At 51.9% G+C, this 142073-nt stretch overlaps 2 protein-coding genes across 7 annotated transcripts; one reads left to right on the top strand and one right to left on the bottom strand.

Annotated features, from left to right (window-relative positions):
* On the top strand, positions 70965-95985 carry B3GAT1 (beta-1,3-glucuronyltransferase 1). Of its 2 annotated transcripts, none has more exons than XM_013979603.1 (7): positions 70965-71063; positions 86993-87083; positions 87212-87358; positions 90506-91014; positions 91492-91788; positions 92651-92751; positions 93967-95985. In XM_013979603.1, exons 2-6 carry the CDS (start codon positions 87080-87082, stop codon positions 92735-92737), a joined length of 1044 nt encoding a protein of 347 aa, XP_013835057.1. In that variant the 5' UTR covers positions 70965-71063; positions 86993-87079; the 3' UTR covers positions 92738-92751; positions 93967-95985. The 2 variants fall into 2 exon arrangements, with proteins under 2 accessions (XP_013835057.1, XP_003130138.2); XM_003130090.4 differs by lacking the exon at positions 70965-71063 and adding an exon at positions 71162-71588.
* On the bottom strand, positions 97681-136752 carry LOC100520582 (beta-galactosidase-1-like protein 2). 5 transcript variants are annotated; one of them, XM_005667524.3, is made up of 19 exons: positions 136598-136752; positions 126458-126655; positions 123188-123256; positions 122541-122636; positions 120436-120544; positions 114767-114859; positions 111906-111987; positions 107637-107707; positions 104885-104969; positions 103353-103490; positions 102802-102882; positions 102379-102485; positions 102113-102253; positions 101815-101943; positions 101487-101565; positions 99570-99657; positions 99283-99394; positions 98784-98900; positions 97681-98621 (listed from the first exon to the last, which is right to left on the bottom strand). In XM_005667524.3, the coding sequence occupies exons 1-19, from the start codon at positions 136678-136680 to the stop codon at positions 98535-98537; spliced, it is 1965 nt and encodes a 654-aa protein (XP_005667581.1). In that variant the 5' UTR covers positions 136681-136752; the 3' UTR covers positions 97681-98534. The 5 variants fall into 5 exon arrangements, with proteins under 5 accessions (XP_005667581.1, XP_003130137.1, XP_020918841.1 ...); XM_003130089.4 differs by having other exon boundaries at positions 101815-101886; XM_021063182.1 differs by lacking the exon at positions 101815-101943.

Genomic DNA, 142073 nt, shown 5'->3' with positions numbered 1-142073 from the left:
TGCAAGAATATTTAATTTTTGATGCCATCAAACTCACCAAGGTTTTATCTCATGATTTGGGGTGTTTTTTTCCTATTGTGGTTAGGAAGGTTTCTCCCACTCTAAGACTATAAATAATTCCCCCATGTTTCATGTTCTTGGTAATTCATATGGCTCATTTTGTGTTTGCCTTTAAATCTTTGATCCGTTTGAAGTAACTCTAGTTTCAGATGCAACAGCAGTTCCCCCAGACAGCTGCTTCATCATTGCAGCACCATGTATTGAGCCACACGACTTTTCCTCACTCATTTAGGGGTATCTGAAAAAGCGTCCTCACACTATTCTAAATTGCCTAGTATCTGGTTCTGTTTGCAGACTCTGTCTTCTGCTTCATGGATCAGGCAACTCTCTGTGCCCCAGCACCACACTGTTTAATTTATGACAGTTTTAAAATATAACTCTAACACTCTCTCCCCCGAGGCACATCTGTTTTGGAATTTTCTGAGCTATTCTCTTTTATTATTTCATTTTATAGGGGTATAGTGGACTTAATTTCTTTTTTTTTTCTTTTCTTTCTTTTTTTTTTTTTCTTTTAGGGCTGCGCTTGTGACATATGGAAGTTCCCAGGCTACGGGTTGAATGGTAGCTACAGCTGCTGGCCTACACCACAGCCACAGCAAAGCAGGAACTGTGCCACATCTGTGACCTACACCCTAGCTCACAGCAATGCTGCTGGATCCTTAACCCACTGAGGGAAGCCAGGGATCGAACCCACATCCTCCCAGATACTAGTCAGATTCATTTCCACTGAGCAATGAAAAGAGTTCCTAGTTGACTTAACGTCTGAGTTATTCTTGCTTGTTTCTTTTTCTATGTGGATTTTATCTAATTCCAAAACAAATTATTTTGTTATTCACTTGAGGATCAAATTAAACTTATAGATTAATTAGAGAGAACTAATATATTCCCGTTGAGGCTTACAATTATCTATCATTTACGAAAAATACTCAACTGCTAAGTGGCAAATGTAGCGGCTTAACCACACAGGCTTTAAGGAAAAGCAGCTTGGAGGCAAACAGTCTGAGCTAGTTTGGTAGATTTTAGAGTGGTTATTTATGCCTCAGGGATGAAAATGCACAAAACCTCTGTGACTGCTCATGTCAGCTTTACTCATGATGGCCAAACAGGTGGGAAAATTCTCAAATGTACATCTGCGGGCAAAAGAAAGACAAAATGTGGTACATCCATCCAGTGAAATACTATTCAGCATCAAAAAGAGATGAACCATGGACTCACAAGACATGGATTAATTCCCAACACTTTATTCTGAATGAAGGAAGCTGGACAAAAAGGCCTCAGACCGTCTTTCTGATTCCATTTGTATGACATTGCAGAAAAGGTAAAATTTTAGGGACATGCAGAAGTGGTTTCCAGGGGTTAGGGGTGGGGAAATGGATGTCTGTCAAAGGCACGAGGGAACATGTTGGGGTGATGAAAATACCTACATCCTGACTGCTGGTAGTTACGTGACTGTAGACATCTGACAATATCTATGCACTTGTGCACCCAGAAGGGTGAGTGTTCCTGCATAAAATGTGGGTTAGCACAAGTACATCCTCATCTGCCCCCTGAGTGCCAGGCTATGCATCTCCTCTTGGGGAAAATCAAAAGCCCCAGACGTAGAGTCTATCATTGCATTAAATGGAGCCTTTACCCACGGAGTTACGTTAGGAAAGAAACCTTCCCCCCAGCTGCTCTTCATCCATCCCTCACCCTCACCTCAGTCCTGCAGCTCTACATTTTAGGAAGGGAATTGCTTACAAAAAAAAAAAAAATACCACTACAAATTGGAAAGGGTGGGGAAGAAAGAGTGGCCAGCTTGGATTACTCCAGTAAAAATGACTGAGGAATTCTTGGTGAAGTACCAGCCTGACTTCGTGATCAAGTGATGTAATATAGGAATTGTATAAAAGGGAAGAATTATTTGACACTGATAATGGGTCTCAGGATGGGTCCTGAGGTAATCCACTGATGCCCGGTCTCAGGATGGTCCTGGGGTTACCCATCGATGCCCAGTCTCTGCCTCCTTCCAGGCATGTCTGCTCTGGACATCCACCTCTTCCTCAGAGAGCACCAAGTTTGTTTTGTTCTATATTCTCCAGAACATAAGGGAGAGCACATGTGATGCACCCGACATCACACCCAGTTTCCTGCATGCAGCCTAAGTCCAGCCCCTGGCAGCTGTCCCCACATCCAGGCTTCCCCGCTTCCTAGGAGCACACAAGCCTGTCCCCAGGTCACACATGTGTCCTTGCTGTATGCTCACCTTCCATGTCCAACAGTGCTGTCATCTTTTCCTGAATTTTACTAAGACTACATCTTCTGTTCACTATCGCTGCTTCTGGTCATTAGCCTGGCAAGCGCTGCTGAGAGCGTGAGTGACTGGGTGGCCCTGGGCTTTGCTGCTTCTGCCAGCTGTAAAGTGCTGTGCTTCCAAGTGAGTTTACAGCACCCTAGCGGCGCCTCCTTCCCAAGGACGGCACATGCATCCAGGAGCCCCTCCCCATCCTCATCTCCTTCCTCACAAGCACATCCCCACTGATGACCCGTAGAAGGGCGCCTGGCCCACTCAGAGGCACAAACTGCCTCATGGCCACAACACTTCTTGAGCCCCGTCCACACTCCCTAAACCTGGTTGCCCTATCCATCCCTCTGCTTGATTCCCAGGGGTATTCTAAGAGAAAGACCCAGGCTCAGGAGAAAGCTGCTCTGCTGGGAACAGCTCAGCCAGAGTTCTCACACCAGGCCCCAGGCTCAGGGCTGCCCCGGCAGACAGTGGGGAGCCCGTGTGCCTGGAGCCCCTTCTGCGACTCCCGGGGGCTGGTCCTCAGCAGGAGCACAGCCTGCAGGGTCTGCATGGGGCACATGATGGATTTTCAAGCCCTCGGGCCCCAGAGTCATAGCCTCCCTCATCCATCCCCTCGAGAGAGAGCTTGAGGCCTCTGTGGGATCCCCAGGAGGCATGGATTGGCCCCCTTTCTCATTCATCAGTTCATTTTTCACTTCCCACCAAGGTCGGTTCAGGCCCAGGTGCAGGGAGGGAACACAGCAGAAAGCAGCCCAGCCTCCTATACACATGGCCAGCACCTCCTCCAAGACAGACAGAGCCCAGCCCTTCCACCTGCCTGGTCCCACCTGCCAGGAGGCCCAAGAACTCGCCTCCAGTTCCTGCTGTCCACGAGAAGAGCACAGAGGCCAGGGATAGCAGCGGTCCCACTGGCCCCTACCTTCTCCCAGCAACCCCTCTTCTCTCCAGCGGTGGCTTCCCAGCTCCACATTGGCCTCAGAACCTTGGCCCAGGACTGCCAAGACCCTGGGCTGGACAGGAACCCAGCGGAGGGCCCCTATCCTTTGGCTCTGTCCCCCAAGATGGATGTGCCCTGGGGGAGGGACACCAGGTTCCAAACTCCTGTGTTCATTTAATGCGCTGAATAAAACATTCGCAGATTAACTGAGCAGTTTTACGTGAATGACCATTTTCATCTGATTTAATTTTTCATGGGTACTTTTCTGAAGAACAAGTACATTGTTAATAATTGAGGGGGATGAGGCCTTGTTAATCTCTCTGTATTTTAATAAGGTCTTACTGGGCCCCCAGCCATTCATATTTAAAGCAGCTTCACTTTTCCCCAAAGTTGTTCCCTTTGAGGTGAGTCATGGTGGGGCATGCGGGTCGGGAGGTGTGAGCATCCTTCTAGTGGGAAGGAGCCCTGGGAACTGGTCTTAGGGTTCAGGAGGGAATCAGGGAGACAGGACGGAGCAGCCACAGGGGATCCAGCTACCCCCGCTTCCCCTCCGCCCCAGGGGCCAGCAGGAGCCACAGGACAGGATGGGGCCACAGGGCTGCTGCAGAGATCAAATCAGCTGAAAAAACCAGGCAGGGGGTAAACAGGAGGGGGGCATCTGGGCCATGAGATGACCCCCCACCTGGTTCCCTGGAGGGAGCCCCCTGCTCCCTGAGCCCTGGCCACCTCTCCCCAGTGTATTCCGTGTCAGCTCTAAGCCATGTCAGCTCTAAGCTGGACATGCAGGAGGTGCTAACAGCACCCGCCTATACAGACATGGAGGAAGTGAGGCCGGGACACAGAGCAGCCGGCTCAGGGCATGCTCAATCAGCAGCTCAGCCGAGACCAGAATGCAGGTCTGCCTGCCTGGCTTTTAAGGTTGTGCTTCTACAGTTCCTTTCTTGGCTCAGTGGTTAAGAAATCCCACTAGGATCCATGAGGATGCAAGTTTGATCCCTGGTTTCACTCAGTGGGTTAAGGATCTGGCATTGCCTGAGCTGTGGTGTAGGTCACGGATGCATCTGGGATCCCACTTGGCTGTGGTATAGGCCAGTGGCTGCAGCTCCGATTCAACCCCTAGCCTAGGAACCTCCATATGCCCAGAGTGCAGACCCAAAAAGAAAAAGAAAACAAACAAACAAGCAAAACCTCTGCGCTTCTAATTGCCCCAAGCAGTGCTGAGAAGGTGACCTGCCTGCAAGCTCCCTCCCCACCGTGAACTGGAGACTGGCATTTGCCATCTGCCTCTACATGGATTGAATCACGTGCCGCTGCAGCTGCCAACCCTCAACACCCCCTGAAAGAGCTCAGGATAGAGATCAGGGGAGGCATTTGTCCTCCAACTGGCAAAAGACTCTTCAGATACTTAGATATGAAAATTTCAGGAGCTTTTATGAGTCCGCTTCTTGCATCTCCTTGAATCTAGAAAAGCGCTAAAATCCTTCATGGTGACATCTGCACCTTGTGACTAGCAGAAACCTTCATGGGACCAGCAGGGACCTTCTGCACAATGTGTGTTTGGTTGTATATACCTCCCCCTTCACCAAAAATCGCATATACACTGAGCTTCCCCCGCCCTGGCCTCTTTGGAGCCATTTCTCAGAGCTCTCTGAAATGCTGCCTCCCAGGGTAGAGTCCTAATTCTGGCCTCAAGAAAACTTAACTTACAACTGTCACATCGTACATTTTTCTTTAAGTTGACACCATTGACCCTGGCTGAGCTTCCCCAGCCCAGCCCCTTACACAAGGCCAGTGAGTGAGACCCCAGTCAGCCTCCTGTGCCATGATCCTTGACTCTCTGCCCCTGTGGTTTTCCGTTTCCACTGCTGCCATTTCCAGAGATGCTTGCCTTTTTGGATATAACTTCAACTCACAGACCCCAGTCCACCCTGGCCCAGGACAACGTGCTGAGATGGGGGCAGGTCTTATCTGAGGAGCCAGACACTGGTGATGCCCCAGAACGAGACCTTCCGCTCACTCAGCTCACACTGCAGCGGATGGGTGCATCAAGGTCTTTTCCTGACACCTGCCCCTCACCCGCCAGCACCCCCTGGGGTTTAGAGGAGAAAAGTCCATGGAAAGGACCTCATGAAAAGAAACTCGTTCCCTGTCACCCCACACAATTACGTGAAATGGGCCTCATCGTCTCCAGTTCAGAGATGAGGAGATAGAGGCTTGGCCTGGTTGATTGGGCCCCAAGGCTTCACAGCAAGGAACCACTGGAAAAGGTGAGCCACCTTCTCCTGCCACCACCCCTTCCTCCACCCACACGCTCCCAACCCCAAGCCCTGCCGAAATTCCATCCATGACGACCTTGCCCAGCACAGCTCCCCTCCAGCCCCACCCTTTCCCCACCCAGGCCTCTGGACTCCTAGAAACCAGCCCCTCTCCCCCCGCCTGGCAAACATTCTCAGCCTCTGTCACAGTCTTTTCTCCTCTGTTGAACTTACACGTCCACCTCTGCCACCTCCTCTGTCCTAAACGCAGCTCTATCCCCACATGGAGAGGGTGGCCACTGGTGACCACTGTTCCTAGACCCTTGGATCTCTTCCAGCTCCTTCCCTGGCCAAGGAGGGACAGCTGGGTCCCCTGTTCCATCTCTGCCCAACCCAGGCTGCCAGCTGTCTGCTGGGCTCTTCTCAGCCTCTTCCTTGTTTCCCTTCATAAAACATCAAGAAATAGCTTATGGAGACCTTAATGGGGGTTAAGTCCCTGGACACAGATTTTCCTCACTGTGGAGTTTACACCCCATGTTTACCATACAAAGTAACATAGGCCACAGAAATGCAGGCTTAGAGGTCCAGCAAGTGAATTCAGAGTTGGCTCCAGCACCACAGAACGTGAGCCTGAATGGAAGAAAAGTACCACAATCCTTCTCCAGTGATTCATGTTGGCAGGGAGGGAGCACAGTTGGGCGGCACCAGGGGGCACACGGGCTTCAACAGTCCCAGCAAACGGCAGCTCACCGAGCAGCTAGTGGCCTCTCCTCTCATGTCCTGGCTCCCTGCCTGCCCTGACTCCAGCCAGCTTCATTACCATTAGCAGTGCAGAAAATTGCACCATCAGCAAAAGGCCCAGGAAGCCCATAAATGCTCCAGGAGCAAATTCTGGCAGACGACTAGCCATCTCCTGATGAAGGTGCAACTCTGGGCGTTTCCACCAGCTTCTGCTGTGAGAGTCCCAGCTATAGGCTCCAGAACAGGCATCTCTCAGCTGCCTGAGGGTTTCTGAATCAGAGCAGGAAGGCCTGAGTTCTATCCCAGGCTCTGATGCCTACCAGCTGTGTGACCTTGCAAAACTCTCTTAAGCCTCTGGGACTCCATTGCCTCATCTGCGAAATGGGAAGATGAACAGTACCCCTTATCACAGGGTTGTTACAAGGATCAGATGAAATGATCTCTGTGATTAGTAAAATGATGACAGAACATAATGACTCAGCGACAGGACAGCTACTCATTCTATCTGTGCCAGGTTCATGGCCATGTTGACTCAGACCACATCCTGGGAACCATGAGGCTTCTGCCCCAGCTCTAAGCCTTGGAAGGGCAGAAGTGGAATGTTCTCGATATCACCTCCGAGCTCTGAGGTCAGATGCCCCTCCATCTGTCCATTCTCCTGCCTTCTATTCCCGTCTTTGCTGTGACTTCTCCCTTGGCTCTGGTCTGAGCTATGGGATCCCCTACTGCCCCTCAGAAGCCCCTGGCATTTTCCATAGCTATGTCCTCCCAGCTGCAGGGAAGGGACACAGGACAATGGACCATTTTGACATATGCCAGCTGAATCCTCACTGCTGCTGGGTCCAGATGGGGGTCAAACAATCCATGTCCACTTAGGGAACCTAGGCCAGCTGGGGGCCAGCAGAATGAGCAGGATCAGGCAATCAGCTCAGACCTCCACCTAACCAAGGCGAAGGGGCAGACTCACAAGCCAGTGGGGTGGGGATGGGGCAGAGAGAAGTTTGGCTGACTCTCAAAATAGCTGAATAAAACCTCACAGGCCCTTTGGAGACTCTCTGTTCATGTCCAGCCTGCATTTGGAGATGGTTCTTGTTATCAGATGCATCTTTGGGGAAATGAGTCAGTGTAGGATTGACTTTCAGAGCCTAACTGCTGATAGATGGTGTGATGAAATGAGAGATAAATTGTCACCCTTTGCCATCAAAGATGCTGTCGCCACTGCAGTCACTCTCTGGCTAGAGGAAGAGGACAAGGAGGGCAGTGCCTGGCTGCCATGTGATGGGACCCACCTGGCAAGTCCCAATCTGGCTGGCTGGCATCCCAGAGGACTCAAATGAGCGCCCATCAGCATTTTATTGGGTAGAGTAATGGTCAGAAGCAATGGCTCTGTAGCATCCTGAGTTCTCCTCTGGCCCTCCCGAGCTGTGTGGTTTGGGGCAAGTTACTTAACCACTCTGAACACCAATTTCTTCACCAGCAAAATGAATACAACAGTAATACCGATTTCATAAGATTGTTGGTTTAAGAGATAAGTGCACAGCTACCTCTGGATACAAATGTCCCAACTCAAAAGCCAACCCCAATAAGGCAATTTATTATCCCACAAACAAACGGTCACAGGGAGGAAAATTACAGGGTTTTTTAATTGAATAATTCAATAGTCATCAAGAACCTAGGTCCTTTCCATCTTTTTATCCTGCCACCCTCGTTACCCTAGGTCTTTCCTCATGCTGGTCACAGTGGGGCTGCCACTGTTCTGGTGTCACAGCCAGGAATGACACATCCAGAGGAAGGAGGGCCTTACATCTCACAGCCTCTCACCCACTCCTTTTGTTTCACTGGCCAAACTCGTGTCCTCCATTTGTCCTTACCCCAAGGAAGTGAGCCAAGGCCTTGCTAGGGACACATGACCTTGATCCACTTGCCCCGTGGCTAAGGTCGGCTCCCCTGAAACCACATGATCCCCAAGCAGGAAGGAGGGATGCTGGGCTTATGTGGGAGCCCACTTCCAGTGGGGCTGCTGCGTGTGACACAGACACACACACAGAGCCGGCTAAATATTGGGGTATAATGTGGAAGTCTGAAGGGACACTTCATGGCATGCGTGCCAGGCCTTGGCTACACGATGGCCTGGCTTAAGCATCCCAGCGCCACAGCAAGCTCTTCTGGAGAACATATTCACCTTGTAAATGCACCACATTCCCTAATAGCTAAGCAAAAGACTAAAGGATACTATTTTGGATTTATGTTATTTATTTCCAAAACTGAATTGAGGCAGTTAAACACAATTAAAGAAAACCACACTCACACCAGATGTTTAAAGAATTAAAAGAACCAGAACATCCAAGTACTTTTAAATACAAATCCTACCAGCTTTCAACTTCTGCCCTCTGTGGTAAATTAACTACATTTCTATTTACAGCAGCCAGAGAGCCTTCTTCCCAGCTAGTCTGGGGGCTCCTAATCCCCAGCTTGTCCCAGGTGCAGTGCTAGTTCCTAACCACCGGTTGTCCTGGGGCTGCTTCTCATTTACTCTAATTAGTGAGCAGAGTACTGTTCTCCGGCTCTTCTTCCATCACTTTGGATTTGCTTATTCATGGGTTTCTGTGGACACTGAAAAGACACCTACCCTCACAGGTGACGGCTGTCTTCTCTCAGTTCCATTCTGCCAGCCTCCTCAAATCTTTTCAAAATGAGTTCAGCATCTCTAACTGAAAATATATTCAGAGGCTTCCTGCCCCTCAACTCCATTCAGCTTTTGGGGATGTTGAAGTGGAGTCCTCCATTTTTAAGAATATTTTTCTTCCAGGAGTTCCCATCGTGGCTCAGTGGTTAATGAATCTGACTAGGAACCATGAGGTTGCGGGTTCAATCCCTGGCCTTGCTCAGTGGGTTAAGGATCCGGCATTGCCGTGAGCTGTGATGTAGGTCACAGACGCAGCTCAGATTCTGCCTTGCTGTGGCTCTGGTGTAGGCTGGCAGCTACAGCTCCAATTCGACCCCTAGCCTGGGAATCTCCATATGCCGCAAGTGCAGCCCTATAAAAGCAAAAAAAAAAAAAAAAAAAAAGAATCTTTTTCTTCCAGACACACAGGCAGAAGAAGGTGGCAGCCTGTCATTGTCCTGGGTATGGCCCCAGTCCACAGTGTCAGCGATGGCCTGGTGGAGAGTAGGGCAAAAAGGCTGGGACCCCCACTGTTGGCACTGCTATGGGTGTGGCGCCAATGCCTCCCAACCCAGGCACAAGCCTTAGGGACAGGGCTGCAGGGGTGTGGGAAGATCCCTAGAAGCACAGTGCCTCCCCTACCCGCACTGCAGGAATCCTGAGCCAGCGCCATAAACCCAACTGGATGGAAAGGGCAGAGGATGGCAGGGCATCCCCCACGGCTGTGCGATCCCCATGTCCACACCTCGCCACCCCTCAGCCAGGTCGGAGCAGACACTTCCAGAACTAAGCTTGTTAAACCAGGACGTTAGATTTTATGAACCTGCTTAATTTAGTTTTTAATTGCATGCAGGTCCAAATTATATCAATTGACTTTCATAATGGATGTTTCCTTCTCCTTCAGCTAGGAGAAAATAGCTCAAGTCTGCAGGGCAGCATGGAAGCAGGGTTCAGCCAGAGATTGGAGGTGTCATAAAACCAGATACTTGGGGGTTACATGGTCCCAATCACCAAGACCTTCAAATTGCCCTGTTCTCAAACTATTTCAGACAGATCACCCATTCTTCTCCACTGAGGACTGTCAGGAACTCCCCTTCCCCAATAACATGCACCCATAGGAGTCAATTCTTGACACTCAGGAATTTCTTATGAAATAAAACCTAAATATGCTTGGCTGTGAAAAGTTATTATTCTTGCATTTCAGCAGGAGGGAGCTGGCCCCAGCTGTTTTTTGATAGGGAAGACTTGGAAGCCTGGGCTCAATTCTTATGTGAAAGCCCCAGCAATAAATTACAAAAGGAAACAATTCCAGTAGCCATCACTGCTGTAAGAGGCCTTTGTCTCTGAAGAGTATCTTTCTCCCACCCCACTGCCTCCCTCCATGTGTAGGTGGGAGGGGAAGAAGCAGACCATTGTGAGAAAAGGAAACTCGGGCACAGAAACAATCTAGTGTGTTCTGCTGCTGGGGCTATTAACAAAATTCCACTTAGCACAAAGCCCTTCTCTTTGACCTGTTTAGGATGAAAGAAGGCAGCCACATAGGTGTAGACGATGCCTGTTTAAAGGGTTTAAGGAATAAGAAAGTGAGTCAGTTCTAAACATTTTCTGTCTGTTGAAAGTTCCCAGGCTAGGGGTCAAATTGGAGCTGCAGCTGCCAGCCTATGCCACAGCCACAGCAAAGTAGGATCCAAGTTGCATCTGCGACCTACACCTCAGCTCAAGGCAACACTGGATCCTTAACCCACTGAATAATGCCAAGGATCAAACCCTTGTCCTCATGGATACTAGTTGTGTTCCTTAACCGCTGTGCTATCGGGAACTCCCAGTTCTAAACTATTGAGTGAGAAATTCGGTAGTTAAGCTCTGAGGAAAGATGATGCCGGTCTGGAAGCTTAGGCAATAAAGATTTCTTGGAACAGGTGTGCTCCAAGGGGGTCCCCACTGAGTCAAGTCCCAGGCTGCTGGTGGGGAGGGGATGGATGGAGCAGGCCAAGAGTTCTCTCTGGTACCCCTCTTCTACCCTGAAGGGTAGACACCCTCCTGGGGGTAGCTGACACCCCAGTACAGCAAGAACACCCCTGTGCAAACTTCAGGCTCCAGGATCTGAAGCAAGAGGTCAGGGCCCTCTGGGGACCATCTGCTCCATTAGGGGCGCCCCTTCCCTTCCCTTCCCCCTCCACTCAGCTGTTTCCTCCCAGACGAATTCCAGGCCCACATCTTGGATCAGAACCAGCATGCACGTGGACCTCACCAGGGCTTAGCTTGGGCTTCTCCATATCTGCCTCTTTTCCTCCCCCGCGCCCTCTTCTGCAGTATTCTCCTTCTTTCCTTCTCACCACACGCCTCTTTGAAAATATTGTAAACCTCTTATTGCCTTCTGCTTGGAACTCCATCAATGTGCCAGAAAGTATCCATGCATGATTCAGCCTTGCTGGGTGAGCAGTCATAACTCACTTTCTGCTCCATCCTCTGAACCCTAGCACTACTGGTCATATTTTTCAATAGCAGAGAGGTAGATGTTGCACTACTGCTGTTGAAATCCCTCCTTGGGTGTAAGCTCCTGGGGACAAGGTCAGGGTCTATAGCCTCCGTCCTGGGATCTGGCACAACTGGTCCAGTATGGTTCAGGACCAAATTCTCTGGAATAGACTGTCCCTCCTGGGTTTCAGGAGCTCCCCCTGCTGGACAGTTCCCACCCCTCCTGCCCATTTGTCACCAGCTAGAGAGGCGTGGTCCCTTAGAAATGCAGGTCATTGTACATCTCTCTGAGAGGAGAAATCTGCTGTCAGAGACTGAAAGGCACGTCTCCCGGGACCTGGGATCACAGCAGCCAGTTTCAGACTCCCCACTAGCCTCCCAGCCTCTTCACTGGGCTGGCTCTTCTCCAACCATCTATAGTCTCTCAACCAAGGGGCAAAGATCAGATATGGTAAAACAGCAAAGAAGAGACCTCTTCTCCTCAAAGACTTCCAGGAACCAGGATGTCAGAACTGGTGAAACCCTCCAGTCCAAAATCCACAAATTACAGGAGAGGGAGCTAAGTCCCAGTGTGGTTGAAACTCAACAAGACCATCCAGCAGCTGGTCAGAGTCAAGCTGATGCAGCCCTGGGGTCTCTGCTCTCTGCACCCTCCTGGGGAAGCACTGCCTCCCTGCCACATGGGGCTCCCCTGCCTCCACCTCACCCTGGCCACCACTCTCCCCTCCAGCCATTCTCCTCTCCCAGCCAGGGCACTTGATTAGCACAGTGTATCTTCAGTCTCACTAAGCATTTCACTGGGCCAGATTTCTCCTAGGGCCTCTCTCCATAAGCCAAGTTCTGATGAGGGCAGACACTTGACAACAGAATAAATCTGTGCTATGACTTGAGACCTTGGCAGCTATCCTGCAGGGAGCCCTTCCTTGGGCTCTGCTTAATTACAGCACATATTGTACAGGTTGGGTTGTATATTGTATAAGTGTACTGGGTGCTCCCACCTCAGTCTCCAGTGAACGCAGTTGGAGACTATGGTTGTAATTCGCTGGGCACTGAGCCTAAGAGACCTCAGCCTTCTGGGGAATAAGGTCTCTTTGGCAAGGAAGCAGCTGCCATCAGAGGAATGCATTAAGCCGCCTCCAGGGGCAACTTAGGAGCTGCAAACCACTGACCTCAGCAAGGGGCTACTGCAGAATGGAGGCACCCAGCCCTCCCTCCTTCGCCCGGCCTGGGGTGACCCTTTGGGTGCTCATTCATGGCTCTCGTCCCCAGAGCCTCTGCACAGAAGCCCTGTAGGCATGGCAGGGGAGGTCCCACATCAGCAGGAGGAATGGTTCGGGGGGGATCCAGAAAACAGCAAGGAAATTTCCCAAAGCTGAACCCACGAAGGAGCCAGGAGCTCTGCCTCCTCACCCTCAGTTCCATATGCTTAGATCCCCTAGCAGTCAACTCCCCTGGATCTGCTGGAGATGCCACCTGAAGTTCTGTGGGATGGAGGGGAAAGGGGAGTAGCAGCCATCGCCCGACTCCCAGCAATCTGGTCATCTTCTTGAAATGGTCCAGCCAGTTGTGACAGGGGCAGGAGAGAAGTTACATGTGACCCAAAGTGGATGTCCACGGAGATGCAGGCAAACATGAGAACCAGCCTGGGGTCAGAAGAGGACGGCAGGAAGAGGGCTAGAGGTGCTCTGCTCCAGAAGTAGGTCACCAGGCTCACACCCCAGCTCCTCCCCTTATTAGCAAGGGGATTTAGGACCAGGTGCTTGACTCCTGAGCCTAGGCTGCCACATTTGAAAACAGGACAGGAGTTCCCATCGTAGTGCAGCGGAAACGAATCCAACTAGGAACCATGGGTTGCAGGTGTGATCCCTGGCCTCGTTCAGTGGGTTAAGGATCTGGCGTTTCCATGAGCTGTGGTGTAGGTAGCAGACACAGCTTGGATCTGGTGTTGCTATGGCTGTGGTGTAGGCCGGCAGCTACAACTCCGATTCAACCCCTAGCCTGGGAACCTCCATAAGCCTTGGGTGCAGCCCTAAAAAAGAAAGAAAGAAAGAAAGAAAGAAAGAAAGAAAGAAAGAAAGAAAGAAAGAAAGAAAGAAAGAAAGAAAGAAAGGAAGGAAGGAAGGAAGGAAGGAAGGAAGGAAGGAAGAAGAAAGAAAGAAAGAAAGAAAGAAAGAAAGAAAGAAAGAAAGAAAGAAAGAAAGAAAGAAAGAAAGAAAGATAGAAAGAAAGAAAGAAAGAAAACAGGGCAAACTACATAGCGTGTGTTATCCGCCTCAACATGAAGCAGCCCACCTCCACCGCTCAGCCCAGTGCCGGCTCCATCGAGTACCCTCCCAACCCCGCCCCTCTGTCTTCTGGAGGCTTCTGCCCTTGGTTACATCCCAGGTGACAGCATAGGCTCCAGGCTTCTGCAGCTCACCACAAACTCACCCACACAGTGCTCTCTTGCAGAGCTCCCCACTGCATGCTAACACCCAGGGTGAGTCCTAGGACTGGGATGCTCTCCTCCCCAGAGATCCCTCCCCTCGAGCCACAGTGCATCTCTGGCTCTTGGAGTCTGCATGGGCAGGCATGGGAGGGATCAAAGGCCAGAGGACATGGGGCCTAGACAGTCTGGACCCTTCTCTCCTCAACCTCAACCCAGGCTGAAGTCAGGAGGACATCTGACTATGAACCAGGTTCCTTGGGGAGGGACCAGCTGCCCAGCTCTCCTTCCCATCCTCACCCACCCCCAGCCACCTCACCTCACATGGGCAAACTCTGGCCCCTGACCTGGCAACCACTCACTCCAGGCTGGGCCACACCTGTGTCTGCCTCTCTTCCCACTGAGACCCTCAGTCCACAAGTTCCTCCGTCTTCCCTGACCCCCAAACCAGCAGCGGTGGCGCCTTCCTGAACAGGCTGGAACTAGCATCTACAGGGCGGACATCGTACTCACTGCCTTCCAGGCCCTTTCTCTTTATTGTGTCTGCCGTATGTGGCAAGAAATGTGTGCTGGACTGTCTTTCCTGCTTTGTCTCCCTTTTTTCCAACAAGTCAGCAGATGCTACAAGAGTGTGTTAGAGCGGATTGGTGCAGGGAGCCCTCGCCTCGTTGCTGTAATTCGGGCCAAAACTAAAGACCATTTCAGTTCCTTCACAACTTTCACACCTAATCACACTTTTTACTAGACTCTTTGGAAATATTAGCGAGATTCCGGAATTCCCTCTGCTATAAAAAAAAGTCTGGACCCTCTAGGTGAAGGCCCCAGGAAGACTCAGCCTCTTGACTCCAATGCTTGGTTGTGGCAAGGGAAGGCGGAGGGTGGGGGGAAGGCAGAAGAAAGAGGGTGGAGGTACAGGGACCTGAGATTCGGGGCCGAATCCCCAGTTACATCTCCCAGATAAGGGCTGATTACGGGGAAAGCAAAGAAATGGTCCCCTTGGCTTTTCTTGGAGACTTACAGGAGGACTGGCTGTGACTGGCAGCCCTGGTCCCCAAGCCAATGGACAGAGGCCCCTCCTTCCCTGCTCCCCCGCCCCCTCACAAGCCCTGCTCTTGGGTGATTCTCCAGCCAGGGAGCTCAGGGTCCCAGAGCATCATGCTGGGAGAACATGGAAGGAGAATGAGAACTTCCTGCTGGCTTTAGGGATGCGGAGCCTGAGGGCCAGGCAGGCACATCCACCTGCCCAAAGCCACATACACCAGGTGGACATGCAACCAAAGCGAAGTTCAGATCTGAGGACGAGGGATGAGATCTAGCCGTTCATGACTCCTGCCAAAAACAGCCGAGCCTCAACATCATCCTGACACCCAGGGCCCCAAAGCTGCCAGCCTGGAAGACTCCCCAGAGGGCAGTTGGGGGACAAGCAGCGAGACTCGTCTCCATATTGGACTCTCTCCTGCGCCCACTAACTCAGCCTCTGAGCCAAATGCTAGAGAAGGATGGTCCTATTTCTCCTCCAGCTCCATAACTAGCACACTGCCAAGTCCAGAGCCGCAGCCAGGGACCCAGGGCTGGTGGGGCAGACATGTGTGGTCAAGTGCAGTACAGGGGGGAGGGCAGGATCCACACAGACAGTGGGGGTGGGGGATGGCTGGGAAGGCTCCCAGGAATGCTACCTGAGCCAGGCCTACAGGGGTGGCTGGGCGCTGACCAGAGGTGAGAGGTCCCAGGCAGAAGACACAGGGGTGAGAGGCACCCGCTCTGGGGCGTTTGTCCCCAGGGAGGCCGGAAGGGGCAGGAGGTCACAGAGCTGGCACTAGGCCACAAGCCCCTTTCAGAACAGAACTTTTGTCTCTAGGTGATGGGGAGGTATTGAAGGCTTTTACGCAGGGAGCAAACCCTGTTCAGATCTGGTTTTAGCTAAATGACTTGGCAATAAAAGAGGATGAATTGTTGATCGATTAGGAACACAGGGCCAAGAGGGCTGGGACACTCTGGGCCTCAGAGTTCTGGCTTCTAGCCCACATCCTAGCCTCAGCCTCATGAAATGTGGGTGCTGCAGGGAACCTCATGCCAGATGTGGGGAAAGTAATCTCCCCACCCCCACAGATTGCCCAGGAGAGCAGAGCCTGCTGGGAGCTTCCCCTCCCTGTGCCATGGCCTTCTAAGCCCATTAAGGATGTCCTCAAAATGCCCCCTATATGGCATGTCTGGGTCCTCCCTGCTGACTGCCCAGCCGGCCAGAGCTCAGCCACTCTATACTCCATCCTGTGGGAGCCATGGGGCCTAGCACTGCAGTCGTCATCACAGAGCTTCTCAAGTTCTCTGTGCAACTTCTGGGAGAAACCCTCCTGATCGCCTCCCAACTCCTGGCTCACCAGGCCAGCCCCTACTCAGCATCAGGGGTGAGGGGAATGCAGCTAAGAGAAGGATCTGGGGTATGGAGGAGGAGGAGGAGAGGGTGAAGGATGACAGGGAAGGTACTGGAATCTGCCCTCTCTGTCCTATGATATTTGAACACTGGATGGCTTAATGCTGAAATTTCCCAGTAACACTGTTCCTTTGGGTCTGCATGTTGAAAGGTCTTCTTAGAGGCAGTTTCCCAGAGGAGAAAACACATTAACGTAACTCAGATGTTCCTGTGACCACTTATCTTGCATCATTCTCAAGCAGCCCTGCGAAGCAGGAGGATGGTTACACCCCTTCTGCAGGTAGATGGTCCATGGCAGGTGATGCCAGTTGGGCTTGGAAGACAGCACCTTGCTGGGTGGGGGAGGTGGTGGCCAGCTCCCCTCCTTAACCTCAGAAAGAGCGTGTGCACCATCCGTTGTCTCCCATGTTTAAGCTACCCAAGCTCAGGCCCCAGTAAGAGCCAGAGGCCATTTCCACCAGACATGGAGCTGCACAGGTAGAGGGGAGGGCAGTGGAGATGTGCCCAGGGAATCAGGCAGACCCTGGGCAAGGCCGTGGCCTGGGAAGCTGGCAAAACACCTGGTCCAGCCTGTATGTTGTCCCCTGGGGTGTGTGGCCACAGGCCTTCTGAGCACAGCACCAGAAAGATGTAGAAATAAGGAGAATGTTGATGTGCCTTGTTCCAGTCTTGTCGCTTTCAGGAAAATCCTGCAGGAAGAGCTGACCCAACCAGGACTGGCTGGTGCAGATGCGTGGGGTCAAGTCCCCATGTGGATTGGCTGTGAGAGAGTTTTCATAAAGCTGAGACCCAGCAAAATATAACCACTATGGAGAACAGTAGAGGTTCCTTAAAAAACTAAATATAGAACCACAAGCAATCCCACTCCCATGCATCTATCCAGAGAAAACCATAATTTGAAAAGATACATGCACCCATATGTTCATAACAGTACTATTCCAAGACATGGAAACAACCTAAATGTCTGTCAGAAGAGGATTGGATAAGGAAAATGTGGTATACATATACTATATGTGTACACACACACACACACACACACACACACACACACACACACACACTGGAATACTACTCAGCCATAAAAAAGAACAAAATAATGCCATTTGCAGCAACATCGACAGACCTAGAAATTATCATACTAAGTGAAGTAAGTCATACAGAGAAAGGCAAATATCATATGAGATCACTACCATGTAGAATCTAACAAAAAATGATACAAAAGAACTTACAAACAGAAACAGACAAAGATTTTGAAACCAAATTTATGGTTACCAAAGGGGTAATGTGGGGTAGGAGGAATAAATTAGGAGGCTGGGATTGACATATACACACTATTATATGTAAAATAGATAGGTAACCAGGCCATACTCAATACTGTGTAATAACCTATACGGGAAAAGACTTTGAAAAGGAATGGATATATTTATATGTACAACTGATTCACTTTCCTATACACCTGAAATTAACACAACTTTTTAAGTCAACTATACTTCCATAAATTTATTTAAAAAAAATAACCACAATTTATAGCAAATAAATAAACATATAACATACATACAATGTACTAAATCCAACATCTGGGGCATTCCAGGGTTGATTTTTTTTTTTTTTTTTTTTTGGCTTTTTAGGGCCGCACTCACAGCATATGGAGGTTCCTAGGCTAGGGGTCTAATCGGAGCTGTAGCTGCTGGCCTACACCACAGCCACAGCAAGGCCAGATCCTTATCCCACTGAGTGAAGCCAGGGATCAAACCCGAAACTTCATGGTTCCTAGTCGGAACCATGGGAACTCTCATGGTTGATTTTTAGTCACTGTTTTCTTCCTTGACTACGTGTTTAAACATCCTATAACTCTTGGTTATGTAAGGGATTTTGTTGATAACATGTAGTATGGATTCCAGATTCTGTTATTTTGTTTGTTGAGTGTTGAATTTTGTTCTCACTAGAACATTTCAAACACTGGTTGATTAAAATGGAAAAAAAAAGAAAAAGAAAAAAAGAAAGCTGAGACCCAGCAAGTAGGGCCTCCCTGAGACTGAAAATTATGACAGGGGGCTGTGATCAGGAGCTTTGGCAGAAGATGGCACTGAGACCCCCCCCCAATGATCAAGTCCTGTTATTGAGTCCATGCCCCATGGAGATCAGATAAGAGTGTTGGCACCAATGATAATTTACAAGCTAAAGAGGCAAATCAAGTTTCAGGGGCTGGTGAGTAAGACACACAGATGCCCACTTAAAAGCTGTGTCCAAACAGAAGAAATGTAAGATCTGTGCTCATTGAAATTATCAGGAGCAGGAGTTACCATCATGGCTCAGTGAAACAAACCCAACTAGTATCCATGAGGTGAGCTGTGGTGTAGGCCGAAGACGCAACTCGGATCCTGTGTTGCTGTGGCTGCAGCTCTGATTGGATTCCTAGCCTCAGAACGTCCATATGCCACAGATGTGGCCCTAAAAAAATAATAATAATTCTCAGGGGCATATTAGCTGCTGTGGCACAACAGAATCAATAGTGTTTTGGGAGGGCTGGGATGTGGGTTAGAACCCTGGCACAGTGGGTTAAGGATCTGGCGTTGTTGTAGCTGCGGCTTATGTCATGACTGTGGCTCAGATCTGATCCCTGGCCTGGGAACTCCATATGCTGTGGGGAGTTCATTTCAAAAGAGAAAAAAAGAAAAGAAAAAAGAAATGCTCAGGGCAAATAGACTAGAAGCAGGTTGTATTTGAGGACCTTGTGTCTCTGCAGAGCTCTCCCGCCTGGTGCATTGGCCTGCACATGAAAGCCGTGTTTGCTATCCCCACAGCCCACAGTAGAAGGGTCAGAGCCCTGTGCCCACCAGGACCACCTCTCCAGGCCCAAGTCCAAGGAGGCAAGGACTCTCTTGAGACACAGAGACGCAGGCGGCACATCCAAGGAGCCTCCCAAAGGACAGCGAGGGACAGGCCCTCCCATCCCAACCCGGCAGGGCTAACCACCATGATGGGATGGTCGCCTCTTCCCCTTCCTATCCCTTTCCTGAATGGAGGCTGGATTATTTTCAACTGTGGTTACTACCTTTTCTGTGCAGTGGAATATTAGGTAGCCTGGAGTGAGTATTGGGCTTTCTGTTCATGGGTCTCCAGGCCCCCAGGAGTGGATCTGGGATGGTTGCCAGGTCTTGCCTGTCACACAGCATTGAAAGGCCTGGTGGCACTGACTGGCTGAGATTTGGTGGTTGCCATGGGAATCAGGTGTGTCTTCTGTAGTGGGAGAAGTGACAGAGACACAGGCTGGCCAGTAGCCTCCTACAGCTGTTCAGCACCTCTTTGTCCTAAATGGCATGTCCCTGCTGGGCTTAGGGTGACCAGGGTACATCGGTAACAACACAGGACTGAATTCTGACCCTGAGACATAAGCTGATCCTTGCAGGGGACATCTTTCCTGCCCAATGACCTTCCCCATCACCCCAAGGATGGAAGGCAGTCTGAGAGAAGCTAAGTGTCAGCAAGGCTACCCAACCCTGGCTCGTGCTGGTCTTCAGATCTCTATCTGGGATGGGGGAACCCTTCAATTGTGTTGAAGCTGTTGGTTTTGCTAGAAGCTGAACCTTATTCCTAACTGGTTTAAGCTCATCACTTATTTCCTCTGAGTCCCAGTTTCAGCATCTGTAAAATGGAGACAAAACTACCTACGTCCAGGATTTTTTATGCCAATTTCAATGGAATAAAATATTTTTGAGTCCAGCCCAAATGTTCATTGCAGCACAATTCACAATAGTTAAGATTTGGCAACAACCTGTTATAGGCTTCAAGTCCCTTTCAAGGAGATTAAATGCAAAACCTTCTGGCCATGTCTCATTATAATGCCCCTTCCCCCACACTGATCAGCCTGGGCTGCTCACTGCCTACTAGGGAGGGAATGCAGTCCATTCCTCACCCTGCCTCTGAACAACCTGTTCCCATGCAAACAGGTATCCTGCCTGAAACTAATCAGAAGATCAAATATGCCCCATACAGAGATCAAAGAACATTCAGCCCTTACACAGGGCATAGGGGGCTGGGGCAGGAGAAACTGGGTCTCCACTCAGGTCCTCAATTGTAAAGTGAGTGGGGTCCTCTTTTTTACCCACACACACACACACATCCTCCCTCTCTCTCTGAAAATGTACTTTTGCTTTAATAAATTCATAAAATGCCCACCATTTCAATGTTTTGTTATGGCAGGGTGGGGACCAAGGAAACTGCAATTTTATCATTCTGGAATAAACTCTATCAAACCTAAATGTCCATCTACAGAAATTGATTAAGAAGATGTGATACATAGATTCAATGGAATATTACTCAGCTACAAAAAAGATGAAACTATGCCATTTGCAGCAACACGGATGGACCTCCAGGTTATCATGCTAAGGGAAGTCAAAGAGAGAAGACAAGTACCATATGATACCGCTTATACGTGAAATCTAAAATATGACACAAATGAACCCATCAACAAAACAGTAACAGACCCACACACATAAAGAACAGACTTGTGGCTGCCAAGGGAGAAGGGGAGAGAGTGGGATGGACTGGGAGTTTGAGGTTAGTAGAGGCAAAGTATTACATTTAAAATGCATAGACAGGAGTTCCTGTCGTGGCTCAGTGGTTAACGAATCTGACTAGGAACCATGAGGTTTCTGGTTCGATCCCTGGCCTAGCTCAGTGGGTTAAGGATCTGGTGTTGCCGTGAGCTATGGTGTAGGTTGCAGATGAGTCTCGGATCCCTCATCGCTGTGGCTCTGGTGTAGGCTGGTGGCTACATCTCTGATTAGACCCCTAGCCTGGGAACCTCCATACACCGAGGGTGTGGCCCTAGAAAAGGCAAAAAGACAAAAAATAAATAAATAAAATAAAATGCATAGACAATGAGGAATTACTGTGTAGCACAGGGAACTATATCCAATCTCCTGGGATGAACAGTAATAGAAAGGAAATTTTTTTTTTTTTTTGTCTTTTTTTTGCCTCTTCTAGGGCCGCACCCTCGGCATACGGAGGTTCCCAGGCCAGGGGTCTAATCAGAGCTGTAGCCACCAGCCTACACCAGAGCCACAGCGATGAGGGATCCGAGACTCATCTGCAACCTACACCATAGCTCACGGCAACACCAGATCCTTAACCCACTGAGCAAGGCCAGGGATCGAACCAGAAACCTCATGGTTCCTAGTCAGATTCATCAACCACTGAGCCACGACGGAAACTCCGAATATTTTTTTTTTTTTTGTCTTTTGTTGTTGTTGCTATTTCTTGGGCCGCTCCCGAAGCATATGCAGGTTCCCAGGCTAGGGGTTGAATCGTAGCTGTAGCCACCGGCCTACGCCAGAGCCACAGCAACGCAGGATCCGAGCCGCGTCTGCAACCTACACCACAGCTCACGGCAACGCCGGATCGTTAACCCACTGAGCAAGGGCAGGGACTGAACCCGCAACCTCATGGTTCCTAGTCGGATTCGCTAACTACTGCGCCACGACGGGAACTCCCGAATATTTTTTTAAAAGAATGTGTATGGCTATAACTAAACCTCTTTGCTGTGCAATAGCAATTAGCACAACATTGTAAATCAACTATACTTTAATAAAGTCCTGCCCAATACCTGTCAGATAACAATTGCTGAGTTAATAGAAACTGTTACTGCATTTACTACAATTATTATTATTACACAGCATGAGTGATTAATTGGAGGATCAAGCATAGTGCTCCGACAACCACGCCCCCTACCCCCACACGCCTGGCTTGCATTTTATAATTGTTGATTCTTAACACTTAACAACTACAGAGACTCAAGGCACCAGAGCAGAGGACGGGAAGATTTTTGAGGTCAAGCACCAAGAAGGTTTACCGCCAGCAGCAGAAAGAGCTCAGTGCAAGGTCTGATGCCTTCCGCAAAGGACCAGAGAGCAAACGCTGTGGCCTTGCAGCTGCCGTCCTTGCCACAGCTCCTGGACAGGCAGCTGTAGCACAGACACAGCCATAGGCAGCCACAGTGAGCACGGCTAAAGTTCTACTCACAAAACAGGCCACAGGGCTAGATTTGGCCAGAAGGCCACTGTTTGCTGGCCCCCAGACCTGGAGGGCTGCACAGTGAGGAGAGATACAAAAGAAATCAAAGCGTCCCTGGTTCTGAGCTGAGTGTCCCAAAGCACCCCCCCCACCGCCCCGGCCCTTACTCCCACCACCTCCCTGGCTCTCCCTGGGGCTCTCAGAACAAGTCGGGGCAGCTAGGAGCTCCTCTTGCCTTCCCCATCCCCGCTTCATCCTACTCACCCCATGGTTCCTGAACACTTCAACAGCACTTCCTCAGAAAGGCTTCCTAACCCCACCCCCGCAGGAGGAGCCCCATCTCCATCTTCCACACACTCTGCACAGGTGTTAAGAGGCCAACATTATGAACATGATCAGAAAGGCTCGAGGTTAAACAAGGAGGCTCCTGGGAGGGGGCGCTTCAGACTGGGGGTGGATAAGGGGGCTGGCTGGGTGGGAGGGAGAGGAAGCAAATGCCCCCTGGGGTGCCCAGGGCAGGATGGGGTGAAGGTAAGCCCTGAGAGCCAGGGTCTAGCAACTCCCAGCCCCAGCTCTGGGCCCCTCTCCAGGAACCGGTGTCTGCAGCAGGCTTTTAACCCTGGGAATGAAAAGCATGACTTTATGAGCACCAGAAATTGGCTAAACTCATTAGTTTTATTCTTAATAGAAAATTAATGCCAGGGATGAGTGAGCCAGGCCCAGGGAGGACTCGGCTTTCAGACGTGAAAAAAAGCAGAGCCGTTCCCTGATGTTGATGGTTTTTTCCTAATTTACTACATCACAGCAGAAGTAAGTTTTAATTGTCTTCTTTTTTGTGGAGGGAGGCAGAGCTTTCCAGTCCCAGAAATTTCCTTTTTACCCAGAGAAGGAAAAGAGGCCCTCGTTTTGCTTCACCCTCCACCTCAGCTCTTTCCCTCCCTCATGTCCTTAGGGTGACAGCTCAGGATGGGACCCCAACCCTGCCTCCAGGGTCAGGGAGCCGAGCCAAGGGCAAGGCCATTGTAGCATCCATGCAGCCCGAGAGGATCAGCTTTCCTCATCTCAGCAGCCCCACCTGGTTCTGGAGGCTGAGCCTTGGCGAGTGGAGTTGGGGAGGAAGACAGAAGGAAGAAAGAAAGGAAGCAAGGGAGTGCGGGAGGGGAAAGGGGAAGGGGAGGGGAGGTGGCAAAAGCACTGCAAGTAGCATTGCAGAGAGAGAGCCTGAGGTAAGCTAAGCCCCTTAGGGGCTTTACATGTTTGATTGTATTTAAGTTGTGCAATAGTCCTTTGAGATTTGAGTGATTTCCCTTGCTTTGGAGAAGAATCTGAGTCTCAGGGAGGCAGGTAAAGTCAGAAAGCATGAGACTCCAGTGGAGGCGTGTTCCATCAGCCCTCTAAACCCCCCAGCCCCCCGCCGCCCCACACACACACCCCTCTCCCCAAGCCTGATGCTCGATCCCACCCAGGGGGGTCCAGTGAGGGCAAGGTGGCAAAGGGTCCTTCTCGAAGAAAAGCAAGGGTCTCCAAAGGGGGCTGAGGGGGACGCAGGAGCTTCTGCAAACGTAGGCAAGCCCAGGGCCACAGGGCCAGCAGGACTCTGGCCTGAGCACACTCTTGGTTAGGAAACTAGCCTCCTGCTCTCCACAAAGGCGAAGACTCACTGAGCGCCAGGCTCTCTGGGCAATGTTACTTATGCCACCTCCCCTCTCCCATCCCTCCCTCCCCCCTTCCACTCCCTTGCTTCCTTCCTTTCTTCTCTGTCCTCCTCCCCAACTCCACTTGCCAAGGTTCAGTCAGCCTCTGGAACCAGGTGGGGCTGCTGAGTTAGGACATGATGAAGAAAACTCAGGAGTTCCCATGGTGGTGAAGCAGAAACTAATCTGACTAGGAACCTTGAGGTTGCAGGTTCGATCCCTGTCCTCGATCAGTGGGTTAAGGATCTGGCATCACCGTGAGGTGTGGTGTAGGTTGCAGATGCGGCTTGGATCTGGCTTTGCTGTGGCTCTGGCATAGGCTGACAGCAACAGCTCTGACTGGACCCCTAGCCTGGGAACCTCCATATGCTACAGGTGCAGCCCTATAAAGACAAAAAAAAAATAATAATAAAATTTTTTTAAGAAAAGAAAGAAAGCTGATCCTCTCCGCTTGCACAGATGCTGCAGTGGCCTTGCCCTGGCTCGGCTCCCTGACCCTGGAGGCAGGACTGGGGTCCCATCCTGAGCTGTCACCCTAAGGACACGAGGGAGGGAAAGAGCTGAGGTGGAGGGTGGAGCAAAACGAGGGTGTTTTTTCTGTCTCTGGGCTCAGGTGTAACCATACCGCAGCACAGTTACTGTGCGGAGTGAAAAGTTTAGGGTTAGGGTTAGGTTTAGCTTAGGGAGGAATGAGGCACTCCCAGGCCCAGGACTCCTCAGCAGCTGCAGCGCATGCAGGCCAGGGTCCTGCTGGTATTCGGGCATGGAATTGCCAACACATATATTTCCCTTATAACCAACCCCATTTCAACCATCACCAGGACACCACTGAAGTGCAGCTCTCTTCCCTGAAATCCAGGAAATCAGAGTCTGTCTAAGATCCACTAGTGGGTGTGAGCACCCACAGTGTCTCCCACTGCAGCTTCTCTTACTATCTGCCCAGCCTCCCCTCCTGCCCCACGATGGAGGGTACAGACTGTCCAACTGACAGCAAGGTTGGGAAGCAGAAGGGCCTGGAAGGGACATCAGAGTCCCCACCAAGGGTCCCAAACCAAGAGCCATTGAAACCACTGCCCAGTGTGCAGGAGCTTTGAGTTTCGTGTAATCTAACATTCGGTGCTTCACTCTTGTTCTCTTACAACAGTTCTGTTCTATAAATGAACTCGTGACAGAGTTCCCATTGGGGTGCAGCAGAAATGAATCTGACTAGTATCCCTGAGGATGCAGGTTCGATTCCTGGCCTCGTTTAGTAGGTCAAGGATCCAGAGTTGCCGTGAGCTGTGGAGTAGGTCAAAGACGCAGCTCAGATCCCACATTGCTGCGGCTGTGGTATAGGCTGGCAGCTATAGCTCTGATTCAACCCCTAGCCTGAGAACTTCCATATGTAGTGGTTTCAGCCTTAAAAAGCAAAAAAAATAAATAAAAAATAAATAAAAAATAAACCTATAATTGAACTGGTGTCCAGGTTGTATATCCAGAAGGAATGATCCCACTCTACCATTGAATGCTTCCGGGAGCTTAAGAAATTGACTGATGATCTCCTGTTGTCAGATTGTTGTAACAGCACAAGGGTTCCCAACATAGCCTCTCCCTGGTGTGAACCAACCTGAGAGATTTTACACCAGCCTTTTGCCAGAAGGTGTGTGAGAGGGAGTGCTGTGCTTATTCGAATCATGACCTGCAGGTGCATCTCAGGGCAATGGGGAAGGGTGTGAGGAAGCTTAACACCTCCAGAAAAAGGCCTGCAAGCAAAGGTTTGGAAAAGCATCACCCTAATTGTTGACACATCACAGAGATGATTCCCACTTTCTCTCAGGGCCCTAGGGAAGCTGCTGCAAACCCAGCAATGAAGTACCTCCTTATTTAGACAACTTGATGCTATGGGGATGGCCAACCTCAGACTTACAACCTGGCACGTTGTAAATGCTGTCACCCTCCAGGTGGCTCCTCTGCTTGAGTCTAAGACCCACTAGCAAAGTGAGGGTGCAGCCCTTGAGAGCGCTTGAGCCGACTACTAACACTTCTGAGTAACCTTGGAAATTCGAGTACCCACATTCCCTGGGGCCCATGGACCCTTGTTTGAAAAAGTACCCAAGATTAGTTCTAATCAGGTGCAGTGAGGCCAACAGACCAGGAGGCCACTGCCTTGTTACTCATGGTCCCTAAGAAGAGGGTGCTTGGGGGATGCCTAGGGTCTGAAAGGAACGAGGAAAGAGCCTTGGTGTGGGAAGGAATGGGCTAAGCAGGCTAAGCAGCTGAGCAGGCTGAGGGTGACACCTTTCAAGTGTGAACCCCAGGAAAATTGGCCCCCAAAGGGAGAGAAAATGTCCCACACCTGAAGATGCTAACCATCAGCTCAGCAGTAACCCTCCTTCCAGAACAACGTATAGGCATACGCATATAACATTCTATACGAGCTATTCTACCATCTTGTTTCATCCAAAATGTCATTTGGATGGTTTCACTGGAACCACCATTTTTAATGTTTTATTGTAAGGATTTGCCGTATTTGCTCTAACAAGTCACTATTGATGGCCCATTTTGTTGTTTGCATTGTTTTGCAATAATAAGCAGCCCTTTTATGAATATCCTTGTCCAAATGTCCTTTGCACAGCTGTAATTCCCTGCCTAAGATCAGCCTGGCAGAGACTTACTGTTTTGAAGGGTAAACGTATTCACGTTTGTTGCTTGTAACCAAACTGCCCCCAAATGTCCCCACAACCCCTGGGACTGCACTTGCGATTGTCTAGATCCTCGCAACACCTCTGACACTGGGTTTTGCCCATCTTTTAAATTCTTTCCAATAGGAGCATGGAAAATGTCTTACTATGTTGCTACTTGCACTGATTCAATCTTCCAGGCAGATGGAGATCTTTCTGAAGGAATAGCATGTATCTGTGTCTCCTGTGTACGTGTACCTGCACATCACCTGCTCAAACGCTTAGCCCATCTTTTTGTAGGGCTGTTGTCCTTGTTCTTGTTGATCTGAAAAGGCAGAGGTGCCCAGTGGTTACCAATATGGGCTCCAGACCTTCCGAGATTCATAACCCTCGGTGGGAGCTGACCTGGCAGGATGCCCGAAACCTGCCACCTGTGAAGCTTCACACCTATTGCCTGGCTTTGCCCAGTTTTTAAAGCTTTAAAATGTCCTGTGATCAGAAATACCAACTTTTCCTTCCTGCTCTTGAAAGACCTTACCCACCCAAAGACTATACAAAGTTTCATCCACGTCCTCTCCCACTAATTTCCCGGCCTGTCTTAACCCGTAAAATCTATCAGCGAATTCACATTTTCTGTTGGTATTTAGCTTTTTAAACAGATGCATTTTTATTGCCAGGACTTATAACCTATGGATTGAATTTAAAACATACATGAATGTGTATATAATGTAATGTCCATTCTATAACATGTAGTATAGGTAAGCTGTAATACATATTTATATGCGTATATAATATTATATATATATATATAAACGTAATAACATAAACATACCAACAACAAAGCACCAAAGGTCCTCAGCAGCCCCGTTGCTGTGGCAGAAGCCTGGCAGGTACAACCTGTCCATGAGACCGACCCTCGGGCTTCCCCAGCACTCTCGCCTCTCCAGCACGGCTCCTCTCACACCCCCGGGAGCTTATGTGATCACTGGTTGACTCTCCCACACATTTGGGTGGATGCCACCAGGACAAGGATGGAGGGTCTTCCAACTCCTTATTCCTCCCAGGTCAAGCACAGCGCCTGGGCTGTGTCAGGAGCAGTGTCTATGCAGAGAGAAAGAGACACACAGACACACAGACACGCAGAGGAGGGGGAAAGGCAGTTCTAGACCTGCTTTCCCATAACCCCAGTCCATCACCCACTGTGATTTAATTTAGCTCAGCACAGGTGGCTAAATTAAAATGAATAGAGGTGAATTGAAGGGGGCTATCTGGTCCCTGGTCCCAGAGCACAGAAGCATTCAGGATGACCCCCCAAACCTCCAACCCCCAATCCCCAATGCCACCTAAACTGTAGTTATTTTTCTCATTGAGTGAAAAGCTCCTAGAAAACAAGACTGTTTTTCACCAGCATCAGAGCCCCCCCCCCCACCTTACACCCAGCGGGGCTTGAAAGACGTGTAGTGAGTGAACAGGACCCCCTGCCCCCAGCCTCGGGGTCTGAAGCTCTCGCCTTTCACATTGCCACTGCCTCACCCACCCCCACCGTGGTTATAGTTACTGGATGTGTAAATTGCCTTCAAGGTGATGGGAGTCAAAGCTGTGCCCTTGAGGACTCAGACAAATCCATATGATAATAGCAGCCCAGCTCTCTGCAGGGCAGGGTTCCCCTCCCCCTGCCTCCGGGTGCCCCATGCCTGAGAGGGTGACGCCATCACGGACTGGAGCAGTCCCCTCCCTGCTCACAGGACCCGGGCCAGGCTGTGCGGGGGACCAGGAGCAGGAGGGAACCCTTTCTTCATCTCCTTTCTCCGCGCCCTCTTCATGGGTTATGGACCCAGGGAACACTTGGCTGAGCTGTCGCACCCCGGCCCGAGCAGGCTTTGCATATAGAGGCCCCAGCTCCTCTGCAGCACAAGCCCTGCACTCAGGACAGACCAGGGAACAAACACAGGGGGAGCAACTATGTGGCCACACCTCCCTGGGACTGACCCACTGACACAAGGCCCCTTGTTTCTAACACTCCCATGTCCATTCCTGCACAAATTGCTGCATTTCCCAGGGACAAGGGAGCCAGCTGTCAGGGGAGAAAGCCAGGACCTGGGCTTACAGTGCCGAGCCCATCACCTGCTGACCCCTGACCAGGGACAAACTCACCGCCCTCCTGGGCACTCTCCCATCCTGCCAGGGAGGGTCATGACCCTCACCCCCTCCAACGTGTCATCAAAGCTCACCGCTGCTATAGAATCAAGGACAATTTTCCTGCCTGGCATTTCTACACCTTCCTCCTCTCTTATTTCCAGAAAGAACTTTCTGACCTCATCGCCCCCTTCCTCTACCCCTACATGCCAACCCATCAGACCTCCTCCCATGGTAATACTGACCATTCCCATCAGGTTTAATTGGCCCTTTGAGTGTGATCCCATGGCAATTTTTACCTCTACACTTTCTGTATTATATTATTCCATACTCGTATGCTTATGCTACTATGTGGTATTTTACTCATTGCATTGGGCCCTCCTCACAGTTTAGTCCAAGGATACGTGCATACCATGTGCTCAGTGACAGCTGCACACAGAAGTAGAGTGAGCCTCCCAGCTCAAAGAGTGCACGTCTGTGAAGAGATCACAGTGGGTCTCAAAATTGACATGAAGAGCGATTATGATATCCTGGAAAAAAAAGTGCTTTGAGGAGTTCCCATCATGGCTCAGTGGTTAGCAAACCTGACTAGTATCCATGAGGATGTGGGTTCAATCCCTGGCCTTGCTCAGTGGGTTAAGGATCCGGCATTGCCATGAGCTGTGGTGCAGGTCACAGACATGGCTCAGATCTCAAGTTGCTGTGGCTGTGGTGCAGGCCAGCAGCTACAGCTCAGATTAGACCCCTAGCCTGGGAACCTCCATATGCTGTGGGTACAGCCCTAAAAAAACCAACAAAAAAAAAGGGGCTTTGCAATTTGAAAATAATTGTTCAAAAGCAATTATATTAAATAATAGTAACCAGGCTTCCCCTAGCCCAGGATCTGAGTCCTACTGAAGCAGTGGATTCTGTTTGGTTCATTTTTTCAAGGCTGAATCATTCTTCTGTCTCTAGGTTGCCCTCCCTTCCCAAATATCAGCCCTCCCTGAGGATGAGAAGCAGGAGGGAGGGTCCTGAAGGAGGCGGAGGCTGCGCCACCATCCTGGTGGGAGGAGAGGTTGGAGCAGGTGACCTGGGACCCTCCCTCCACTGGGAAACCCCCCATATGCATGACAGACCCTCAAACCCCACCCCCTTCAGCATCATCCTCTGAGGACCCCTCCAGGTGTACAAAGGGTCCTTGAAGGAGGGAGCAAATAAGTAAAAAATAGAGGGAGAAATGCCAAGGACCCGAGAGCCTAAACTCCTCAAGGATGGAGGACACCTCCCAGGAAGTTGGTACGTGGGGCTGGGGCTCCTGACCCTGCAGTGCTTCCCAGAGCAGAGGCATCGGGCAGCTTTCCTTAGATGGGGATGGCCATCCTCTGAGTCTGGCTTCCCACCAGGGAGCTGGACCTGCCAGAATCCCCCAGAACAGATCAGAATAGGAGCTGGGGAGCAGGAGGGAGCCCCAGCCCAGGGAGCTCTCATTCAGACGGGGATGACAGCAAAACGTCAGACCCATAAGGGAAAGCATGATGCTAACAGGCAATTAAATAGCCATCTGGGCATCTGATAGATGCAGCTACACTCTAGTAAAGGGGCAGTCACTTTATTTTTTTTTCTTATTTGATCAGTATTTTTATTATTTAAATTTTTTATAGCTGATTTACAATGTTCTGTCAATTTCTGCTTATAACAGAGTAACCCAGTCATACATATATATGTACATACATATATATATATATGTACATTCTTTTTCTTTTTAAAAATGATTTTTATTTTTCCATTATAGTTGGTTTACAGTGTTCTGTCAATTTCTACTGTACAGCAAAGTGACCCAGTCATACATATATATACATTCTTTTTTCTCACATTATCCTCCATCATGACTAGATATAGTTCCCTGTGCTATACAGCAGGATCTCATTGCTTATCTACTCCAAATGCAATAGTTTGCATCTACTAACCCCAAACTCCCAGTCCATCCCACTCCCTCCCCATCCCCCTTGGTAATCACAAGTCTGTTCTCCATGTCCATGGGTTTGTTTCTTTTCTGTAGATAGGCTCATTTGTGCTGTATATTAGATTCCAGATGTGTGATGTCATATGGTATTTGTCTTTGTCTGACTTACTTCACTTAGCATGAGAGTCTCTAGTTCCATCCATGTTGCTGCAAGTGCCATTATTTTGTTCTTTTTATGGCTGAGTAGTAATCCAATGTGTATATATACTATATCTTCTTAATCTAGCCATCTGTCAATGGACACTTAGGTGGTTTCCATGTCTTGGCTATTGTGAACAGTGCTGCAGTGAACATAGGGATGTATGCATCTTTTTCCATGAAAGTTTTGTCTGGATATATGCTCAGGAGTGGGATTGCTTGGTCATATGGCAGTTCTATTGCAGTCACTTGATAAACCCCTTGTCCTCCCCTCTCAGGTGATGTCACACTAGGTCTCACTGACATCAAATGTTTTACAAATGAGATCTGGAGAACCATTAGAACAGACAGCAGGTAGAGAGTAATTCCCAACACAGTCTTCCCTGCCTGCAGGCAAAGGAGCATGGAGGGTTTCGAGCATCATCCAGCCCTGCCCCAGTGCTCTAGGTGGTGATTGACTCTTCTAGCATCACATAAGTGGAGGCCCCTCTAAGGCGAGTCTAGTTTTCACCGGAACTGTCTTCAGAAAGTCTACCCTAGGACAGAGCATTGGAGGGACAGGTGGTTGTGCCTGGAAAGGGATTGTCAGGTACCATGATGCAGTGACAGGTACCCAGGGCTGCCAGGCATCCTCGAGGCCAGGAGGGGGACCATGGAACATGTCCTGAAGGACCATCACCCAGAGCAGAGCAGCACCTGTCGAAAGTGTCAGACTGGTTCTCGAGATGGGCTGCTTTTCTGCCAGCAATTATAGGTCAACATAGGAAAAGAGAAAAACTGTGTTCAATCGAACAGCAAAGGCAGAAGAAATCATGACACTTTCCAATAATCTTGACACTGCCGTCACGAGGCTCCTGTGAAGGTTTCCCTTCCACGTAATGAAGGGAGGTCCTCCCTGAAGCAGAAATTCGGCGGCTCAGGTAAACAGATGTTCTCATTGGTCCAAACTAATGGGACCCACGTTCTTTTTCCACCCATGATGCATGCAGATGGTGCACCTTACAGTGTGTAAAGTCCTCAGAGTAAAGGAAAGATGGCACAGGACCCATCTGGGCCGGGCGCCAGGACCACTATGGTCCCCCCTGGGGGAACCCACAGGCCTGAGAAGGGAGGGGAGAGCCAGCGGGTTATCTGAGAGCCATGCAGCTAGGCCAGACCGAACACATGGGGGCTAAGGAGGCCCCAGGGGACGCAGCGTAGGTGCCCAAGCTGAACTTGGAGGGCAAGGAAATGGTCATGGCGAGGGGGTAGGAAGATTACAGGGGAAGAAGGGTTGGAACTAGAGATACAAATGTCCCCAGAAAAACAGCACAAAGTACTTTGGGGGGAGGACCAGCCATTTTACTGGACTGGAGGCCTGGGCAGTGGGCAGAGAGATGACTCGGGGCTAAGTGGCATTCGGATCAGGAGGGCTCAGAAGTTCACCTTGGACTGTGCTCCACGGGACACAAGAAGTCACTGAGGGTTCAGAGCAGAGGGACAATGTAAAGAGACTCAAGAATGACCAGAGCCCGGGGCCTGTTAGGAGGTTGGGCAGACGGATAAGCAACAGTGGGATTGGAGCCAGAGCACCGAGACTGAGCTGGAGAGATGGGAGCAGATGGGAGGGCAGAGGAGTGCAGGTCTGAGTGGTGGGGAATGGGGCCTGGGATTGGGGGTAACAGGGCAGACTGCTCACCGAGACCAGGAGGAGCAGGTTGGGACAGCCCATGATCCAGCTCTTTGTCTGACCACCATCCACCTGGCTGCATATACTGCCCAGCACCCGTGAGCCGGTCCCAACTGGCCACAAGCAGAGAGGAGAGAGACTTTCAAGGGGCTCAGAGAAAACACACCCCCTGGACTCTGCCTTCCTGAGGTTGCCTGCAGCTGACCACCGCATCCAGGGCCTCCCTTATCCTCCCTCAGGTCAGCCTGGCTGTGAGCTTCCAGGCCTCAGACTCTGACCCTGAGAGGAGGACTCTGCAGCCCTATAAATAATACTCTCAGACTCCCCAGGACCCTCCCTTCAGTCTTAAACTACAGACAGCAATTCCAGAAGGGCTCTCCAAGGCGTCCTAGGCCAGGGCAGCCACCCTCTCCTACCCTGCTCTGTCCCTCCTGCAGCTGAGAGCTCCCCCCACCGCCCTGCCCCATGTGCACGTGTGCACACACAAACACACACACACACACACACACACAGATGTATTTCCTGTGTCCTCAGCACCCTCTTCCCTTGCTCCGTTTTGGAACCTCCAAGGAGTGTGCTAAAAACCATATACGATCACAGATCTGTCAGGACCTAAAGCAGCTCTTCCTTTGCTGGATAGACAAGCAGAGCTCCTCTGAGTCCCACCCCCACCCCAGGACCCTGGCCACTGTCCTTTCCACCCTAGAGAATTGATTCCTACCTCTTTCTCCAGGCACCAGCAGGAGGAAAGACATTATCCTGGGGGACTCTACTCACTATGTTGAGTCAGCTCACATCCACATGTTGACAGGCCGCCTCCCCAGTTCCTGAGAGTCCCATGCAGAAGGGCACTGCAGGCTTCCGGTGACCCACTGCGGGGAGAGCAAGTCAGCCGTGCCGCTCAGCCGTTACAGGGGCTACAGCAAAGCTCCTAGGCAGGCCCATTGACCTGACTGGACAGGCCCCTGGCTCACCCTGGGACTTCAGCCTCCTGCACTCTCATCTCTCCCAACTCAGGCCCAGATACCCCTGCTCACAAAAGGTTTCCACTTTCCTCCCTCCAGCTCAGGTAAGGCCCGGGGTGCAGCCAGGCATCTGTCCCTGCAGAGTGAGAGGCAGCCTTTGAGTCTTCCGGGGGGCGCGGGGGGGGGGGGGGCGTCCACGTGTATTTTGCCCCCAAAAGAAGTTGTGGTGGAACCTTTCTGGAAACAGTTCTTCTCTGGGCACTTGGTCAGTGGACCTGGAAGGGGCTCAACCTTTCTGAGTTGCCAGGCAAGCATCTCCCTCAACTGCTGGGAGGACACAGGGGGCTTCCAAGTGTAGGACAAGGCTGGCTTCCACAGAGAAAGCGTAGCTGCCACAGTACTGGGTCCAAGCCTGCTCTGCTGCCTGAGCCTCAGTCTTCAGCGGCCCTCAGACCCAGCCTGGGCTGCAACAAGTATTTCCATGTCAAGACATCTTTACATAACACGATGTGGAAATGGCCCAGAATGACATTAAGTGGCAGTTCGGTTACACTTTAATCATCACAGGCAGATCAAGATGCCGCTGTGATTATGACCAAGGAATCTATATTTATTGTCTTGTGGGGATTTGCATCAGTGATACCATGATCTTTCTGCAAGCGCCCAATTTATTCATGAAGCCGTAGCAAGGCATTTCAGCGTGACTTACTGGAGAGCAGCCTCCAGATCCGCTGGTCTAGAGGACTGGGAGGAGCTGAATGCAACACTGGCTTAGGGGGGCAGAACCTCTGGGGACCCAGATCCCCAGGAGCATGGAGGGGCTGGGCCACCCTCCCTCCACCGTTAAACACAGAAGAAGACCAAGCTCGTCTTGGTTGTGGCCGCATTGGGGACGGGAGATGCGGCCTCAGTGGCAGCCCAGGACTCGGGCACTGAGATCTTCAGAGGCTCCTTAATAGTCCTTGACTGTTGCCCAGTGTGACTCATGACTGAATACATCTGCCATGGAACAAGCATCAGTAAACACGGCACCATGCCTGACTACAAAAGGGACGCGGTGACACAGGGTGATGAAAAGCCATAAATTCTAGGAGATTCTGGGCTGCAGCTCAGCCCACAAACCACTCAGTGGCACTGCCATTCTGGACTGGCTGCAAGTATTTGGGAAGGACCAGAGGAAGGAGCATCCTCAGCCTTGGACCATCTGAGCAGGGGAGGGACTGAGGCTGAGAAGTGGTGTTTGACCAACAGGCAGCCTGAACCCCACTTGGCTGGATCCGCCCTCCCCAGTGGTGAGAGCCAACTGCCCTTACCTCTTCAGGCTCTGACATCCATGACCAGAAGTTCCAAGGTGATCATGGCAGGACTTCTGAACCACGGAATCCATGCTCTGCAAGCCAGGATTCCCAGCCTGTGGGAGATATCATGCGCTCCTCACCCCAGTGCTGACTGTCCAGGATATCGCACATTCGTGGTATCTCTAAACTCCTCTGACCAGGGTTCTGACACATCACATCCTTAGACCAGCAAAGGAATCAATGAGGTCAGAGGGCTTAGAAGTGTGTCCACCTGCCCCCAAGACAGGGAGGGGGTTCTGTGTCTCTCAATCACGCAGCTCCTACCCTGTTGGGAGACTGAGGATGAACAGGGTGGTCTCACCCTCTCATAGTCATTGAGCACTTCACACGATTACAGTCTTTATTCCTTTAGGAATTAAAGAAATAGGTAGGTAGGTCCATGCCCAATATACAGAAGAGGGGACTGAATCTCAAGCAACCTCAGGGTGCAGACCGGGTTCCATGGCTAGAGAGAGGATGTGGGCTCTCATACCTGGGCGCCACTTGGGCCCTGCATGGGGTACACAAGAAACTTGGGGGAATTCCCAAATGAGAATATGGTGAGACACTTTGGGGGGAACAAATGCCAGGCTGTGGTGTTGGCTTTCTGCAGAGACCCCCATCCCTTCCCCCAGGCTCATCCCTCTTGGTCCCTAGGATGGGACTGACCCCCTGCAAGGTGACAGAAGAAGAGAAATCAATGCTACTATGTGAGCATTCACCGATGGGTGCTGCCTCATTGGGGCTGAGATGGCAGGGGCAGCCAGACAGGAAGGCCCTCCACCTGCTAAGCTGCTGGCTGGTCTTGCAGGAAGCCAGCCACATGGTCCAGACCTGGTGGGCAAACCAGAAAGCACTGCCACGGGAAGGTAGGAAAGCATTTGCATCCTCTTTCTCTGAGCTCCCTCCAACTCAGGCTTTCCCACTCCCTGCCCCCAAACATCACACCCAGGGAAAGACACAGCTTTGCAGCCTTCAGCCTGGCAGCTTCCCTTCCTTCTGTGCTGGACTCCTGCTCATGGCCAGATAGAGGTCAAGCCTCAGTGTGACAAAGCCATTGGTGGACTTACTAACTGAAAATGCACTAAATAGTCTCTGGAAGCTGAGCACAGGAGACGGCCAGGGCAGGAGACAACAGGCCGCCTGCCCTGCTGTTTAGCAATGGTTGTCATTCTAAACACGATGTTCGTTATCCACTGTGTAGATTCTAATTAACTGTCAGAAATGCATTGTTGAGGAGTGATGGATTGTGCTGGGGAAACTATTAATACAGAGCGTTCACTTGTGCCCACGTGCTGCTGGGCCCAGAGCAGGTGACTCTGGTGAAGCTGAGCTGCCCTGAGGTAGCCGCTCCATGCAGGCCGGCCAGGAGAAGGGCATCAGTGCTGCCATACCTGCACCAGAAGGACTCAGACTCTGGCCCCCAGGTCACACTGGCAGCAGAGGTGGGGTGACTCTGTGCTGGCCCTGAGAGGTGCCAATGCCTACAGCCTGCAGGACCAGCCAAATGCGGAGAAATGGGAATGACTGGTGGGCAAACTTAGGGTTTGCCTGCAGGTCTGCGAAGCTAAGGGCACCATGTGGAAAGATGTGGGGTTTGCAATGAAGGCCACTAAGTGGGGTCAACAAAGTGGCACAGAAACAGTCTCTGTACACTGACCCATAAGGCTCTTTCTTGTTTTACCTTGGTCATACTGTTAAATTCTATCCAATATATGTTGAAAGATTGTGTTCATCTGGGTTCTTCAGAGAAGCAGAACCAATAGGAAAGAGAGAGATTTCTTTTAATGAATTGGCTCATGGGATTGCAGGGGCTGCCAAGTCCAAAACCCACAGGGCAGGCTGGAAATTCAAGTAAGAGTTGATACTATCCTTTTTTTTCAGCGACACCCATGGCATACTGAAGTTCCCAGGCCAAGGATGGAACATTCACCACAGCAGTAACCAGAGCTATAGCAGTGACAATGCCAGATCCCTAACTGCTGAGCCGCCAAGGAACTCTGAGTTGATTCCTTTTTTTTTTTTCTTTCTTTCTTTTTAGGGCCACACTTCTGGCGTGTGGAAGTTCCCAGGCTAGAGGTCAAATCAGAGATGCAGCCGCCAGCCTCCATCACCAGCAATGCCAGCCACAGCAACACTAGTTCTGAGCCGCATCTGTGACTCACACTGCAGCTTGTGGCAACAATGGATCCTTAACCCACTGAGTGAGGCCAGGAATGGAACCCACATCCTCATGGATACTAGTCAGGTTCTTAACCACTGAGCTACAACAGGAACTCTAGCTGATTCCATCTTAAAGCAGAATTCTCTCTGCTTTTGTTCTTAAGTCCTCCAGCTGATTGGGTCAGCACCACCTCCACATTATGAAAGATAACCTTTTATTTCTTTATAGTCCATTGATGGTAGATGTTAATTACATGTACAGAATACCTCCACGGAATCTGGACTAGCATGGGACTGAACAGTGGTCACCATAGTTGACACAAAAATTAGCCTTCACCAAGAAAATTTGGCAAACCATCCCCAACTCAATCAGAGAGAAAACACACTCATATGACTATATCACATAAGAACCACAGATATTAGTGACTTACCTAACACTGTATTTCACTGAATCTAAGACACTAATAATTGTATTTTAAATTTTACGTACTATTTATTAAGAAAGAAAATACTGTTGATTAAATTAGATACAATACATTCTTATGACATAATTTTTATTTTATATTTGCTCGAAGAGCTGTTTAGGCTGATTTTGGCAATGTCTTTTATCCTATATTACTCATTTACATATGTAAAAAGAAAATTATCTGTTCAATAAATTGGCTAAGGTAGTCTTAAAACTTCTTCCCATTCAGAATACAAGTCTTCTGATTCAAAGTCAGGAATGCTCAGGTTTTTCACATACTGTCACCTGTGCCATCACAAGCTTGGCCGGTGCAGAACTTTTTTTTTTTCTTTTCAGGGCTGCACCTGCGGCATATGGAGGTTCCCAGGCTAGGGATCAAATCAGAGCTGCAGCTGCCACAGCCACAGCAATGCTGGACCCGAGCTGCGTCTGCAACCTACATCACAGCTCACGGCAATGCCGGATCCGTAACTTCCTGAGCAAGGCCAGGGATCAAACCCGCAACCTCATGGGTCCTAGTCAGATTCATTTCCACTGAGCCACGATGGGAACTCCTGGTGCAGAATTTTTAAAGGAAACTATATAAGAACCAAAGCCTAGGAAGCTCATGAGCAGATTTGTAATCACGCAGAGCTGAACCACTTTGGCTCTGGCTTTGGGAAGATGACCTCACAGGTCTAATCCTCCATCTCCCACTGCAGTTCAATTCCTGTGGGTTAGAAAACCCACCTGCATTGTCTTCCAGGCACTTTTCCAGGCCAGGCTCCAGGTTTGGAGGCTGGAGCCTAGGGCGTCAGTGCACAGTGCAGTGACACACAGTGGGGGCCCCATGGGAAGTTGTGGACGGTCGTCCAGCAGGGGACTGAAGTCTGGGGGCGAATGAAGCTAATTACTGACCTCACCCTGTAAGCTGTACATGTGATACACACAGGTTTCCCTTCTAAGTGGCACTGCTGCTTCCCCATCCCACAGAGAACAGGCAAGGAACAGAGAAGTTAATAACTCACCCAGTTTTCTCCGAGTCGTTGAAGAAAGTGAGCATAACCCAGGTGGTCTGACAAGAGGAGGTGCTGCTCTCACCAAACCCCTGGAGGGTAGGACGGTGGTCTGCCGGCATACACCCTCCTGTGAAAAGGGCTCTGATGGTCCTGGTTAAGGACTTGAGGAGGGAGGGTCCTCAGCAGGGAAGGGCTGACATGGGCAGAAGCACCTGAAACTACACGGGTGCTTTTTTTTCTTTTTCTTTTCTTTTTTTTTTTTTTTCCCCACTGTACAGCAAGGGGGTCAGGTTATCCTTAGATGTATACATTGCAGTTACAGTTTTTTCCCCCACCCTTTCTTCTGTTGCGACATGAGTATCTAGACATAGTTCTCAATGCTATTCAGCAGGATCTCCTTGTAAATCTATTCTAGGTTGTGTCTGATAAGCCCAAGATCCCGATCCCTCCCACTCCCTCCCCCTCCCATCAGGCAACCACAAGTCTCTTCTCCAAGTCCATGATTTTCTTTTCTGAGGAGATGTTCATTTGTGCTGGATATTAGATTCCAGTTATAAGTGATATCATATGGTATTTGTCTTTGTCTTTCTGGCTTATTTCACTCAGGATGAGATTCTCTAGTTCCATCCAAGTTGCTACAAATGGCATGATGTCATTCTTTTTTATGGCTGAGTAGTATTCCATTGTGTATATATACCACACCTTCCGAATCCAATCATCTGTCGATGGACATTTAGGTTGTTTCCATGTCCTGGCTATTGTGAATAGTGCTGCAATGAACATGCGGGTGCATGTGTCTCTTTTAAGTAGAGCTTTGTCCAGATAGATGCCCAAGAGTGGGATTGCAGGGTCATATGGAAGTTCTGTGTATAGATTTCTAAGGTATCTCCAAACTGTTCTCCATAGTAGCTGTACCAGTTTACATTCCCACCAACAGTGCAGGAGGGTTCCCTTTTCTCCACAGCCCCTCCAGCACTTGTTATTTGTGGATTTATTGATGATGGCCATTCTGACTGGTGTGAGGTGGTATCTCATGGTAGTTTTGATTTGCATTTCTCTTATAATCAGCAATGTTGAGCATTTTTTCATGTGTTTGTTGGCCATTTGTATATCTTCTTTGGAGAAATGTCTATTCAGGTCTTTTGCCCATTTTTCCATTGATTGATTGGTTTTTTTGCTGTTGAGTTGTATAAGTTGCTTATATATTCTAGAGATTAAGCCCTTGTCAGTTGCATCATTTGAAACTATTTTCTCCCATTCTGTAAGTTGTCTTTTTGTTTTCTTTTTGGTTTCCTTGGCTGTGCAAAAGCTTGTCAGTTTGATGAGGTCCCATGGGTTTATTTTTGCTCTAATTTCTATTGCTTTGGGAGACTGACCTGAGAAAATATTCATGATGTTGATGTCAGAGAGTGTTTTGCCTATGTTTTCTTCTAGGAGTTTGATGGTGTCCTGTCGTATATTTAAGTCTTTCAGCCATTTGGAGTTTATTTTTGTGCATGGTGTGAGGGTGTGTTCTAGTTTCATTGCTTTGCATGCAGCTGTCCAGGTTTCCCAGCAATGCTTGCTGAATAGACTTTCCTTTTCCCATTTTATGTTCTTGCCTCCCTTGTCAAAGATTAATTGACCATAGGTGTCAGGGTTTATTTCCGGATTCTTTTTCTGTTCCATTGGTCTGTCTGTCTGTTTTGATACCAGTACCACACTGTTTTGATGACTGTGGCTTTGTAGTATTTCTTGAAGTCTCGGAGAGTTATGCCTCCTGCTTGGTTTTTGTTTCTCAGGATTGCTTTGGCAATTCTGGGTCTTTTGTTGTTCCATATAAATGTTTGGATTGTTTGTTCTAGTTCTGTGAAAAATGTCACGGGTAATTTGATAGGGATTGCATTGAATCTGTAGATTGCTTTGTGTAGGATGGCCATTTTCACAATATTGATTTTTCCAATCCAGGAACATGGAATATCTTTCCACTTCTTTACATCTTCTTTGATTTCTTTGATTAAAGTTTTATAGTTCTCGACATATAGGTCCTTTACCTCTTTGGTCAGGTGTATTCCGAGGTATTTGATTTTGTGAGGTACAATTTTAAAAGGTATCATATTTTTGTATTCCTTTTCTAATGTTTCATTGCTGGTATACAGAAATGCAACTGACTTCTGAATGTTAATCTTATATCCTGCCACTTTGCTGAATTTATTAATCAGTTCAAGGAGTTTTGGGGTTGAGTCCTTAGGGTTTTCTAGGTATAGTATCATGTCATCTGCATACAGTGACAGTTTGATCTCTTCTCTTCCTATATGGATGCCTTTTATTTCTTTTGTTTGTCTAATTGCTGTGGCTAAGACTTCCAAAACGATGTTGAAGAGCAGTGGTGAGAGTGGGCATGCCTGTCTTGTTCCAGATTTGAGTGAGAAGGCTTTCAGTTTTTCCCCATTGAGTATTATATTTGCTGTGGGTTTATCATAAATGGCTTTGATTATATTAAGGAATGTTCCCTCTATCCCCACTTTGGCGAGGGTCTTGATCATGAATGGATGTTGGACTTTGTCAAATGCTTTTTCTGCGTCTATTGAGATGATCATATGTACACGGGTGCTTTTGGGCTGAGCTCACAGTACGGCCCCCAGATTGGCCCAGGGTTGAATGAGGTTGACCCCACACACCTGCCTAAAACCAGCACTATTAACATGCATTCACAAGTTTCCAGGGACTCGTCTCTGCTTTTCCCTCTCCTGGTCCAGGAGTGCTCTGATGAGGAGATTAAACCCCCACCCCAAATAAGGGAGTTCTTTATGTCAGTAGGCACGATAGAAAATCAACATCTCAACCAACAAGAAGATCATTAATGTTTCACTCCCCTGAATAAACACCATCAAATCCTGATCGATCTTAAATGTGCAGCTGGACAAATATATCTTTGGGAAAGTGGCCTTTTAGAAGTTTGCTCAGATTGTATCATCAGATCCAACGTTTATCTTTTGCTCACCTGCTGAATATCACGAGGTCGCCCTCTCCAACCCTCACCAACCACAGAGATCGTGACAATAGTGTACGTGTGTGAGTGTGTGTGTGTGTGTGTGTGTGTGTGTGTGCAGTTCTTACTAATAACAAAGTCTTACGAGTATGCTGTTCCCTGATCAGTAGTTTGTCTTTGTGTAGGGTCCAGAGCCCAGGTATGGGGCAAAAACACTCACAAGAGGGTTGTTTCACTTGGAACCTTGGACAGCAAAGGGCTCACTGAGAGCCTGCAGCCCATGCTCCGCAGTGAGGTCAGGTGAAAGGCTGCTGGGCAGGTCACCCATGGCTGTGGACCCTCCCGCTGTGCCCCTTGCATGCTCACTGAAAACTCTCTGACAGCCCACTTGGCAAGACAGTCTCTGGTCCACTTTGGGCATCTTGAGGGACCCCCAGCAGGGGTCCAGTGCAAACTGAATGAATGAGAGATAAGAGAGGGAGGATAAGGATGCAGAATTTGAAGTACAAAAAAAAGAAATGGGGCTTTCCACTCAATAATGTCACCTTTCTCAGTAAAGTAGGAGAAAACGTCACTGCTTGGAGTGAAGCAGAAGAGGGCGCTGTGGGGTTCAGGGCAGAGGACATGAAATGCCTTTGGGGCAAGATGATGGGCAGAGCTCCCACCAGCCACAAGGCCCTAGAACCAGACCACCAGACTGGGAGAACTGGTCCTGAGGACCTGAGACAACCTTGGTCCCTGTCACCCAAGGGCACACCTGTGGCAGGCACAGCTGCAGACAAAGGGCCGAAAGGCATGTCCACAGAGTCAATATCTGATGCCTTTCCATGATGTCCAAACCCACTGCTCTAATTGGATACATGTCCATTATTTCAAAGTGCTTCATATGAAGGGCCAATAAGTGATGGGGTCAAATTATCATAAGAAATGCTCATATTGAGTGAAATGAGCCAGAAAGACAAAGACAAATACCATATGGTATCATTTATAACTGGAATCTAATATCCAGCACAAGTGAACATCTCCACAGAAAAGAAAATCATGGACTTGGTAAATAGACCTGTGACTGCCTGATGAGAGAGGGAGGGAGTGGGAGGGATTGGGAGCTTGGGGTTATCAGATACAACTTAGAATAGATTTACAAGGAGATCCCGCTGAGTAGCATTGAGAAGTATGTCTAGATACTCATGTTGCAACAGAACAAAGGGTGGGGAAAAAAAAAATGTAATGTATACATGTAAGGATAACTTGATCCCCTTGCTGTACAGTGGGAAAATAAAATTAAAAAAAAATTTAAAAAAAAAGAAATGCCAATATTCCTTTAGTCATGAAGGAGAAGGAAGGCCTGCTTGAGCCTTTAAACAATTTCAACTGTTGTAAATTTCTGAGTGGTTGTAAAAAAAAAAAAAAAAATGGTTTTAAAACTTTTTATCGCCTGCTTGCGCGAACAAAGTTTCTAGTCAATGGTGCCTATCCAGAATTTGAACAAACTATCACTACGTCTGAGGCAGAAATTGCTTCGTAGCTATTTTAAGCATCAAAACTGACATACATAAAAATGTTATGCTCACAAAGCAGCTAGCTCAACTTCCTCATTTAAAAATTTTATGGATTTCTGGAACTCTTATACAAATGCATTATTTAATATCTTTCTTTAAATTGCATATTTTATAACTTCTCATCAACCTTAGTAATGCAGAAGGAATGTGATGACTTTTCTCCAAGCCCTCCACAGACGCCCCTGAATCCTCTACTGGCTGCCCCCGGGCCCCATTCAACACCGTCCTCTGAGCAAGTTCTGGAAGGAATGGAGGAGAAACCAATAGAGTGCTATTTATGTGCTGGGCCAGGCCAGCCAGAGCTCTAGGTGAGGCTCTGCTTCCAAGGAGGCTCTGGGGGCAAGGCCCTGACCCACAGTTCCGGAAGCAAGAGTCCAGCCCAGCCAGAGAGTTGGGATCAAGGGGTTGTTTACTGTACCTGGGAGCCCAGACTCCAGGTGAGGTCCAATCCAGGTGAAGGCCTGATTGCATTTTCCTATCCCCTCTGGAAGTCATCCCAGGATGCTCCAGAGACATTGCCATACATCCCGCAGACACAAGGCATTTCTGTTTTAGAAATGTTCCCACTCGCCCCAGACTGCTGTCACCTGAAACGTCCCTGTGATCCCCGTTGGCAACTGGGATCACAATGTGCTCTCATCAGCCTTGAAAACCCGCCAGTCAGACACCAAGCAAGCTCAGGACCACAGGCAGGAGGACAGCACTGCACCACATGAACGCTCTGGCCACTGACCAGCTGAGGGACCTCTGGCCCCACACATTCCTTTTCTGGCCTCAGATTCCTCATTTGTTAAATGAGAAGGTTTTACGCAATGATCTATAAAGTAACTTCCAACCCTGACATTTTCCATATCTGAAGTTACCAACATCCAAAATGAAACTGACAGCACTTATGACATGAACCTATCCAGAACCCAGAATGGGATTGAACTCATGTGCCAGGACTAAAGACCATCCTAAACCCAGATTGAGACTTGAAACCACGTGCCAGAACTCGAACCCAGCCTAAACCCAGATTGGGTTGTTAAATTAGAATCACTCACTGGGTGTCTGGGCTTACTGAATTTCAGGTTCTTCCTACCTCAGCACAGAAGGAATTCAGTGAGAGACAAAGTGACAGGCAAGAAATAAATTTATTAAGATAGGATGCTTGTGAGAGATGCAAGTGGGCAGGAAAGAGGCTGTGCCCTGGGGATTAGGTGGGCAAGAGTTTTATAATCCGAGGGGAATGGGGGTCAGAAAGGACTGCCTCTTCCTTTTCTCTGAGTAGTAGCTCCTTCTTGGTATCCAGTAAGAGAGTACTTGACCCTATAAGGTCAAACTAGGACTGTCATGCTGCTTATTCAAATCAGCAGAAGGGTGGTCCTTAAACTCCTGCCCAAGGTCTGAACTGAATGCAGGCCTCACCCTATCCCCCACCCAATGACCAGAGGCATATCTCATGCCTCCACTAGTGAAGAAAGAATGCCTGGTTCTGATGGCTTTCTTGAGCAATTATTAACTTTCAGGACCTCTCAAAGTTCCTTAGGTTTCCCTCTTTATCTATGGTCCCTTGTTAGGACTTTTACAACCTCCTGTGTAACTATCCTACTCCATCCCTATTAAAAGACTTAAGTATTGGTTCATATTATTGGATCAAAATCACTGGAATTCAATCTCCTTGACAGTAACTATACCTGCATTGTTCATGGCCATGTTCCTGGTACTGAGACCAGATCTGGGCATATAGTTGGGCCTCAGTATAATTGGACAGATGGAGGAATGGAGGGTGGAGGGTTGTCAGGTGGCTGTCAGTTGAGGATGCTTAACTTTAACCACTTGGTGTAGATCCCCAGAACTTTGTCCCTTTGGAGAGAGAATTTGGCACAGAGACTGAGGGTAATGAGGCAATTAAGTGTTTATTTAAAGAGAGAGAGGATAGGTATGGAAAAAATAAAGGCACAGGCAGCCAGAGGTGGGGGGTGTGGGGAGACAGACACGGAGAGAAAAAGAGGAAGAGGGGAAGAGAGCAACTTGTGCTTTGGAGGTCCTTTAAATCACTCCTATAGGGGCGGTCCTTCCGGGCTTCCTCTGGCCAATCATCTTGCTTGGTCTGGCTCTGGCCTGACAAAGGGCTCTGCCCTCAGGATGGTTTTTAGCACAGGGGTCTCTGGGAAGTTGACAGGATGTGCTATGGTCTGGTGTCCCTCCTTTCTCTGACCCCGGGAACTGTTCTGCCAGTGTGTGGTTCTGGAGGGCTCTTTGACCTCAAGGATGAGAAATAGATGGTCTCTATCTTTTATCTAAGCAAGATGCAGCATTTATCTTCAAGTTATCTGTCCACAGGGAACAGATTACAGTTGCTCAGACTGGGACCCATCTATCTCCTGCTTCAAAGGGAAGGAGGGAGAGATGGAGAGAGGGGTGAATAAAAAGGTGGAGGGTGGGAAGGAGGGAGAGATGGAGAGAGGGGTGAATAGAAAGGTGGAGGGTGGGAAGGAGGGAGGGGTATGCTTTAGGAACCTTGAAATCAAAGGCTTTGTTAAAGACCTTGTAAAGACTACTCATCTGAAAAACATTTCAGCAGGACATGGAGAATTAGCCCACGGCAGACCAAAATAAATTAATAGCAGCCCATTTCATATCAAAAGCACAAGCAAGTTGGGAAAAGCACACCGGGAGGTCAAGGTTATAGAAGTGTTGATTCTCACTTGACCAATCATGGAACATGAGTGGTTTTTGGAAGGAGGGAGGATGGAAAATCCAGTTTGGACTCTGAGGGGCTGGGTGGAGGTGAACAGTGGCCTGTCCATGGTAAAGAAGCTTTGGACATGGAATTGAGGCCCAGGCCAGGAGGCAGGAGGAAGAGGCAGCTCCTGGAGTGGATAGTCCCCTCTGTGACCTGAAGCAGAAGCGGAACACTGCCGCCCTCAGCTCTTATCCTACCTTCTCCTCCCGGCCCTCCAGAATACAGGGGGACCCCTCACCCCCAGCCTCTGAGGTCTGCACTGTGTGCTCCCTGGAGGATGCCCACCCTGTGGTATCTCTAGCAGTGGATACCAACCCAGCCCCAGGTCCCCTTCTTTTCTGTCACTAGGGCTGGTCCAGGAAAGGCAACCCCTCAGAGGACCGGCCTAGGTGGGACCATCTACCTTGCAGACCCACCCGCTGCTAGGGAGAGGTTCTACAGGTGCCCTGGCAGGTCTGTGTGAAGTGAAGTTAGGCACTTGCCATCAACCTCTGCATGGATTAAATTATGAGCTACTACAGCTGCCAACCCGCAGCACCCTCTGAGCAGAGCTCAGGGTGAACATCAGGAGTGAGCACTCTGTGCCCTGGGAAAACTGGAAGAACAGGCCTTCAGATAGCCAGATATTTTTAGGAGAAGATTTTATGCGCCCAATTCTTGCATCTCCTCATATCCAGAAAAACAGTAAAATCCTTCAGGGTGATGTCTGCTCCTTGTGACTGGTAGTCACCTTCAGGAGATCAAGAATAAACTTTTATAAAATGTGTGTGTGCTGCATGCACCTCCCCCTCACCTTTATCATATTCCCCCTTTTCCTCCTTGGGTGGTATTTTGGCCGAGTCTGAATACCATCCAAATATTCATGGTCATCTGGAATGCAGTCACCTCCAAGGGTGAGAGCCCTGAGTCCTGCAGGCTGTGAAAACTCAGGATACTGGCTCTGACAGCTGAGGTGCATATCAAAGAATGGTTTCAGGGAGCCCAGGCCCCTTTTGTTCCTGCTCCCTGCCCTTTGTTGCAAAAACTCCTATATATCCTAGCTCCCCCATCATCACCTTGGAGAGGTTTCTCAGGGCTACCCAAGATGCTGTCTCCCAGGTTTGAGTCCTGATTTCACACCAAATAAAACTTAACTCTCAACTTTCAGGTTGTGTAATTTTTTAGTTGATGTCTGCTTCTGAACCTCCCTCCAGGCCCCAAAGTACAAAATACCATAAGCTCTTCATCTCGTGACCAGGGGTCATCAGTGCCACCATATGCACCCCCTGCCTGGACAACCACACCCTGGAAACAGTGCCTTCCTCAGCAGGTATGGGATGACTCAGGCTTTTCCAACAGCAAGTCAGAGATCAGCCCCCAGCTGCCACCACCCTGTCCAGAACTAGGTCAGCCTATCAGAGGCTGTTGTCCCCACATCACCCATCAGCAAGGAGCTGGTCCCATGCCCCCTGCTTACCAGGACCCAAGGGGAGTGAGCCAGAGCCAGGGGCTGGGGGTGACTGCCACGACCCACACTCCTGTTACTGGGTGGGATTGACTTGGTGGGAAGAGCACATATGTCACCTTTTATGAGGTTGTCTCTCCGCTTGGTCTGAAAACCCACACCTCCTCTCTTATCTCCTCCTGGAGACACAGAACACAGCTAAAAGGAAAGCAATTAATTGAGGCCTTTTACTAAGACCAGAGCTTTTTCTCTGTGTAGCACTAAGTTAATTATTTAATGGCACAGAAAGCTCGCTGCCTTCAGGGCTGAGGCTGCAGCGCACTGCAGAGCCGGCTTCCCTCAACCTCCCTCCAAGGTAAGAGGCTCCCCAGATCAGGCTTTGGAAGCCCAGAGGCCGAGTCCAAAGTGGAGACGCATGTGTGTCTGCAGTGCTAGTCCTGCACAGCCCAGGGGGTGGTATCACCCCTGCCTGAGCTCGCTGTCCATCTTCCCACCTCATGGGCCCATCCAGGAGGCTTCTTCCTGCTCCACGCAGGACTGCAAGGGGAAAAGGAGCCTGCTGGACTCTGCTCTTTCTGCTGTAAGTGGCTTACTCTGGGGGCATTAGTGAGAAAAAGAGGCAGAGCCAACCCCAGGCTGTGGGCTGTGGTCGTGCCCCAGGCAGACAGTGCACCCTCCATCCCATAGTCCCATTGGCCACTGGGCAGCAAGCACATGGTCTCGGGAGTGAATTAGCATCAATTAGACAGAATTCCTGGAGTGCTTTAGGGTCACACTGCACACTGCAGGGTCAAGGAGAAATTTACATAGCATTCAGGTACTTAAAAGAACATGAGCAGACCAGCTCTGAAAACAAGCCATGCCCACATGGACACACACAGCTCTGGAGCCACACAAGCACCAAAGGGGCTGTTCTAAGAGTAAGTACTGGGGACCAGAGGGTGCAGAGTCCCCGGCAACGAGCTGAGTTGGTCAGAGGAAGCCTTCCTGGGGGTGCAAATGCTGAGCTGGCTGGATAACCAGATTTGCTGGCCCTTCTGCAGGTGGGAGGAGAGGCTCGCCCCTGGGCACAGGACTAGAAGACCCTTCTTGGGCAGCAGACCCAGCAAGCAAAGTGCGGGAGGCAAATTTAGAGCAAGGCCAACCCAAAGGTGAGCTGGTCAACATTCCCACCGAGACTATCTAATGCAGTACCTCTGCCCACAATCCCAGCCCCCTGCACCCTTCAATACAACTGCACTCTGTGTCAAAGCATATTTCAGGTCCTGAGTCACTCATTCAAAGCAACAGCCCCATTTTATCACTCAGTTTATGAATGCGGAAACTGAGGCCCAGAGAGGGTAAGCGTTTGGGCCAAGGCCGCACAGCCAGTAAACATCGAAGGTAGGTTCTAAACTTGAAGAGCTGACCCTGGAACCCATCAAATTCTCTTTATTTCTCAGGGCCTTCACTTCTTCAGAAGTGCTGTCGTTTTGATGATGACCCAGTGTGGCAGCAACACCAACTGGGCTGTAATAGAAAACAACCCCTTGTAGCCCAACCCCAGCAAATCAAAGCCATTCCTGTCCCATTTCCTTCCAGTCCCATCACTGAGTTGGTACATTTGCTTCCCCACTGGCTGGTTAATACCTGCTGCTGAAGCCTGTTTACTCCACCTACCCCAGCACCTCCCTAGGACACCCCCCACCCCAGGCCCCCATCCAGCCGCTGAGAGATTAACGTGACAGCCCACATTTTTACGTCCTCTCACAGAGGGCTCGGATGGTGTCCAGAGAGAGAGAATTGCTTATCCTTCTTGAGTGCAGGCTCTGGGCAGACCCAGGAAAGACGGCCCTGGTGTGTAAGGTGAGACCTGAGAGAGATTACTGCCCACAGGGCCAGCTCTGAGCCTACACCTCTGGGTGGACAGTAAATGTGGGACCTTCAGGGCCGGTGACAATTTTGATGGGCTGCACTAAAAAATCTGTAAAGATGGTTAAGATTTAACATGACTGACTGCCTAACTGCTCCTTTTTATGTGTCTATAAAAGCGATATCATCAAAGCTGAGCCTCAGGACAATCAATCTGCCTGCGGTCTGCAGGGAGACTAGGCAGGGATTATTGACTGGCCCAGAAGTGTGGCCAGAGGGCCTGAGCCAGTTCTGGACCAGGGGAAGGATGTGGGCAGAGAATGAGAAAGACATGTCAGCTGGACATGAAGACTAAATGGATGTGGGTGAGGAGCCGCAGGATCAATGGTGACTCTGGGGTTTGGAGGGAGGATCAGGGGAGTGGAGATGCCAGAAACTATAGGAAAGTTAGAAGGTGATGGGTTTTAGGTTGAACATGATGATTGGATGTGCAGAACTTGGGAGGAAGGAGAACCGGGTCTGCTAGTCAGAGGACAGGGTCCTGCCCTGCTCCCCGAGGTACCATCAGAGCAGAGGCTTCCTGTGAAGGGAAGGGGTCTAAACTTGCAGGGAGAGGCTGAGCCCTCAGTGGGAGCACAAAGAGAACAGAGCTGTCCCCTGGGTGGCCCACCCCCAGGAGACAGGCTGAAGAGGGGAGTCAGGGAAGTCTGGGTGGGTGGATGGTGGGGGAACAAGTGAACCAGGAAATGCTGTGGGCTGCAAGCTCCCCAGTGACAGCAACACTGCTCACCAGAGCAGGGCTGAGGTTCCCACATGTGGACTCAAAGCAGCTTCATCACCTACCCCAGGCCCTGGGTCTTCTGTCCTTGATGAGTAGCTCCGGGTCTGCCTGTGACATATATTTTATCTCTGCTTCTTCCTCATCCTTTCTTTAAACTCATCGAATGCACCATCACTCTTCTGCTTACCACCTGGGGAAAGCAGTAGGGGTCCCCATAGGAAACCACAGAGCCTGGGGGGTAGGGGGGAGGCGTGCGGGGGAGGTGTGCAGGGGAGGGGAAGGGAATGCCCTAAACATTCAGTTACTCATCTCTGGGACACCAGGCCTGAAGGCTTCTCAGTGTGTCAGATCTTAATGCTCAGCCAGGTTTCTGAGGACTCGGGGCAGAAAGGCCATGGCTATGAAGACCTATCCAGAAAAGTGGACAACTTCCGTTGGTTCTCAGAGCTGTGATGGAAGCACATCCAGCCCATAGACATTTTCCAAAAGCCCCCAGTCTGCCCCTCCACCACAATCCCCTAAATAGTCAGCCCCACCAGGGTGCAGACCCTGGAGTCAGACCATTTACAAAGGAGCTTGGGGCTTACTAATGCAGAGCAGCAAAAGCCTCGGGGAAAATGCAGAGAGATTAGATCCATCCTTATCCCTGGATGATTTGAGAAGCTGCTGGTACCCAAAGTCACAATCAAGACTTGAAATCCCTGGGGTTGTAGAATCTGGATCTCTCAACCCAAATGCACTGGGGAAGTCCTCCCTGGCCCTCACTGGGGGGTGACTGCTTGGTATTGCCCCCCCTCTCAGGCTCACAACGCAGTCCTGGTCACCAAGGGTAGGGTTCTGTTTTCATGTTTTCTGTAGCCACAGAGGTGGTTCAGAGCATGCCAATGCCAGGCTGGCTTCCCCAGAACCAGGTACCAGGTCCACTGGGGGACAGCAGGGATGCGGGTACCCAGCCAGTGGCCTCAGTGCCCCCAGAGGACACTGCACACCTCCGAGCAGGATGACCCATCGGGGAAAGGGACTGCTGGGATTCCCCCACGTTTTCTGATTGGACTCTCGAGGAAACAGATGTGCAGGGAGCAAAATGCGTTTTCCAGAAAACAGAGCAGCCCCTGCTTTCACGCTGGTCCATGTGACCCTGGATCCCAAGTGGAAGGAGGGGGCCCAGGAGTAAAGGAGGGATCCTGGCAGAGGGATCTGAAGAACTTGCCCGGCCTCAGAACTGTGGTAGAGGCCCCAGAACTTCCCAGTCAGGTCCCTCCTGGGCTCAAGGAAGGAGACAGCCTGGCAAACCCAAGAAGGAATGGGGTCTGTGCTGACCAGGGCTCCCAGAATCTTCCCTGACATGAAACGGACACTGGGTCATCCATTTCTCTCTCCAGGACAGAGGGGTTGGTGGAAGAAACTGTGTGGGTTGGGAAATCCACTTCCCATTCTGCCCATCCCAGCTGGCTCACTTCCTCATGGAATCAGAAGCGTCTCCATCTGTCTCTCTCCTGTGCTCCCCCGTTGTCCAGGGACGGCTGCTGTCTGTTCTTTCTCCTCCTCCCTCCACCCCTGAGCCCTTTGCCAAGGGGCCCTGGAGCTACCCAACAGTCACCCAACAAAACCTCCTGCTAAAAGAGCAGGACCCAAGCCCATCACGGGAGGGCTTTCCCGAGAGCCAGGGATGCTGGGGTTGGAGCACAGCCTGGAGGCTGGGACCACCTAGTGGGCACTTGTGCCACCTCACCTTTGCCCACAACAAAGCACATGGCCAAGGAGACAGCCTGGGGACCTTCTCCCAGCAGAATCTGCCCTCCCACAGAGGCAGGCTCTCTGCAGCCATGACGCCTCAGCAACTTTAAAAATAATTATCTCCATGCCTCGCTTCTCTCCGAGAGTTGTCGGGATCAAAAGAACAGCTTTACTCAGGGGGAAAAGACAAAGGACAGAAATTGTCAGGATAAATACAGTCAGTCAGCAGCACGGCTCTGCTGAGCTGGAGTGCGGGGCGGGGGTGGGGGGCAGGTGGGGGAAGGAGGGACACAGGAGGGGGTGCAGGGGGGCAGGTGGAGAGGTTGTCTTGTTTTTCTTTCCCGTTGCTGAGATGTTGGGTGGAACAGCTGTGGGTGCTGCCAGCTCCTCGCACCAAGATGCTCGCAGGAGACGGGAGGGAGGAGCTGCCAGCTTTGAAAGTGTCACATAAACCACCAGGTTGGTGTCAGGCCCAGAGCTCAGACCTACCTTAACAGGCAAGTCAGAGCAGTAGAGAGGGGTAATTGGTTCAGTGCCCCTAGAACTCTTCTGGCCTTTAGTGGCTCCTGGAATCCTGCCTCTGTGGTCCAAACTTGAATGTGCACACAGGCTGGCAGAAGGATGGAAGGCAGACCTAGTACCTGAGACTCCCACAGGGTGTGATGGCCTGGATGGAAGTTGTTTTTCCTGCAAGGGAGCTTCACAAAAGCACCTCGGCTGGGAACGCAGCTGGACAGCAGCCAGAGCAGCAACCCCCAGACCCAGCCAAGGCTGCCTTAGCATCTTCCCAGTGAACAGGGATGGCTCCAAACAGGGTTCTCCCAGCCAGGCTGAGACAGGGCCCAAGCACCTCTTCCTGACAACGTCTGTCAGGGCCAGCAGCACTGAACAGTAATGTCAGTGGTGACTTTATCAATGTAGACATCAAAAGTAACAGAGTAAAAAACAACAACAACAACAACAAAACAGAGTTCCCATCGTGGCTCAGTGGAAACAAATCTGACTAGCATCCATGAGGCTGAAGGTTCGATCCCTGGCCTTGCTCAGTGGGCTAAGGATCTGGCGTTGCCTTGAGCTGTGGTATAGGTCTTAAATGTGGCTCAGATCTGGTGTTGCTGTGGCTGTGGTGTAGGCTAGCAGCTGCAGCTCTGATTTGATCCATAGCTTGGGAAACTCCATATGCCACGAGTGCAGCCCTAAAAAAGACAAAAAAAAAAAAAAAAATTCACAGAGTGTTTCCTGTTCATTAAGTGCCTGTTAGATGCATAGTACTTTCTATGCAATGGGGCGGGGGAACCACGATACCAACCTGTAACCCACGACACATCAAAGGGTCCTGACTCAGCGTTTCTCACACCATCACCCTTTAGGCCCCAGTGCTGAGCTGGCACCACTGGAAATGCTAAGATAAGTCAGATATAGCTGCTAGCCTTGCGGGGTGAATAAAAATGGATTGAGATTCACAAAAAGCCAGAGGGGAAGCCCAGGGCAGGGGGACTTCTGAGTCGGGCCTGGGAGCATTCTGCAGAAGTTCAGCAGATGAGAGAGGAATGGGTCACCTTCTAAGCAAAGAGAAAAGCACAGCATGCAGAGGGGGAGAGTTCAAACAGTAACAAATAACAGGCAATAAAGGGCAGGTATGATAAATGTCAGATGAGTGCTTTTGACAACGAATGCCAGACCAGTTAGAGAAAAAAGCCTGTTGGAGTGGGGTGATCAGGAACGACCACACAGAGAAGTGGGGTTTCTCACTGGATCCTACAGAACGAGTTGGCCTTCCTGGAAGCAGCTGAAGAAAAGAGTGGGCATTCCAGGTGGAAGACAAGGCCAAGAGGGCCAAACTTCAGGACAGCTGGAATGCATGGCCAGAGAGCTAGAGTGGTCCTTGGAAACAGGCTGCTGTCAAGGGTTAGGTCCAGGAGGGAGGCTGAGGGAAAGCAGGGGGTCCCCATTAGAAGCGGGTCTGAGGCTGCGGGGGTGCAGGGAAGGCAGGACACACCCATCTCCCCAGCTCCCTGCTGGCTCCCCCAGCTCCTAGACTTTCTCTCAAAAACAGCATGGAGGAGTTCCCATCATGGCACAGTGGAAACAAACCTGACTAGAAGTTTGCAGGTTCGATCCCTGGCCTAGCTCAGTGGGTTAAGGATCCTGTGTTGCTGTGAGCTGTGGTGTAGGTTGCAGATGCGGCTCAGATCTGTTGTTTACTATGGCTGTGGCGTAGGCCAGCAGCTATAGCTTTGATTGGACCCCTAGCCTGGGAACCTCCATATGCCGTGGGTGCGGCCCTGATAATACAAAAAAAAAAAAAAGACCAAAAAAAGACAAAAGACAAAAAACAAAACAAAACAAAACAAAAAAAACAGCATGGAAACATCACCATCTCCTGAGCACAGCTCATCTTGAGCTTGGCTCCCCACCTTCTTTCTGAAGGTGGCCTATCACTTTTCTTCCACTGTTGCTCTGAAATCTGTCCTAACGAGACAGGCCATATCCGCCATGCCTCTGGACCATCTCTTGTGCCGGTGCCGCTGCAGCCAGCTGCCCAGAATGGGCCTGAGAATGGGCCAGTGGCCACCAGGGGAGACCTGTGGGTAGTGGGCCATGGTCAGACCCAGGCCAGACACCACAGAGAGCAGTGCACAAGAAAGGTGCCACCAGCTTTGCAGCATTTCAGCGCATATCATCTTGGTGCGTCTTGCAGGTTTTCACACCACTGGTATCATGATACACAGATGTAGGTCATGCATCCTGCTTTTCTTAACCCTCCCCAAGCTCAGCTTGGAGCACGGTTCTCTTCCCATCCTTTGTCATCTCAGGTGTCCCAGCTCAGATGGCAACTCTTCCAGGAAGATTTCCCTGGTCACCCACCTCACAGGAAACAGCCTCTCCCTGGGGCTGCATTGATCCTATGAGTCCCCATCATAGCAGCAGAATCTTCTGGTGGTGTGGAGGCCTTGATGGCAGGACTGTGTCCGTTCTGACAGCTGTGTCCTCCATGCCTAGCAGAGACTCTAATGCATACCAGGTCTTCAGCCCATGCTTGTTGGATGGACAGATGGAGTGAGCCATTCTATACAAACAGCACATTTATAGCCACATTAAATTTGAGTGTAAGGACCTACCATAATTCTACCATAATTATTGAAAAACTCTTAGCTATTTGTTAACTCATCTGTTGCTTGCCTCCCACCAGATGGTAAGTTCTGCAAAGTGAAGAGACCGTGTACTTTCTACTCACCAGATTGTTCTGCACCAGCCTCCTGCCAACCTGACTGCTCCTGGCTCCCCTGCCTGCCAGGCTCTTTGTCAACCCCCACTTCCCATGGCTGCGGGATCCATCCAGCCTAGCTTGCCTTGCTCCACCTGGCCTCTACCTCACCATCCCCAGGTGTATCTGATGGCAAGTAAACTTCAGGTTTAAGGGTCAGACTCAGGAGTTCCCTTCACGGCTCACTGAGCCAACTAGGAACCATGAGGATGTGGGTTTGATTCCTTGCCTTGCTCATTGGGTTAAGGATCCAGCGTTGCTGTGGGCTGTGGTGTAGGCCAGCGGCTATAGCTCCTATTCAACCCCTAGCCTGGGAACTTTCACATGCCGTGGGTACAGCCCTAAGAAGCAAAAAAAAAAAAAAAAAAAAAAAGTCAGACTCAGTTCCAGAGTCTGCCCAGTTTCCTTGGACTGTATTCCATCCAGTCACCATTCCTAATTTACCTGAAGATCAAGGCTCTTTATCACCGTGATACTAAACCATTTCACTGCAGAATTACTAAGAAGTAACCAAGTTTTGACACGGCCATATGTGCCAAAGCAAAGACATGCAGAGTTTACAGAAATCTTAGACTTGGCTATCTAGCCCAGATACCCCATTCCAGAGTTAAAAAGACTCAGGCTCAGAGAAAGGAAGTGATAACTAGGATCACACAGCAATCCAACCACTTCTAAAGGCAAGAATGGCTCCTCTCAACCCAGCAGGGCCACCGAGATGGTGTAGGTGAGTGTACACGGAGACTGGACCAAATGACCAGGTGGAGGCCAGGGCTCAGCAGCTGGAAAATGAGAACATTTAGCTAATGGGAGATTCTCTGGTCCTCAGTTGTTACAACTTGGGTTCCAAGAGATAAAGGAAAGTTCTGAAAGCACTGTGTCCCTGCTACGGCCTCCAGCCGTCTCTGTGTGCTCTCCATCGTTCCCTGCACACAACTTCGGTAACCTGAGCCAAGACACTGGTCAATGGACTCTAAATCAGAGGCCAAGCAGACCTGGGTCCTGCATTCCTGACACTCATGCCACGTGGGCATGAGGATGAGTTTGGGAGAGAGAGCTCACACCTCTCAACTCTCAACACTGCCAGTCTCCTTCCTGCCCTCAGTCCCAGCTGCCATGGCAGGGAGGTAACGGGAGACCTCAGACTCAGTCAGAGGAAGGCTGTGTTTCTGCTCTTTCCCTCACAAGGGGCCTCGGTGCCCACGGGCTGAGCTGGTCTAACTGGGCTGTGGGACAGAGACAGAATCTGAAACCCACATGGTGGAAGGATCCAGCTCACTCTGCAGCTTGTGCTGAGTAGCTGAATGACACGTAATTCAGTTAAAGGAGAAGGAAGCAAACCTCATCACAACAGTTGAAAACATGAAAACAACAAATAAACAGCTGCTTTGAGCCAGCAACAAGGAGGCCAATTTGATCTTTGCAGAAAGAAAAGTGCCGTCTCGCATGTGTGTGCGCACTTGCGTCTCTGTGTCGGGAGGTGTGGCGCCTTCAAGAAGCTGCAGCTGTGAGCCGCTTAGAGCACAGCATTAACCAAGTTTCTGGAACAATTTGCCAGAATTGGCACAGCATACGTGGGAGGATCCTAAGCTGCAATGTGAATGGGCTGCACCTTATATATGCCCCCACCAGGCGCACACACACACACACACACACACACACACACACACCAGGCACACACACCCCCACCAGGCATACACACCCACCAGTGTTTTATCTTCACCTACAAAAGAGGCTCAATTCACAATGATCCTAAATGGGTTCACAGTAACCCTTGAACCCACTGCAAGGATGAAACCTGATCATAAGAAAGTAACCTGTTAGAGTGATTTCCAAACTGTGTGAGGCACTGTGCATTAGCTAGCGATTATTTCTGAACTCGAGTTTAGGCAGGCCGGATGATCTCCACGTCCCACAGAGTCTTCCTGGGGATGGTTGGGGGGCCACCTGTGCTCACCTACTCACCCCAGCTTCTCTAAGCATAGTGAGGAACAGGACCAGGTCCTCCGGCTGGAGAGATGGTGCCCAGCCCTAGGCACTGGGACCCCAGCACCTGTCCTGCAGCACCCAGCTCCAGCCCTGCACCCCCTCCTGCTCATGCTGGGCTGCAGACCAAGGTATCTGGAGCTCCACCACATCAGGTAAAGGCCTGTTCCATTGGGTGAATTTGAGGTTTCTACACATTCTGTTCCAAAGAGCTCGGCCTGGTTCCTGAGGTTCAGGGAAAATATAAAATGCTGCTGGGGTGTCCCAGCCCTAGTACACTGATCTTGGGAGGACAGCAGCTTGGAGCACCACTCCACATCACCAAGCCTTGTCCGTAGCCTCAAAGATGCCCACCCCTTGCCCCTGAAGGTAGGAGGGCAGCCGCAAGGAAGAGCTCCCAGCTCCTGGAATGCACCCATTGAGCCCAGACACTGGCTCCTCACCTGGCTGCCGCCATGTGCATCTGAGATTTGGTCCTTTATGTGATCTGCAGCTACAAAGACTGATGTCCAGGTTCCCCAGGCCTGAGTCCTGCCCTCACACTGGGTTTGGTCTGAAACTGCTCCCTTTCCCGTCACCCTCCACCCTGGTGGTGGGACCCCTTGCACCGGAGGTGCCCAAAGCTTCTCCTGGGGTCAGTGTGAAGGGCATCAACATGCTCAGATAAAGAAAGTCATCTCTTGGAGTTCCCATCGTGGCGCAAAGGAAACAAATTCAACTAGGAACCATGAGGTTGCGGTTCCGATCCCTGGCTTCGCTCAGTGGGTTAAGGATCTGGTGTTGCCGTGAGCTGTGGTGCAGGTTGCAGATGTGGCTGGGATCTAGCGTTGCTGTGGCTGGTGGCTGTGGTGTAGGCTGGCAGCTGTAGCTCCAACTAGACCCCTAGCCTGAGAACCTCCATGTGCCGCAGGTGAGGCCCTAAAAAGCAAAAGCAAAAAAAAAAAAAAAAAAGATAGTCATCTCTTCAGTGCTGAGAGGGACCCAGTGAGGATGGAAGATGCCTCCCACATTTCCTAGTATATCACCTTCCCAGTATCTCACCTAGCGCTTGGTGAGCCTTTTCAGTCTCCAGTGTTCTGACAAAGCAAGAAAAATGTCCAGTATTACTCCTTTACGTATTGTGTGTCCATCTGTCCCTTTTTCTCCTTCTGAAGGTCCTACTGTATACATGTGACATCTCCCGAATCAGTCCTGCAAATATCTTATTTCTTTTCTCCTCATAACTCCCAAATCTTTTTGCTCCATGTATGAGATATTTCTTGCACCTGATCTTCAAGGCCACTGACATACTTCTCACCTTCCTCTTCACTTCAGCTCCTGAGTTTTATAGCTTGGGACACGTGACTTTCAATTCCGGAAGGTTCTCCACTCAGCACCCTGGTTTTGGTCCCACTCGGTCCCTGTGTGCCCTGACAGCCACCTACTATGAGTGCCCTGGTTGTTCTCACCCTTCCATGAGTTTCCATCTTCCAATGCTGCTCCTATTTACTTCATGGGGCCCTTCAACCACTGAGCTGCATGAGTCCTGAGGGGCAAGCTGCCAGCCCCCAGCAGGGCTCCTGGAGGGAACCCCCCCCCATGCATCTCCTGCCCCATGGCCCTGTTCTCCTAGCTCAGGGCCAGGCAGGGACTCAAAGGCTACCCTACAGCCTCCAGAGCATCTCTGGACCCAAGGGACCAGCCTCAGATCCCACAGCCTCAGATCTTCCCTGAAATAGCTGATCTTCATGTCAAATTTAATGCCCAAGATAGAACTCTTGGTTTCTCCTAAGAACTCTGACTCTTTCCATATTCCCCTTATATCTTGGATCTGCAAACCTAGGCGTTATCTTCAATTCCTCAACCACCCTCATCCTGCACCCAAAACCAGTAAGTCTTCTTGGTTACCCCAGGTCTAATGACACATTTCACTACTTTCCTTCCTATCAGGATATTTTTCCTGGCGTTCCTGCTGAGGCTCAGTGGGTTAAGGACCCCAAGTTGTCTCTGTGAGGATGTTGGTTTGATCCCTGCCTCACTCAGTGGGTTAAGGATCCCACGTTGCCCTAAGCTGCAGCATAGGTTGCAGATGCAGCTGGGATCTGGCATTACCGTGGCTGTGACATAGGCCTCAGATGCAGCTCCAATTAGACCCCTGGCCCGAGAATTTCCATATGGTACAGGTGTGACCATTAAAAAGAAAGAAAGAAAGAAAAAGAAAAAAGAGAAAATTTTCCTATGTCAGCAGTAATCAACTTTTCTTTATTAGCCTGTAGAGTCCTAGATTTTGACCTCTATTTCTAATTTTTTGTTTGTTTGGTTTTTGTCTTTTTAGGGCCACACCCGAGGCATATGGAAGTTCCCAGGATATGGGTCAAATCGGAGCTGTAGCTGCTGGCCTACACCACAGTCACAGCAACATGGGAGCCAAGTGGCATCTGTGACCTATACCACAGCTTACGGCAACGCCAGATCCTTGACCCACTGAGCAAGGCCAGGGATTGAACCTGCGTCCTCATGGCTACTAGTCAGATTTGGATGGATGCTAGTCAGATTCATTTCTGCTAAGCCATGACAGGGACTCTTCTATTTCTAATTATTTATTCAGCTATTCATGTATTCAAAAAATATGTATTAAGTACCTCCTGTATGCTAGTTAGGTTCATGTGCAGGTGAGGAAGCGTGTAGGTAAATAAGAAACGCTGCACAGGGGCTGGGTACCTCTCAGGGTCAGATGTGTGATATGGGACGGGAAGGAAGGGTCCATTTTCTCTAATACACTTCAGAGACCAGCTTTCCCCTCCCTCCACCGAGAGCACCTCTTCCTACTCAGCAGGAGGCCCGGAAGGCCTGGCCTCCTTCCCCTCTTCCCTCTGCACACACCTCCTGCCTCTCCTGGCCCTGCCTCCTTCCTCTCACACACTGTCTCCATCCCTCTTCCCCTCTCTCTCCCACGGGACCTACTAAACCCTATTATTCTGAAACCTGCTGCCCATCTGTGAGGGGACCATCCCTCCCCACAGTGGCTGGGGAACCACATCCCATCACATCTTGACTCACGCCTCTGACTTCCAGCACCTGAAGGCAGGCAGCAAAGCCGAAGAGAAGAGATCCCTGCTCAGCCCCAGGCTTCTCAGCTCTGCCAGCCTTTCGACTTCAGGCAAGTCTCTGGACCATCTCAGTTTCCTTATTTGCAAGATGACAAAAGCTAGGCAAGATGTCTTTTGAAAGAGGTCTCGGAGTTCCCGTGTTGTGGCTCAGTGGTTACTGAGGGTTATCCATGAGGACACGGGTTCGATCCCTGGCCTTGCACAGTGGGTTAAGGATCTGGCGTTGCTGTGAGCTATGGTGTAGGTCACAGACATGGTTCAGATGCTGCACTGCTGTGGCTGTGGCATAGGCCGGCAATTACAGCTCCAATTGGACCTCCAGCCTGCGAACCTGTATATGCTGCAGGTGCATACCTACAAAGACGAAAGACAAAAAAGAAAAAAAAAAGAAACAAACAAACAAAGAAAAAAAGAAAGAGGTCTCCTCCAGACTTGACAGTCTATGCATTTTATGGAACACAAGCATTTATCCTGGTGACAAGAAACCGAAAGATGGATGTCATGGCTCCCTCCAAACGCTGACCCTATCTTGAGCCCACAGCCTCCAGTACTCAATGGGAACCTCGTGGGCCCAGCGTATCAGAACCACCTCAGGACTTTTTAGAAATGCAGGATCCAGGGCCTATGGAATCCAAATTTCCTTTTTTGTTTTTGGTTTTTTTGTTTTGTTTGTTTTGTTTTGTTTTTCAGGGCGGCACCTGCAACATACGGAAGTTCCCAGGCTAGGGGCAAATCAGAGCTGCAGCTGCCAGCCTATGCCACAGCCACAGCCACAGCAACACTGGATCCTTAAACCACTGAGGGGGGTCAGGGATCGAACCCAAGTCCTCATGGATACTATTCGGGTTTGTAGCCTGCTGAGTCACAACAGGACCTCTTTAATTAGATTCTTTTTTTTTGTTGTCTTTTTGTCCTTTTTAGGGCCACACCCATGGCATATGGAGGTTCCCAGGCTATGGGTCTAATTGGAGCTGTAGCTGCTGGCCTATACCACAGCCACTGCAAAGCCAGATCCGAGCCGAGTCTGCGATCTACATGCAGCTCACGGCAAAGCCGAATCCTTAACCCACTGAGCAAGGCCAGGGATCAAACCCTTGACCTCATGGTTCCTAGTCGGATTCGTTTCCGCTGCACTACAATGGGAATGCCCATTTTAATTAGATTCTAATCAGAACCAGGAGATCCCTAAGAAAGGACTTTAACGTTTGAGCGGCACTGTCCCCCGAGGATGCAGCCAAAGAGTTAGAGGGAGGAGGGTTTCAGTTTCAGCAGAAAGAACTTCCTAGTTCGGGGACCAGACTGAGCTGCAGTGGGATGTGTTGAGCTCAAACAGAAACAGCAAAGGCCCCACTCAGGGATGCTGTATGAGGGACGGAGTGTCCTGCAAGGTTCTGGATGGAGAGCCTGTATTTCCCTCCAACTCTGACCTGTGAGCTTTCTCATTCTACCTCTGCCCATTTCTATCCAAGGGCCAGTGGAGCCAGCAGGCCTGCCCAGGACTCCACTCAGCTGGCCTTGTGACACCATCACAAATGCATCATCACAAATGGAAGGACACAGGGGGCCCATCCTGACTGTACGTTCCTCATACAGGGAACTTTTCTGGGGAGGCCGTTGTGCCCATTATAGGTTCACAAACCTTCTGCAAGGATTTCACAAAAACCCTTTCCTCCCTTCCTGGTCAAGGGCTGGGATTCTCAATTTCGAAGCTAATTCTCGTTCAAATTAGTCCATCTCACAGATAGAATTAGAACTGGGTGATGATTTGGAAAATACAATCAATTTAGTTCAATCGGCCTTGCATGCCAGCTCCATCCAGTAATGAAGGATTTGCTCCTCAGGCTCTGTGCTGACAAGAACCATTATCCACTGGGATAAGGTTAGTCTGATGGGATGCGGGCGACAAATGGGTTTAGGGCTGTCCTCAGCCCCAGGCAGAGGCACCCAGCCTGGGCCAGAGAGGGGCAGAGGCAGGGAGGCCAGGGCACAGACTCTACCCAGGGAAGAAAGCCCAGTCAGAGCAGCACAGTCATGGCTGGAAGAGCAGACCTCGTATCTACCTGGGCCTCCGTTTCCTTATATACAGCCTGGGGTTGATGAGACCTTCTCCTGGGGTTTACCTAGGCACAGGCATTCTAACATAGGTGAAACCTCACTTACTCATTCCTCCATTTTGAATAAACAGTTATCATATCTGGAGTTCCTGTTATGGCTCAGTGGTTAACGAACCCAACTAGTATCCGTAAGGACTTGGGATCAGTCCCTGACCTTGCTCAGTGGGTTAAGGATCTGGCATTGCCGTGAGCTGTGGTGCAGGTTGCAGATGGGACTCGGATCCCGCGTTGCTGTGGCTGTGGTGTAGGCTGGCAGCTGCAGCTCTGATTCGACCCCTAGCCTAGGAACCCCCATATGCCATGAGTGTGGCCCTAAAAAGACAAACGACAAAAAAAAATGTACAACATCTGATACTCATCTACCAGCTACCAAACACTGTGCTGGATGAAAGGGCTGATGTAACGAACAAGACACAGTCTGTTCTGTAGAAATCATGCTAAGCTGCACCCTGACCAAATAACCAGCACAGATGCGGCTGCTGCCGAAAACACGACAATGGGCAGTCACCCAGAAGATGCTGCTGCCCATGACCTTCACGCATGGTGAAAGCTTCTCCCCTCCTTGCTTGTCTTGGCTTTGAGCTGAGAGAGACTGAAATGGTTTTGTACGAAGCAAACAGTATACATATTTTATGAAAAACATTTCTCTGCCTGTTTAATTGTGGGATCTTCAATAGAGGCAGAAAGATTCACTGCTCACCACTGGGATAAATGACTAGAGTTTCAGCCTCCAGCCTCAGGAGGGTCCCCCCCGACCACTGAAATGCGCTGGCTCCCCAAGCTGCTGTAGGAGGACCAGCAATCATGCAGTTTGGCATGGGCAGCTTTCTTTCCTCCATGTGCCTCTGCAGACCCAGGTGTAAAGCTAAAATGTCCACTTTCCCATCACTTAAAGTTTCTCAAGGGTGGGCGGGGGGAGGGTATCAGAGTTCCCATTGTGGCACAGTAGAAACAAATCCGTTAGGAACCATGAGGTTGCAGGTTCAATCCCTGGCCTTGCTCAGTGGGTTAAGAATCCGGTGTTGTCATGAGCTATGGTGAAAGTTGCAAACATGGCTCAGATCTGGCTGTGGCGTAGGCCAGCAGCTGTTGCTCGGATTGGACCCCTAGCCTGGGAACCTGGATATGCCTCAGGTGTGGCCCTAAAAAAACAAGCAAACAAAAGAGGGGTTTATCATAAGTGAATCTGCTGAAATTCACACGATGACAGTGGTTCATCAAGGAACAAGGAGAAAGTTCACGGAAATGTCCAAGAACCTCTGGTGGTCTTCCCAAATCCACTCATGGCCAAGGCAATCCCACCCTTCCTCTTAGCCCTTGCTCTAGACTGCAGGCATTCCAGTGCCTCCTCAACAAATGTTGGGAGCTCTCAAGATGGTTTCAAATTGGGGATCTGATGGACCTTCCTGTGTACCAACCATGGAGCTCTGCCATATGGTGTGTGGTGATCACAGGCAGCCAGGCAGAGGACAGGGTTGGGGTACCTCATCACCAGGTGGGTTTCCAGAAACCTGATGGCCCAACTGGGACCTCTTCTCTGGTCCACAGGGCTGGGTCGCAGGATACCCCCTCCAGGTTCTGCCAGGTGGGCCCTGGGGATAAAGAGCTGGAATTTGACATGGGCAGTCCTGTGCCAGGACCTCATCCCACCTGTGCTGCATCAAAGACATGACACCCTTTCATGGCAGCACCTTCATCCCACTGTTTCCTGTCTCTTAATTGCCCCTCTTTCCCATCACAGTGTAAGCTCATCAAGGGTGAGAGCTGCCCAGAATCTAGCAGGTGCTCAATAAAGATCAGCCGAACAAGTAAACAAATGAGGGCTTTTTTGTTTTGTTTTGTTTTGTTTTTGTTTTTTTTTTGTTTTTTTTTTTTGTAAGAACAGAAAGAAGAGAACACATAAAACAACTGGTTTTTAAGGCCCTTTAATCCTGGGAGTTAAAAGGATCTGAGATGTCACTTGGTCAGCAGAAACAGCCACCACAACCCCTGCACCCACATCACCAGCAAACATCACCATCAGCACTGGTCCTGCTCACCACACATGTGGCTCAGACTCTGCACAGCATCCTCCCATCTACAACCAACTGCTGAAACCAGCTGCTGTGCCTCTCAGACCTCCCTCGCTCCCTCACCTGGAAGATGGGCCCCTGGTCCTCTCCAACCCTCCCCCAAATATCTCATTCTACTCATGTTTCACTGAGGTGTCATTTTAAAGAAGGTCCTGTCCTTTTCAAAGAAACACAGCTATGGGGCCTGGAAGCAGGGCTGTATGTGGATGTGAGCCCAGCCCCCAGGATGTGGGCCCTCCTGCCAAGCCTGGGGCGGGGAGCAGTTCTCGAGTCCTGATACTGCTGGCGTCCAGATGCCAGAACATATGCTGCTCATGAGTGGTGCTGGCCTCGGTGCTGAAGCGCACATACGTACATGTGAAGCTGTAAATCCTACATTACGGGGGATTTAGGGTGTTTGCTCTGCTGAATGAAGTATTAGAGACCAGAGAGCCCAAAATGACCATCCGTTTGCAGAAAAAGGAGCAGAAGAATTAGGACTGGCAGATGTGTGCTCTAACCCCAAGGGGCCCATCAGAGTGCTCCCTGACTCCTGCCCTTTATCTATCATGGGCTGTTTGAGCAGAGGTCACATGCTCCCCTACAGAGACCCCAAGTGCATGCAGACAGGGAGCAGCTTTCAGGTGAAGGCTTGGGTGCTTCCATGCCCAAGGCAAGGCCCTAGGGAGCAGTCACCTGGCCTGAGGGCTCATTGTCTGGGATAGGGGGGTGCCTCAAGTTGGCCATCCCTGGAATCTTACCAAAGGGCCTACAGCTGGCATGGTCCAGGCCTTCCAGTGATCTCTCCCTATCACTTCCTCCAATGCCTGAGAAGAAGCTTGGTTCTCAACCTTCACACCCTTCCCAGTACCCCTCCACGCTTCCTCTTTCTCGCTTCCCAGAAACCCTGACAGAGCCAGTTGTCTCATCAAGCCCAGACTCTTCAGCTTCCCAAGAAAGATCAAGGAGGCTTCAGAGGGTGAGTTCTCTTTCCTATTTGCCATAATAGATCAGGCTACACACAGAGACAGAGGGTATCGGGCCCACCAATTCTGAGTATCCCCTCCCCAATGTCTGCCATTGTCTTGGCTCGGGGGGGGGGGGGGGGAAGGGAGGAGGGAGGAAAAAAGAGAGGAAAGGAGGAAGGGAGGAAGGAAGGGAGGAATTCACAGGCCCAAAGAATCCTGCGAGGGAGGAGAGAGACCTACTTCTGATACACTGACCACAAAAAGATTTCTCAAATTTTTAACACAAAATATCTCTTTCAGAATGTGCCTGGTAAAAAAAAAAAAAGAAAAGAAAAAAAAAATCAGTACTCAAAGTTTGAAATTTACCTGCAACTGTTTTAGTCACTTCTTCCTCCTCTCCCACCCACCCCCCAAAATCATCATGCCTAGATTCCAGGGTGATGACAAAAGAGAATCTGGCAGCTACTGCCCACAGCTACCCTGGTCCACTATGTTTTGCTGTCATCAGCAGCATCCCTGCCCAGAGGTCCGCTCCCCAGACAACCTCTCCCTCCACATTTCGCTTTTTTCCTCCAGAAGAGTCCAGGGGATTCACATGAGGAAAAGCAGATGGCAAAGCTGAAACTGAAATCGGGGCTTGGGAGAGCCCTGAAGGTGGGGGCTGGGTCTTTCCTTTCCCTCTGGGCAGCACCAGGCAGAGCTGCTTGAATGAGCGAAGTCAGAGATCACACAGGGACAACTAGGCTGCTTTTTCTGCACTTCTAAATCCCCTCAAACAGAGGGTGAGCATCAGCTCCCGGTTGGGGTCACTTCAGCAGAAGCTCTGCCGACCGACCGGGAAGGTCTGAGAGAAGGTCAGAGATATCACCAAAACCCTGGCCCCAGGGAGGCCAGTGGGAAGGTCAGAGACCACACCCATCCTGTGACTGAACCACCTCCCCCACCCAAGACGCCAGCGCTGGAGTCAGTCACGAACAGGAGCCCTCAACCCCCCACCTCACACCTTGCTGCCCATTCTCCCCATGCCCGCCTCTTGCCTCAATTCCCCCACTCCCACCCCCACCTCCCAGCTTTGCCAGGTGGATGGCCTCTGGCTCTGCCAGCAGCTGGCCCTCCTCATCCTGCAGGTCCAGCTGGACCCTGACCCCTCACAGAGCCCCCTCTCCCCGTCCGCGATCCTCCCCTGCAAAGAGCCTCTCCCAGGCTTCTCCCCAGCTTGTCACCCTGAGATCTCCATCCTATATCTCATTGGACATCTGTATTTGTTCTATTTGTTGGCTTGCCTCCTATACCCACTCGCACAGAGGTGGCTGAGGACACTCAGGTGACAAACAGGCGTGAGTCCTAGAATAGGCCTACAGGCATCAAATGCCAACTTTTTCACTTACTGAACATGTGAACTTGATTAAATTACCTAAATACTATGCCCCAGATTCCTGACCTATAAGATGGAATTTATAATAGAACCTTATCATAGGAGTTTCCATTGCAGCTCAGTGGAAAGGAACCCGACTAGTATCTACGAGTATGTGGGTTTGATCCCTGGCCTTGCTCAGTGGGTTAAGGATCTGGTATTGCTGTGAGCTGTGGTATAGGTCACAGACACAGTTCAGATCCAGCATTGCGGTGGCTGTTATTGTAGGCTGGCAGCTCCAATTCGACCCCTAGTCCAGGAACTTCCACATGTTGCACCTGCAGCCCTAAAAAGTAAAAAAGCAAATAAAATAAAATAAAATAAAATAAAATAAAATAAAATAAAAAAGAATCTTACCATAAACAGCACCTCATAAATAGTACCTCCCATCAGGAAATATGTTACTGCACATGAAGACTCAGAACACTGCCTGGTATACACAAAGGGCCCATTCAAAATTAACTCTTCCAAGGGCTATAGTTGTTGCTGTGTCTACATGGAGTGTCTCCTGTGTGATCACTGCTGTCTCCTGGTACCCAGAACCATGTTTGGAGAGCCAGCCAGGAGCTCCTGATGGGAGCACAGCTGCATGAACGAGGAGCTTCTGGGAACCAGGAGAGGCTGCAGGAAGAGGGTGGCAGGGCCAGAGTTGGGCCTTGGGGAACTAAGGGGTTTGAGGCTCACTCTGTGACTGATCCTAGCCCAGGGTTTAAGGAGTTCTGGAGGGACTCAGGGTAATGGGTCCGGGGGGGGGGGGTGGTAGTTGAGGAGTAGTGGGCAGGTCAAGGGGTAACGTGTATTGCTTTCTCTTCCCCCAGGAGGACAGAGAATGGTCCCACATTTGCCTCAGACTCCAGGGCTCTCCCACTGCCTCTCACACCTCCCTTGGCCTCAGGAAAACAAAGCAACACAAAAGTTCCATCACTGAAGCCATGGATAGTTCCTTCCCCCATGGTCACAGAGATTGGCTGCAGCTCAGGAAGGATGCCGGCCTACTGGACAGGAAGGGAGGGAGAGAAGAGGGCACCTGATCGTCCTGGTGACCAAAGCACCATTTCCAATTTGTCATGGGAAAACAGAATGTTCAGGGTCCAGAGCCCTGACCAGAACCTAGTGGAGGAGAGTTCAAAGGCCTCAGCACCCCCTTTTCTGGACCACAAGTTCAGCCACAAAAACAACACACACACAGTCAGCCAGAGCCACCTTGGGACATTTCCTGTGTGCCTACCAGATGCTGTAAGGCATGACTGCGCCTTGGGGAGCTCCCCCTGCCTGCCCTGGCCAGGGAGGGGGCAGCTGTGCCTTTCCTTCCTCCCCCAACCTTCTGAGAGGGAGGCCTGTGCACCTCCAGCCCGTGGCAAGGGTCCCCCAGACCTTCACGCTCACATCAGCAAAAACGAGACTGTAGATTCACGGAGGGGGCACTGGATGGCTCCCTAGAAGGGGGTCTCAGCAATAAGACAGCTAAGTGGGGCACTGGGTCTCAGCTGGCAGAAGCTGCTCAGCGGCTCCCCCCAACCCCCACCCCCTGCAACCTCTCTGGGGAAGCTGAGAGGGAAGGCATCCTTATGAATCAGGAGCAGACCAAAGCTCCTGCAGAAAGGAAAGGGGGGCTGAGGCAGAGGGAACCCACAAGGGGGACAATTAACCAATAAGAGAAAAAGAATTGTTATTCACATTAAATTAGGGCACAGGTGATTTGGAGAAAACCCACAGACCCTCCCAGATGTTTTGCAGGTTTTGCATTGCAGATGATGGCTTTATGGGACCCTTCTGGGAGGCAGATTGTAGGAGCTGGGCCAGGGCCAGAGCAGGGCAGGCTGCTGTCCTGCTTAACTACACAATAAACACATAACAGCTTGTCCCAGAGGACAGACCTGGCTCTGCATACTAAACGTCTTGGTGCTAGGCTTAGGGGGCCTCTGAGACAAGGGGTCCAGTCCTGGCAGGGGAAGAGGTAGGAGGAAAGATCAGTCATTTGAAGGGACCCACGGACTGCTCCAGATGTTCGGAAGAAGGGCTAAGTCATAGGGAGGCCCTAAATCCAGATGTGGAAGGGAGGGATTTCCCCAGACCTGTAAAGCCAACAGGAAGACAAAGGGAAGGAAGGCAGGGATTCAGCCCACCACCATGGGGAGGGGGAGGTGCTGATGTGCGTGTGCACACACGTGTCTGCCTGTGTGCAGGAGGGCACAGTTGTGTGTGTCTGTGTGTATATCTGCCTCTGTGTTCATGTTTTGTGTCTGCATAGCTGTGTGTGTATCTTCATGCATCCATGCACCTGGGGTAGTGCCAAAACTTCCCACTACCGAAACTAATGGCAGGCTGTTCTCTCTGTATCGAGTCTTATCATGCTGATTTTAATCCCACATTACTGTTTTAAGTTGGCTCTGAAAATTAAAATTAAAAAGTTCCATAAACAGAACCTGGGGCTAAATTTCTAGTAGATCCCTAGAAAAGGGTTTACTGTCACAGTCACTCCTCCAAGAATGGTGAGGGTACAGCCTGTCACCCACTTGCCCATCCACTAAACAAAGGGAGAGCAGCCCAGAAGGTCTGCAGAGAGGGCTGGAGTGGCCATAGGGGTCAGGACCAGACAGGACTCAAGCCAGTTAGTACAACCTCTCCACTGATTGCTCCTAAAGAGACTGGCAGCCAGGGAGGCGGTCACTCAGGCAGGGCCTTCAGAATTGGCCTGAAACCCAGGCCTCCGCATGGCCTCCTCCCAAGTTCAGCACCTGTTCCTGGAGGAATTAATGGAGGGATGGGGTGAAACAACCCCCTCCCATGCCCTCAAACACTCTCCCCACACAATACAGGTGATCCTTTCTGGGGCCCCAGACTTCCTGTTTGCAAAATGAAGGGGAGACCTAGAGGGGCTATGGATGGTTTCTGCTGTGCCCTTTGTACTATATGAGTCACTGGGGAGGGATGCAGTTTGTATTCCAAGCAAAGTGACACCCAGGCCCCCTCCTCTGGGCTCTTCTGTGAGCACCCCCTCCCAGCCCCTCCCCCGTCAAGGGAGAGGCAAGGAGAACACAAGAACACAAAACAGGAAAAGGTTCTCTCAGCAGAGCTGCCAGGAACAAAGATTATTCCAATAGGGGAAGGAAAATGCAGAGCAGGATTTGGTGTAATTCCTGCCTCACTGCAAGAAGGAGGACATGACCCTGCACTGCAGCAGGAGGTACTTGGATTAGACTTGGCAGAACTTCCTTGATGGCACAGAGGGCTGTAAAACACAGGGATGGGAAGGGGAGTGGGAGGGAAGGACAGCTGTCCCTAGAAGCAGTAATTAATTTTATTTTCAAATGTCCCTGGGATGGCATGCATGGTGGGACCCCCTTCTCAGCTCAAAATCTTGACCAAAGTATAGCTGGTTCTAAAGCCCCCAGCCCTGCTCCTACCCAGTCCCCACCCACCTACATACTCAGCAGAGGGAGCAGGGCCTGGCTCCATACTGACAGGCCAGAGGTGACACCCAGAGGGGTACTATACTTCAGCAGCAACCCCCGGTGCACAGAAACACACCGCCTGGTGGTGTCACTTTGGGCCAGCAACACCTGACAGAGGATCTAGAGTAGGTCACAGAGTGAAGGAAGGAGACCTCAGACCAGGAGGGAATGCCTGAACACTGACTGCGGTCCTTGGGGGCCCCCTGGGGCCAGAGCCCCACCTACTGGAGCCAGTCTTTCTGGGGCTGAGAGGAGGACATAGGGTGGCCCTGACTGCAGGTGTCCAGGAGGACAACCACCAAGGTGCAAACCCTTAAAACGTATATAAGGTCTGTGTCAACTTGACAAAAGAGCATCTGGAAGTATCTCCATGATCAGCTACATGCCATGGCTACATGTGCACCCCATACACTCATGCACACATATGTGCACACACAGGACTCATCTCTAGCACACATGGACAAGGCACATGCGGGGGCTTCTTTGGCCCAAGAAGCCCTTGGAATTAACTCCTAGAGAGCCTGCTGGCCCTTTGCTTCTTTCTGCTCCTCCTTATCCCTCTCAGGCTTCTCTCCATCCACCACACTGCCTGCTGCCTGCTCTCTGGAATGTCCAGGGTCCTTTGAGAGTGGGTGGGGGTGGAGAGCTGACACACAGCAGCTTGGCATGCCTTCGACAAGGCAGCAGTGCCCCGACAGGTGGGACTCCCTTATAGGAGAGAGCCTGACGACCCCATCTTCAACCCACAGGCACCCCTGAATTCCAGGTACCAGCCGACTCCGCCAGCCATCTCCCTCTCCGGGTGTCTGAAGCCAATGGGGAGCCGCACCCTCCCCGCTCCCCCTCTCTGCCTTTCGGTCCCAGAGAACCGCCCCCCAACTGCCCAGCCCGGAAACAATCACCCTTTGAGAAAGGCTGCCAAGTTGGGCGCCAGGAACAGCCGGGATGGAGGCGGGGTGGGGGGTGGGGGCTTTAACTCCAGAGAGCGAGGCCTGGCAGTGTCGCCCGGCCCGCAGCCCCCACTCCAGCTCGCAGAGCTGCGGCCGCCTCCGCCCGGGAGGGCGCGGGGGTGATACCAATCCGGGGGTCCCTTCCCTCCTCGCGCCCCCCGCCTCAGCCCGCGAGGTTGGTACCGGCCATCCGCTGCGCGGGTCCTGCCGGCAGCTCGCGCTCGCTCGGGGCGGGGGCGGGGAGCGGAGGCGGGGCGGGCGGGGAGCGGGGGCGGGGCGGGCGGTGCTGTCACAGCCGCGGCGGCCCCGGCGCAGCCGCCGCCGCCGAGGGGACTTCGCGCCGGCCGGGTAGATTGGGCTCAGGCCGCGCGCCCCGGCCCCCGCCCCTCCGCCCTACGCGCCCGGGGCCGCCTGCCCTGCTCTTCTCCGCGCTCCCGGCCCCCTGCTCGGCTCCCGGTTCCGCTCCCTCCCGCGCGTTCCTGGGCTTGGCCGCCGCTGCCTTGCTGAGCGCAGAAGGACCGGGCCGGGGCTGCGCAGACCCCTCGACGATGAAGGGGCCCCCGGGGGCCAGCAAACCGAGAACCCCCGGGGACGCAGGCGTGCACGGCCAGTGCCCACAGCCTGGGGGCGCCGGAGCCCTGGCGTAGGGGCCGCCGCGGCGATGGAGTGCGCCGGGGACAAGCCAGACTCGCCGCAGCAGGTCAGCGCCCCCGCCGCCGCGCACAGAGCCCCTTTATGCGTCCGCATCGGTACCCGCGCCATGTCCTCATGGGCGCGTGTGTGTGCGCATCCGTGTGTGTGTGTGTGTGTATGTGTGTGTGCGCGTGTGCGTGTGTGTGCGCGCGCGCGGCTGGGGAGAGCTGGCCGGGAACCCGGCCGGGGCTGGGAGGCTCTGCCGCCGGGGAGGGGGGGGGGGCTTCGAAAACAAAACCTGGGCGATGCCTGCCCTCCTGGGCTGGCGGGAACTGGAGAGCTGGTTCTCAGCAGCTTCCAGGAACTGGCCGGGTTCATACCTCGCTGGTCCTTTCCTCCCCACCTCAGCAGGTGGTTCTGGGTGGCCAGGAGTCTAGGACCAGCACGCTGCTTGGGCTTCCCAGCGTTGTCCCCAAGCTTTGAGATTTCAGCCGCTGGCAAGTTAAGTCTCTGCAGCTTTACTGGGAGGCTGAGGGGCTGGGAGGTGGCAAGGGGCCCCAGGGTCCTTAGGACACTCAGTCTAAGGGGACAGCCAAGTTCACCACCTGCCTTCCTCACTGGGCTCTGGCCTGGGATCCTAATCTCTCCGCAGCTTCTGAAAAGGAGCTGAGGCAGGAGAGAAGGGAGGAGGAGGCCAGAGGTCTAACTGTGCTGGGAAAGGAGGTGACAGCCTGGGTCCCAGCAACTGAGGTCAAGAGATCCCCTCGGCACACACACACACACAAATGCGTAACAAGGGCCTAACCAGTTCCCTCCACCACCAACTTCCCCTTCCTCCCTGGACAGTGCACTGTTTGGGTGGATTCTTGTAGAAGCTGGGGCTGAGAGACCAGCTGGGGCTGGCGACCTCAGTGCACTGGACTCAAGCTCAAATAGCCCCATGCTGGTGGGGGCAGCTCTACCTTTTGTGGGTATCAGTCTGGGTCAGGTATACGTTGGCAGCTTGGATTGTGTGGCATGTGCTGCTTCAAAGCACTGGGTGGGGATGTCTTAGTCCAGAGCCTGTGACACTCTTCTGTGTGGTTGTGTGCCCCCGTTCATGGGGGCATGTGGCTTCATGTCCTGTGAAGTCCTTGTGGCTCTGGGGTTTTTTGAGGTTTGTCTTCTGCTCCTCTGTCTCCCTTCCTCCACCCAGAGATCAAGACATGTCCTCCCAAACCTGCTTAGCTGAGGCCTTGCTGAACCAAACATCAAGTCCCACCTTCCTGCATATGAAACAAAGACCCTCCCTTTGGGACCCTCAGAGAGACTGCCCAGTCTGTTCTCAGCCCCCCACGGGTTCTGGAGCTGCATGCTATACCCCTGCATGGGAACAGGAAGGCTTGCCCAGGTCACAGAACAGGGAGGGCTGATGGATTTGTACCCCGTTTAGCAGCAGTGCTGAGCGGCTTGCTGTGCCGGTTTCTATACCTGACCTGTGGATGCTTGGACATCCCTCTCTCTTAGGGGCATGTTGGAGACTCATGAGCAGTGGGTTGAATATGTGTACAGAGGCTTCTGGATGAGCAGGCACTGACTGCTCCACCTGAAGCAGGTAAATCACTGAGCAGAGACAGGCAGAGAACCAGGGCTCCATGGGAAGATGCTGGTGTAGCTAGCCCTGTTCCCTGCCTTGGGCCTCTGGACAGACCTGGATTTTGCCACCATAGTTTTGAGGGGTGAGGGTACCCAGTTGTCTGTACTTCTCTGGTCGTGAGCACAGGGTGATAAGACAGGGCAGAAGCTTTGCAAGGGGGAGGGTGCGGGAGCCAGGCTCTGGGATCAGGGAGCATGTTGGTTCAGCTTGGTCTGAGAGCTCCCCTCTGCTGAGAACCGAGCAGGGAGAGAGGCACGGCTCAGGAAGTGAGGGAAGCTTTGAGTCTGAGGCAGGCCGAGCAGCGCGAGAGACAGCAGACAAAGACACAGAGGCGGCTCACAGAGCGGAGGACCAGGAACCCAGCCGTGCAGTGGAGCCCCCCCCCCCCCCGGGCCTCCTTCCAGATGCCCAGTGGCGGCAGCTATTGGCCACAGCAAGAGGCCCTCGGTGGAGCTGGGGACAGCTTCCTGAGGACGAATGTGGGGTTCAGAGGGAGGCCCAAAGGCAGAGAGGGGACAGGCTGTGAGATCAGGGTTGCTCTGGGGAACCTTCTTCCCTGGGCCCATTCTCCCGTGCTGAGGGCTTTCTCAATCTCCAGACGCCTACCCCACACCCTTCTTGGCCCTGGGGTACAGTGGGCTGGGGAAGGGAAGGGCGTGGACCTTCCCTGGCACCTGAGGGAAAGGACAAGGAAAACGTCCTTCCTGAACCCCCAAGCCTTCAGGCCAGCAGCCTTTGGGGACCCTGGGGAGAGCATGGGGTGGGGGAGTGGAGGTGGTGCCATTCAAGGTACATGTCAGCCAGGCCAGGGCTGCGTCGGTCCGTCTGTGACCAGCTGGGTGGACTTGGGGAAAAGCTGAGCCCTCCAAACCTGATTTCCCGAAGGCTTGTAAACCCAGGGCCCCTCTTCTGCCAGGCTGTTTGTAGGTAAAGTGCTCGATGGATGTTACTGTACAGTGTGTATTTGCTCCACTCCCCACATCCTCCCAGACCTGGATGGCTCTAGAATTTGGAGTGGCAATTCTCTGGCCAACCCCAGGGCCAGTCACACTGGCGTTGTTGCCATCTCTCCCATCAGACTCCCCTGCGGAGTCCTCTGTTTTAAGACGCACTCAGTGTCCCCTTGCCGAAGAACAGCAGCAACGTGGTTTCCTTGTCTAATCAGTGGTCAGTGTGATCACTGCACTTACCAGACAGTGGTGGTTGTTCAAAAAAATCCATGCAACTGACAAGAACGCCGGACTGGTGGTCTCTTGGTATCCATGCTGGAAGATGGCACGGCAGGCGGAGATCAATCAACATCCTATTTCTGCACACATTCACTGAGCACCTACTGTGTTCCAGGCTCTGGGTCAGTGCCAGGAACATAAAGCATCAAACAATCCAAAATCAGATCAGGTTTTCTATTTAGCTATGGAAAGAAGGATTGTGTGGGTTGCTTTTTTTTTTTTTTTTTTTTTCAGCTAGAGCAAATTTACTTTTCTAATGAGGTTTAGTTCCAGCCAATATTAAAATGAGCCTTTGCTCCCTGAGCACACCAGCTGACAACAGGGCAGCAGCCTCCCAGCCGAGCACCCGGCAGGGATGAGGGCTTTGCCATCGATTGGCGCAAAAGTGAGGGGTCTCAGTCTGGACCACCAAAAGTTGGCTGGATTGGGGGATAAACCTAGCCTGCAGTGTTAGGGCGTGACAGGGCTTCTCCCGTCCTGCAACTGGGAGACATGACCCATTATTATTGCTTCATGAAGGAAGGGAGGGAGGATCAGGAGGAACAGGGACTGGAGGGCACGGGCGTGGATATGAGAAGGGGACCTGGCCTGTGGGTCCTCGCTGACTGCTGCATGAGCCTGGGTCCCTGCAGTCCCCTCTCTCTCGCTCCACTCTATCTCCCTTCTGTGTGAAGAAGTAGAACAATGTGGCCTCTGAGGCTGCGAGTCTCTTGAGGTTCAAGACTCTGGGCTGTTCATTGAACCATCACTCAGCAGCCCTGTGAGCCCACTGCTAGACGTCGGGTGGGCTGCTCTCCCTCCCCAGTGGGCAGTCACAAGCCACACCAGCCACATTTCAAGATCTCAGTAGCACATGTGGCTCGTGGCCACCATCCTGAAGGGTGCTAATACAGAACATCCCCAGCGTCACCAAGTTCTCCTGGCAAGTGCTGTCCTGGACTCTACACAGAGAGCTCTGCAAGGTGCTGAGAGCATGAACTCTGGACACAAATCCCAGCTCTGTGGCCTGGGACCATTGCTTAACCTCTCTGTGCCTCATATTTCTCGCCTCTAAGTGGGGATGATAATGGAATTATTATCATCCCCAATTATTATTAACGAGGCAGGATTGAGAATTATAGTTAATCATATTACTAGGAATTTGAATAGTAAGTTCTTTGCTTAGCAATTTTCTTGTTATTCATTTAGTTAACCTTTCATCTAACAAACACTTATGGAGCAGTCTACTTTGTGCCAGGCATGCCGAGGGGACAGGGTTGTCCTCTCAGCACCCAACATGTGTCCTTGCTTCCATCTTCCACCTGCCTGGAGCCTCAGTTTCCTCACTTGTGATGGGAATGTGGCAGGTAATTAAGCCCTGTCCTACTCTCCCGGGACAGAAAATGTGGTGGGGCATGTGTCTGTCTTTGCAAGGGAACACTGCCTTATACACCAAGGATGCAGCTCCCACTAAAGGGCATTTCCTCAGCGCTCACATTTGCTCAAATTAAAGGAGCAAATGAAGTTCTGGCCTCTGCCAGCATCTTGCTGGGTGGGGACGGGCTGGGAGCTGGGTGGGGATGGGCTGGGAGCTGCTGAACCCTCGGCATGCTGGCACAAAGTAGACGGCTCCATAAATGTTTGTTAGATGAAAGGTTAACTAAATGAATAACAAGCCCTGGTCCTGAGGGAAGGGGCGCTAGGAGGCCACTCCAGCCCAGCAGAGGGAGAAGGACACTTGGCCGGATGTGATCAGTGGTCAGCTGGCTGAGCCTGGTTCCAGGCCCAGCTGTGTCAGCTGCTCACTGGGTGACAGGCTCTCAGGAGCTTCATCTCCTCATCTCAAATGAGAGGCATGTGAAGCATGTGAACTCAGATTTCCCAGCCAGGTTACACGGCTTTGCTTGGTGAGCTCTCCTTCACAGATGCCCCAGGAACAGCAGGCCCACCAGCCAAAAAAAAAGGTGTGGGTCTGGGGAACAAAAATTCACATCTATTGCCTTGAACTAGCAGTGGTCCCAACAGATGATCTGGCCTAGAATTAGGATTCAGTGGCTGGAGGTTGCTTCCTTCTTTCCATAGATAAGGAAGTCAGTGCCCAGAGAGGTTCCACTCCTGTTTCAGGTCACACAGCATTTTGCTGCCTTGTCCCAGACTGTGACCGACATCTCCCAACACCTGCCCCTCTCTCTCTCAGGCCCCCTGTGCTCTTATAGATCAGAGACAGGCAGTGAGGCCATAGGCTCGGGGTAAGAGGCCTACACTGAAACCTGGGCCCCTTTCAGCAATAGCTAGGATGGGCCTTCCGTCTCCTCCCGTGACAACTGGCCCAGAAGGACCCACCTAAACTATCCTGACAGGGCCCTAGGGAAGGTCAGCTGGTTTAGGCCACAGGCAGTGCATTAAAAATACATATGAAACTTTAATTAAACCAGTGAATCATGAATCATCCAGCCTGCATAGTGTGTTCACGCACACTCTGACCGAAGGAATGAGGTCAGGCTGGAAATTGGCAGGCTGGATGACCTGTCGGGGCCCTGGGTGGCTTGAGACAGGATCTGGGGCTCCCAACTCAGCTTGTCCAGACCCAAAGCCCTGGATTTGATTGGGGTTCCCCAGGTGGGCTTTGCAGCCTGAGGAAATCCGGACTCCCCCCACCAACCACTGTCCCAACACCCTTGGAAGTAAGCACGACACAAAGGTGTTAGGTTGCGTCCATGGAGGTGCCATTGCCACCAGTGAAGCAGACCACACCAGGCTCCTGGAGTCCTCAGGAGACCCCCCTTCCTGGGTATTTAGTGCCACACCCATTCTTGCACAGCACGGAGCAGGGCCAGCTCTGGCAGGACTGCTGGTCAGGCCCCAGGATCCTAGCTCTGCTCAGGTTGCCATCCAGCCTCTGAGCAGGCTATTTTATTTTATTTTTCCCTCAGAAAGCTGCTGACCTAAAGCTGAAGTATTACTTGCCTAACTCATCACCTGCCAATACTCACTTTCTCTCTGTCCCATAAATCTCCTGCTGGGAACAAGTGTCCCCACTGCCCCTAGTCTCCACTCCTCCTCGCACAGAGGCTGCTCTGTGTGGGGGTGTGGGGTGCATGCCTGTGTGCATGCATGAATGTGTGTGTGCATGCATCACATGAGTGCACATGAGTGTGTGTGCATGCCTGTATGCATGTATGCACGTGTGAGTGCACATGCGTGTGTGCATGTGTGCGTGCATGTGTGAAGGCTGTCCTCCAGCCATGGCCACATGTGGCCCATTCCTAGGGGCTCATCTAGGCCTGCCCCGTGCATGTTTCCTCACGATGATGCTCCCAAGTGACTACTAGCAGGAAGGTGCATGCGCTGGGACCACACACAGGTGCCCACCCAGCCCCACTGCAGGGAAAGCCCTCTTATGTCCCCCAGCATCCAGGTGTATCATTGCTGACCCATCTAACCACACCTGGATGATAGGTTCTTTTTTTTGTGATAAAGAAAATTACTGGGGGTTCCCATTGTGGCACAGCAGAAATGAATCCGACTAGTATCCTTGAGGATTCGGGTTTGATCCTTGGCCTCACTCAGTGGGTTAAGGATCTGGCATTGCTGGGAGCTGTGTGTAGGTCCCAGACACAGCTCACATCCTGTGTTGCTGTGGCTGTGGGTAGGTAGGCTGGCAGCTGCAGCTCTGATTCGACTCCTAACCTGGGAACTTCCATATGCTGCGGGTGCGGCCCTGAAAAGCAAAAAAGAAAGAAAGAAGGAAAGAAAGAGAGAGAGAGGGAGGGAGGGAGGGAGAGAGAAAGAGAGAGAAAGAGAGAGAGAGAGAGAGAGAGAGAAAATTACCATGTGACATGGAATTAAAATGTACCGTCTTAACTGCTGTTAAGTGCTCAGTGGCATTAAGTACATTCATCTTGTGGCACAGCCTTCCTTCTCCTGAACTTCTTCATCTGCAAACTGGAAACTCTGTATCCCCTAAATAATCCCTCCACCCAGCCCTGGCATCCCAGTCTCTACTTTCTGTCTGTGAATCTGACAACTTAGCTCGCTTCTGTGTGTCACATGGGTTGGTCCTGCTGTGCCTGCCCCTCCCTGAGTGCCACAGCCTCTGGGGTCACCGTGTTGGAGCAGGGGTGCTCTCTGTGGATGCTTTTTGTCTGCCCAGTCGTTTGATGCCAGATCATGGTGCAGAGATGCTCCTCAGAGGTGTCTCCCCACTGCCCTTCCCCCAGGGCACTCTGGGTGTGCCCCCCCCCCCCACAGACCCCTCTGGGCTGAGTACTTGGCCCTGGGGGGAGCAGGAAGGAAGGACCCTAGCTTTACTTGGGGAGAATGGTGTCTGTTTGGGTTCTGGTTGCTCCCCTGACCGTCCAATGCTGACTGCTCAACACCCAACCCGTGTGACAGTCCCCAGGCAGGGGGCAAGCCAGGTCTGGCCCAGAGGTGGAGCAGGAGCTCCGTTGTGAGAGGAACATTCCTAGCAAAGGTCCCAGGTGGGTGCCCTGCTCCACAGCAACCCGCCCTCCCCCGGGGAGAGAAATCTGCCCCTTCCTTGCAGAGCGTGCCCCTGGGGCAGGAGTCCTGCTGAGCCCCTGTGTGTGGGGAAACCTGCTCAGCCCTGTCTCAGCTTGGGGCTTGGCCGTTCTGCTGCCCTGCTGCTGGCCCTGTGTGCACCGGCTGCCAAGTGTACAGATAGTGTCAGCAGGATCTACCGTCTGGGGACTGAGATTTATGGACCTTCTTGGGGGGCAGGGGGGTGGAGTACAGGCTGCCCATTGGGGCTCTCAGGCTTTCTCAGGCTGGGGCCCCACACCCCCTTAGCTGTCTCTCATCCAGGCAGTAGGGGCAACTGATAGCCGGGAGAGGGACCTAGGACTCCTGACAGGCACTTGGGGCAGGACTGAGGATTTTGGGTGGTCAGTCGTCAGCCAGCTCTTCTCTGTCTCCAGGTCTCCAGAGCTGTCAGAGCACTGACTCCTCCCTCTGGCTTGGGGCCGGGGCATGGTGCTGTTACCCCAGTGCTTTCTTCCCTGGAAACAGCTCAGGGTCCTGGAGAGCTGTCACAGGGTCCCTGCCAGCAGACCCGGGGATACACAGGCCCCCCACATTGGGCAAAAGCAGATGCCTAGCAAAGGGGACAGCAGGGGTCAGAGGCCACAGGAGGAAGGAAATGAAGGGATGCTGGCTTGCTCTTTGAGCCTCTAGACTCTGCATGGAAACCTCTGCCCAGAAACTGCCCCAGACCTCAGCAGGTGGCGGGGGCAGGGTGTGGTGGCGAATCACTGTCTGGATGGACCAAGGCTGGTCTCTGGTCAGCTGGCTTCCAGAGCTCTCATGAGCACTGCAGTGAGCGAAGTGCCAATCTGGGTGTGGGGTCAGGGATGGCTGTGGGCAGAAGGTAGAAGGGAGGCAGAGAGGATGCATTTGGTTAGAATGGTGGGTGCGCCCACACAGCCAAGCACCTTGGCTGCCAGGGAGGAGGATATGGACGGTCTTGATGAGTTCCCATGGAGGCACAGGGGGTTAAGGATCTGACTGCAACAGCTTGGGTCACTGCAGAGGTGCAGGCTAGGTCCTCACCTGACATAGGTCACAGCTGTGGCTCAGATTCAGTCCCTGGCTTGGGAACTTGCACATGCTTCAGGTGAGGCTGTTATTATTATTATTATTATTTTTAAAATAAGAAGGTCTTGATGAGAGCAGGTCAGGTGTGCCAGGCAGTGGGATGGACTCTGTGGACAGATCTCAGCAGGAGGAAAGAACAGGCTGGGACCAGCATCAGGGTTGGCCAGACAGATGCAGGGGAACAGTGGGAAGAGCCCTGGGATTTTATGTTGGCAGCTGAGGCAGAGGAGGACGAAGGCACCTGACCTAGAAGAAAGACAATGGTGGGATCTCAGCTGTGTTAAGGCCTCAGTGGAATATCCCAGACAACAGCAGAGGCAAAGCAGCTCCAGGCTGGAGGTGGGGACTGAGGCCAGATAGGCCCAGGGTGAGTCCACAGGGAGCCCTGAGACCCTCTGATGTCGCTGCCCTCCTCCTCACCAGCTCCTCCCTTAGGGTCTGCAGCTTCCATCTGAGCCCCCCACTCCTGACCCTTCCCAGGGCCACAGGATGGGCAGTTGCAATGGCTCCTGTTTGCTGGCACCAACAATGTGCCAGACAGTTTACACTGATTTTTCTAATCACTCTAAAACCTAGAGGGGAAGCACTATCTTATTCCTATTTGGCAAATGGAGAATCAAGGCTCAGGGGGTCACCTTGCTGAGTTCACACAGAGGAGGAGGAGGAGAAGCCCTGGGCCCGGACGCTCCCCAAAAGCCACTTCTCTGTGGGCCACTCAGAAGGCAGGAATGCGGCAACAGGGCCAGGCCTGTGAGTTGGACCCACTATCACCCTGGGGTGTGCCAGCTGTGGGACCAGACAGGAGTTGAGGTCGGGAGGTGACCTGGCCTCCTTGCTGTACTGGACAGACCCTAAGGTGGCCCCGTGACCCCTGACTCCTGCTGTTCACATCTTCGAGTGTGGAGGTGCCTGTGACAAGCCTTTGACCAACAGAATGTGGCTAAGGTGATAGGCCGTCACATGTGTCTCCTGATCACATTGTATTCTGGAGGACCTATCCTATTAACAGAATTTCTCCAGACACCCTCCCTGCTGGCCTGAGGGCATAGGTGGCCGTGTTGGACAAGAGCACGAGGCAGAGAGCTGAGGGCAGCCCCAGCTAACAGCCACAGGCTGCACTGCCCACAGCACTGTGGCCACGAGGCAATGGTCTCTGCTGGATCCCGAGCATGGATGCAGGTGCAACCCAGTCAGCTCTCCAGGGGCGAATGCAGCCCAGCCTGGAAGACCCTGCTCAGAGGACCCTGCGTGCCAGTCTGGGCTCCTGACCACGGAAGCTGGAGACAGGAGAGAACTGGGTCGTTCGAAGTGTGAGCACATGACCACCGGCTGGATGGCAGGAGAATACCAGTGCCCTCATCTTGGGAGTGGTGACTTTCCTTCCCAAGCTGGCTTGGTTCCGAGAAGGGGGCAAAGATGGAGAGACAGTAGGGCATGGGGGACAGGAGGTTGGGGGAGGGGGCTCCTGCCAAGATCAAACCTCCTCCTGACCCTAGGGGGAGCCAAGGGCCAGAAGCTGGATTCTGTGCGGGGACCAATCCCCAGTCTCACAGATGGCAGGCGGCAGAGCCAGGCCTCCCCCACCCTACTTCCCCATCACTCAGGGAAGGACCATAGCCTGCTGCTCCCTGCCCACGTGCCTGGGGCTCCTGCAGCATCTCCCTGCTGAGCACCTTCCCCACCCACCCTGAGCCACTGCCCCAAGACCTTCCACGTGTGGCTCTTCACAGGGTTGCTGCTCAGCCTGGTGGACCACTGTCCATTGTCCAATTCTCCATCGGGTCTGTGTCCCCACCTTGAGCTGAGCCACAGGTCAGCCAGCAGGAATCCCCCAAGCGAAACCCTCAGCATGGAGGCTGCGGGGCGAGGAGATGCTCTTCTATCTGAAGACCATGCCTGGCGATTTGGGAACTTCAGTAAAAACCCACTGGGATCAGTAGTTTATTCTGTTCAAATTCCTGCAGTGAAGCAGGTGGCCACACAATGGCCAGACCTCCATTTTCACTCTTCTGAACCAGAATCCAAACCTAATCTGAAAAAAACAGAAAGAAAATGAGGGGACCACCTCAAACAGGCAACCGATGAGCTGTATTTTCTGACTCTTTGGGCCGGAAGAAAACCAAAGCTGTTCTGTGTGGTTTTCACCAGCCTGAGCTGAGCTGACGCATCCTCCTGCCCCAGCCTGGGGCCTGGTCTCCCGTCAAGAGGAATGAAATGGCATGAGGCCTGGGGTCCACACCAGCCCTCTTGCTGGCAGGGCAACGATGGCCAGGACAGGGGCAGGCCCTCCTCCTCCCCAGGGCTGAGCCTCGCCTGCCTCCACTGTGAAAGCTGGGTGGGGAGCCCTTTCCTGGGTGTTCGGCTGGGCCAGCAGGGGAAGGCAGGGCCAGGCCCAGTGAGCCAGGAGCAGCACACACAGGTACCTGTGTGTGAGTGGCTTGCTTACTTGGGGACCTTGGGCCAACATGCAGCCCTTCCCAGCCTACGCTTCCTCATATATAAAATGGGGATGAAACCTCACTGCCTCCCTCACATCCTGCAGTGAGGCCTGAAGGACGAGGCCTTATGAAAAGTGAGTCCCGCTTGCCCAGGCAGGGCTGTGAGCTGCGATCCCATCCAGGAGCCCCCCTGAACTTCACTGCCCTCCTCAAGGGTGGAATGAACTGTGAGACCCCCTTCTCTCCAAGGTGGAGGCAGCGAGTATTGCAGGGATGGGACAAGGAGGGAGCCCTCCTCCCCCACTGTGGAGCTAGCTGGTAGCTGGGAGGCAGGGCAGGTGGGGGTGTGGGTGGCCGGGGACGAAGGCCTGGGGCCAGTTAATGGAGTGTGGATTGACTGGATGGGACCTGATTAGCTCCAGCATCAGGCTTTTCCTGAACAACAGCAGCAGGATCAATACTAATCCCTTGATCCCATTAGGGCTCCTACGGATCTCAGGGGCAGAGTGGAGCCTCGCTTTCTCGGGACTGTTTGGGGTTGGAGGGTGGAGCTGGAGCCCTGACCAGCATCCCGGCCACCGTCTTCTTTCCCTTCCTCCTGCCTCCTGCAGCCTCTACCCCTACCTGGGCCCTGGGCCCTGACTCCTGCCTGGGCCCTCAGGGACTCAGGCTCCCAGTCTTCCTCCCGGTCACAGCAGGAGCTCCTGCTCAGCCTCTCCTCCACCCACATAGGACCAACATCCTTCATTCCATCTGTTCACTAACAGGCAGGCATGAGGCTGGGGGACGGGGGGGGGTGGGGGGGTGGAGGCGCGTTCCCTCTGCCGGCCAGCAAGCTACATCCTCCCTGAGAGTCTGTAATGTTTGTTCCCAACCTGTTTGCAACAGCCCTGTTTGTTCTCATCGTCACAGAATATGACATAAACCAGGAGTTATGACCTGGAAAGAAAGAATTTTGTTGTGTCTGAAAACTATGTTGTATGCTCTCAAAAGACTCCATGCGACAAGTCTAGGAAACAGGTTCCCTAAATTAGGTGAGGATTGGTGGGAAATGTAACAGTTCTAAAGGATGCAGCCCTGGGTTGCTCGCTAAGGTCCTGGGTCACTTCAGAGATGTCGGTGCTGAGGCCGCAGGCTCTGTGCCTGGTGGGTCGAGTCTGAGAGGCAGTGCTTCCCAGGCCAGGCCTCAGCTCTGTGTCCACAGAGGGCACTGCTGATCTGGCCAGCAGTGTTTGATGGAGGAGAGGACCACAGATGAAGTAGCGAGGACATGTGTGTGGCAGGTACATCATCTCCTGGAAGGATTCTTCACCCTACGCTCCTGCGACCATGCTGCTGTGTGGCCCTGGAATCCAGCCTAACCTTGCCCACCACTGATGCTAAATTGATGTTCCTTGAATGGAAGTAAACAAGCCTCTTGCCCAGGGGCTGGGCATGGATGCAATTTCCACCTGAACACCTGCAGGCTCAGGAGGAAGCCTCTCCGTCCTTTGGGATCATCCAGCCCCACCTCACCCCGGCCTTGCCTCCCCAGGCTCGGCCTCTCCTATCTAGCCTGACTGGGCCCCAAACACCCCCAGTTGTCATGCACAGCCCGTGACACCGTAAAACTCACAGGCAAATTTCAATAAGTAGGTCTTCCAAGACATGGCCAATCTCCAGGTCTAATTGGCCTTAAATCATGACCGAGTGCCTTGGAAAGCTGTTATGCTGGCCTCTTGCTTTGACTTTAGCCTTGAATGTCCCACCCCCGTGTCTTCCCAGGGCATTTTTTCATCCTCACGGAGCCCTAACCTCAAGGGGCTAAAATAGCAGAACTGGGCCTTCATTAGAGCGCTCCCAACCCAGCCCCATGTTTGGAAGTGAGGATGGAGGCTGAGGAGGATAAGTCACCCAGAGCACAGTCCAGCCCCTCTCGCATCCCCTGATGTCACCCACTGAGCTCACATGCCCCTCAGTACAGCCTTCGTGTGTGTCCTCCTTTCACCCAGGATGGTGGAAGGGCCCCCACCTCTGTGCTTGCTGAGGAATGGATGACGGCGGAGGCTGGTCACAGATGCGTGCTGCAGTGGCCGGTGGGAAGTCACGGCCACAGGGGACACTGACCCCTGCTGGCCTTGGCCTGCGGGACCTTCCCACAAACATCTCGTTCCCCTGCTGCACCCTCTCCGGTCTCTCAGCTTCTGAGGGTAGCCGCCCCTCCTCCATCTTTGAGTTGCTTCCTATGCCTGAGTCCACCAAGGGGTCTGTGGATGCTCAAGCCCAGAGCACAGGCAGATCGGAGCTGCCCCTCCAGGGCCAGGCAAGAGCAGCGGGCCATGGCCGGTGGCTATCCTTGCAGTGCCATCTCTGACTGGGGCCTCTGGGTGCAGGTGGGTGCAGTTCCTCTAACCCAATCCCTGCCGCCCACTCTATGTCCTCCCAAGCCCCAGTTCCCACAGACCCGCCCCCTGCTGGCCAGCTGGCTCTCTCCAAGGCTGGGGGCTCTCCCTGCTCTGCTTAATAACCGCCTGGTAATGAGCGCCACGATTTTGCTGCTATGCTTATAATAGCCTCCATTAAAGTTATGGGGTTTTCAAGCCGTAATGGCTTCGAGAGTAATTAATGCACAACTGGGTTTATGGCTAAGTTTATTTTTAGAGCTTTTCTGCTTCCCCTCTCCCGTCCTTTCAGAGATGTTTTGACCAGATATAGAGGATGGGATTGGAGCCTCCCTCTGGAGCCCTTCCCTCCCTCCCTATCTTTCACCCCACCCCTGGCTCCTTTCCTGCATCTCCCCCACCCCACCCCAGGGAGGTGCTGGGACATGCAGGGGGATTGAATCGAAGGGGCTCTGGGGCCTGGCCTCCCTTCCCTGGCACCTGATGCAGCCCAGACCCATGACCCCGTGCTGTGCCTTGGACAAGACACTGACCCTCACAGCCTCGGGAACTCCAAGTGGGAGGGGGATGAGGTCAGCACCTGTGGACTGGAGGACTGAAAGTGGAGTGTCCAGTGCTTCTCTGCCCCTGAGAGTGCTCCCTACCAGCCCTTCTTGCTAAAGCTATAGCCCAGGCGCCCGAGGGAGGGGCAGCTTCCTGAGTGCCTGGGGCAGGCTGGGCATGTGCGCAATAGGGGTGAAGCTCGCCCCACCACCTGTGGCTTTCCCACTCTGAATTAGAGCCTCTCTGAGACCGGGTTGCCTGGAAAGCTCCAGGGTGATCACAGAACCAGACGACACCTCCCAGCTAGGCTTGTTGGAAGCGCCTCTTACCTCTCATGGGGCCTGAGATGGCCCAGCCAAACCGCGGCAGGACTCAGCCTTTTGAAGCCTGTCTACTGCCTTGGAGCAGGGTAGGGGCTGGAGGGGGTGTGGCGTGAGCTCACTCACGGCAGGACCCCCCAGACGGTGCCCTGGGGTGTGGCACTGGCTCTGGTACCTGCAGGGGGCCCTGGCAGAGGAGTGTGAAGGAGGCACCATCCCTAGGATTATTTGCTGCTCTGTGCCCATACTGTTTACCCCAGGGGGCCGTCCCTTCCCCTGGGGACAGGATCAAGGGCCTGCTGTCCACCCTCTGCCTCCAAGGTAGTGGAGCACAGGGTTAGCAGGGTCTGGTGGCCACCTAGGAAACTACGGTGCCTGACACTGGAGCCCAACATGGCTCTTCACCAGGCATGAGGTCATCTGGGAGACAGACCCTACAAGATGAGGGGGATGCACTGTCTCAAAAATGTGATCAAGTCCTGCTCAGCCCTGGCCCTCGGCTCTGCTGGAGAAGGACACACATTCGCCTGAGGGAGGCTTGGTGCTCTGGGCTGGGCACTGGGGTGGATGTCTCCCTCCCACTTCCCCTTGGGACTCTGGCTGCCCCTTGCAGAGGTGCTCAGCACAGAGGTGACAGGAAGGCAGAAAATGAGATGTGACAGTGTCCACGGTGCTCAGGAGAAGGGCTCCTGTCTCCTGTTATATGAGAGAGTCAGGCTGGAAGGGAACTCTTCCCCAGGCACGGTACCTCTCCTGGGGCCCCTGCTGCTGCCATTTCATTGCCGTCTCCCTAGGACGTGGCAGCCCCCACCGGGGGCACCTCTCCCAGCTGACGTCCAGCTACAGCAGCCGGGCTCTGTCCTCTCCATGCAGGGCCCTCCCAAGAATGTTCTCCCAGGACCCACCCCAACTCTGACTCCTTAATCCAGGCTGTGAAATAACCATCAGGCACAAGTCTGTGGCTGTCACAGCCACTAATGTGTCCTGAGCTCACTGTGTCCATCAGGCACCAGCTGGTGGGCCCCATGGGTATTACCTCATTTAATTCCCAGAAGCCTTCAGAAGTAGGTGCGGATGGTGCCCATTTTATAGGTGAGAAAACTGAGGCACAACCGTGAGTTGGGCTTAAACTCAGGCAGGAGTGTCTGAAGATTACATCCTGCTGACCCTGAGTGGCAGCACCCGCCATGAGACGGAGGGGTCAGAGCTAGCCATGCTCAGCTGGTGGGCAGAAGCCAGGCACCAGCAAACCCGATGCTGTGTGTCCCACCCAACCGTGCTGGGGCCTATCCCACCCAGGTCTCTGGCCATCCTCTTTGCTCTTTCTTGCAGGTGTCCACTCCACAGGGCTCCTGACCGCGCCCGGACAGCAGTCCTCCAGACTCTGGTCAGGCCAGACTCCGCAGACCTGCTTCGGCAATGGGTGGGTTGTGAGCGGGGGTGAGGCCTACTGGCCAGCATTCAGCCACCTGCTCTCCCATGCCTGGCCCGCCCAGCCCATTTCTGTTCTTTTCTCCCCTGTGCTTGCTGCCGTCTGCTGCCGTCGCTCAGGTAACGAGGAGTTGTGGGCCCAGCCAGCCTTGGAGATGCCGAAGAGACGGGACATCCTTGCGATCGTCCTCATCGTACTGCCCTGGACGCTGCTAGTCACCGTGTGGCACCAGAGCACCATTGCACCCCTGCTGGCCACACACAAGGGTGAGCCCCACCCAGGCTGGCCTGGGCTTTGGTAATGAGAATGACCATGGCCAAGGTTGCTGGAATCCTCTCGTCTGCTCCACAGCTGGGGAGCCGTAGGATGGTCCAGGCAGAGATTGTGCCTTTGGGGAGTGTCAGCCGCTTTGGGGATCTGACAAATGGTGAAACTGCACACATGCACGCACGCAGGCATGCACAGAGGCTCATGGGCCTGCTCCCAGGGAGGGATGGGTGGGCAGATTTTAGGCCTGTGGTGTGTTTAAAACTTTCAGGGAAAGTGTGCTAGTGGCTCCTCATCTTGTTCAAGAAACCCTGATCCAGTCCCCTGTGGTGAAAACAGGCCTAGACAGAGGCAGGTGCCCCAAAGCAATAATGGAAAAACCAGGGTTAGAATTGGCTTCTCTTGGCTCCGGGTGCAGTGCTTTTCCCTCTCACATTGGGGTTCCCTGCACCGCAAAGCTGTCCATGTGCCCCCACCTGGCCTGCCCCTCACTCTTAGTCTCCAGCCCCCCGCCTTTCCTCCTTTCCTCCTCTCACTACACACACACAGACTTGGGCCTCCAGGGAAGCCCTCCTCCCACTGAAATGTGCATGAAACACAGAGATGCCCAGGCCCATCCCACGGAGAGAGGTGAGGCCTGGGAGTCAGCGATTTGGGTGCAGGCAGGGGCTGAGACCCGCAGTCTGACGCTGGGCTGCTCCACGCAGTTACACATTGGGTCCTACTCAGCCTGGTGGGTCCTGAGGCTTCCGCAGTGAAGGGCCAAGCTGAAGATTGCTAAGTTCTCACTACCCATCCAAGCACCTGGAGCTCTCCGCCTGACCTTCATCCTCTTCTCCCAACTCCAGCATCTCTCACTCTGCAACTGTCATCCTACAACACATCATCCTAGAGGGATTAACACTACCATCCCCAAAAGGACATGATGCCACATGGACCCCATTCTCGGCAAAGCTCTGGGATCAGAGATGCCAGGCAGTTTTGCTCAGCACTAACACTCCTGCCTGAGGACGGGGCCTTGGTACCCTGTCTCCCCAAAGCACCCAAGACGGACTAAACAGAGGCAGCAGTCAAGGACGTTAGGGAGGCCTTTAGGACTCAAAGGTGGCAAAAGCACTGACCCAGCCGAGTGCCAAACCACCAGAGAACGTTCCAGGGCATAGACCCACCTGTTGGGGATGATTTCAGTGGCAGAAAGGGGAGGCAGGATGGCTCTCAGACTCCTTCCCCAGCCTTGGTTTCCGAAACCATATATCCTGGTCACAATCTCCTCTCCTCAGACTTTTTCTCTTATCACAGTTGGACCCAAAGCTCTTTCAGAAAGCCCCCTTTAAAACCTGCATCCAGACACCCACGGTCCAGGGCAGGTTCCCACTACCGCTGTGTGCCCTGTGCCATTAGCCTGTGCAAACTCCCTGAGAGCCAAGCATGTCCCTGTACCCCTCAAAGCCCAGCGTCCACCCCCACATGCCAACAGTAGCCAGGGGAAGGAGGGAAGTGGCAGCTGGGTGATTCACAGCGTCCTCCTGGGACTGCACTTCACATGTAATTGCCCACTCCATCCTTTCTGTAGTTGCAGGAAGCCACGAGGAACAGAGCTGTTTACCATCCTCCTTCTGCACGTGAGGAGATGACAGTGAACTGCTGGCCTATATTCTGAGCGCTTTAACCTGCATAGCAACCCGATAGAGTAGATGCAATTATTAGCTCCATTTTGCAGTTCCTAAAACTGAGGCGCCGGAAGCCAAGCACCCTGCTCGAGGCCATATGGTCAGTACAAAGCTGAGCAGGGTCTGAGCCCAGGCAACTGGATCCCTAAGTCCATCTTCTGACTATTGCCACCTCCTGCGGAGATGGTGTGAGGTCATGGAGAGCCTCAGAGTTGTTCAAACAGGAGGACAAGCCTTGGAGAGAAGGGAATCTTTAAGAACAAGAAATGCAGGTGCACTGATTTCTCCCTGTGCTAGCATCGCCCATGGGGGGGAATGTCCAGGATGTAGGAGAAGGCTGGCTCATTAGAGCTACCCCAACTGGAGCAGGGGGCCTTCAGGAAGGAGGGGCTAAGAGTTCCCGCTGTAGGGCAACAGGATTAAGGGCTTCTTCGGAGCGCTGGGATGCGGGTTGGATCCCCAGCCCAGCACAGTGGGTTTAGGTCAAAACTGAGGTTCAGCTCTGATTGATGGCCTGGGAACCCCATATGCTGTGGGGATGGGGGGCAAAAAAGGGAAAAAAAAAGGAAGGAGGGACTCTCTGTGCCTGAGAGTGTCAGCAACAGCCAGGCCACTGTTAGATTTCACACACCCCTCCTGGGGTTCCTTGGGGACATGTGGGCATACATGACTGGGTGTAGGGACAGGTAGGGCCCAGATGTTTGAAAGAGCATGTCCAGAAAGTACAGCTTAGGAGACTGACACCAAACCACACAAGAGCTAAAACAGGTCTCCACCCTGTCCTTTTGCCCAAATGTGGGAATCTCTAAAATGAAAAACGACAGGTTCTGGATTCAGAATGATCTCGTCAACTATGAGTAACACCCAAGAACAAAATGCAGTTAAGTGTCAAATTCTGCACCAAGTTTTGGAGGCTGGATTATGTAAGCCCCACTTGACTCGAGGGTTTGTGAAAAATCCAGGTGAGCTAACATCAGGCTCCAGGGTCCACAGTGCTGTGGCCAAAAAGCATTATCACTGCCCTTGGGCATGGCAGCATCTGCACAGCAGAGAAAAGCAACGCCCAGGGCTCTGAAGCCCCACCCTGGGTGGGCAGTGCAGACCTCTCTGGCCTGACCAGGGATCCATAGGTGGCAAGAGCAGGACACTTTGTCATATAAAACCCAACACAGTTGGGAACAGAGGATGCAATCTTGGAATTTGGCCAGCCACTCTCAAAGAGCTACAGAGCTGTCAAATGTGAGGAGAAAGATATTATTTCTGTTCATCTAGGAGTCAGAACTAGGAGAGCCCTAGGGAGCATGTCAGGCAAGCAGCCTTGACCATCAGTTCCAGCCCACATGGCTCCAGGCAAGGATGGCTGACCTTCCAAGGGAGGATAGGAAGAGGGCGATGGCAAGCCAGGGCGGGGGGACCACCCGTCCTCCCCAGTGCCTGCAGTCAGAGCCCACCCACATCACCCTCTCTAACCTGCAGATGACGGCAGTGACCCCCGGCGCGAAGCTCCCCCTGGCGCGGACCCAAGGGAATACTGCATGTCTGATCGCGACATCGTAGAAGTGGTGCGCACTGAGTACGTGTACACGCGGCCCCCGCCCTGGTCAGATACACTGCCCACCATCCACGTGGTGACGCCTACCTACAGCCGACCGGTGCAGAAGGCGGAGCTGACGCGCATGGCCAACACGCTGCTGCACGTGCCCAATTTGCACTGGCTGGTGGTGGAAGACGCACCGCGCCGCACGCCGCTGACAGCGCGTCTGCTGCGCGACACCGGCCTCAACTACACGCACTTGCACGTGGAGACGCCCCGCAACTACAAGCTGCGCGGGGACGCACGGGACCCGCGCATCCCGCGGGGCACCATGCAGCGCAACCTGGCGCTGCGCTGGCTTCGAGAGACCTTCCCGCGCAACTCCAGCCAGCCTGGGGTCGTGTACTTCGCGGACGATGACAACACATACAGCCTGGAGCTCTTTGAGGAGGTGCGGGGCGGAGATGGGCAAGGGCGGGAGAACCTGGCAGCAGCCAGGTGGGACTCCCAGACCACGGTCCTGGCTGGGGCACTTTCTCAACAAGGGCTTCCGATGGGGTGGGCGGGGGTGGTCCTTTTGGACCCCTGGAGCATCCTCTGGGTCTGGGAGTCATGCACTGTAGGAGAGGGAGTCATTTCAGACTCTAAGGTGGGAAGACAGAGGTTTTGCAGCAAGGGACAAAGCAGGCAGCTGGTCATGTGAGGAGTATCAGCTGGTTAGAGAGGTGGCCTTGCCCACAGCCCAGGCAGGTTCTTCCACGGATGCCCACCACCAGGATGGGAGGTGGGGCTGGGCTTCATCCCCTGGCCTGGCTGCACAGAGTCAACTGATGATTTCGCTTTCCGTGGAGATAGGCCTCCGGCCTCAGCAGCCCAGGCACCCTGACTCCTATCCCCACCCAGATGTCCTGACTCTTTTCCCCCATAGATGCGCAGTACCAGGAGGGTGTCTGTGTGGCCCGTCGCCTTCGTCGGTGGCCTTCGGTACGAGGCCCCACGGGTCAATGGGGCAGGGAAGGTGGTCGGCTGGAAGACGGTGTTCGACCCCCACCGGCCATTTGCAATAGACATGGCAGGATTTGCAGTCAACCTGCGGCTCATTTTGCAGCGAAGCCAGGCCTACTTCAAACTGCGTGGTGTGAAAGGAGGCTACCAGGAAAGCAGCCTCCTCCGAGAACTTGTCACTCTCAGTGATCTGGAACCCAAGGCAGCCAACTGCACCAAGGTAAGACCCTCAGCATAACTGACAGCTGTGATGCAAACTTCTCCCGACCTGGGCAAGCCCTCGCTGCAGATCCGGGAGAAGGAAATAGAGGCCCCAAGCAGCCTGTGAAGAAGTACCAGCCTCCCAGGATGGCAGTTTATCACCTCTCAGGCAGCCACACTGAAGGCAGATAGGGAAATGGGGAGGGGCAACCAGTGAGCAGAACCCAGGACTGCAGCCCTCCCTCACCTCGAAGCAGCTGGGCTCCATGATCTCCCTGCCAGACACACCTCCATGCATGCACACACATGCAGAGACACACAGGCATGCATATGCACACGTACACCTGCATGCAAGCATATGTACACTCTCACACTGCTTCTAGTTTGCTCTTCTCCAGCTAGGGCCTTCACTGAGTTGAAGGCCCTGGAAGAACTCTCTGCTTCTGGAGATACCCATCAGGAAATGCAGGAAAAGGAGTTCCTGCTGTAGTGCAACAGGATCGGTGGCATCTCTGCAGCGCCAGGATGCAGGTTCAATCCCCAGCCTGGCACTGTGGGTTCAAGGATCCAGCATTGCTGAAACTGCGGCCCAGATCTGACCCCTGGCCAGGGAACTCCAAAAAAGAAAAAAAAGAAAAAAAACAAAAATGCAGGGAAACATAAGAAGCAAAAGGAAATCTTGGGACCCATTTGTCTCATTTCCATAGCTGCAGATTTTGTTTCCAACAGCTATTTTGAAGGCATTCTATGTACAAACAGCAAGAATGAGGGGAGAAAAATCTTGCTGGAACAACGGCAAGGGGGCGAGGGTGGGGGCAGGCAGAAGTTGCAGGGGAAGGTCAGGAACCTGCCCATGTGATCTCGTGTCTCTGGACACACAGATCCTGGTCTGGCACACACGGACAGAGAAGCCGGTGCTGGTGAACGAGGGGAAGAAAGGCTTCACTGACCCCACGGTGGAGATCTGAGCCCCAGGAAACAGGTAGGGGACGAAGGCGGGTGACGCAAGGGGTGGGCCACCCCAATTTTGGATACAGAATAAATCAGCCAAGTCCTTTCCTCCTGGTCTTTATTTTATTTATTTATTTATTTTTGTCTTTTTGCCTTTTCTAGGGCTGCTCCCACAGCATATGGAGGTCCCCAGGCTAGGGGTCAAATCAGAGCTATAGCCACCGGCCTACACCAGAGCCACAGCAACGTGGGATCCAAGCTGCATCTGCAACCTACACCACAGCTCATGGCAACGCCGGGTCCTTAACCCACTGAGCAAGGCCAGGGATCGAACCTGCAACCTCATGGTTCCCAGTCGGATTCATTAACCACTGTGCCACGACGGGAACTCCTCCTCCTGGTCTTTCATCGTGGAGGTCCAGGCAAAGGCGGGAGGGAGAGGACGGGGCATGCTGAAGTCGACAAGAGCCAAGGTGACCCCGCATGGCTGGGTCCTTCTGCCACCAGCTGCTTGGAAGGCCTCACCTTCCAGGTGCTGCACCGTAACAGCTCACTGTTATCACCACCATTAATCTGGCCACGAGCCTGTCCCCTTATGGAACTCTGTGCTCTGTGCCCTGTGGGTTCCTCCTAAAAGGTGGTGAAAGCAAAGAACCCAGAGACTGGCTCGGCTCCCAGGCTACCACTTTTCTCAGTTTGACTCTTCTTTCTCTTGGTCTCAGTTTCTTCATCTGCAAAATAGGTTGCTGAGGGCACCAGGAACGGTTTCTGGCACCTAATAAGGCCTGTACAAGTGTTGCAATTTTAGTCAATTCTTTAAAACCATCCATTGACTTAGGTCATGGGATCGATCTACAGTTTAGAAGCAAAAGAATGATGTTGAGAAAAGCTCAGTGAGTGAATTGGGCCAGGTGACTGGCAAAGCCGGGAATTTTCTGTGGGCTTCTCTGTGATCTCATTGGAGGCAGGAGCTCAGATAGTGGGACACACACCTGTCTTCCGGCCCTGGGGTCAAGCTGCATTGACCCCAGCCGTTGGCAGCCACCTGCCCTCCAGGGACCACAGGGTGTCAGTCTGACTGTCTTGTCCCCTGAACTTGGAAATCTCCTTGGCTGTTTCCCCCACCCCCCGCCACCGCTTTTCAGTAGGGACTAAGGGTGGGCTCTGAGAGTCTGGGTGACCCAGCAGGGGGCCCAGGATTGAGTGGCTTCCTCTTGCCTCACCCTTCCTCCTCTCCCCTTCACAGGAGCCTCCTTCTCGGACCCTGCTCCTGGCCTCCTTCTCTCCACATGGCTGGTGGTCCCTCCGAGGCAGCCTCCTAAGGACTCGCCACCACCCTCCTTTCTACTCTGCAGCCTTCAGAGAGAACCCAGCCTGAGGCCAGGACAAAAGGACGGAGACCCTAAAGCACAGAAACCCCGGACCTGTTCTGTTCCATCTGGCATGGCCAGGGGCCCAGCTGCTGGCTGCACCAGGCCAGCCAGCAAGCCTCCTGCCTTGGCAGGGCCTGCAGGACACGTGGGCCCCCCAGCCCGGGGTGATGCCGTGCTGGGAGGGAGGTGAAAGGCCCAGCAGTCCAGCGAAGCCTCCCTGCTCCCTTCTCAGGGCTCCACAACCACACAGGACACCAGGCCAGGGACTTCTGAAGATGGAGAGCAGCCCACATCCCACCTCAACCCGTGTCAGGAATGCACTGCTCCACTGAGATGCAGCCCTCAATTTCCTCTGGCTCCTGTTTCTAGAGCATCAAGCTGTCTGTGCTCCCAGCAGGCAGCCTCCTAGTCAGGGGAACCAGACTGCTTGCAGGCACCCCCCTCCCAGGCCCCCCACCTCCTCACACCTTGTGGTGGAGCAGAGCCCCTTTCCCAGCCCTCAGCCATTGTCCCTCAAGCCTGCTTCTTCCAGCCCAGGAAAGGAGGCAGGCCCTTGAGCCAGCACAGGGCCATGGGCCGACCTGGACTAGACCCTGTCCACACGCTGGCCCCCCTGCCCCCGGCACTGGGTTCCAGGTCCCTCTCCTGGGCTGGTAATGGGGAGACAGAAGTCCCCCAACCCAGAGCTGTGAGAGCCACAAACCACAGGGGCTCCAAGAGGCCAGGCAGTCCCAGGGCTTCTCCCTGCCCCTGGCTGGAGGGGGACAACTTTGGATCAGCAGAGGGATTTATGGCTGCTTTGGAAATCATGCTATTTACACACAAAGTGGGAAAGAAAACCTCACTTCTTCCTTAACCGGGGCACACAGAGAGCAAGCCAGCTTCACAGCGAGCCGCCCCCTCCACCCCAGAGAAGGAACAGAGAGCGGCCCTTGGCCAGGAGGAGAGGCTTCTCTGGCTTCCCAGTGGGGCCAGCTCCTCCACTGGTCTCCCCCTCACGCTCCTGACTGTTGGAAGCACAATTTCCCTCCTTCGTGGAGGCAGAGGAAGGGCCCGAGCCCTCTGAAGAGGTGTTTACTTTTAACCGCTAACAGCCCCACTCCGCTTAAACTCACAGGACAGATCTGAGGACCGGGAGAACCCACTCCTGGGTGCGTGCGTGGTGGGTGGGACTCAGCCCAGCGACCTAACATTCACAAATAGCATCGGCTGCCTATTTTGAAACGGATTTAACTCCCCACCGTAGTCAGGAAACCGTCAATGGGATCACATCCCTAGAGCCCTGAATCAGCTTGCAGGACGCCCCACACCCATGGCGATTTGGGAACCGTATGGGTGGCAGGAAAGGAGGGTGGGCGGGCACAGGCCTCTGTCAAGTGTGGGATTTACACCAGGCCCTCTGCTGTCTAATTTGCCAGGACCAGCCCTGATCGCCAGGTCAGATGGGCTGGACTTGGGCCACCCTCTTGGCCAAAAACCCAGGGCTCATTTTCAGGAAGTTGATAATGAACCACAAAATGGGGTATTCTCTCTCTTTTTTATTTTATTTAATTTTTTATTTGGGCAAATGCTACTTCTCTTTGTTTTCACTTAATACCCTCTCTTAGCTGCATGTGTATTTATTTATAATTATAACCCTGGTGGACTGCAGCTTTCATCTTTGTTGGGAATGAGTTGGTTAGGAATCAGAACTGGGTTCATGACTGCAGTTTATTTTCCAAAGCCAGTCTGTTCCCTGCTCCCACCGTATGGAGTGAGGTGGGGGCTCAGAGTCCAGAGGACAGAGACAGGAGGGTGGAGCCCAGGCAGCTGTGCCATCTGGTCTGTTTTAATTTAACTGTATTTAATTTGTTTCGAAATTAAAAGTCAAATATGGTTTTTAACAGTCCTAACCCTCCTTAGCCCTGCCTTACTTTTTCACATTTATTTAACCATCCAGCCAGCATCAGTCAGGTGGATGGGCCTTGCTCTGGGCGCTGGCATAGGACAGTGGAAACCAAAGCACAGCCTGCAGGGAGCAGCCTTTTCATGAGAAGAGCCAGATGGACAAACCCAGGGTGCACTGGGGGAGACAGTGCAGCTGGGGAGCCATTGGCACCCTATCCCAGCCAGTCAGAAAGGCCTCCCTGGCCAGGTGACCTCTGCATGTCTATGCAGTGACCTGGGTGCAAGACCTCCAGAAAAAGACCTCTCCAGGGTGGGAGAGCATTAGAAAACCAGCCCCCAAGGGCAGCTGACTGGGAGCGGTGAGGCAGGGCTGGGCACGGAAGCTGGGGGCACAAAGTGCCCTGGCCCCGGGACCAGGGCATAGCCTACAGCCCGGGAGTGAGAAGAGACTGTCAGAGGGCCCAGAGCAGAGGATGGACTTGGTCTAACCCGCCTTTTAAAAGAATTGCTCACTTCCTATGCTGACAACAAACAAGTCATGGGCAGGCGGCTCCTGCAATAGCCCAGGCCCAAGATGACAGACGAAGGTGCAGACCTGCAGAGGGCAGTGTTGGGTCCTGGGCTTTGCAGATGGACCTGACATGGGTATGAGAGGAGCCAAAGATAACCTGAGACACACAATTGTATCCGCTGCCCTGGGGTGACTGCAGGAGGTAACATGGGGTGATGGAGTTCGGAGTCATGTGCCTGTTACACACACAGGAGAAGTGAGTTCTTAGACATCAGCCAGAGTCCCTGGAGCTCGGACTGGGATGGATATTGGAGAGAACAAGCCCTGTTGGGGGTGGGGGGCAGGGGCGGCCTCCTGCAGCAAGTGTAAATGGAGGGAAGAAGCTGCAATGGGGCCTGAGACCTCTCACACTGAGAGGGTGGGCTCATGAGGAGTCTTCTAAAGAGGATGCCCGGTGGGAAGATCGGACAAACCTTCAACAAACCCAGAGGGTGCTCCCTGCTGAGATGCTTGGACAGAGAAGCTAGTCACTGGGCAGGTGAGATGGACCCAGGAGAACCTTAACCAGGAAAGACCTGCAGACAGAGTCCTTTAAACCTCAGCTCCCTGCCACACTCCCCAGCAGAAGCCCACCCACATGCCTTGGGGAACGACACTCCCCCTGAGTGCTGGCTGTGCCCACAGAACCTGGTCTCGTCCATGTCTCAGCTCTGTGCTTTCCATTCCACCCACCATGTTTGCTTCAATAAGCTCCCTTGTTCTGTCCCCAGCAGGACCCTCAGGCCCAGAGCTCTGTGACTGTCCTTGACCCAGCTCAGCTATTGGGCCTAGGGGCTGCAAGTGCCCCAGTACAGACCCTTCCTAAGTCAAGCATAGGATGCCGGTGGGGTGACTGGGAGCCTCAGCCTGCTCCCTGATTACTCCCCACTCCCAGGAGGAATCTGCTCTTCGCCTTGGACTGTTACTAAAGATTGCATTTGTACAGGAGCACCCAAATGTCATTTGGAAAGCAAACTCACTACAATGACCAGGGCACATGCAGCTCCTGGCCGTGCGGCAGTCTCCCCACACAGGAAGGGGCCGAGTCCGCCTCACATGGCACCAGCGGGGCCAACTGTGTGCCCAGCCCCACAGAGCTGTCACCCCTGCTCCCAGCACACAAACAGGATCAGAGAAACATCAAGGAGGATCCAATTCAACTCCGTTGCTTTATTGCAATGCAGAGGAGCACACCTGAGCCAAAACATGGGACTCGATCCCTGGACCAGCCCTGAGGTCTGGATGGACAACTGGGAAGGAAGGACGCCCCTCCCCTGTCACCTGGCCCTGGAACCACAACATTCCTGCCAACGTCCCCGCAGCTGTGCCTTCTGCCTTCATCCTCCTGAACCCTCTCAGAACAACTCCCTCTCCTCCTTAGCTGATGCTGCTTCTCTTGGAGTGAGGCTGGAAATACTCTAACTCAGAAGACAGGTGCTGAATATTTCTGACTGTCAGATGCCTTCAGAGTGGGAATGAAAGGGGGCTGGAGTCCCTCCAGTGGACCTGCAGAATTGCAGAGAAGGCCTGGGCACTGTGACCAAGGAACTCACCAGCTCAGGGGCCCCATCCTCCACAAATGGTTGACATGCTTGCCAGCTCAGAAATGGGGGCCACAGGGATGAGGCGCATGGCTGGTCCAGGGGGACATTCATAGAGCAAACCGGGTCCCAGAGTCGTGCCCCACTCGGCAGGGCCTCTCCCAAGCCCTGGGTGTTATCAGTCCCACCCAGAGACCCTCTCCCTCCCGCCCCCTGCTGCCCCCAAGGGAGCAGGGGAATCAGAAGGCAACAGCTACAGAGCAGTCAGGAAACTCTTCAGGGAAGAGCAGGTCCTTCCCTCTTCTTGGGTTCAGCAGGGTGAAGGTCTGAACTGCAGCCGGGACAGGGCCGAGCCTGAGGGACACTCCAAACAGGAAGTGGGAGACAGCAGCACCCAGATGGTGGGGGAGCAAGGGAGAAGAGGAGCCATCTGATGCTGCTCTGCCAGCAGGTCTGGAGCTGCTCATTCCACGTACTGCTGCCGGCCCAGGTAGGGCATTTCCATGAACTGGATCACTGGGCCCTGCATCATCTCCTCGAAGACAATGACCTGGGGGGAGACGGCTGGTCCATCTTAGAGCCACATCAGGGCCCTAAGGGAAGGGGCTGGCCAGGACTTCTGTCCCTCCTGCTCACCAACAGCCCCCCCAGGGAAACTCTGTGACCCAGGGAGGGCAGGGACAAGAAGGGGTCTCAGGAAAAGTACTCCTACCTGGTTGATGCCTTCGTTCAACCAGACCCCTGGGAGGTAGAGGGTCTCCTGGGGCCCAATATTCCAGTAGCGTCCAAGGTTATAGCCGTTGACAAACACAACCCCCTTCTCCCAGCCCTTTAAACAAAGTAGGGGAGGGGTTAGCAGACAATGCGAACCACCCCACAGGAGGCAGAGACACAGACACAAGCTGTGAGCTCTTCTCTCAGCTCCTAAGGGACCAACACAGACTCTTTCCGACAGCCATGCAGTTATCAACCTGGTGGGGAGTTCGAGCCCCTGTGCCCACCAGCGCTGAAAGCAGCCCTCACAGGACCTAGAAGCCAGGATCTGAGAAGCCCCCAGGTGGTCCCTCTGTTCCGAGCCCACTCCTCCCACCCAGGAAGGAAAAGACGGAGACCTTGTGGGCACAGGTGGCGTGGGCACTCCGGGAGCCTGAGCTCCAGGCAGGGGGCCAAGGAGAGGAGCCCAGAAAACCTGGGCGGGCGGGGCTACAGACCTCTAACTTCACAAAGGTGTCATAGGGGAAGCTGGTGACCGACAAAGCCCCCAAGAAGAAGGCAGGCAACGTAGGCACCCCAGGCACAGGGTCCCACTTCTCCGCAGTGAACCTACAGACAGGATGAGGGGGGGGGGGCGCTTGCTCAGATTGGCCTCGTCCTGCATCCTGTTCCAAGCGCCCCCCGCCCCCAGCCCTTGCCTGTTAACCAGGGGTGTCACAGAAATGCTGTGAGTGTTGTCAGGGCAGCCTGGGGCCTCCTAGGCGGCAGCAGGCAGGGGGCCCACCTCTGAAAAAAGCTCTTCTTCATATCCAGGCTGTAGATCTTGAATTTTTTCAGGGGAGTATCATTCAGATAGATATCTCCAATGAGACCTGTGGGAAGGAAGCGGGGACACTGAGCAAGGCCAACAGTGAGGGCGGGAGGACAGCTGCCTGGCCAGTCAGGCACATACACAGAACGTTTCTGGTAAGTTCAAGTAAGGACTCCTGAAATGCCAGCTCCCTGAGGGGTTCTTCGCATGGCATCAAACCCAAAGCAGAGCAAGCCACAACAGCTTTTGCCAGGCCCTAGGATGTGGCACCTGAGGGCAATGTCAGAGGGCAGTGTCAGCCAGGATGTCCCGGTGAGAACAGTCTTGGCCTCTCTGAGGGGGAGGCTCCCTTCTGAGGGCTGAGGATTCCAACAGTATGAAATGAGGCCAAGAGGACAGAGGACCAAGAGGTCACAGCACTTCAGACTAACTTCAAGGTCAGTTTGGTGGGCCCCAGACGAAAGAGACCTAGTAATTCAGTCAGAAATCAACCTAGGATTGAAGTTTTTTTTAATGTATTTAAATTGTGAACACACAGCTCCGTGACCAGACACCGAAGTCTGAGGCCCAGTACACACTAGAAGAGTGATTCCTTGGAGCCTGAGAAAGGGCCTGCAAGGTATCCTGGGGCGCTCTGGTCATGGAGCTACTCAGAGCAGGAACCAGACAGGCTGGGGGATGCAAACAGGCTTGGGAGCCTGCAGACTCTAAAAGGCGGGCACAGGTGGCTGGGGCCAGGGGGTTGGGGGGCGGTGTAGGGAACATGCACAGTTCTGAAACATTCCAGGGGACAGGACTGCACACCCTGGGCAGGGCCTGGGTCAGGCTGCAATCCCCTCCACCCCAGGGAGAACAGAGGAAATGAGGCAGCCTGCACAGGCAGCGCCTTAGGGAAGAAGTGAGACCCAGCCAGGAAGTCAGGGACTCGCAGAGGAGGGGAGGGAAGCCTGGGTACTGAGACTCTGCAGGAGGGGCCCAGCCCCAGGATCCAAGAGCCTCCCAGTGGTGGGGTCACACCACTTCCCCAAGGTGGAGGGGGCTGCATGTCCTCATTAAAGGCAAATACCCACAAGAGCTAGGAGGCCACCAGGTAGGGTTCATCATCTGGGGTTTTATTTCATAAATTATATAAAGACACCCACATTCTGCTAGACAGATGAAGAAAAAAGTGGCAAACAAGCAGAGAAAGTTTAGAAGGCCAGGAAACATGAGATGAATTGATGGACTATTCCTAGAGGAGCATGCCATCAAGAGCACTTTGTTGCATGTGTCCTATGTCCTCTCTCCACACAAATGAGATCAGAGATGGGTTTCCAAGGAGGACCAAGAAAAGAAATTCAGTCAGAAGAACCAATAAGGCAGGAGTCCTATGCCACCCTGATCCCATGGGCCTCCATGACTCCATCTCCCTCTGATGGGCCTCCAGGACCCCAATTCCCTCCAAAGGCCTCTAGGCCCAACCTCCATCCAATGGCCTCCATGACCCCAGTTCCCTCCAATGGCCTCCAGGACCTCCCTCCCTCCATGGGCCTCCAGGATCCCAGTTCCCTCCAATGGCCTCTATGAACAATCTCCCTCCAATGGCCTCCATGACCTCAGTTTCATCCCAGGGCCTCCAGGACCCACCTCCCTCCAACAGCCTGTGGGACCCCAGTTCCTTCCAACGGCCTCTAGGAACGACCTCCTTCCAATGGCCTCCATGACCCCAATTCCCTCCCAGGGCCTCCAGGACCCACCTCCCTCCTGTGGCCTTCAGGACCTCAATTCCCTCTCATGGCCTCCAGGACCCCAGTTCCCCACATGAGCCTCCAAGACCCACCCTGCCTCCATGAGCTGCAGGCATTTATGCTGCTATGAAGGAGGGGAAGCCAGGCATGTGCTGTGACTCACCTTTGCGCTGGTTGTCGATGTTCTCCCCATAGTTGACTCGCCCACAATTCTCCACCAAGATTCTCAGTATCGTGAACCCCTGCCAGGAACACAGAGGACACTGACGGAAGCCTGAGTCCCAACCTCCAGTCACAACTGCCCTTTGGGATTCTCTGCAGAGCCCTGTTCTCTCTAAGCTCTGAGGACATGAGCGAGGGTCCTGGCTGATCAGAAAGCCATACCCACCCCTCCACAGACATGCAGCCCCCTGGTCCAGGTCTAACCTCCATGACCCGCCATGCTTGCCCAAGAGGCGCTGGCACCTGCCATCCCCATCCCAAGGACAAACCTGGATCAAAGGGATGGGGATCTTCTTGGTTTTATAGTCCAGGAACCCTATGGTCTCCGTGTTCAGGAACACCTGCCAAGGGAGCAGGCGGGACACCAAGTGGGCAGAGGGAGGCAGAGGGGGTCCTGTCTGGGCAGACAAAGGTGGCGGCAGGTGGTGGGGGACAGAGGCCCAGGGTGCCAGCTGAGGTGGACAGCTCGGCCAGCAGTGAGGGCCCTCTCTGTATGCGGGTTCTATGCTTGTGAGCATTCAGGGAAGGGGTCAGGTGAGCAGTAGGTCATGGAGGGCATGCTCTTACCTGTCCCCGGTCACGCACAAGGGCACTGAGGATGCCAGAGGAGGTGATGGTGGTCTCATATAACGTGTACCCAAAGGACTGCCCATTCCCATCATTTATCGGGAGGTTCTCCATGTTGACCGGCTTCTCTGAGGTGACTGGCTGCACAGAGGCAAGGTGGGAGGCAGAGAGGCCGTGGCCTCACCCTCTGGAGGGTGCAGACCTGATGCTGTGCAGTGGGTTTTCTCTGCCTCGGGGTCAGCCCATGGCCCACCCATAGCACTCACCTCCTTTATGTAGGGCAGGGCATCCCACAGGGACAGGTAGAAAGCTGGCACCACTGGTTCGTACCTAACCTTTGGAAGAAGGTCAGGCGGGAGAGGGAGAGAGGCACCTGCAACCCAAAGGATGAAGTCATTGTGTCCCCCAGCCTCCTTATCGCAGGAGCAGGCCACTCCTGGCCCTGCCCATACCCTGCCAGGAGGCTGGGCTGCAGGCGGACAGGGGCTTCCTCACGTCCTCAGGAACCTTGACACCTGCAAGAAGGTGAAGCTGGCAAGACTCCACCCGTGAGGAAAACAGCCTCTTAAACTCCCTGCCCTGGTCTAGGACATCCCTGCACACGATCAAGTGGGGTGAGGTGGGGGGTGGGGAGTCTTAGAGCAGAAGCTGGGCCAAGCTGGGTGGCCTGAGCCTGCATGTTCGGGCACCTGAGATGGAGCCAAAGAGTTCCCGGAGCCTGATGTACTTTGGGGTGTAGTCCCCGGCCTCTGTCAGCACCGCGTCGTAGTCTGCAAGACACCAGGCACCATCACAGACTCAGACCCCAGGACAGTGTCCTGGCAGCAAACAGAGAAGAGAGGAATTGGGCTGGTGGCAGGGTCCTCGCCCCAGCCATTTGGGAGGCAAAGCACTTGGGGGGAGCCATCAAAGCACCACCCAGACTAAACACCATGAAACGCCACCTGAACTGCCCTACGTTTGCAGGTGGGGGCCAGGGTCACCCCATCACATGCTCTGACTTGGGAGAAGGGCTGCCCCCTCCTGAGAGCCTTCTCTCCCAAGCCCATGCCCCCAGCAGACTCCCAAAGGCCCAGGCACGTCAGCTGGCTTGTCTCCTATAGCTCTGGACGTTTAAAAGTGACCCTCCAGACAAAACCTTGCTTGGCATTAAAGGTGCCAGGTGCTGTCCCTGAGGGACTCCCCTCAAGAGCCCAGGCACTCAGGCGGGTGTCCCAGGGGCGCATCAGGGGAAACTTGCCATAGCTGGTGACGTCAGACATGTAGTCCTGAAAGTGCATGGCTCCGTTGATAAAGCCAAAGTTGGTGCCCCCGTGAAACATGTAGAGGTTGATAGAGGCGCCAGCGTCAATGATGGCAGACACTGTCCTCAACACTTCTGTGGAGGTGGCACAGGAAATGGCCGTGAGCCCAGCCCCTCTCAAAGCCCCCTCACTACCCCATCCTCCAGCTTCCCTCAGGACGAGGAATGTGGCCCCAGAGCCCAGGCTTCCGGCTGCGTTCAAGTCTGCAGGACGGTCAGCAGCACAGACAGTCCCCAGCCCACCCAGTGGGCTCCCCCGCTGGAACACTCACGCAGACACTCATACAGCAAGAGAGAGTGCAAGACCCAGTTGTGACCTCCTCCCCGCCCCCGCCTGGAGACAGAGACTGTGACTCGGACAATAAAGCAGAAGGGTAACACCCACACCTAATACGTATCTATGTGTAGTTTAAAACCTCAGTGTTGGCCACAGATGTGAGAACTAAACAAGGACTAGCCAACTGGCAATGGCTGGCGTTACTGAACACTCAGCGTAGATGCTGCTGTGGGAAATGGGCATCTAGCTTAACAGCAGAGGAAAAGGACAGCTACTCTTCCGGGGCCTGGGCAGTAAATACAGATCAAACCTGCTTGAACGAAGCTGCGCTACTGCTGGGAACCTGTCCTGGAAAAACATGCCAGGTGAGCTAAACAGATGTGCAGAGGTGCTCGCTGAATGAGGTCCTTAACACAGTCCCTAGAAACACTCGGGTCCTCAAAAGGGGCTGTGGGTTAGTCTGAAGCACAACAGGGTCCTCTGCAGTCTTTATTTTATTTTATTTTTTCGTTTTTGTTATTTTAGGGCCACACCTGCGGCACATGGAGGTTCCCAGGCTAGGGGTTGAATCAGAGCTGTAGCCTCTGGCCTTTTCCACAGCCATAGCAACACGGGATCCGAGCTGTGTCTGCGACCTACACCACAGCTCACCGCAACGCCAGATCTTTATATCCCACTGAGCGAAGCCAGGGATTGAACCTTCGTCCTCATGGATCCTAGACAGATTCATTCCTGCTGAGCCATGATGGGAACTCCTGCATTCTTTAAAACAGTGGTGCAGGAAGCTGTGCTTTTTTGTCTTGCACTGGCACAAGCAGGAGAGGAGCAGACACGCCTGCACTGCCCACATCTCCACCTGTACATGCACCCATGGAGAGACAGGGTGCCTGCACTGCACACAGCGAAACAGCTGCTCCAGGCTCTGCGCTGTTTACTTCTTCATCCATTCCCTGTACTAGCTGGATGTCCACAACAGGCATGCGTTACTAACTAATTACAAAGACGGCCCAAAGCAACGTTCGATACTCACTTCAGCCGTCAAGACAAATGACTGTGGACTCTCAAGAGCTGCCTACACAGGGAGATTCCTGGAGCCCCACACCCTATGGCCAGTTCGCATCCATTAGCAGCTTGTCTGGAATTTACTCCTGAGGTAGCACACGGGCTGTGGTGGGCCCTGCAGAGCACCCACCTGAGGTATCCAGGATGTGGTGGGGGCCGCCCCATGAGTCAAACCAGCCCGTCCAGTACTCCATCACCATCTTGGGCCGGACGCCCTGCGCACCACAAAGACAGATGTTAGCCGGCCAGGTGGATGGGGAGCCCTTCTGGGGAGGTGCTGGCACCTCCGTCCTCCCAGCCCTTCCCTGGTTATACACCTGGCCTCGGAGGCTGCTGCGAGCAGAGCATGGGTGAGCCCCAAATGCCTCGCACCTGCTTATTCTCCATGTGCGGGGATGGGGTGAAACTACCAAAGGGGGGCCGCAGACCCCTTTGGGCCTCAACATGGTGTCAGTGCCACCTAAGGTTCCAGCGAGGAAAGCGCAACCCCCCAACCCCGCCAAGGGGAGCCCTCGCCAGAACCTGCCTCGTGGTCCCCTACCTCAGCCTGCTTTCTGAATCAAGCCAAGCCTTGTGTGTCTTCTTCAGGGAAGGAGGACATTCTACCAGGGAAAACCGCCTCTGAGAGGCAGGCCATGGACATAGACACTCAGTGGCTGCGTCCCATTGGCTGGAGGAGGCAGAGAGCTACAGAGCAGCCCGTCTCCCCGGTCCAGCTTAGTGTTAACAGAAGTTTGCAAACTGGGCCAGAAGATCAGGGCATTACAGCCATCACCAGTGCAGGCTCTGCTGCCACGATGCCCAGCTTCCCGCCCTGGCCCAGATGCTCAAGAGCCTAGCATCATCGCTTCCGGATGCTGATTTCAGGGAAGGACTGCCCCAGGGAGGCAGAAATTGCTCCCCGGCCCTGGTCTACTCTGCCAAGTGTGATGAAGCAGCTGGGGGAGGCACTGGGACTAAGACTGGCCTTCCTCATGCACTGTCTGCCTCCTCTGTCACCAAGAGCCTGACCATCAGGAGCTACTGTGTGCATAGCGTGTTGCTGTCCCAAGCACAATGATGGCAGATTTATGGAAAGGCCACAGAAGTTACAATTTTCTAGCAAGACCAGTGGCTTGGTTTTCTTCCGGCTGCCTACCTCCTAAGGGGACATACGTACCATGTTTAGGTCACTAAAGACAGTCACTCAGTTGTAAATGTCAGCAGTCTCCATGTAGCACCAGGAGGGATCCTTGACTGAGGGCTGGGGCCGGGCTGTCCACCAACGGCCCAGGCTCTGCACAGACTGTGCTAAACTCCCTGACCTGCCACTACCGGGGGCTCACAGTCCTGGGATCTGTGTCTAAGTATAAATGGCCTACATGTGGCTCCTGGGAGACACAGGAAACGAAGCACTAGAGCCCTCAGCTCGCACAGCCTGGCCCAGGGGAGGCCCTGAAGACATCCCCATCCAGCCTCTCATCACTGGACACACACTGAGGCTGGCAAGGTGCAGTCGAGTGAGGTAGGGCAAGGCTGCACCAACTGCCCAAAGGGACCTCTGATCCGAATAGGGACCTGTGCACGGCCCCTTCAGGAGGAAAAAAACGCAGCTGAGCAGCAGGCACGAGGCCTGGGGTCACATCTTTTGGGATGACTCTGGAGGAGCCCATGGGGAGCACAACTGTCCTGGGTGCTCCCAAAACATTCCCCCATTTACCTGCGAACATCCCTGCAAGCAGGTACCAGCAAGATCCCCACTTCACAGAAGAGAGAAGAGAAAGGAGGGACGGGGTCGCAGCAACGCGTGGGCGTGGCAGCACACAGTCTGTGCTGGATAAGCTCAAGGATGCTCCTACTCAGTTCTGCAGCAACTGTTTACTTAACACATATTCCCAGATGAGTCACAAACTCCCTGAAGACAGAGAGCCTGTGGTCTCAGACCCACACACACAGCAGGTCTGGTATAGGGCAGAGGAGGGAGGAAGGGAGGGGGCTGGGCCTGGGCCCTCCTGCACATGCTCTCCCGGAGCTGCCAAGCAGCCTGCCCAGGGACCTGGCACATCCCATCCCACCTTCTCCTGGCTGCCCCTTGCCCAGCCCACCTGTCTCTGAACCCCAGCAGCACACGGTGGCCCTCAGCCTTGCTGGCCTCACACTGCCTTGGGGGCCTCATGTGACTGAGCCCTGGACACCATCTCTGCTCTGAAAAGGAGCAGCTGAACTGGGAGACACCCAGCATCCCCAGTGGCATCTATTCATGGGGATGTGAGGAGGAACCCTCCAACAGCCCTGATGGATACAGGCCCCAAGCAGTACCTGCCCCTGTAACTGGGCACCGGGCAGCCTCCGTGCTGCCAATGGCCACCCCTGCCTTGGCCAGATCATCTCTCCCCTTAGGAGAGAACTCGAACCCAAGACAGCAGAAATCAGTGGGAATGGGACAATCCCATTAGTTGGATGGAGGAGACATACAGCCAGCAGCTCCTCTCTCCCTCTGGCCTGGATGGACCAGACCCATGTCTAGCTGGTGACAACAGTCTTCTGGGCCCAGAATGGCCTGACAAGCTAAAGGTCAGACACAGGGCAGGGACGCGTCTCCCCTTCAATTCGAGGGTGCACACTGAGCACAGCTGGGGCTAGCTGAGCCCACAAAAGTCCAGCCAAGGGCCTCTGTGAGCACATCAGGCCTAGAGCTTCCAAAAGGGCCCCTTTCTCAAGAGGTGAGAAACCACCTCCATGCACGAGCCGACATGGCCTCCCTCACCAGGGACAGGCAACGCGGGTGCAGGTAGGACTCGCAGTGGGGAAGGGGCCCAGAGCTGCAAGGCCTCCCCTCCCATCTAAGCTGCTAGAACCCCAGGCATGCTGAGCAGGGCGGCGGCCACCCCAGCGTGACTCACCTGGACACTCTGGAGAAAGTTGTGTAACAAGCGCAGCTCATTTTGTGACTGTAAGTTGATGGTGGCCAGCACTGCAGGTGGAAGGAGGACAGAGAACAGAGAATTGTCCCCACGCTGGGAAGGCTTTCTGAACTCCCCACACCATCCTCAACTCACCAGCACAGAAACGCATCTTGACAGTGTCTGCCACCTCCAATCACAGTTTAGTTCCTCTGACACCTAAAGATTTACCTTGTTCATCTTGGAAACTCCACCACTCAAGCACCGGCCTTACGGAGATCCTCTCACTTAGCATCTGTTCTTGATTAACGTTAATTTTTACAACCACCGAATTAACCATTTCTGTTAATTACTCTTTTACAGGAGCCTGAAGTCTGATCTTTCTTTGCACCTCCAGGGTGCAACATAAATGCAGACTCTTTTATGTCTTAGAGGAAGGCTAGTTTTGTCTTTCACCCCAGTGGTATTTTAAATGGCTCTCAACCAGGGGCAGGTGTGCCCGAGAGAGAGGTGTTGAGTTTGGCCCATGGCCATGGACGTAGGCTGACCCCAGTGCGGAGGAGCATGGCTCTGAGATGCCTTGCCCGCTTCTTGTCCCTGGATGGAGGGCTTCACACGCAACGGTCCTAGCCTGAGATCCCTCAGGCCTGGGAAGGCGGTATAGCCAGTGCGGCTCAAGGTCATGTGGCTGGTCTCACCCACCTGGTCTGGGTAAGACCCCACATCCAGACTCTCCTCACCTAAAGTGGAGACCCCTGAAGACAGGGGGCCGGTCTGAAACTGACCCGGCAGAACCCCAGGCGCCCAAAGATTGGTGTCATGGAGTGAGCACTGCACCCTTTCCCACCCCCACTCCACTCCCACCCATCTCCACCCCCCCCACCATCCTCTCACCACTCCCCTCCCACTCCCACACCCAGAGATGAAGAGGGACTGCAGCAGGCAAGGATGGGAGAGGAGACACAGCAGAGATGACCAGTCAGGAAACCTTGGGAGCCTGGAAAGGGGCCTGTGAGAGCAGAGTGACAACCGGCCCCAGCCCAAGGCCTCCCCACCTCTCCTGCCCAGGCCTCCCCACTTCCCCTGCCTCCATCCTCCTTCCCAGGAAAATGGAGCCTGGGCAGGCCAGGACATGGAGGGAGCAGGCACTGCAAAGTCTGGGAGGTGGTTTCTGTCCCCAGATACCCGCAGTGATGGCCCACAGGGCTCCCCTCCACAATCACTTAATCCCACAAAAGGCAGCACCTCCCACACCTGCACCTGGTTCCCTCACTGAACAGCTGCTTTGGTCCAATCACCCCACTGGGAGGAGCACTGGTCCCAGCCACCCCACTCAGCTCCCAAGAGGCTGCTTTATGCCTCTTCCTCAAACTGCTTGGTTAAGAGCCAGACAATCCAGAAAATCCGCCCCCACAAACAACGTGGAAAATTGAGAACATGTGTTTTAAGAAAAAGTGACCCAGTTACACATACATGTGTACATTCTTTTTTCTCACATTATCCTGCTCCATCATAAGTGACTAGATATAGTTTCCAGTGCTACACAGCAGGATCTTATTGCTAATCCATTTTGAGAAAAAAGAATGTATACATTTATGTGTAACTGGGTCACCATGCTGTACAGCAGAAAATTAACAGAACACTGTAAACTAGCTATAATGGAAAAAAATAAAAATCATTATATAAATTAAAAAAAAAGAAAAAAATCAAATATTTCCACATGATTAAAGGAGTTCATCCAGAAATAGCAAAACTGAAAATGAAAATAAAACATGAAAAAAGAAAATTAAAAAAAAAAGAAGGAGTTCCCATGGTGGCGCAGTGGAAACGAATCCAACTAGGAACCATGAGGACGCAGGTTTGATCCTTGGTCTCGCTCAGTGGGTTAAGGATACAGCATCGCTGTGAGCTGTGGTGTAGGTCACAGACACAGCTTGGGTCTGGCGTTGCTGTGGCTCTGGTTTAGGCTGGCAGCTGTAGCTCCGATTAGGCCCCTAGCCTGGGAACCTCCATATCCCACGAGTGAAATGAAATATCCTCAGACACAGAGAAGACGGTATCTTTTTTTTTTTTTTTTTTGGTCTTTTTTTGCCTTTTTCTAGGGCTGCTCCCATGGCATATGGAGGTTCCCAGGCTAGGGGTCAAATCAGAGCTGTAGCCACCATCCTGTGCCAGAGCCACAGCAACGCAGGATCCGAGCCGCGTCTGCAACCTACACCACAGCTCACGGCAACACCAGATCCTTAACCCACTGAGCAAGGCCAGGGATCGAACCCGCAACCTCATGGTTCCTAGTCGGATTAGGTAACCACTATGCCATGACAGGAACTCAAAAAGACGGTATCATTGACAAGTATGCTCTGAGAAAAAAATACATATCCAAGAAAAACATGATGCAAGAAATATGAGGATTTGGAGAAGAAAGAAGAAAGCAGAGGACATCACCCAGAAAGGACAGCACGAAGAGATGACAACTTAATAGCCACACAGCTTAGAAGACCCACACACACGTCAGGTCCACAAAGAACCCAAACCAGAGAAGACAGGAAAGCACCGCAAGAAATGGCTACCCCAACAACCCACAGAAGGGCCTCAAAGAGGGCAAGTCCTGCAGAGTCCACCTTGAAACCCGAATTGCAAATAGGATGTAAAAGAGGGTTGAGACTAAGACGTCCTCAAACTCTGGCAGCAATCTTGTAAAAGATACTAGACCTGGGCCAGCCCCAAGAGCGGTGTGTGGGTTGCCCTAAGGCCAGGGATAGACTGCATTAGAATGCAGCGTGTAGGCATCTGGAAGAGCCTCAGGACAGTGTTTGTTTAAGAGATAAGGAGCAGAAGCAAGAGAAAAACGTTTAAAAGAAAAGGGAAATCAGTGCACTCATTACACTGAGCAGATCCCTGACTGAGCCGATCACAGACGCTGACTACAACACTGCGGGCTCTGCCTGACCACATGCAGGGGGATGTTTACCTCTCCCATTGCAGGCACCGTCCATCAGGGCCGGCCGTGGGGCAGGGCATCAGGACAGAACTAAATTATCAACCTGAACAAGAGTTTTAAGTACAGAGTTCTACCTGAATGTTATTTAGAAGTACGGAGGAAGATGCCAGAAGAGAAGGTTAAACAGTTCAGAACTGTCACTTCTGGGCAGTGGGAAGGGGAGGCTACACTTTGTTTCTTTATAAGCATTTCCATGATTTTACTTTTACACCTTGTGAAAGTCTTTAATCATATCTTTAACCCATTGAAAAACACCATTATGGCGTCAGGCGATGGGCTGGGGGCGGGGCAGGGAGCTGGTGCCTGAGGTGGACAGGGTGTGGGGACCAGCAGCCCTTGGAGACGGGCCTTCCTCAGATACTGGCGGCTGAAACTTTCTCCAGCCTGAGAGGGTCCCGCCCCCAGGATGGCTGCAGCCCCTCCCAGGCCCTGACCCACCAGGCTGAGCGGCAAGGCGGACTTGGAAGTTGCCGCAGGGACACAGCGCCACCGTGTGGACACAATGGGAAACACCAGGAGAAGGACAAGACCATGGGCAGACACCAAGAAGGCGCTGCCCACCAGCGAGGCGGTGGTCAGAGAAACTGCCCCCACGCCAAGTGAGGAAGAAGGTTCAAGGAAAAGAGACCAAAGACACCATCAGACGGGTCAGAGGCTGTGGGCACTGGCCGTTTAAATCGGCCATGTGGAAGTCACTGCGACCTTGGAGAGATGAGGGCAGTAAGGAGATTCACCATGGGCTAAGGAAGCCAGTGAGTGTGGACACAGGGAAAGGGGTGAAAGGGCCGGAGGGACAGCTCTGCAGGGAGGGCAGGAGCGCCGGCTCAGAAGGAAGAGCAGCTTCGCTCCAGGTGAGAGGTGGGATGTGGGATCCTGGAAACTGAGGCAGAGAAGGCAGAGCACAGGCTTGGGGCTGGGGTGGGGAGCGAGGGGCCTGGCACCTGGGGGCCCTCTACACAGCACACCCAGCCGTTCTTCAACCAACTATTCAGCCCTCTTTGTAGGAACCCCTAGACCTTCTCATTTGCTCATCTTGCCATCCCCAGGGTCTCACCATGTGCAGAGCCCTGTGAGTGGCCCCAAAGCTCAGCAAAAAGCAGCCACACGAGCCCATCTCTCATGGACTCTCCAACCCCGGGGGCCCAGAGCTTTTGGGGCCCAGCCCCTTGCAAACCGAGAATTCCACTTGGCTCAGGCCATGTGGGGGAAGCACGCTGCCCCCGCCCCCAGTCTGTCACTGTCTCTGGGCCCAGACTCTGGGCAGGTACCTCCATCCACCGTGCCCTTGCTCAGGCCATCCTCGTTGTCTGAGGTCAAGAGCAGCTCCACAATACCCCGGTCCTCCAAGGCCTGTGGGGGAACAAGACGAGTGTCTGTCGTGCCTCAACTCCCTGCATGTCACACAGCTGGGAACAGGCAGGCGGGAGAGAAAGAGGGAGAGATTCAAGGGAAAGCACTGGTCTCCACAGAAAGCTGCCTGCATATTCCACAAAGCTCCAACTGGCTGAACTCCCTTGCAGCAGGCTGTCAGGCCCCAGGGGTCCTTACATCTCCCAATCCACAGGGTGCCTGGTGTGCTGGTCCTGGACTGACGGGCCTGGTCAGAGCCACTCAGAGAGGTCACCACCTGGAGGGGCTGGGGCCCTCAGGGAAGCCCACCCCACCCTCTGCTCGATGTGCCATGAAGGGTGTCAATCATGGGGTGGAGATGTGGCAGGAACAAGCCCTGTGCTGGGACTGGTCCCTGTCCTTGCAGGCAGCATGGGTCGTGGTTAAGGATGTCATGTGGGCCTTCCACAAGCCCAATGCATACTGTCCTATTCAGTCCTCCCAACTGATAATTTAAGTGGGCGGATGAGGAGTCTCACACACACGTGTCATGAGGTCCAGAGCTGATGAACAATCTGTTCCCTTTGGGGGCTCTACCTGGGGCCTCGGCTCCTGTGGGTCAGAAACCCCAGCAAGGGGGACATTCTGACCATTTTCCCTGCAGATATTATGATAAGACTGCTTATTTCGGAATCCCCGTGGTGGCTCAGCTCTAAACAAACCCAACTAGTATCCACGAGGATGCAAGTTTGATCCCTGGCCTCACTCAGTGGGTTAAGGATCCAGAGTTGCCACAAACTGCAGTATAGGTCCCAGATACAGCTTGGATCTGGTGTTGCTTCGGCTGGCAGCTATAGCTCCAATTCAACCCCTAGCTTGGCAACTTCTATATGCCACAGGTGTGGCCCTAAGAAGACAAAAAACAAAACAAAACAAAACACCAAAACAAACAAACAAACAAACAAACAAAAAAAACCCACCAGACTGCCTATTTCAACCAAATTCCTTTGGAAAAAAGTGAGGCAGAAAGTGGTGAATGCAGCTCAGGTCTACCCCAGAAGCGGCAGGGACAGAGCAGAGGAACCCTAATTCTCAGGACAACAGAAGGCACAGGAGTTCAAGCGGGGGAGGGGAGGTGATTATGGGTAGTGCAGGATCCCATCAGTGAGGTTGTCACCAACATAACAAACCCTGTTCAGGTTCCATGTGCGCAGGGCACGGTGGCGGGATGGGGGATGGAGGTGCATACACTGGACAGTGGCCATCTCCTAGGACCATATCATCACACCAGACCCCACGGGCACTGACTCTCCACCTGCACCACAAGGGCCAGTCATCACCCCCTGAGCACCTGCCACCTGCCAGGCAGAGCTAGAGCAGTTGGCCACTTTACTGCATCCCCAAGGGCCTGGGACAAGGGCACCCTTGCCTCTGGCATGCATGGTGTGACATCAAGACTCAGAAGGTGAGGCGACTTGCCCACGGCCATCCTAAGCTGATGGTCCCACATCTACAAGGCCCCAAAAGAAGCTGCACTAGGCTTGGGGGGGGGCATCCTTCCAGGAACCTTAGGACCATGGAGGCATCCCTTGTCCACATTCCTGTGCACCAGGGACCACAACCGAGCAGGAGCGGTACTGGGGGGCTTAGGGGGCAGCCTCCTTCTCTGCAGCCCAGTAATCAGTGGACACCTGCTGGGGAGGTCCAGGCCCCTAGGAGAGTCTCAGGGGCTATGCTGTGGCAGAAGACACCCTCCTGTCCTGTGCCCTGACCACACTCTTTTGAGACAACCCACAGAAAAGGAGAACACTGAGGTGTGGGCCCGACAGTCAGGACTGAGCTTGCCCCCTGCAGCTTCAGGAATGCCACCCTCCCCAGAAACAGCCCCACCCCTACCCAGGGGACTTGTGCATGGGGAGGAGCAAGCAGAGGGGATAAGAACCTGCAAGCTGTCTGCAGGGACTGAAGGCATTTCCAGATGGACATGATTCTATCTGTGAAAGCAGCAGGATGCTGCCCAGGACACCAAAGGCTAAAGTATCTCTAATTAAATTAGATGGATTCACTGAGGCCATTGAACATTTCCTTGACCCATAAGGTGGTTGACCCTTCCAAGTACAAAAAACCATCAATGCTGTCATGGTCCTCTTTACTGACTGCTCACTGCATGCCAGCAACAGCACAGAGCCTGCACTCACACAGAGGCACAATTTGGAGGCAAATCCTCTCATTAGCCCCACTTCGCAGAAGAGAGAATGGGGGTTTAGAAAAATTACTGCATTTGTTCCAGTCTCAGTTACCAAGGGACAGAAACCAGCTCTGAGTGCAAGCTTGTTTTTGGAAGCATCACTCCGGCCCTGCCCTTCCCTGCTCCACCACTCACTAACTCAGGGGCTCCCAGGCCTCACCACATGCTAGAATTATCAGTCTGCATTCCACCCCAGAGATCCTTACTTGGAATGGCATATGGCCTGGGCACAGTGAGTTTAAACAATCCTACAAATGAAGCCAACATTCAGCCGGAGGTAAGGCCCCCACTCTGGTTGCTGAAGTGAGAGCAGCCTCCACTTTGGAAGGCCTCCAACCATTACCACCAATTCAGGAAATTCTGTGCCACTTCAGTGCCACATGTGTACTGTGATCCCCACTAAACTCAGCCAAAAACAGGTAGGTAAGTTAGGGCTCCATTGAAATAAAGGTGTGGAGAAAGGATCACTAGTGCTGGGTGATGTCAGACCCGCATGTCACACCAGAACCCATAACACATCTCACAGAAAGCATACAAAGAGCTGGCTCTTACTTTCTTGATATAAGGCATGTAGGCAGGGTCTTTGTTATAGGAGCCGTACTCATTCTCCACCTGCACAGCAATGATGGGTCCTCCATTCTTGTACTGGGAAAAGACAAAACCATCAGAAGTTGAGTGCAGAGTCGGAACTGTATTAGCTAATGTCACCACACTTATTACTTATTACTGGCAAAACATCCCATGTGAAAGTGCAAGTCTCAAAAAGGTCAGGTACATAATTAAGTAATGTGAGCACAGCAGCGAGTAGGAAGCTCCAGGGCCTTGCTCCCCTAGGAAACATCAAACAAACAACTACACACTTTATTTTAAATATCTTTACAGAAGCTCTGGAAACCAGTCGCATGTTTAAGAAAACAAGTGAATGCCCAATCAAGAAAAAGATACATTCAAAATGGGAGGAAAACTCCATGGTTTTGCTTACCTTTGTCCCACCCCCTCCCTGGTGTGGCCTGGCACAGGTGGAAGGTCACATCCCAACTTATAGTTCCCTCCCTCAGGACAGAAGGAGCAAGCTGGAGCTTTTATGCAGTGTTCTGAGCTGTCTGTGGGCTGCCCAGTGGACTAGCTTCTGTCCCATCTGACTTGGAGATCAGACAGAAAGCGTTGGCAGTCTGGGCCTCAGGCTGGAAACTGCAGAAGGCAGTGATGGGTCACATCACATCCACATTTCAGAGGGATCACAGACACATAGATGCCTGGGAGCAAGGGATCACTGGCAGAGGAATATGATAGAATTTCTGAAGGCATAAGAAAAAGCCAGGGCAAGACTCTTTGGGAAATCAAGACGTAAAAGCAGCTGGGGGAAATTTTAAAAAATAAATCACACACACAGGCCAGACGGGACACATGCCAAGAAAATATCTGAGATGATCTCAAGCTTTCATCCCCAGCTGATCTCAAGGCTCAGGAGCCCACTAAATAGTAAAGGGATGCTGCAAAAACTGTTTTTCAAATGCCCAATTTTCAACAACAACAAAAATAGAAGGCATACAAGGAAACAGGAAAACTCACTCAAAAGAACAAAAATTAGTCTCTAAAGAAACACAGGCACTGAACTTACTAGAGAAAGAGTTTTAAACAAGTGTCATAATTATGCTTTGTCAAAGAGCTAAAGAAAAACATGGACAGAGAAATCAGGAAAAGGACATACAAAGTGAGAATATCAATAAAGAGAAATGATAAAAAAAGAACTAAACAGAAATTTTGCAGCTGAAAGGTATATTATCAAAATAGAAAAATTCACCATAGGAGTTCAACAGCAGGTTCAAACAGGCAGAAGAAAGAGTGGGCAAACTTGACGACAGGTCATTTTGAATTACTGAGTCTGAGGAGCAAAAAGAAAAAAGAATGAAGAAAAGTGAACAAAGCCTGAGGGACTTAAGCAAATCAGTAAATAGACAAATATACTCAGTATGAGAACCCCAAAAAGGAGAATAAATGAGTAGAGAAAATATTTGAAGAAATAATGCCTGAAAACCTCTCAAATTTGAAGAGACATGGATATACAAATCCAAGAAGCTTCAATGAACTCCAACTAGCATTAAACCAGAGACCCACACCGATACACATTATCAACTGTCAGAGGCTAAAGAAAAAGAGAGATTATTGAAAGGTGCAGAGGACAGCAACTAGACAGTTCCCAAGGATCCCCGACCTTGCAGGACATTTGGTCCCATCCAGAATGTCCATAAGACATTCCGTCCCTAAGACATTGGGTTCATGCCAAAAGTTCCCTGAAATCTGGTTCTATCCAAAATGTTCATGAGCACATTTGGACCATGCCAAACAGTTATGGACAGGACCAAACATCAAAGACCTTTTAGCATGGACCCATTTTTGACAGGACCAAATGTCTTCTAACCATCAGAAATCCTGCAGGACAGAGGCAGTGGGATAATATGTTCAAAGTGCTAAAGGGGGAAAAAAAAAACTGTCAACTAAGAATTCTATATCCAGCAAAACTGTCCTTCAAAAATAAGGGAGAAATTAAGATATTCTCAGAAAAATAAAAGCTGAGGGAGTACATTACCACTAGACTTGCCTTACAAGAAAAGCTACATGGAGTCCAAGTTAAAATAAAAGGATGATGGATGAGAACTCAAAGCCAAATGAAAATATAAAGTTCTCTGATAAAGGTAAAAATGTGAAAAAAATGTAAAAAACAGTATTATTGTAATTTTAGTTTATAACTCTACTTTTTATTTTTATAGGACTTAAAAAACAAATGCATAAAGATAATTATGAATCTCTACTAATTAACTGGTACGCAATATACAAAGATCTAATTTGTAATAGCAAACTATAAAGGGGTCAGCCTATAGAGAAGTTAAGTTTTTGTATGTGGTTGAGGTTAATTTGGTATCAAAATAAAACAGAATGTCATAACTTAGGATAGTATATGTAAGCCCCATGGTAACCACAGCCAAATTATCAACAGAATATACACAAAAGGAAACAAGAAGGAAATAAAAATTTGTCACTAAAAAAATCAACTAAATACAAGGGAAGACAGTAATGGAAGAGATGAGAGAGAAAACAGCTATAAGGCATGCAGAAAACAAGTATCAAAACAACAAAAGTGAGTGCTTCCCTATTGGTAATTCCTTTAAATGTAAATGGATTAAACTCCCCAACCAAAAGACAGATTTACAGAATGGATTTTTAAAAAAACAGTATCTAAGTATATGCTGTCTATAAGATACTCATGTTAGATCTAAGGACCCACAGAGGTTCAAAGTGAAAGGATGGAAAAAGAATTCTATGTGAATAGTGACAAAAGAGATCAAGGATGACTATACTAATATAAAGAAAATAAACTTTAAGTCAAAAATTGTTAGAAGAGACAAAGAAGGACATTATATAATACACATGAATACACACACACACACAGTCACACCATGATAAAAGGGTCACTTTAGAAGACATAATAATTATAAACATATATGCACCAAACACCAAAGCTCCAGAGTATTTGAAGGAAATTGTGGCAGAATTAAAGGGGGAAATGCAGTTCCAAAAAAACAGTAGAAGACTTCAATACCCCATTTTCAATAATAAGTGGAACAACCAGACAAAAGGTCAGTAAGGACATAGACACCTTGAACACACCAAAGACCAATTAGACCTAACAAGGATATACAGAACACTGCACCCAACAACAATCAGCACAACACCTATATTTCTGAAATGCACAAACAATGCTTTCCGGGATAAACCATACATTAGGCCACAAAAGTTTTTTTAAGAAATTTTAAGAAATTTTCATACTGAAAACATACAAAAGATCTTTTCTAATCAGAATAAGATGAAACTAGAAACCAACAACAGAAAGGAAACTGAAAAATTCACAGGTATGTGAATAAACAACCAATGGCTCAAAGAAGAAATCACAGGGAAATTAGAAAATACATTGAGACAAATTAAAATGAAACCACAACACAACAAACTTATGAGAACAGAAAGCAAGAAGTCTGGGCCAGGATGTCAAGAAATTAGAATTTTGTGGAGTTCCTGTCATGGCGCAGTGGAAATGAATCGACTAGGAACCATGAGGTTGTGGGTTTGATCCCTGGCCTCGTTCAGCAGGTCAAGGATCTGGTGTTGCCATGAGCTGTGGTGTAGGTCGCAGACACAGCTCAGATCTGGTGTTGCTGTGGCTGTGGCTGTGGCATAGGCCAGTAGCTACAGCTCCGATTAGACCCCTAGCCTAGGAAACTCCACATGCCGCGGGTGTGGCCCTAAAAAGACAAAAAAAAAAAAAAAAGAAAAGAAATTAGAATTTTGTGCAGTGCCCATGAGAACGTAAAATGGCGCACTGTGGAAAACATACACCTGTTCCACAAAAAATTAAACACAGAATAACCATACTATCAGCAGTACCACTTCTAGGTACATATCCAAAGGAATTAAAACGAACTCAAACAGGTATCTATACACCCACGTTCATAGTAGTTTTATTCATAAGAAGCAGAAGACCTACATGGCCCCTGATTAATGAATGGATAAGCAACATCAGGTCTAATCATGCAATGAAATCTCATGCAGCCTTAAAAAGGAAGGAAATTCTGACATGTGCTACAACATGGATAAACTTGACAACATTATACTCAGTGAAATCAGCCAGTCGCAAAAGGACAAATGCTGTATGATTCTACTTATGTGAGGCACCTGGAGTGGTCAAATTGACAGAGACACAAAGTAGAAGGGTGGTTGCCAGGGGCTACGGAGAAGGGAGAATGGAAGTTAGTGTCATCTCAGTAATCTCTTCCTTACAAAAATCCAGGCTAAAATTTTCCTAGCTTCTTGCTTCTTTCATGATTGGGGCTGCTAGACATAGTAAATAAAAATATGACACCCACTTATACTACTTGAATTTATAATGAATAATTTTTTTAATAGCCAAACCTGAAGCCTATGGAAGTTCCCAGGCTATGGGTTGAATTGGAGCTGAAGCTGAGGTCTACATCACAGCCACAGCAACAGAGATCCAAGCTGCATCTGTGACCTACACCACAGCTTGTGGCAATGCCAGATCCTTAACTCACTGAACGATGCCAGAGACTGAACCCACATCCTCATGGATACTAGTTCGATTCCTAACCTGCTGAGCCACAACAGACACTCCTATACAATGAATAATTTTTAGATAAGCAAAGATTTTTTTAAAATTTGTAGTGTGTCCCATGAAATATTTAGGACATATGTATTATAAAAAATTATTCCTTGCTTATTTGAAGCTCATATTTCACTGAGTATCCTGTGTTTCATTTGCCTAATCTACAAATGACCAACAGTTCCTTTGAGATATGTGTGCTCTGAATATCCCAAACCATTGACTCTAAAGCAGTTTTGCTGTTTTTTCTTTTTTGGCCGCACCGCAGCAAATGGAGTTTCTAGGCCAAGGATCAGATCCAAGTCGCAGTTCCAACCGATGCTGCAGCTGCAGGAATGCCCCATCCATAATCCCACTGTGCCAAGCCAGGGATTGAATTTGCATTCTGGCACTGCAGAGACACCACCCATCCCACTCCCACATGCCATAGCGGGAGCTCCTCAAAAGCAGTTTTTATTGACAAGCTAATTTTTAACTGATGTACCAACTTCTCAGTGTCACCCTTGTTTTTACAGAAGTTAGGGTTAATTATTTCCATTCCTGCTTCTTCTGCACTTCCAATTATTAGGTTCAAAGTTAAGATACCTGCTCCCAAAAATTCCTTGTAAGATATAATGTCTTGAATAATAAATGTGTACCATGCAGTACCTTTTTGGGAGAAAGATGTACCCTGGAAAGTCATCAATGTTAACTTTATTTTGAAGGTGAGAGCCTATGCACACAAGTTCCTCCCTGGTAGCAATGGGCCACTGTGCCGTGGGACGTGGACAGCTGGGCTTTCTGGTTTTCAGGCATTAAGTGCAATGGCCCTGGCGCCTAGCCAGCAATGGAAGCCTTCACAGCATGGCCCACCTGAGACCATTCTGAAGTAGACAGACCTCTAAAAAGACAGCCGTTCAAAGCCCTCCAGCTGTAGGTCCCAGACAGTGGGGAGGAACACGTCCTGTGTGGAAAGGGCCATGGGCCCTGGTCTGAGAGTTTACCTGGACCAAGAGCTTACCACCAATGGGAAGACGGGGAGGGCAGAGAAGGGTCTGCTCGCTTTTACCTGGAGTGGCACCACCCTGGCCATCAGGTGGTCAAAATAAAGGTCCACTGCTTTCGTGAAGCCCTCGTAAGTTGTCCTCAGCTTCATGCTGGAGTCTTGGAGAAGCCAGCTTGAACGAAAGCGGGAAGGGGGATCAGTGTCATCCTCTGGGGGTGTGCTCTGGGCAGGATGATGGGTCAAAGGAAGCAGCTTCAGAGACCAGTCTCCCCCAGGTCCACACAGCGGGACAGGAGGAGATTACACCACTGGCTCAGGGCAGACACCGGCATAGATCAGGCCTGCCTCCCACCCATTCTACTTCCAGCTTCATGGCTAGAGGGCTGGCTGCCCGTCAGAGTAAGAAAAGCTTTTTGTTGAACTCAAGGCCCATTTCTCAAGCACATAGTCTACAATCTCATCCCAAAGAGAACAGGAATCACTGGGACCAGAGAAGGCCACAGGTGCCACCTTCCAGGGTCACCCAGAAAAAGAAGCCTGAACCGGCCAGGAGGCTAGCTCTAGTCTCCCCTCATCTGCCTCTGCCTCATCAGTATTCAGAGCTCAGCTCAGAGGAGGCACTGGTGACAAAGATTAATCCTTCCTACAACCTGCCTGAAGTGATCACACTCCCTGGGTAAATAGAGACATTACTTCCGCAACTGAGGCCAAGGGATTTTCCCTTCTCACCTGCAATTCTAAGAAATGATATTTTCTTACAAAAGGCCCTGATGCTTCTTTTGTCCTTGTCTGAAAGTCCTGAACAGGGTCAGTAAACTATTAATTTGTGTCAGGTAACAGTGGACGGGGCGACAGGAGTGTCCTCGGCTCTGACACCTCACATCCCATCTCACCTGGAAAGCTCTGCCTGTCTCTAGCGCTCCCAGCTCCCAACTCCGCCTCCCGGGAATGCCCACCCATGAGTCCCTCCTCCACGGGACCAGGACCTGAGTGGACAGTGGGCAGCGGGAGGCCTGAGTTGCTTCTGAGCTAAGACTTAATCCTATCTTCCTCCTGGGCATGAGCCTGGGGACACTGCTGACACGCAGATTTCTAATCCCCGGGTGTGGGGAGGCCGCCTTGGCTGTGTAAGCCTTGCTGGGGGTGCCCTCGCCAAACTGAATGGCCCAGCAACAGAGAAGGGATGCGAGGCAGTGAAGACTGCCTGCCTGAGCCCGAGGGAGGGACTGGGTTGCCCTGGAGAAGGGCTCAAGGCCATCCCAGAGGAGGAGGCAAATAGGACCAGTTTTCTTCCCTCTGAGGCAGCAGGGCCAGGAGAAGCTGGAACAGGAACCGATGCCACCGCCTGGCAACAAGAAAACCTTTCTGCTGGAAACCTGGCTAATTCCTTCCTATACTTAACCTGACCACAGTGGGGACCGCATTTGCCAAGATCATTCACTAGGGCCTGAGGTCTGAAGATGAAAGATAAAATGAAAACAACCTGTGTCCCTTATACATTATCAAAATGCTTGGACTTTTTTTTTTTCTTTTTTTTTTCTTTTTTTTAGGGCCACACCCGCAGTATGTGGAAGTTCCCAGGCTAGGGGTCGAATCAGAGCTGCAGCTGCCGGCCTACACCACAGCCACAGCAATGTGGGATCAGAGCCACATCTGCAACCTACACCACAGCTCATGGCAACGCCAGATCCTTAACCCACTGAGCGAGGCCAGGGATCGAACCTGCATCGTCATGGGTCCTAGTCTGGTTCCTTACCGCTGAGCCACAACAGGAACTCCCAAAAATACTCGGACTTTTAAAAAATGTTTGTTAACATCCCTAAGTCCCTGAGGGCAGGTTTGACTGTTCCCATTTTTCCAAAAATGAGGCCCATCCAGAGCAGACAAATGACTTGATGGATGTCCGGCCCCCCAGCAGAGGCCTGATGAGGTGAGGAAGGCCAGCCTGCGTTTGTGGCACAAAAACCACATAGAATTTGATGAGGAGAATAACTGCGACATCACTCAAAACAACCCCCTGTGGGGACCACTTATTCTGAAAAGAAACTTCAGCACGGAATGAAAAATATATATTAACAGGAAAATTAAACCTATATATTTGTGATTAGCGTTTTGCACAAGCACAAAGGACCACTCAAGCCACCGTGGAGGCCCCCAGCCCCACTCACCTGGGCAGGCCCCCGAGGTCAATCTCACTGCAGATGTAGGGGCCCGGACGAAGGATCACCCACAACCCAACCTCTGCAGCCAGCAGGATGAAGGCCCTAGGGGGACAGTGTCAGAAGCTCTCAGGCCTCAGAGCCGGGGTGTGGGGCGGGGGGGGGCGGGGGGGGCAGCCCAAGAGCACCGCAGAGCAGACTCAAGCCCTCTCCTCACCAGGTGGCTGGGGAAACCAGAGGCAGGACGCTCCCCCCTCCCCCACCAGGGCAGGAAATGCCCACCCCAGGTCACAGCAGAGGCCCCCGCCCAGGACATCTGCACGGCCCCTCTGGGGCCTGAGGAAAGGCTTCAGATGGGGCAAAAGTGTCCCGACAGTGAGCCTGGCCCCAATGGCCTTGCAGCCTAGAGGGGCAGCTTCTGGCCAGGCCCAGGCACCTGGACCACACTGCAGACCAGGGGACCCTGGGGACAGGGCACCTCTTGGCTGCAGTGAAGAGGTCTGCACTCAGGGAGGCAGATCCAGGCCCGGGAGTAACAGGGTCATGGCCAGTCTCTCTGTTCTCAGAGCAGAGCTGAGATGGGCCTCTGGTTCCCCATTGACCCCAGGAGCGCCCCCCACCCCGCAGCTGGCCATCACAGAAGCAGCAGCACCTACTCCATGTCCAGGTTCCCAGAGAAGTCAAATTTGCCTCTTTCTGGCTCGTGGAGGTTCCAGGGAACGTAGCTGTGATAGGAAGATAATTATAGGCATGAGCTCTGTATTCATTACTCTCCGTCTCCCAAATTAGCACCTCTACCCCTAAATCCCCTCACGATGGTTGAAGATGTATCTCTTAGTCCATTGTCTTATGGCGTCAAGATTGGAACTGAGAATTGATTGAAGAGACCTGAGGACCCCAGAGAATTCAGCGCACATCATCTCTTTGGGAGAAGGGAGATGAGGCCAAGGAGGTTTGGGTGAAGCATGAGACAGGCCCCAGGGGAGCTGGCGCTCACTCCCCCTTCCACCTCCCTCCCCGTCACCCCTCCCCCTTCTTCAGAGAAAATGACATAACTTCACAGGAAGATCAGTTAAAAGTGAGGCTAGAGTTCCCACCATGGCTCAGCAGTTAGCGAACCTGACTAGCATCCATGAGGACTCGAGTTTGACCCCGGGCCTTGCTCAGTGGGTTAGGGAGGATCTGGTGTTGCTGTGAGCTGTGGTGTAGGTCACAGATGTGGCTCAGATCCCACATTGCTGTGGCTGTGGTGTAGGCCAGCGACTACAGTTCTGATTGGACCCTAGCCTCCCTGGACCCCTAGCCTGGGAACTTCCATGTGCAGCGGGTGCTGCCCTAAAAAGACAAAAAGACCAAAAAAAAAGCAGCAAGAGGCTGACACAGGCCCCCTTTGCTGCAGTGTATCCTGGAATAGATACAAAGAAGCTATGAGGGACTAAAAATAAGTGCACACATGCAAACTTGAGGCAAATTATGAACAACAAGATACAAAAAGGCCAAAACGCAACTGCCACTCCTGAGACGCCAGGAGCAAAAGCAAGGTTCTGCTGCATGATCCCCCCAACACAGCACCACCAAGGGGAGGGCACACCACCCAAGCCACCCCTCCAATCTGACCCACCCATCTGCCCCCACCTTCACCCCATTTACAGGATCAGCTGGCCCCTCCTCGCCCCAGCAAGGATGCCTATTACTTGTTCTTGCTTCCTCCTGCCGCAGCAGGAGTCCTGGTAAAGCCTTGCCTGAATTTCTCATCTGGCCTTTTAGCAATTTCCATTGATTAAAGAATCTAAGGACCCAGGTCAGTAACAAAAGTAGGGTAAGAAGAAATCCTAAACATCAGTCTTATTATTATTATTAATATTATTATTACTATTGCTTTTTTTTAGGGCTGCACCTGCAGCATGTAGATGTTCCCAGGCTAGGGGTTGAAACAGAGCTGCAGCTGCCCATCTATACGACAGCCACAGCAATGCAGGATCCAAGCCACAGCTGTGACCTACATCACAGCTCCTGTCAAAGCCAGATCTTTAACCCACTGAGTGAGGCCAGGGGTTGAACCCGAGTCCTCATGGATACTAGTGAGGTTCGTTACCGATGAGCCGCAACAGAAACTCCTCATCAGTCCTATTTTTAATGAGGTGACCAGAATTCCAAACCTTGTAACAGAATGGAGGTTCTTACCCTAAAGAGAAGCTAAGAAAAGGAGGAAGTTCTTTTAGGGGCCTGACTTAGAGTCACACATGCTAATAGTAATGATAGCTGCCCCGTCCTGGACTCCCACCCACCCTGGCTTCCAGTGGAGCCTCTCTGCCCGCAAAGTGCATCCAGGTAAAGGAGGGGACTTACCAGCTTCCAAGTCCGACTCAAGAGATTATATAGATTATCCTGCTTTTATGAGGCAAAATGCTTACCCTGCAACATTCTTATAAGCATCAGGAGCCCATCAGCCTGAAAATGTACCCCCAGGATCAGAACTTACATATGCAGGTAAATGCGTCTGTAACCGAGCAGGACCCTGGGAGGCCTTTCTAGAATGGACCCCTGCTCATGTCCTCCGCCTGCCTTTCTATCCATAGGAAAACTTTAGTGAAAGAACCAATTTAATCAGAAAAGTGAGAAAATAGAAAAAGGAAAACAGTCAAGCAAGACAATAATAATCATTGAGCCATTCAACAAAGTCAAGGACCTTTAGTTCTTCCTCAAGGACTACAGATACTATCTGTGTCCTTGGAGCTGTTTTGCAGGTGCTGAAGCCCCACTGAATGGAAGAAGTCAACTGTGTGCTGCCCATAAGCATGTAGACCCAAGACCAGTTGGAACCAGAAGGTTGATGACATAGACTCTCATTTACCTCATCACTGACCAATTGAGAAAATGGCAAGAGCCGATCTTGCTCTGCTTCTTAAATACTCTAAGACTCCTCAATAGTCCCTCAGGGGGGTGGGAAGGGGGGAAGGGGTGGACACAGTCCTTGAGGCGCTAGCCTGCTGTGTTCCCTCTTTGCCTGGCAACTAAAGCTACTCTTTCTGTTTCCTCCAACTCTGTCTCCACATTTTTTTTTTGGCATCGGTGTACAGAGACAGCCAATATTTTGGCAACAGGTCCTATCAGGTCACCTTCCTGGAAAATTACATGCTTTGTTCAGCTCTGCTGTCATCACTCAGAACATCCCTGTTACCCTTTTTAGAACTGTCCAAACCAGCTGGTAAACCACCCAGAAAAATCCATGCCCTTCATTTGTAAACACACATTTTTGCCAGAAATTTCATTAACACAGCCTGATCAGCCACTTTATTTCATAGACTTGGATCCAAAGGGGCCAAGTCTTTGAGATTCTGAAAAATCAATCTACAAAATGATCAGGATTTTTCCCATCTGAGCACGCTTTTTAACAGAGTCGCACATTTAGCACAACACTGAGTGACTGCAGGGTGCTGACCACTGTGCTTGGAATGGAAGCTGCAGCTTCTGAAGACGACTCCTGAAAGGAACACTGAAAACCACAGCGGCTCCACTGGAGAAGGCTACACTCACCTGCTGTACAGGCGGGGATGGGGCGCTTGTTAAAAAGATTTTTAGTGGCCATTTCACCATCTTCCACCTGCATACTGGCCTCCCTTGTATGCCCTACACCATAGCTTCTGCCCCCAGACCCTAAAGGTGTGGTGCTGGTGGAGCCAGGGTGCAGGGAGGCTGTCCCACCCCCCAGACCATCATGGGGCTGGGCCAGTCACTCCTCCTACACTCCGCTTACAAAGCTCAGCCCCAAATGCTCTTCTGGCTGCTCCTCGGGGCTTGGGTCTGGCAACCCCCTTCTGCATTGTGTCAGGAGCTCACTCTCCTGATGTAACAAAGAAGGCCAGGACCCAGGCCGGGGAGCCTACTTGGTGACAAGGTGTAGTGACTGGGCGGGCCGCACTCACGTGGTCAGGGTGTTCAGACCGCAGGCCTTCATCTTCAGCAGCCGGTCCCTCCAATATGCCCTGGGCACTCGGAAGTAATGGACAGAGCCCCCGAAGATCCAGAAAGCCGAGTCCTCCAGCATGAAGTTCTGGTCCTTGGCCTGCAGCCCCAACTGCCGGTGTCTCAGCCATGAGGGGGCCAGGCTGCTCCAGTTCAACCTGTGGGAGCACAGGAGCCTCGATGCCATCCTCAGCCCATCCCAGGCATGAGCAGGCACCACAGAGATGGGCTTCTCTGCCTCCTCCTCTGGTCCTGGGCATCCCTCCCAGAGCAGCCAGACTACGCACCACTCAGCTCCAGCCCTGCGGCCAGCCAGGAACTCAACAAGCGTGGCCTTCAACATGGAGGCTGTGCTCAGAGGATGGAGGTTGGGGCGCACATGGCATGGAAAGGGGGTTCTAGGGGCTGAGCAGTGGCAGAAAGCCACTGGGTGCCAGGACCAGGGGTATCTGGGGGGACTCAGAAGCAGACGAGGGTCCCTATGATGGCCAGCAGAGTGAGGCCATCTGACTAAACATGGAAGCAGCAACTAATAGGCACAGTACCTCCTAGCCACCTCATGGTCACAGCTGCCAGGCTGGAGGGTCAGAAACCTGGAAAGAGGTACCCTGTTAGAAAGAACACTTGCCCATTGACCAAATTCAGGTCTCCCTGACACCCAGCCAGATGCATCCGCACTAGAGGAAGGGGCTCTGGGCGTGGCCACGATGGTTCTCAAAGCTGGCAGCATATGTGAATCCTGGAAACTTAAAAATTAACTGAAGTCCAGTCCCCACCTTGGACCAACAACCTCCCTCTGGAGGTGGGACAGGTACTAGTTCTAGAAAACACCCTAAGGGCAAGATTGAGATCCACTGGCCTGGGGTGAATTTTACAGGGGGATGGGGCAAGCTTGGGGTCCTGGTAGCCAGAGATAGGGCAGCAGGACTCCAAGAGGACAGAGGGTGCCAGAGACATCACTGGCCACTCGGGAATTTGTCTAGAGCAGGTCGTGACAAAGGTGATCATTCCTGCCTACTCCTTCTCCTTCTCAGCCCCAGGACCCAACACCCTCACTGCAGCTGGAGACTCCAGTTCTTCGGCACCATCACGGAAACAGTCATCTGTGGATAACCTGGCAACCCATCACTGGTTTCTTTCTCTACAAAGTTCCATGTCCCAAGTGACTTAACTAACATCGCAGAACACAGTTCTCTCAAAGGACCACCTACACGGGGAAGTGAAAATAAAAGCAGTATCTGCAAAAGGAGAGTCTGGACATGAACCCTGGCCCTTCCCTCAGAGCACTGTCCCCTGTGTTAGGGACACTGGCGCTGTGGGCATAATCTCCCTCTGTACCATGGGGCCATCACCTGTCCTGACTGCTCATGGGGTCTGTGGGAGGGGCAGACATGAGAGAAATGCTGTAAAAGAGCCTTGTGGCAAAAGGCCTGTGATAGATGCTTCTCACAAGCTACTCAAAGCTGCATGACCTCCAACACGGAGGTCTCCAGTTAACACCCATTCTGTGAGGCGTGTCATCAAGGGCCTAATCATACTTGTTACAAAGGATGTTTCTTGGAGTTCCCGTCATGGATCAGGGGTTAACGAATCCAACAAGGAACAATGGGTTGCAGGTTTGATCCCTGGCCTCTCTCAGTGAGTTGAGGATCCGGCATTGCCGTGAGCTATGGTGTAGGTTGCAACACGGCTCGGATCCTGCATTGCTGTGGCTCTGGTGGAGGCCAGTGGTTACAGCTGCAAATAGACCCCTAGCCTGGGAACCTCCATATGCCACAGGTGCAGCCCTAGAAAAGAAAAAAGACTAAAAAAAGAAAAAAAGAAAAAGAAAAGAAAAGATGTTTCTTACAAGCTAAAAAAAAAAAAAATCTTCTCACTACTTGAAATAATTTTCTTTTCTTTTTACAGCCACAGCTGCGGCATAAGGAAGTTCCCAGGCTAGGGGTCAAATCAGAGCTGCAGCTGCCGGCCTACACCACACCCATGGCAACACTGGATCCAAGCCACGCCGGCCTACACCACACCCATGGCAACACTGGATCCAAGCCATGTCTGTGACCTATGCAGCTTATGGCAACATTGGATCCTTAACCCACTGAGCAAGGCCAGGGATTGAACCCGCATCCTCACAGACACTCTGTTGGGTTCTTAATCCACTGAGTCATGGTGGAAATTCTGAAATAAATTTATTTTCATGTGCTTTGCAATTAAAATAGCTTCAGTGGGCCTTTTATGTTCCTAATTTGAAATAATCCCAATCTTTCCATTCTTTCCCTCTTAACTCAGCATCTAGTCGTATTTAATGTGCTAGACTTTGTACCAAGCCCTCTTATTCCCATTTTTTAAATGTCACACTGAAAGCTCTGTCCCTTGGAATGCTGTCAGACTAACCCAGCCCTTAGCCAGGGGTCTGCAAACTCAGCGTGGCCAAGCCCACCTTACCTCCTGTCTGTGTGCAGCCTGCAAGCTAAGAATGGTTCTCACATTTTTAAGGGGTTGAAAGAATCAAAAGAATGGTATCTGGGGATGTAAAACAATTACATGAACTTGACATTTCAATGTCTATAGTTTTATTGATAACCCACTGTTTGCCTATGTATTTATTATCTGTGCTGCTTTGGGGCTCGGTGAAGTTGCTGTAACAGACTACAGGGTCTGCAAAGTGAAGACATAAACTACCCAGGCCTCTGCCCTGGATGCCAAAGGGAGGCCATGGGGCCCATGGCTGATACTTGGCTGCCCCGCAGTCCCTGCCCTGGCTCTCCCCACCTGCGCCTTCCTTTGTACAAGCTCCTGAAGTGCCCACAGCCCACACACACCAGTGTGGTTTCCTGGCTTTTGATAGTATCTTCCCAAAGGAACACACTCTGCCTTCATGTCTTGTGTGTCCAAGGGTTTCTGTACCCTTCAGCCTTGCCTGACTGCCCCCAGCTCACCCCAGGCTAGAATGGGAAGAACTGTATGGACAGATTCTTTTCTTAAAAACAGGGGCACACAGACGTCCCAGTGGTGAAAAGCACACACACAACCTCACTACCTCCAGAGACAGGAGAATACAATTCAACCATCACTCCATTAGGAAGCCATCTGAATCACTGGCCAGAACTTCAAAAGAACAAGTTCTCACTCACCAAGCTCATGCCATTGATTCAACTCTTGTTTACAACCACGTCTCCCCCAAAGCTGTGAGAGCCTCCCTCCCCCCACCTGGCAAGCACACAGGTGCAGGTGGGCTTAGAGGTGGCTCTCTGTGACTCCTCCTTCCAACACAGTCCATGCTGGTAACACATGCTTCATACTCTGTCCCTGCATAGATGCCTAGTCCCTAGAAGCCTGTCTACGGATGTGGCTTGCACCTGAAGGGTCTCTGCACCTGGAGCTCACTAGAAATGCAGGCACTCAGGCCTGACCTGAGACCTACTGCATCAGTTTGCATTTTAACCAGACCCTTGGGGTAAAGTCTGAGAACAGTAACCTGCATCTTCTCCTTTCATGTACATATATATATCCTCTCCTGGATGGATTGGGGCTTTTCTTTGCTGGTGTCTTTATATCCTATGATTTTCTAGATTAAAAATAAAATTTCCAGAGTTCCTGTCGTGGCTCATTGGAAACAAATCTGACTAGGAACCATGCGGTTGGAGGTTCAATGCCTGGCCTCACTCGGTGGGTTAAGGATCTGGCATTGCCATGAGCTATGGTGTAGGTTGCAGACGTGGCTCAGATCTGATGTTGCTATGGCTGTGGTGTAGGCTGGCAGCTGTAGCTCCGACTGGACCCCTAGCCTGGAAACCTCCATATGCTGTGGGTGTGGGCCTAAAAAGCAAAAAAAAAAAAAAAAAAACCAAAAAACAAACAAAAAAAATTCCTCTCAGTGCTTATTAAGAGGAATGAAATTAACACAGCAACAAAAGCTAGAGCTGTTATCAAATTCCAGATTCTGGACAACTCAACTGTTTCTGAGGGTTTTCTGGCAGTTAACTAGACAGGTTTTTAATACATTAACAAAAGGGAAGAATTCACTGAGAAAATTAGAATGATAAATGGTGGGTTTTTCAGGGAATTGACTGTGAGAAAGCCGGGGGGATACATGTTAGCATTTCATAAACAACATAAATGGTTATTAATACAAATAATGATCATTAGTACTGGTGCTCACAATATTAATACCAACTTCCAGCTTCCTTAAGGGTTAACTAGTCACAATAAAATAAAGGAACCAGGCACTTTGCAGCTGGATCAGGTGGAGGACTTGCCTTTTGACAGAGGCTGGACAGCAGGGAGCCCACTAATCCCCAGGGAACCCCTAGTTTCTGCTGCTTTTCCTGTGTCCTGTGAGCAGGTCATTCCTGATGATGCTTTTTCGCTGAGACTAGGGGTACCTGCCTTCCTTCTAGCTGGAGCTCATGTTTACACTTTCTTCTGAATTCGTGCAGCCTTTGTGTCTTTTGCTTCATTGTAAGATGACAGCCCTTTGGTCCTAGAATGACCTGGACAGCTGGCCTTGGCTCCCACCTGATGCAGCCTACAGAGGGGCTCCTGGAAGAAGGCAACATGTCAGGATCCCCGAGGGGCCTCTGCCTTCCCTTCCATGAACACAGCAGCAGGTTGTCAGGAAAATGCAAAGCGGAGACTGGGCTCCTGGCTCCCCATGGGGAGGGGTATCACTGGCAGGGGCAGGGGGTGGGGGGCCCAGGTGAGGATGGGAGAGAAAAGAGCCGTTCGTGTTTCACACCATCGCTAAGCGGACCCTGAGGTCAGGGGTATAGGGCGCATGTCACTGCTCATGGACAGATGTGCCAAATGGACACATTCACCAGGTAGAATCAGACAGATGCACAGGTGACAAGCTCACATTCTTCCTCCCATGAGATGAGCCCAGGGAGTGATTCTCAGCTGTCAGGGAGGGACTTCTGGTACAGCTGGGAGGGAAAAGGGACCACTCAGATCACAACTGGGGTCAGGCAGGGCTGGCAGGCCTCACGTAGGTCCCAGCCACCTCCTCATCTTCTGTTGTAAACACACACGCTTGCGCGCGCGCGCACGCACACACACAACCATCTGGACAGACATGGCAGAGGCAACACCGTCAACTCCTGGAGTGTGTGGCCTCCAGCAGCAACCAGGAAATGCTCACACAATTTCAGGCTGACCAAGGGTGTGGACAAGCTGGTTCGTGAGGTAGGAACCTGCAGAAACAGTCCTTCAATCCCCAGAACCTGAGTCCTCACTGGTCCCGGTGGTCAGGTGTTTGGCTTTACACATAACACGCACCTGCTAAAGCGAGACGATGATGTGCAAAGCCAGTTTGCTGGTGCACTGTGAGCCCACTCAGACCACCCTAAGCAGAGGGTCCACTGAAGCTTGGTCCAGGGCACGTACTGAAGATGCTGACCAAGAAAACACTCACCTCTCTGTGCATCTAAGTGGCTATGCCAAAGACCATCACTTAGATGGTCACGTCAAACTGCCCTGAAGACACCACACACATAGAAACTGCCTCCCTTGGGTCTAAGATACGAAATTCTCTTCATTATTATCAGCATTCTATTGTGCCTATGGGTTCCCATGAGGGCCAGTGTCCATGGCCACCCCAGACCCCTGAACTGCCCACCTAGAGATGTCCAGGTCTTGCCAGCCTTCAGCCCTGTGCATTTCTCCATCAGCTGGGGAGCTTGAGGGCCCAAGGAGGGACCTGCCCACTTGCCAGCCCCTGCCCCAGAAGAGTGCCTCCTGGATCAACACTCAAGCCCCAAGAATTTCGGCCTCCCGGGAAATGGAACACCAGCCCAGCTTCCTGGATGTGCTCCTGGGCCCCAGGTCCAAGCCTCTGGCTCCTCCTTTGCTGGGCAAGGTGATAAAGATGTCCAAAGGGCTTGGGTCTTCTGTCCCAGAGTGAGTTGCTCACCCTGCATAGAGGCCAGGCCCTTCTTCAGCATCCCAGAGCTCTGTGGCACCTCGCCCCCGCCGGAAAGGCTGCAGGGAGCCCAGGAATAGGCCAGGCTGGCAGGCTCCAGTAGGCCCGGCAGGGCTATGTCCATCCTCTAATAGGTGCAGGAGTCTATATGTGAGTAAGCATTTACTAGCAAAAACCTAGAGACCCCATCATGCAATACAAAAACATGGCAACAACAAAGAGGTCATGTGATGTGTGCTCTCACTGTGGGGAAATTTCCATTGACAGCATCATAAACAGAAAAAGTGCTTTATCTCAGCCCCAAAAGAGAGGATAGCTCTTTTAGATAACAAGTGCTCGCCTGATTAGACTCTGATCCTGGAGATGTTTGTGGAATCGGAACGAAAGTTCAGATTTCATTAAACAGGGGACATCGTAAATAAATGGTCTTGAAAACCCATCATGTGGGACTTACCTACCCAGACAGATAAGTGCTGTGTGATAAGACAAAAAGAACTTAGACACAGATTACACAGAATTTCCCCGTCAGACTACAGCATGCAGACTGATCCAGCAGACACAGAATGTGCTGTTTACAACTTATTTTAACCTGTTTTTACTGACTTGTTGTAAATGTCAATCAAGATTTAAAGTGAGTTCCTGTCATGGCTAAGAGGAAACAAATCTGACTAGCATCCATGAAGACACAGGTTCAGTCCCTGGCCTCACTCAGTGGGTTAAGGATCCAGCATTGCCATGAGCTGTGGTGTAGGTTGCAGACATGGCTCGGATCTGGTGTTGCTGTGGGTGTGGCGTAGGCCAACGACTACAGTTCTGATTCGACCCCTAGCCTGGGAACTTCCATATGCTGCAGGTGCATCCCTGAAAAAAAAAAAAAAAAAGACAAAAGAAAAAAAAAGAGATTTAAAATGAGTATATGGTAAGGTCAGCAACTCTACATACAGAAATATCTCCAGCAGACATTTACTGCAACTGGGTTTGCAGCAATCAATGCCCATCAGAAGGGGACAATTTAAATAACTCTGGTGCCTAATAGACAATCAATTAAAGGCACACAGCTGTTGCTGTATGTGTGTGGGACACCCCTGGAGAAAGCTTTATCAGCATGCCTCTGTGGGGGAGAGGTGCCCAGCCACCAGCTGGGATCGTGTTTTCCCTTTCCCCTTATTCCACTATTTCATCCTCTTTGTGAATTACCTATTCATGAAAAACCTTTGCAGGAACAGCACAAAGTGTTCCTTTTTTTTTTGCTTTTTAGGGCTGCGCCCACAACATATGTAAGTTCCCAGGCTAGGGGTCGAATCAGAGCTACAGCTGCTGGCCTACACCACAGCCACAGCAACACAGGAACTAGGCCACATCTGTGACCTACACTGCCACTCAGAGCAATGCCGGATCCCCAACCCACCGAGTGAGGCCAGGGATCAAACCCACATCCTCATGGATCCTAGTCAGCTTCATTTCCACTGAGCCACAACAGGAACTCCAGCACAAAGTGTTCTTGAAAGGAACAGCTCTGCCAACCATCCTTCGGGGGGGGGGCGGGGAGCAGGGTCAACCCAGAGTCTCCAAAAGCAGACCCCTGTCTTGTCACCTCAAGCCTCTAAGAATCCTGTTCTAGGGTCTTCTGCAGGCACCACTCATTCTGGAAAGATTTCCCTAAGCCCCAGCGACTCCTGAGTCTTCATCAGAAGAGCATTTGAAGAGACAGAATGGAACTCGGAGTCACGCCATTGAAGAGGAGCTGCTTTTACTTAACCAGCTCCTTCCCTGACCCAAGGGGGAGAAGACTCTTTGGCTGACTTCCTGATACTTGCAGGGCCAAGGCCCTCTAATACCCCTGCTGGCCGTGCTCTCACTGAGACACTTGTGTCCCCTTCAGTGGTCAGCTCATGTGGCCTGGGAGAACCTGAGTGTCCACTCTCTCCACCTGCCCTCCCTGCTTCCCCACTCAAGTCAGAGGGTGTTCCAGAACATGAGATGGGCAGCGTTCAACGAGCTGAGCATTTCTGAGACTATGATTCAGGCCCTAAGGAGAGTAGCACCCAGAACAGGTGGTGCTACTTATAAAATCAGTGACCTTACAGAAGCCCAGAAAGAGGCATAACTTGTGTGCATGCTTTTGGAAGATGGGGCTGCCCATGACTTGGACCAAAGAAAGAGACCTGATTTCTTGGCTAAGTGACCTACCTTCACTGAGGCGTCTGAGAGGCCCTTCTCCTCTCCTTCCTATGGAGGGGCTGGGGTTTGGGATCCAGACAAAGCAGGGCAGGAGCAGCAATGAGAGGACCCTATCCAAGGAGGCGGGAGAGAGGATGCAGGCTGCCTACCTGGCAGCTCTCTTCCCTACTGACTCTGCCAGCTAATGTTTTGAGTATGAGATGCAGAGCTCCTGGATCACTGCTCAGTGTGATGCACTGATATTGAGGGGGAAAGTCCTAAGTGGGACCCATGCCCTGGTAATGCCAGGCAGGCATTCTTGTGCTTGTGGAGAACAAAGAGGATGTCTGCTCTGGCTCCCGGACATAGGCCTCGGTGTGCAGCTCATGCTGGACAGAAGGAATTGGGCAGAAGGCATCCATGAGGGGGATACAGTCCAAAAGATGCCCAGAAGACAGGGATTTCAGAGGACCCTCAGTAGTGGCCCTGAACTAGACCAGAGCATCTCTGGCCTTTGTCTTATCTGTTGAGAAAGACAGCAGAGTAGGAAAGGCCATATCTTTCTATGATTCCAAACCACTTCCAGGGCCAGAGTCATGGCCATTCATTCTCAGCTACCCTTCCTGGGCAGCTCCACAACCCCCCAACTGATGCCCACTGCCCCATTCCACCAGGTGGGGGCACATCCACTCACTGAGAGCCCAGGCTTCTTCACCTTCTGTCCCTCCAGACAACAAGCACCCGGCCCCCTTCCTGCACATCTTCCTGTGGACTATCAGGGTGAGCTACCCAGCCCATCTCAAGTCCCTGAGAGCCACTCCTCACAGTGACGTGTCTGGGTCCCCTGCGTGGGCTGCTCCACCCCTGACCTCCAACAACAAAGCACTAGCTCCTCCCACGCCTCTGGCCTTTCTCCCTGGGGTGTGGGCTCCCAGAAACCCTGAGGTAAGCAGAGGCTTCTGCTGTTTCTGCTCTGAGGAATCCCTCTGGGGTTTGCATCAGCCTTGCACCTACAAGAGCCAGGACCAACCTTCAAAGAGGAAGGGGTGAGATCATAGGGTGGAAAAGTCTTAGGAACAAGTGGGGAAAACAAAACGCCTCAAGTTTTCTGAGCCCCAAAGTGAGAGAGCACCATTTCCTCCTCCCAAACAATGCTGTGACACCCTCACTACCTCTGAATCAAAGATGATGCCTAAGTCTTGCAAAGGTGTAAATGTTCCCATCTCTCAGAGGAAGTCCCAAGAAACAAATAGAAGGACAGAAAAGAAGCAAGAGCTAAAGCTGAGGGTGGCCTGCCTGCCGCAGGTCCACTGGCCCAGCTTTCAGCTTCAAGCTAACTTCCTTGCCAAAGCACTTGACACTGCTGGCCTGCCTTCCCGGCAACACTGGAGGTTTTGAATATGGAAAGTGCCAGGCATCTACCTGAAAAATATGGTCAGGGCTGTAGCATCCTATAAACAGTCAGTGTAGGAAAATTTGAGGTTCAGGCACCCCCACAAGCTGTGAGTAAATTATTCTATCACTAAACGCACCGGAGGGGGTGAGGATCTTGGAGGACCCACGCAACAGTGACCTTGTAACCACGCTGGGCAGGCCAAATGGACCTAGGTAAGAGCCCTGGAGCACTGGCCCCTGACGAAGAGAAAAACCTCGCAGCAGGCTTGGCAGGAAATGTGGGGACCTGGGAGAAGAGAAGAGCAGGGGACCTGCAGCTCCCCAAGAGGACTAGAGGCGCACAGAGCTGGGAACGTCGAAGACGAAGAGGTCTGAAGGCCAGTTCTGCAGACCTCCTGAGGAGAAGGATGGGGAGCCCTGGGCACAGACGCCTGGGGACCGGGAGTGAAGCGCCTGGCGTCACCAAGGGAGCTGGGGTCGCAGAGGGCGCTCTAGATCAGACGAGCGCTGAGGGCCGTTCTCCTGAGGACTCGGGCTCAAAGGACAGCGGTGCGCGCGCTCCCCGGGCTGGCACCCCCTTGCGAGGGGAGGTGAGAACGTTGGTGTGCAGGGCGAGGAGTCTGCTCACCTGCGGAGCACCAGGAAGCTCAAGATCACCAGCAGCAGCAGTCCTAGCAAGCGGCCGGGACGTCGGACGTTCCACTTGGGCATGGTGTGTTCCAGGCGCCGGGACCTTCTCTAGCTTTAGCCAGCGCTTGGCTGTGAGGCTCGGTGCGGGGGCGGGGCCGCACGTTGGTCGCCGGGGCAACGAGCCGCCGCCCGTCCTCCTGGCCCCGCGCTCATTGGCTGCGGCCCACGGCCCCACCCCCGCGCTGTGGGGCCGAACGCAGCGGGGCAGGGCTTCGCCGCAGAGTGGCGGGCGGCGGCCCGCCTTCCCCCCCGCCCCACACCCCGGCTCCCACCACCCAGTGTCCCCGCCTTCCTCGTCGGTACTCAGAAGCTCTCAGTCCGCGGAGGCGCTTTTCAGGCTTGCGGTGTGGGAACAGGTGCAGACTTACTGGGTACCTTGCGCAGCCCTGGCACACTCGAGCAGTCATCCCCAGCGCGCTGCATTAGCGAGCAGATATTAAAGGGGCCTGCCAAGCCAACACAATCCTTTAAAACAATTCAACTGAAAAGTTTTTGAAGTAGTGACTTATCACGTGAAAAGCCAGAACACTGTAGAATTTCCTTTAGACGCATAATGTGTGGCTCACTGTAGAATTTCCTTTAGACGCATAATGTGAGGGGGGAACACCAAAATATTTTCTTCCTTTGGTTCCACAAGTCTTATTCCCATCCTGACTTCCACCACTTTCAGTTTTTAACTTTAAAAAAATCCAGATAAAACCTCACACTTTAGGAAAGGATAAATCACGTTCTTGTGAGTGACTGTCGTGGCTCAGCGGTAACAAACCAGACTAGTATCCACGAGGATGCGAATTCCATCCCTGGCCTGGATCAGTGGGTTAAGGATCCAGTGTGTGGCCGTGAGCTGTGGTTCAGTTTGTAGACTCGGCTTGGATCCCGCGTTGCTGTCACTGTGGTGTGTGCCAGCGACTACAGCTCTAATTTGACCCCTAGCCTAGGAACATCCATATGACCTGGGTTGCAGTCCTAAAAAGACAAAAAACAAAAACAACATTCTTAATCTGGCACAGATTATTTGGGCAATGTTTATGCTTTCTAGCAATCATAAACCCAAGAACAAAATTCAGATTTTACTGAAATGAAATCTGAAACATTTTCTAGGGAGGCTGCTGGTTTTTTCACAGCAACAGAGGTTCTAGAAAATATTCCCCACTGCATGTTTTAAAACGATTTCCAGCCCTTGTACATGGCTTTGGACTTGGAAAGCCTATAGGAACAGAATGAGATTTCACTTCTGGAAAAAGACATGCAGAGCTTAGCGTTAAGAATCCTTTTCCAATATTAGGTAAATATTTAGTCAAATGGCAAAAGTTAAACCAAGGGGAGGCAAAACCAAAGTGACAAGCAAGAGGGAGATGCCCTGGCTGGTAGGCCGAGCTCAGCTCAGGGCTGAAGGCAGGGCCAGCAACGCCCTGAGCTTCAGAAAGCAGGGCATGTCCAGTGCTTCATCCACACGTTAGGACCTAAAACTGCGCAATAGTTGTTAGGACTGTGATGACAATATTTTGATATAATTGGGATAAAAAGTAGCCAATGAGACATGGAGAAGTTGTCCAATGTTGGTCCCTTTGTACCCGGGGGGGCCTATGCCAGACATGCAGCTCCGTCTCCACTCAGTCCAGTGGTATTGCTGAGCCCTAAGCAGTACCAAGTCATTCCCAAATTATCTAAGCAGTACCAGCACCTGCTTTTCTTTCAGGTATTTGTAAAAACACATTAACGGGCTATAAAAACTTAGAAATCCTTAGCCCAGCCCTATGTCCTTTGTTTTTATATGGGGGAGAAAAATGTAAATAACTCAGTGCTAAAAAGAAACAAAAAAAAAAGTATCCCTTAACCTGCAGGGATGTGCAGACCTGTAGACATACCCTATTCCAGGTATAAGATCAGTTTTACTTTATCTGGACTGAATGATACCAGGAGAGCGCTACAGCACTAATCCAGAGGGTTTTTTTTTGCTGAGGAATCAAGACTTTGGTTTTTTTCAAAGTTCAGGCGTTCTCTCGTGGTGCAGTGTCAACGAATCCGACTAGGAACCATGAGGTTGCAGGTTCAATCCCTGGCCTTGTTCAGTGGGTCAAGGATCTGGCATTGCTGTGAACTGTGGTGTAGGTCACAGACATGGCTCGGATCCCGCATTGCTGTGGCTCTGGTGTAGGCCGGTGACTACAGCTCCGATTCGACCCCTAGCCTGGGAACCTCGATATGCCACAGGAGCAGCCCTAGAAAAGGTAAAAAGACAAAAATAAAAAATAAAAATAAAATAAAATATTAGCAAGATCATTCTTCAAGATACTCCTTTCCAAATACTTGATCATCTTGGCCCAGAGTTGACCATGAATGCTCAAGTCGCTGGTAACAGAAGCCACAGTTCAGTGACCTGGCTGATGGGGCTGTAAAGGGAGTGGTCTGGCCAGGTGTGTGGGGCTGTCATGAACCCTGATGCAGGCCGATTGTCATCCACACAGGCTGCCTTTCTGGTGTCAGGGGTTCTGCTATAGAAAATATTAAAAATGTTTTCTTGGGAGTTGTGGGTTTGATCCCTCGCCTTGCTCCGTGGGTTAAGGATCTGGTGTTGCCATGAGCTGTGGTGTAGTTCTCAGACATGGCTCAGATTCTGCATTGCTGTGGCTGTCTGTGGTGTAGACTGGCAGCCGCAGCTCCAATTCGACCCTCAGCCTGGGAACTTCCATATGCCGCAGGTGTAGCCCCAAAAAGACCAAAAAAAAAAAAAGTTTTCTTAAAAAAAATGAAGTCCTTCTCATAGATATCTTCAGTCCACCATCCCAGAGTCAGAACTTTAACACACCCCTCCCTGAGAATTCCCATATCCATATGGCTGGTGCAAAACAGATGTGAATGAGGAGACTGGGAGAGGAAAAGCTGCTCCCTAGAGACACCCAAGAAAAATGGTTTAGTCATGTCAAACTAACCACAGTGTCTTTTACTCATTTTTGAAGGAAACAAATATGTTTTAGATTAGTCACTCATTAACATATCTCATTTTCGAGAGCTCTGTGCTAACACCTTAGTGTATGTGAATTTTAGGAAAATACTTGAAAACATCTCCATTAAAGTCAGGATGACAAGATGCAAAGTGTGGCTTCTGTGACCAAGCAGTCCTGTGGGCCCCTTGCCTCCTCCTTGCAGGCAGACTCCTCAGGCCAGCCCTCCCCACCCACCCCCTCCAGCATCTTTGCTGAGGGTCACCTGAGAAGCCCAGTTATGATGTCAAGTTACCAAAGGGTCTTGAGTAAAGAAACTAAGAACAGGGGGTGCCGGGGGGGTATTTCTTGGGACTTAAATGAGGGCAATTTCAATCCTAGACAAAAAGAAAATAGAAAAATCCTTGTCCTTGGAAAAAGAAAAAGAAAGCAGAATGCAGAACTAAGTTCAGATGGGCAATCAAGGCCTTTCACCCCAAAGGTGAATCAGTTGGACTAGAAGGGGGACTGAAGTGGGACTAAAAGTGGTTTGGGGGCCTTCTTGCCAGTGCTGAAGTTAGAGCAAGAAGGCCCCCTAAACCACTTTTCAGCTCAGCCTTTGGAAGGCTGAGAGTCCAGATCTGCTTGGCATATATCAGTGGAGAGATGAAGATCCCCTCCTGAGACAGGCTGGGACCTGGGACCCTTTTCTGCAATACTTGCACCTAGACAAACATCTCCTCCAGCAACAAACTACAAAGAAACTCTAAGGGACTAAAAATAGCTGCTGACATGCACAGTGGAGAAAAATTATGAGCAAGAAGATACAAAAAATCTAAAAACCCAACTGCCACTTCTGAAGAGCTCAGAGCAAAAGCAGGGCGAGCAAAAGCACTACTACACATGCCCCCTGGACACAATACCACCAAAGGAGTGGGCAGACCACCTAAGTCACCCCTCTGGCCTGACCCCTGGACCCACCACTACCCCTGCCCCATACAAGGAACCAGCTCGCTTGTCCTTAGGGTAGTAAGCAAGCAAGAAAACCTGTTCTTTGTTATTGCTCCCCACTGCTGCCCCAATAAAGCCTAAATTTTCCTTTCTGGCATCTTGTCAATTTTTTTTTTTGTCTTTTGTCTTTTATAGGGCACACGCTCTGCATATGGATGCTCCCAGGCTAGGCGGTTGAATTGGAGTTGTGGCTGCCAGCCTACACCACAGCCACAGCAAGAGCACCTCGGGATTCAAGCTGCATCTATGACCCACACCACAGCTCATGGCATCGCTGGATCCTTAGCACACTGAGAAAGGCCAGGGATTGATCCCGCATCCTCATGGATACTAGTTGGGTTCATTCACCACTGAGCCACATGGGAACTCCTTGTCAATTTTTATTAAGTAAGGCTAAGAACCCAGATAAGTAACACGCCCTCTGAAAACTCGGTTCTAGATGAGGAAGGACAAGACAGATTAATAAAGAAGTGCATAAACTGTAGAGTGTGTTCAAATGCAACAGATCTCACACCATAAAATGGACAAAGATAGGAGGACTTGGTGGGGGGAGCTTGCATATGTTGCCAAAATGGTGTCCAACTGCTCACTGCTCTAAAGCCAATAAAGAGACAAGTTTGGTGGAAAGGAAAGTTTGCTTTATTTTGGAGGTTGGGGGACTCCTGTCCAAAGGCCCATTCCTCTGACTGACAATCAGTGGGCAATAACTTTTATAAGGGCAAGAAGAGGGTTACGGGCAGAAATAGAAGTCAGCTTTGATAGGCATCTTGAAATTGGTCATGCAATAGTCTGACCAGTGTCATCTTGATTGTTTTAAGTATAGTTCATCTTCAGTTACCTTTTCTTTGAGACCAGTTCTCACAATTGTGACCGCTTATGTCATGTCTACAGTCTGGTCATTATGCCATTAACTTCTTTCACCAGGTGGGGATTTCAATATCTACAAGACAGCTCACAGGACATAGCTCAGAATATTACCTATAGTCCTTGAGGAAGATCTAAATGTCCTTGGCTTTGCTTAATGACTAAACCATTATTATGGTCTCATTTGGCTGTTTTTCTTTTCTCCTATATTTTCTCGTTTCTCTGATCAAACTTATTCTTTGAAGTTTTTCTAGAGACAAACATCAGGCAGAGGATACAGGGCGGGATGGGAAAGGACCATAGGGCCCTGCTGCATTTCACACTGAGGAGGTGTCACTGAGCAAAGGTCTGAGCAAGAAGCGTAACACGCATGCAGAGCCTGCAGGGAGGGCCATGCCAGCAGAGAGAACCTCCAGTGCTAAGGCCTTAGGGAGGGGCAATACCTGCATTTCAGGACCAACAGGGAAGTCAGTGGTGGGGTGGGGGAGGGCCAGACCCACAGAGGTTGAAGCCAGAAGAACCAGGGCCAGATCCAGCAGGCCTTCTGGGGAAGAGCTTTGGCTGAATGAAACAGAGAGCCAGGGCAAGCTTTAAAAGGTCACTCTGGCTGCCAGG

This window comes from Sus scrofa, chromosome 9, assembly GCF_000003025.6.
Source record: "Sus scrofa isolate TJ Tabasco breed Duroc chromosome 9, Sscrofa11.1, whole genome shotgun sequence".
Lineage (NCBI taxonomy): Eukaryota > Metazoa > Chordata > Mammalia > Artiodactyla > Suidae > Sus > Sus scrofa.
This window is presented reverse-complemented; position numbering and strand designations above follow the sequence as displayed.

What these genes read in the sequence shown, in the direction of transcription:
- LOC100520582 (XM_005667524.3), bottom strand. Translation starts at nt 136,680, where the DNA reads ATGCCCAAGTGGAACGTCCGACGTCCCGGCCGCTTGCTAGGACTGCTG. An exon ending in CCAGGGTGGTGCCACTCCAG is followed by an intron (nt 114,860 to 120,435) that starts GTAAAAGCGAGC and finishes GTCTTTTCCCAG; the next exon opens with TACAAGAATGGAGGACCCAT. An exon ending in CAAGGGCACGGTGGATGGAG is followed by an intron (nt 107,708 to 111,905) that starts GTACCTGCCCAG and finishes TTCCACCTGCAG; the next exon opens with TGCTGGCCACCATCAACTTA.
- B3GAT1 (XM_013979603.1), top strand. An exon ending in CCTGCTGGCCACACACAAGG is followed by an intron (nt 87,359 to 90,505) that starts GTGAGCCCCACC and finishes TCTAACCTGCAG; the next exon opens with ATGACGGCAGTGACCCCCGG. An exon ending in GCCTGGAGCTCTTTGAGGAG is followed by an intron (nt 91,015 to 91,491) that starts GTGCGGGGCGGA and finishes TTTCCCCCATAG; the next exon opens with ATGCGCAGTACCAGGAGGGT.